The sequence below is a fragment of the Schistocerca serialis genome, chromosome 5 (genome assembly GCF_023864345.2).
Source record: "Schistocerca serialis cubense isolate TAMUIC-IGC-003099 chromosome 5, iqSchSeri2.2, whole genome shotgun sequence".
NCBI lineage: Eukaryota > Metazoa > Arthropoda > Insecta > Orthoptera > Acrididae > Schistocerca > Schistocerca serialis.
The window spans coordinates 705,061,985-705,206,163 of NC_064642.1; the positions used below are offsets into that span (position 1 = coordinate 705,061,985).

Here is a 144,179-nt window from a genome sequence, read left to right on the forward strand (position 1 = left end):
CTTGTTGGCTAATGTCTCTGAAAATGGGTTTCACAGATAGCAGGATCTTTTCTGGAATTGAATGTTTGTGCTTATAGCTGGAAGATGTAGCTGGGTTGTTGAATTTGCACCAGCTGTCAGGTCCCCGTGGGCGAAGGTTATGTTGTGGTTCCTCATCTGCTGACATTTTGTGAAAGAATATAGCCCAGATGGCTCTCCTCATTGCTTCTACATTTTTGCAGTTATTTCTAATGGCCATACCATAATAAGTCTGGATCCTGTCTATTTTAGCCTTTGTCAGGCCCCCTTTACCACCTAACTTTTTTTCCTTACATATCTTTAGAAGTCATGATCCCATCCTTTTCTGTACATGTCCTATACATTCCAGTTTATTAATTTTGACTCTAGGCCCATAAGGTTTATCTTCTACCACTTTCTGATAAGCCTTACTGTCCCCGTCCCCAAGATAGTCTGTATAGAGGATACCTCTTGACTGCACAGACCTTTTGAAAATGTTAGCAACACCAGCCACTTCCATGCCTCCACTAGAACCATCATAGTCCTTTTTGCACACATGTTGTATAGTGGGATTTTTGCTACAGATGTCACAGAACTTAGTAATAATTTCAATATCCAGAACGTTCCCTGTATCAAAAGAAGTTGCTGACACAATGCCATTTAGGGATGTGTGCCCACGTTTCTGCCAACTGCCATCAAAACCAGCAGAAATTTGCCTTGGATCAGATTTCGTATCATTCAACTGAACTGCTTCTTTGGCTACTTTCAACATTGTAGATTCACTTACCTCAGCTACAACTGCACCAATAGTCTTGTTGTAAACATCAAACTTTCTTGGAGGTGGAGGAATGTTCATCACTGCACAAAGAACAGCACCTGCACTTCGCTCTTTTCCAATAGATCTAAGTGCATACACTAATCTTATATTGTTTTCATACAATCTGCTTCTTGTTACGTGGGATGACATTGTATTGGCAGTACAGCTACATTCCAAACATGTCAAAACTAAATTACAAACAATTCCCTTGGTTTTCACCACATCTTCGTGCAAAGTAACGTTTCCACCACAGTTTTTACAATTTGTGTGTTTTTCAATAAGTTCACGTAATAACCTCATGGAGATCAGAATGTTTGTGTCAGTAATGACAGAAACACTGTTCACACCACATATTGCATATTGCATTGTCACGCATTTGAGAGGCACTTGGAAAACTGGCAGCACCTAGAAGCTTCTTGCTTGAAGCACTGACACTCGCACTGACTTCACTTTCAATATTATTTTCTGCCCTCTGTTCAAAACTAGCAGTTTCGCGGTTTATTTTTACATATTTATTTCTACGAAACTTAGGCCTTATATCCAAACTTACTTATTCTACCCATTGTGTTATAACGTTTCACAAAATCATTACATTTGTATCACCAGAACGTAAACAACTAGGATGAAGAAACTGGCAAACGATAGTCGACAATGCAGACAGGCTGGCAAACATCAGAATAACAATTCTCTCTTGCAACCCAAATAAAGAGTATTTATATCAGTGGAACATAAATGATTGTTGTACTATAGTCAATGCTAACTACTGCGCAAGACACAGCAAAAATGGACGTGGTGCTAGTTACCATGCTTCACGAACAAATTAATAACTCCGAATCTAATAATCAGATTTGTATGAAACAAACGGCATTTTGTAGCCAAATAATTGGAGCATGTACTAAGGGGAAAAAAAGGGAAAAAAAAGATCGATTTTTTTGAGCCTGTTCGCAACTGTGTCCCCTTTAGCAGGAACTGCCCTGAAAAATCTAAATCATGTTTCTGGATGAAGACCAGGGTCTCCGTTGTCCCAAATACAAGGCTAGTCTGTCTAAATCAGTACAAGCTCATTTGGTTTATCCCTAGTGTACAATACTGTTTCGTAAAGAAGTTATTACATAATGCAGAAAGCAAGTGCTACACTGTTCATTTCTCAATACCCAACATCGCATATACTATACAAATTATTTAATAATGTAACACAGCATACAAATCAGCTACCATCAGGGCCATGGCAATGACATTTGGTTTTGATTCTGTGTACTGTAATTTCCCATTTACTTGTCTGAGAAACTGAGTCAGCACGTCTCCACAATGATTGAGATGTTGAGCTGAGAATGAGAATAAGGTGTTAGTATTATCCACTACAGAGCTTCAGAGTAAGGTTACTTTGTATTATCTAAGTAAACCTTCACTGCACAGAACATATTGCTTAATATGTACCTTCTAACATAATTTTACAATAAGTTCATTTTAGTAATCTCTTTAATCTCATTTGGCAGTTTATTGTACAATTTTATTTCTTGGTAGAAAATTCTGTTTTGAGTTTTATGTTTATTATTTTGTGGTGAATGTTAGTTCAGTTCAGATCTTGTTCCATGTCATGGATAGAGTTATTTGTGCAGTTATTATCAATTTGATGTATGAATTTGGTTCGTAAATGTACTCAAATTAGTTAAAACTCACACTGTTTTAACTCATATTTACTGTGGAATAGGGTAGTACATGATGACTTTTATAATATTATTCTATTTATGGCTTTTACAACTATAACTGAAGATGGTCAATGTGTAAAAGTAGTAAAGGACAAAGTTTCTCAAACGAATAAGATTCTGTAAGTTTTAATGTTCCGTTCTTTACATATTTATAATGTTCAGGAAATTCAAGATTGTTCCGCTGTTGGTTTCAGGCTATTTAAGTACTCTTCTTTATCCAGTATATCTTGCATCACATTTGTCCATCTGCCACATGTAATTTCCAGGATGGCCTTTGCCTTCTTAACAATGCTTTCTGCTTCCTTCCACTTTTTCCTGAAATAAATGTTGAGCATAAGAATAATGGCAATTTCAGGATGGATTAATACATAAAATGATGGAAAACCAACCACTCACCTTTAGCAGACTGATTTGTAGTGCATAGACACACACAACAGAAGACAGTATTCACTAGCTCTCAAGCTCTTTTTCTATAAGAAAGCAATCACATTCACACACACAACCATAGACACCAATACACACATTACCACGTCTGCAGCGATTAATGATTAATTAAATGGAAACCTTGAAAAGTGTTTAGTTTACAGAAAGTGAATGTAATAATGGTCCTACAATAATTAATTTGCTAATATGCAATAATGTTTTTAATTATAAGCAACTGGAAACTAGAATAGAATGCTGTTTGAAGCTTGTCTTTTAAGCTTTAACAAATGACCTCTAAATGGCACTACTGACATGTGACATTACTGTTGTTTGAAACTTTGTTATTGTTAAAACAGCAGCAAAAGCGCAGACATAGCTGAATAGTTTGTTTACAGTAAGTCTTTAAAGAAACAGTGTCATACAGAATTGAAATTTCATTGAAGGTTTTTGCTGAATGATTTGTTATGATTTACATAAAGGTCTAACTCAACAATGGCTCAAATCACTTGATTCAACTTCTGGTAATCAACCATCTTCACAAGAGACTGTTTACAATTGGAAGACAGAATTTTGTAAAGATGACCAAAATTAGTTGTTCCAAACAACCCTGATGCTGTGCACAATATAATTGAAGATGTGATTCTTCAATTTCTAGTTGTATATCAGTTGACCAAACAGTCCACAGGACTACTGCTTGTTAACAGTGTCCAATGGGAACAGTAATTTGGCGATTTGACATGTCACCATAGTCAAGTGCACTGACAAACTGGCCTGATGGGAGCTTGGCCGACTCATATCCCCTCCCCCCTTGGGGGGGGGGGGGGGTTTATATTGAGATATAATAAAACTATTTGTACCATTTTTTTTTAAATTCATTGTTTTTATAAAGACACAAAAGGCAGCCCTTATATCAGCAGTTAGTCTGGAACAAATATGTGGTAATAGCTGAAATGTGAGGGACACCAATTCACAAACTGTACATGACGCACTCCATTATGCGCCGTTATAATATGCTACTGAAGAACGGAATGCGAAGGGCAATGTTGATGGAGATGGAAGGAAGACAACTGCAGTGAAAGTAAGTTTCACTTACAGACAGTCAGGAAATAATTTTCTTCATTCATTAAGTATTTACTCCCCACTAAAAATGTCTATTGTATCTCCACCACATAATGATGAAGATATACCACTAGTGGAGAGCAATGTGGATGTAGAATCATTAGTTGCCTCCACACAGTGGGAGTACAGAAACTGAGCAATGCGGTAAAAGAGACCACTGTGAGGTGTGATTTAGAGGGACAGGTCCTTTGGTTTCTCAGCCACTTTAAATAGGTGCACACGAAGGCCAGAAAACCAATTTACAAACTGTACATGAAGCACTCCATTATACACCATTATAATATTGTCTTATTTATCTTATTATGGACTTGAATTTTGATTTGAGTAAACTGGGCTATTTGTACACTACTTACGATGGACTTGGCATACATCTGGAATTTATCAGCTTGCAACTTGCTGGGTGAAGCTGCACATCGCCATCTCCTGGACTGCATTGTTTGTGAATGTGTTCCACACCAGTATGAACCTCATTCCAAGCAGCACATAGTGTGACTCGCCAATCATGTGTGAAGAACAATTTATGTTTGGTACTCAGTGGGAAACAGGCTTGTTACAGATGAAAAACAAGCTCTGACTGATGAAAAGTTTAGGAAAGAAATTGGCCAGGCTCCTTTCAAAAGAGCCATCCCATCAATTGCCTAAAGCAATTTAATAAATCACAGAAAAAGTAAACCTTGATGACATGGCAGGGTTTTGAACTGATGTCCCCTCAAATGCCAGTTTGGTGTATTATTTCTGTGCTACCTTGCTAGAAGAGAGAGATGAGACATAAATGGATGAAAAGTTGAGTTTACAACGTATGTTCGTACCATTTGTGAAGGAGGTGGCAGAAGGTGACTGATTGTTCAATTTGTCAAAATTTATGGTATGTGTGTACCCGAAGGACCACATAAAACAGTATAGGCACCATAATGGAAAATACATTTTCTCTATAATTCTGATCATAGGGAGATGAAAATGATCAAAATCCATGGTGTAAATTGAGGTGACAAAAGTCACAGGATACCTCCTAAGATTGTGTCGGACCTTCTTGTGCCTGGCGTAGTGCAGCAACACATGAACTCAACTAATCATTGGAAGCCCTCTGCAGAAATATTGAGTCATGCTGCCACTACACCCGTCCATAATTGCGGAACTGTAGTCGGTGGAAGATTTTGTGGATGAACTGACTCTCGATTATGTCCCATAAATGTTCGTTGGGATTAATGTTTGGCGATCCAGCTGGCCAAATAATTAGCTCAAAATGTCCCAGAATATTCTTCAAACCAATTGCAAACAGTTAGGGCCTGGTGACATGGTGCATTGTCATCCATAAAAATTCTGTCACAGTTTAGGAACATGAAGCCCATGAATGGCTGAAAATGATCTCCAAGTAGCCAAACATAACCATTTCCAGCCAATGATCAGTTCAGTTGGACCAGCCCATTCCATGTAAACACAGCCCACATCATTATGGAGCCACCACCAGTTTGCACAGGGCCTTGTTGACAATTTGGGTCCATGCCTATGTGGGGCCTGCACCATATCCGAATCCTACCATCCGCTTTTACCAATTGAAATCAGGGCTCATCCGACCAAGCCATGGTTTTTCAGTCATCTAGGGCCCAACTGATACGGTCACAAGTCCAGGAGAGGGACTACAATTGCGTTGGTAGTCGGGTGTCAGAGCCCATTAATGCCCAATTACGATGCAGTGTCCTAATGGAAACATTTGTTGTACCTCTTACATTGATTTCTATGGTTATGACATGCAGTGTTGCATGTCAGTCACCACTGACGACTATACACAAATGCCGCTGTTCTCGATCATTAAGTGAAAGTTGGTGGCCACTGCATTGTGCATAATGAGAGATAATGCCTGTAATGTGGTATTCTCAGCACACTCTTGACACTGTGGATCCCAGAATATCGAATTCCATAACGATTACTGAAATGGAATGTTAACTACCATTCTGTTTTCGAAGTCTGTTAATTCCTGCCGTGCAGCCATAATCACATCGGAAACTATTTCGTATGAAACACCTGAGTACAAATGACAACTCCGCCAATGCAGCATCCTTTTATACTTTGTGTAAATGATATTATCACCATCTGTATAAGTGCAAGGCCTCATCCTGCCTACCTTCCTAATTAGCTTTGGAAGAAATCAAGAAAATGAAAATACTTCACAATTAGGCAGTCCAGAACGAAAGTCCTACTGTCCCATTAAAGGAAGAATTAGCAGCACAAAACCACTGTTCTTTTCGTATATTTGAAAGTCTGAACTGACTTCACACTGGAGTTACAAAAAAGGAAGATACCGTGCTTAAAGGAGAATTTGATACCAAATAATGACTCTATTAATATCAGTAGACACTGGATGGGTATCATGTAATCTGCAAAAAGAAACTAAAGCACACAAATTGAAATACAGCCTTAAGTTACATTTTCCTCCATCTGATTTGTTCTTTACACATTTGTTTTTACTTCTTTGAACTGACTTCCACTGAGGAAACACTAAATGTGAAAGGCAAATGTAAAATCCACAAAAATTATTATCTTATGCTGCTTTATATTCCTGTAGCGCATCTCTGAACACAAGGATTAAGGACATAGTTTCTTCTTGCCTTTTCAGCTGCACTGCAGCAGGTAAATATATTCTATAAAGGATTTCTTTTCACTGAAATTAATGAAAACAATGTAGTTTCACAATAATAATTTAAGTAAAAATGCCAGGATATTTTAGGAATAAATGGGAGAAAATAAATTTACGTAAAGCATATACTTACAAAAATTCAGATCGCTGTAGACTACTTCCTTTCAAACAACACAGCATCACATCGGACAGTTTCTGCAGTTCATTTGCAAGTTCGATACTTGTTTCACCAAACTGTTCTTCAACCATTGTTATGCTCCTCTTGAGGAGCTGAACACTTTGTTCAAAATCTCCTAAAATAAAGGTATAAGTTATAATACAATACAGTCTTCCACAAGAATCACTCCAAAGCAATCTCTTCTTACAGTCTCATAGAGTTTATTATTATAATGAGGTTTTCTGAATGGCTCAACAAAAACAAATTGCCTAGAAAACTGTAGGTTTAAACCTTCATTTACTTATTTTCTCTTGCCAAATATTGGTCCACCCTTAATTAGCCTGTTGATTGATGTGGTCACAGCAGTCAGTGTCTGATGTTCCCCAGGAGCATTCAAATTCTGAGATTCCAAATTGTTTACCGATTATTTGTAGTGAACTTCTGTGACAGTTTGACTGCATGGCAACTGGCAGACTCTCACGACACTATATCATTCATTTTAGAGTTTAGACCCGACAAAAAGCATTTAGACATACTGTGTAATATGTCATTGTCATCTTGACATCATTGTTAATCACATTTAATGCTTTGCTTTATATTCAACAATGGCATTCCAAGTAAAGACATGTTCTACCAAATGAAATTAAACTCTCTTTGTTTCACTGAGCTTCAAAATATATCCAAGTAAAATATTTCAGCAGTAAATAATTTGCTTTAGAAATATTACTGTAGTGAATATCAACAATGTAGGAAAAGATAGATTGCTACTTACTTTAAAGAAGACATATTAACTTGCAGACAGGCATGATTAAAAGACAATCACATGTAGCTTCTGGCCACAGCCTTCATCATTAAAGACAGACACACACACAACATTCACACACAAACAATACACAAGCAAGAACACCCCAGACACACACGACTGCCAACTCCAGCAACTCAGACCAGAATGTTGGGAAAGAAATTCCATTTGGTCATTTAAAGCTGCACTAGCATTCTATGTTAGACATTTATTGATTTGAAAGATTTCCAATAGTGTCATCTACCTGCTTTTCTAAACAGTATTTAAAACATTATAATGTACATTGCATGGAGGGTAACCTCCTGGTACCCTTTCTGCTAACACACTGCTCCAAAGCCATCTCAACTCTGCCCCAAGACCCTAACCTCACTCATCCTGCACCCACACCTTCTTCCCCCACAGTCACTCTTCCTCTGTTCTGTCACCCCTATTCTACTATTCCACATCATCATCATCATGATCATAATCATCATGCACTGCACAAATTCGCTGATGCCAGTGTGTGTGTGCTACATTTGTATCCTGTACACCTACTGCCTCACCCACCCACATTTCTACTCTGTACACCCGCTGCCTCTCTCTGACCGTCAACCACCCTTCCTCAACCAACCTTCCCACTCTCTGCCTCCTTTTCTCCTCATTCACCACATCCAACACAATCCTTTACCTCAGTCAATCCACAGAACTGCAATCCTGGGGCTGTGCATTCAGCTGGCACAATGTAGCTGTATAGGTGTGCCAGAGAGAGAGAGAGAGAGAGAGAGAGAGAGAGAGAGAGAGAGTGTGTGTGTGTGTGTGTGTGTGTGTGTGTGTGTGTGTACTCTACCTCAAAAAAAGGTACATCTAAGAGGTAGTGAGGTTTTCAACCTTGTTTCGGTCAGTTGTTACCTAAATTATTTACATTCTGCCAAAACTTTCCTCACCACATTTACTAACCTTTCACTGCACAGCACCGTGCCAGCTGGTTTAAGCATTTAGAGATGTCAGCATTTTTACTGTACAGATATTTCTCTCTCAGGGACAAACACTGCTTGAGCATTAGCAGAGCTTGTTCTATATCACCACTGTCAGCTGCATCAACTCCTGTTTGGAAAACAGTATCACAGATCAGAACATAAGGTTCACTGTTTCTTCTGCTTAAAAGTTGCAAATGTGGGATTATTTCTTTCATGCTTTAAATTTTATTTTAGAGGAAATAATTTTGTTGATGGTTGAAATTGCATACAGTAATGCTGAGTCATGACAATTCAGAAATTGACATTTTTCAAGATACATCCCTGTGACTTTTTTCTCAGTTGCACTACCACAATACATTAAGCTTATTCTAAGTAGAAAAAAAAGTATACCTTTCTCATAACAATTGTTGGCTTGATCTACATAATGTTCAGTTTTGTCAGCTCTCTCTTTAAATCTACAGCAACAACACTTTAATATACGGATTTTGTTCTCACTCTCCAATTCATTGTTCGATATTAGAGGTCCACTACACTGCGGGCACATCCATGCTGAAAAATGTTTCTGTAAAATAAAAATAAAAAATACATAAATTATTGCTATAAATTTTCAGTAACCTGGCAAGGAAGAAAAACATTTTATCAAGCTCTAATTTTGATTGGGTTGCAGGAGATTTTATGCCAATTAACTGCCAACATTTGAGATACTGTTTTAGTTTTACAGTATACACCAACATTACCCAAACAGACACTTTAGTAGAAGTTTAAAACAGCTATGTCTGAAGCAAAAAATGGATATATGCTTTCTCTGAATTTTACTACTCAAACACAGAGCTTCAATGTAAATACCTTTACAGCTGGAAAACCTACTAGCAATACTCTGATGAGATTATGGATATGAGAAAAAACCACTCATATGGCTTATTCTATCCAAACATATGAAAGTCTATCATCAAATGTAGAAAAGTACATGTGCATGTGCATCAATCCCCCCCCCTCCCTCCCTCCCTCTCACTCACTCACTCACTCACTCACACACACACACACACACACACACACACACACACACACACACATACACACACAAATTCAATTAAACATAGCCAGTGTTGCTTCTAGACAATGAGGCCTTTTCAACTATGCAGGTGGGAACCATCCCTGCAACATACCCACTGTTCTGGTTATGACCCCCACCCCTCCCAGCCTCAACTTTGTTAGTCCCTCCTATTCTCCACCTGCCTCTATCCCATTTCCTGCTCCCACTGAGCCTCATACACATCTTCTCCCCGCACCCCCCCCCCCGCCCCCCCATCCTCCCCCAGTGGACCTGTGTGAATCTATCCCCCTCTCTACACCCCAACCCCCCCCCCCCCCCCCCACACCAGCACAACCTTCCGATGCTGGACCTAGCAGCCCACTACCCTGTCCCCACCATGTCCCCACACATCACATTCCCACAAGCACACACAGTACTGCAGTATCTTCCTCCACCCTACCCTACTATTGCTACTCACTCCATTAGGGCCTCAGCACCCAGAAATGACATTAACCATATGTGTATGGGTGTAGGACTTATAAATGTGTGTGTTTGTACATTTGATGAAGGACTTCGTCCAATATCGTAATATTCAACAGTCTTCTTTTAAACAATATCTTAATGATGTCTAACAGTTTAACAGTTTTCTTTTAAATATGCACGTTTGACATTCAGCATCAACTTTAGGTAGTAAGCAACAATCTGTTTAATTCATATCTTTGTTATTTCACACTAGATTTTCCCTGTTTCAAAACATAAGAAAGATCATGTATCCAATGTATGAATTCACATTATTAAGCCAGAAAAATTTTAAAAACAAACAAACAGAGGCAACATTTGCAGATGTGTTATGCTTACCAGAAAATCACCTGGGAATCATGGAATTGAACAAATACACCTACATGCAAAAAGGTTGGTAAGCTACTTTATGCTGTGCCACAATATTGGATCATATCAAACAAAGAGAGGCAAGATAGTAACACTGACTGTAACAAGAAGATATCCGCATGGAGGAAATACAGCAATAACAATGAGGGAAAAAAGACCAACCCCCCCCCCCTCCCCCTCAGATGTTAGCACAGAGGGTACATACAAGGTGTCCCAAGAGGAACGGTCAATATTCAGGAATATGCCAGGAACGATCATTCAAAACAAGAATGTCTAGTCAACATGGGCTCTAACTTGCCTACTGTAAGAGCTAGGAGCACTACTTACTCTTTGATACTGTGAAACAAATCTCTTCTACTGCTTGCTCTGTGCTTTCCATATTTGGGGAGGAGGTAGTATGGACCAAAACAAGAAGAAATTGTTGGGGCAACATGGACCCTAAAATGCATATCTTAAGCACTATGAGCACTTGTTCAGTGGAAGAGATGTACAGTATTTCACAATAGCAAAGATGAGAAAGTGCCCATAGCTCAAGTATGTATTTTAGAGCCCATGTTTACTAGACTTTTTTTTTGCTTCAAATGGAAGTTCCTTTCAAATCCATAAATATTAACTATTCCTCTTTGAGACACCCAGTACAACCACCAGCCATGGGCTCAACTTGTTCACTACCAATAACAGATGGTCTGAAGATTCTGAGGTGAAAGCCAATAGGAAAGATGTCAAAGTCAACAATGTTGTTATTGTGGCTCTATTGCACTTTGTCAGCTATACGCAGCTGTAACTCACCTTTATAATCGAATGCATGACATGGGAAACTATACTTACACCTGTAGAATGGAAAACGTAAGAATGGGACAGCTTCAATAATCTATGAATCACATAGTTTCTCTTCTGTGTAAAACATACTTTAACCCTTAATTGGTTGTGCGGGGTGTTCAGAACACCCCAGTAATCCTTATCAATGGATTATTAGATAATGGATAGGAGTATAACGTCACATTCTTTGGTACCTTTCCAGGATGTAATATGAAAGCTTTGTGTAACAATAGAATCTACAATGGAAGTGCAACTTCCACGAAAACATGCAACAATGTGTCTTGGGGTGTTGACAGCAACCCGCACGACTCTTTATGTTGCAGTGCTGCGTGAAAGCTCACAGTTGTGTTCTATAGCAGCTGCTGGTATTTTGTCGCTCTGTGCAGTTAAAATAACTATGGATCATTACGAAATAGAACAAGAAAAATTGTGGAAGCTTATGGAAGAGGTCTTAGACAAAACTTTTGAAGGAGGAGATGAGGAAGAGGAGGAAACAGACAGTTGTGAAGTTCTCTCTCATCACAGTAACGTGGAAACTGAGAATGAAGACAACCTAGAACTGGAACCGCAAGTAAGTGCAGCGGATAATGAAAGCAAGCATGATTTTTTATTGGTAAGGATAAGGTTACAAAATGGATGAAAAGTTATTGTAGTCACAACGTAAGAACTAGAAGTGTAGACCTCATTATTCATCTCCCTGGAGTGAAACCTATCACAAAATCTACGAAAACTGCTGTGGACTGTTTTTCGATATTTATAAATGGCATAATAATTAGAACGATTACATCATGAACAAATATTTACATACAACACATTGCATCAAATTTTACAAGAGACCGTGGTGCCAAACCAACAAATGAGGAATAAATCAAGTCTCTTCTGGTACTGTTGATATTGGCTGGGCATTACAGGGCAGGACACCAAAATCTGGAAGACTTATAGGACACAAATGGTTTTGGAATTGCAATATTTCATGCAACAATGAGTTTCCGGCACTTTCATTTCTTGTTGTATTGTCTGACATTCGATGATATTCGAGACAGACCACAACGTAGAGAACTTGATCGCCTAGCTGTGTTCAGAGAAGTGTTTGAATTATTCACGTGAAACTGTGTCAGTAATTACACTGTGCCTGAATATATGACAGTGGATGAACATCTGGTTGTATTTAGAGGCAAATGCAGTTTCCAACAGTATATACCAACCAAATGTGTGAAATATGGTTTGAAAATTTTCACCTTATGTGACGCAAGAACATGGTATACTTTGGTGATGAAAATCTATGTTGGGAAACAGCCAGAGGGTTCCTTTGCACTGTCAAACTTGTATGGCCTATCGAAGGTACAGGACACAGTGTGACACTAGACAATGGGTTTTGTTCCATACCACTGGCTGAAGAGTACTTACAGTAGTAGGAACTCTTAGAAAGAATAAGACGCAGCTCCCTCCAGACTTACGTCACACGAGAGGTTGTGAACTTAGAGGCAGCCTTTTTGGATTCAGAATGGATATCACCATAGTTTCATATGTGCCAAAGAAGTGCAAAAACGTTACTCTCCTTTCATCTTTGCATCATGATGGTGACATTGACACTAATACTGCGGAGGAAGAGAAACCAGAAATTATAACAATGTACAATAAGACCAAAACGGGCGTGGACACAGTAGATGAAATGTATGCTACTTATTCAACCTCAAGAAAAACCTTCACTGCCCACTTGCCCCATTTTTCCAAATGATTGACATTGCTTGCATTAATACCTTCATCGTATACACAAATAATAACAATGAGAGGATTTCCCAAAGAATGTTTTTGAGTGATGTTGGAAGGTCATTAGTAAATCCCATAGTGTGCAAGAGAGCAGCTGCTCACTCCTTGCCTAAACAAGTTACAAAGAAAGCCACTAAAATGGTGGGAATTGAAGACAGCAATAATGCACCACCTTCTGAACACGGAATACTTAAGCCCAGGTACTGCACAGTTGGTCCCCAGAGTAAAGATGTAAAAGTTAAATTGCACTGTGCTCGATATTTGAAAGTTATGTGCCTAAGCACATGAGAAATGTTTGTGAAAAGTGTTACGATAAGGCATCCCATGCAGGCAGTGATAGTGAGTGATTTCACAAAATGTTTGTATGAGTTGGCTGAACAAATGTTGAATTATATGTATAATATCATACCTGTAATACACTACGAAGAATAACAGAAATAAATAATTCAACAAAATATTGTAAGAAAATGGGAATTATTGCTTATGATTCAAATAACCCAATTTAATACTAAAGTAATATTAAATAAAATGATAATGTACTGGGAGATAACATTCTAAATAGTCATTTGTGAAGTATACATATACATATCAGTTATATGCTGCACAACAATGTCATTATAGCCACTTTTATTTGGGGTGTTACAAACACCCCGCGCGACTATTAACGTTACGAAAAGCCGCATAAGTCCAACAATCTCTCTCTCTCTCTCTCTCTCTCTCTCTCTCTCTCTCTCTCTCACACACACACACACACACACACACACACACACACACACACACACACACACACATTCCTACAACAGTAATTCATTCCTTCTGTGAGTTATTCATTTTTATCATGTACTAAAGATCCCACCATGAAGAAAATTCAAAAAAGTGAAATGAGTACAGCCATACATTAAAAAATAGAATTAACTGTAAAAAACTAGTTCTAAAATGTCAGATGGTTTAATTAGATTCAATTCTATAAACTGTAATTGTTCCAGATTTAATTGTCTCAATTTAGCATAAGGTTAAAAATTTAATTAGTAAGACCATCATAAATTGATGAAGTACCACTTTGTAAAGAATTAATTACATTTGTAATCCCTCCAGGTGTTGAATTTAAACATACATTAGTGGAATGTAGCATCTTCCAGTGTAAATAGACTCTAATCTGCATCAGTTCCTGCAGTCACTGTTAAGAAAATATATGGAAATTTATTTGCGAATAATTTCCCTGTATTGGCACAATTCGGGAACTTAATAAATGAGGTGTGGAGGCAAACAATTCAAGACAGATGAACGAAAACAATACTTGCCCCTCAAGTAATCTAAGTAATAAGTAAGTCAGTCAGGATGTATCACCTGAAGGACTGATACATGCCATGATAACAACGATTTATAAAATTAGTTATAAGTAACAGACCTCTTATTACAGACCCATTTACTACCATCCCACGTTCTCAAAATTTTTCGAGAAGTTGGCTTACAACAGAATAGTGAAAAAAATTCTGACATCCTTTTAACAACAGCTTAGTTTGCCTCCTGTACAAGCTTTTCCATAGAGAAATCAATAAACCATCACACAAACCCTCTTCTGATAAAGCTAACCATGAAAAATTACCTGCTGGCATTTCCTGTGATCTTTCTGAAGCCTTTGATTGTGGAGATCATAACATTATACTATGCAAAGTATGTGTTACAATGTTAAAGGCATTCACTTTGCATGGATGGAGTCATATTTTTGCAATAATAATAAGAGACAACAGAGGGTCACAGTAACAAATAATACAAAAGGAATAAGACTGAATTTGGATGGGGGAATCATTAAATACGGTGCCCCGCAAAGTTTGGTGCTAGGCCTGTTCACATTCTTGACCGTATACAAAAAATTTTCCTGGGACTTCGAAAAACTGTCATGTTTGCTGATAACAAGTATGTATATCAATAAACTGCCAAAATACATCTATATCAGATATAGTCAAGAGAATAATGAAACTGCATGCAATTTTTGATGATACAGGTATACTGATAAATGGTCCAAAAACATTCATACCCGACACAATTACGAGAATAGTGGAATGGGCTTCCAGCTGGTTCAAAGTAATAGCTTTTTATCTCATAAAGACTCATGGTATGCAATACAGAGATCAGTAGGCACAGACTAGATCAGGCTCCATGTGTAAACTTCTTGTGTATCCAGATAGGTAATAAACTGAGGTGGCATCAGCATATGGATAAACTAACCAAAATGCTGAGTTCTGCATGCTTTGCACTTAGAAATGTAAATCATTCAGTTGACCTGCAATTGAAATTGTCTTATGACATTATCCTTTGGGACCAAGCAGCTAAGGCCAAAAAAAAGCATTTTTTTTACAGAAGCATGGAGTAAGAATACTGTGTAAAATTTAACATTTTGTATGAGCCTCTTCAGAAATCTGAGGATTCTTACACATATGTGGCAATATATAAATTCTCTAGTGGTATTTGCTAGTAATAAAAGAGTGAATTAAGGATGAACTTTACAATTTAAAACCAAAATACTAGAAGTAAAATTCATTTCCATATAAATTACATATCCCTATCTAGGGTTCTGAATGGCTTTTTATATTCTAGCTAAGAAGTCTATAGCAGGTTACCCAAAGACATCATGCAAAAAATTTGAAATTCCCCAATATTGAAAACAAAGTGAAAGGGTACTTTACAAAGATGGTTTAATAAGTCTTGTATAAAAAGCAAGAAAAAATGTTTATTTCATAAACGACTCTTCGTACTACACAACATAATGTCCTTTGAGGGATATACACTTGGTCCAGTTCTCCTCCAGCTTTTTGATTCCATCAGAAAAATATGTCCTCTTAAACTCAGCAAAATAATTATACACTGCAAACATTACTTCTTCATTTGATGAAACTTTCTTCCCAGCAAGCCAATGTTTCAAGTTAGAGAACACGAAGCAGTCACTTAGGGATAAGTCTGGTGAACTGGATGGATGAATAACCAATCCAAAGCCCAATTCAGGCACTTTCATCATTCTTATTGCTGATATGTGGGATGATGCATCATCCTCACAAAACAGCACTTTTTTCAGTCAATGCAAGTTTCAAACAATCCAACAATGAAGCATAATAGGGTCCGGTTATGGTTCTGCCTTTTCCCAAGTAACCTATGAGGTTTATTCCTCAGGAACCCCAAAAATAGTGGCCATCACCTTACCAGCTGACAAAATGGTCTTTGCCTTTTTCAGTGCACCTTTCACGCACCTCTGTTCATTGTTGTGACTGCCATTTCCACTCTGGCATGTAATGATGGATCCATGTTTCATCATCAGACATTGTTTGAAATGTTGTGTCAGATGCAATTCTGGTTGACTGTGAGCAATTGCAGCAACCATTTCACACACGTCTCCTTCATAGCCAATTTTCCATGCAGGATATTATGCATGCACTCAGTTGACCTGCTTGCAGTCTCTCAAATTTTTATTCGGTGGTCTTGCATTATCATATAATAGATTCTGTCCATGGTTTCCTTTATGGGAAACTCAATTGGATTCCCAGAGCATGCTTCATCTTTGGTACTTGTCTGACCACATTTAAATTCATCACTCCAAAGGTAAATGGTTTTCAATGATGCAGAGTTCATGTGAATGTCATCTAATTCTGTTTTGATTTGTGTGGCAGTCCAACCCTTTAAAACTGACCAATTCAGATGGCTGTCGACAATTAATTGTATGGTGTACACGTTGAAATTCTTTATACAATCCTTGGAATAATCAAGCTTACCAACCATGAAAGTGCAACACAAATGTTCCGTTATTTCATTTAAATTTACCAGACTTATCAAATCTATGTCGTTTTAACCACTCTTTCTATAACTTATCAGAATATCTGATCACAAAGATGTAAATTCTGCTTAATGCTAATGTTCATTTTTAATAGATTTTGACTTTGCCAATGTAGAGACGATAACTGTCCTATTTCAAAGTAGCCTGCAGTGGCTACCTCTGTCTGTTAATATATAACTTAACATCTTCCATATCCCTGAAGGCCCTCCTTCATGACAAGATTTACTGTTCCAGCAGTCAGAAATGAGAGAGCAGAGAGGGCTGTGAAGAAGACATCAGGCAATTGCATGCTGACCAACCCCTCTCTAGGACGACAACACAAAAGCAGCGGCCTCTATGTAAAGAGGACAAGCGCTGTGCTGACTGGTCACGGCCCACTTCTACAGCACCATAAAGATTAGGCACTTCAAGACCAGCGGCTTAGGAATTGTAATTACTGGCAAGATTTCTTATTTGCAAGTCTCCCTTTGCTTGCAACACTTTTGTGTTATTGTCAAAATTAAGTATTGTCATTGTTCATTTTGTAATAAAACTCATTAATATGATTTGCTTGAATGTCGTCTAGTGATCCAAGAAAGCAGGTTTCCTAAGCACCCTATATTTGACGAGTAGGCAGGATTCAACATTTATGGAATATGATGTGTAAATGAATGAATGAATCAATGTCTGTCTTCCACAACTCCTTCTCAACACAACAATCATGTCATTCAAATGCTCCATTGAAGGTAAGCTCTCTTACAAATCCAGGTTCTATAGTGCTTACAGAAATCAACATCTGTCCCACTTACTGGAAGTGGACAAAAATATTGAAAGACTGAGAGAAATGCATGCTTGAACATAAATGCAGATGCTAGCCAAGCCTGCAGGTTGTGCTGTTATATTTGACCATGAATGGCACATGTGCAATGTACTCAATACTTTCAAAGTGTCAATCATGGTCAAAACAATATTCTGTAGAGTTTTGATTGTATTATGTTGCATCTCAGTGTATTCAAAGTAGGGCAATTTGTTGGTGCCCGTATGGTGTGTGTTTTCATAACCACGGTAGCTGAAGTGTTTAAGGGTTTCAAGAGGCACTACAGCGAAGATTATACCACATACAAAGAAAGTGGAAAAACATCATCTGCTAAGTCATAGTGTGGACTAGAATGTGTGCTGTGTGATTGTGACGGACAATCACTGAAAAGGACTGTGATGTAAAATGAGAGGATAATGGCTCCAAAAGTCACAGCAGAACTGAATGTTGTGCTCGCAAACCTTGTCATCACTAATACAACATGAAGGGAGCTCCATAATCAGGGTATTAAAGGTTTTGCAGAAAATATTAATAGTAACTTTAGGCTTTCTGCAGATGATCTAGGTATCTACAATGAAGAATGGTCTGACTAAAGCTGTACAAATATTTATATAAAGATATGAAACAACTACTAACAAAGAGACAGAGGGGCTGGCCAGTACTTGCCTCAGCTCAGTACAACTGATAGATAACACAAAACAGAACACAAAATTTACATTCCTAGCTTTTGGAACTTAGTTCCTTCATCAGGGAGGGGAGAGGGGAAAAAAGGCAAGAAGGGAAAGTGGATTTAGTTACTCACAACCCAGGTTATGAAGCAACTTTCTTTGGCTTCCTTCTGACAACCATGCCTCCATCCTTGCTACCCTCCCTGTTTACCTTTACCTTTCCCTGTTGCTTCATAACCTAGGTTGTGAGTAACTAAATCCACTTTCCCTTCTTCCCGTTTTCCCCTCTCTCCTCCCTGATGAAGGAACAAAGTTCCGAAAGCTAGGAATGTAAATTTTATGTTCTGTTTTGTGTTATCTATCGGCTGTACTGAGCTGAGGTAAGTACCGGCCAGCCCCTCTATCTATTTGTTAGTATTTGTACAAATATTCAGTCAATCCTTCATAAGATTTCGAAGTGGTGCAAAGACTGGCAACATGCTTTAAATGTTCATAAACGCAAAATTGTGTACTTCACAAAATGAAGAAACACAGTACCCTATGAATTTAATCTCACTGAGTAACAACTGGACTCTGTAAACTCATACAAATACAATAGGGACATGAACTGGAATGACCACATAGGCTCAGTTGTGGGTAAAGCAGATAGGAGACTTCAGTTCACTGGTAGAATACTAGGGAAATACAGTTAGTCTAAAAAGAAGAAGACTGCTTACAAATCACTCATGTGACCTATCCTAAAATATTGCTGAAGTGTGTGGGAGCTGTACCAAATAGGACCAGCATGGGATTTTGAATGTATACAGGGAAAGGAGGCACTAATTCTCACATTATTTTTGTGGGAGTGTGTCACAGAGTTATTGAAAGAACTGAACTGGCAGACTCGAAAAGACAGACGGAAAATGTCCCGAGAAAGTCCGCTGACAAAGTTTCAACAACCAGCTATAAATGATGACTCTAGGAATACACTAAAACCTCCTACATATCATTCCAGTAGCGATCATGAGGACAATATTATACTTGTTACAGCACACACAGAAGCATTTAGACAATCATTCTTCCCACACTCCATACATGAATGGAATGGAAAGAGCCCTAATAACTGGTACAATGGGGTGTACCCTCTGGCATCCACTCAACAATGGATCACAGAATGTACATGTAGAATATCAGGGCAAGCTGGAATTCCAAAATAACTCATCAGTGATGCAAGTGCCTATAACGAGAGAATGAGGTGCCGAAGCCATAAAACATGGACTATGGGGCAATGGAAGAATGTAATTTGGTTGGATGGGTCATTCACACAGTTTCCAGCTACTGGCCAAGTCCCAAGAGTAATATGTGATGAGGGTTTGGTGACAATTTGCACAGCCATGTCATGGTGTTCCATAGGCCTGATGGCTACTCTGCAAAGTCTCATTACTGCCAAGGGTTCTGTGACCATTATGGCTGATCAGGTCCAGCCTATGGCACAATGTTTGTACCCCAAACGTGATGCTGTGTTCCAAGACAATAGGGCTCCTGTCCAGACAGCTCACATCATCCAAAAGTAGTTTTGGGAGCACAAAGGATGAATTGTTGCATCTTCCCTGGCCACCAGTCACCTTATTTCAGTATTATTGAGCCTTTTTGGTATGTGATCATTATCCATCTCCATCACATTTACCTGAGCTTGCTATTATTTTGCCAGGAGAATTGTATAAGAATCCCCTGGAAACCATGCATGAACTGTATTTATCAATTCTGAGATGACTGGAAGCTGTTCTGATAGCCAATGGTTTGCCTATGCCATATTAAGCATGATAATATTATGTGTTCTTGGTGTTTCCATATTTGTGCCCACCCTGTGTACCATATAACATAGATCCAATGGAAACTCGTGAGACATCCAAAGCATTCTACAACTGTCCAATGTAAAACACCTCATATGGATACAATTGACATTCTGTTACAATGGAAGCAAAAAAAGATTTCTTCCTAACAGGCATGTATGTCACAATAAAAGGTCAAATCGAGGGAAACATTCCACGTAGGAAAAATATATCTAAAAACAAAGATGATGTGACTTACCAAATGAAAGTGCTGGCAGGTCGACAGACACACAAACAAACACAAACATACACACAAAATTCAAGCTTTCGCAACAAACTGTTGCCTCATCAGGAAAGAGGGAAGGAGAGGGAAAGACGAAAGGATGTGGGTTTTAAGGGAGAGGGTAAGGAGTCATTCCAATCCCGGGAGCGGAAAGACTTACCTTAGGGGGAAAAAAGGACGGGTATACACTCGCACACACACACATCCGTCCTTTTTTCCCCCTAAGGTAAGTCTTTCCGCTCCCGGGATTGGAATGACTCCTTACCCTCTCCCTTAAAACCCACATCCTTTCGTCTTACCCTCTCCTTCCCTCTTTCCTGATGAGGCAACAGTTTGTTGCGAAAGCTTGAATTTTGTGTGTATGTTTGTGTTTGTTTGTGTGTCTGTCGACCTGCCAGCACTTTCATTTGGTAAGTCACATCACATTTTCAAATCAAAATACTTACTTCTTTTTCAATCATAGCAGAATCTGTGCAGCAATCACAAGAACATCTAAAAAAGTACTGTGACTTTAAGATTTCTTGTCGTTCCTTCAGTGGCATTCGTCTGAAATGTGGTCCTGTATAAAAAATCAAATAATTATGAAATGGAAAATGCATGGATTAAACTTTAGATGGGTTTCACGATAATGTATTATTGGGCTGGTGCATAAGTTCATAGCATTTTTCTATAAGTTTAATAAACACACCAGATACACGTAGCAAGATACTTTAGTCATCAATAATGCGTTCTCCTCCACTATTTACAACAGTCTGCCAATGTTGGGATAACTTTTCAATTCCAAGACCGTACAAATCTTGCAGTTTTGAGGCAAAGAACTCACTGAGCCATGTTCGGAATGTTCCTTGACTGTTGTTTGATAGAGCGCGGAAAAGGTGAAACTCTTAACAGCATACAATCAGGTGAATAAGATGGGTGCAGAATGACATCCCAACCCAACACCTGTGTATTTTTTGTCAGTCAAGCAGAATGTGGATGGGTGTTATCATGGAGTGGCATCACTTCACACAGTCTGTCTGGTCATTGTTCTTGGATTCTGTATGCAAGACATATCAGTTGTTTACAATAAATGTCAGTAGTGATGGTTATACGACATCTCAGTGTGGCTTCAGCTGCCAGATGCTGCAGTCATGTGTGTGTGTGTGTGTGTGTGTGTGTGTGTGTGTGTGTGTGTGTGTGTGTCTATATACAGGGTGATTCAAAAAGAATACCACAACTTTAGGAATTTAAAACTCTGCAACGAGAAAAGGCAGAGCTAAGCACTATCTGTCGGCGAATTAAGGGAGCTATAAAGTTTCATTTAGTTGTACATTTGTTCGCCATTTCAGCCAATAAAGTTTTTGGTCCCTTTTTCTTCGAAGGTGCTACTGTAACTGGACTACAGTATCTGGAGATGTTAGAGAATTGGCTGTTCCCTCAGCTCGAACAAGAAGCACAACAATTCATATTTCAGCAGGATGGAGCACCACCACATTGGCACTTATCTGTCCGTAACTACCTGAACGTCAACTACCCGAGGCGATGGATCGGCCGCCAGGCAGCCCGTGACAGAGCACTTCATCACTGGCCTCCAAGAAGCCCTGATCTTACCCCCTGCGATTTTTTCTTATGGGGGTATGTTAAGGATATGGTGTTTCGGCCACCTCTCCCAGCCACCATTGATGATTTGAAACGAGAAATAACAGCAGTTATCCAAACTGTTACGCCTGATATGCTACAGAGAGTGTGGAACGAGTTGGAGTATCGGGTTGATATTGCTCGTGTGTCTGGAGGGGGCCATATTGAACATCTCTGAACTTGTTTTTGAGTGAAAAAAAAACCTTTTTAAATACTCTTTGTAATGATGTATAACAGAAGGTTATATTATGTTTCTTTCATTAAATACACATTTTTAAAGTTGTGGTATTCTTTTTGAATCACCCTGTATATAATCTTTTAGGCAAAGGCCTTATTGGCTGAAAGCTTATATTGTAACAGGTGTTTTGTTGTGCCTATTTGCGATTCAGCATCTCTGCTACATGGCGAGTAGCAACATTCCTTTTCATAATATTTTTACATTCCATCCTGGATTTTTTCCATTGTTTGAAAAATGGCAATATGTTAACTCAAATGGCAACTGTGAACTACAAATAAAAATGATAACCAATAAATAAACCCACAGGAACTGGAATACCAACATACAAAACAAAAACACTATGGACTTATAAACCAACCCAATATTTGTTGTCAAACAATTCAGCTAACTTTTTATCAACTCCTCATGTCATTCAGAATAAGACAAGTGTATATGCATGCCAAAATCTTATTACACATCTAAGTGTTAGTAACTGTATCCAATAAAGTGTTCTCCAATACAAAGATGTTAGCACATTGTGTTAGCACTCAATTTTCAGTTCAATGAACAGAAACAACCTACACAAATCAGTATTATTTTTCTAGCTCTCACATTGCAAGCGAGTACTAGAAAACTAGCAATAAAAGACATAGATATTAAGTATTCTGCTATAAAATCCATTGATAAAATGAGCCTTAGTTCTCAAGCCAAATCACATTTTATGAGACCATTCAACCATCACAGTTTTACACCTATGTATAAAAGCTCACAGATGAAATATTTGTCATTCCATTAGCAGAAAACATTGGTCTCTTTGGAACACTGCAGGCTGTCTAGAACAGCTATCAAGTAGTCATGCTCTCTCCAGTACTGACATTAGTCATGACAGTGAAGTAGTGTGCAAGTGTCAGTTGACTGTATGGAAAACAGCACATTAGGAGTGGTCTACATGGAGAAGTGACAGAATGGCAGAAAGGGATAACATGTTTTGACGTGAATGCAGACTGTCCAATGTGTCTAAAAGAAACCTTTTGCAACCACGTACCACAGTAAAAGAAAAGTGGTAGTAAAATGATCCTAACTGATAGAGAACAGAAACAAAAGGCATACCGAATCAATAATAATGTTTCAAACCCAATAGGAACTGCTGCTGTCAGTGAATGCCAACTAATATGTTACTGAATGAACATTTCAAAAGCAACAGCATGCAATGAACATTTGGAGTCGGATACATCGGAAAAAAACCATTGCTCACAGCAGCATGTAAAGTTGCTTGTCTTCAAAGGGCCAAACAACAAAGAAACTGGACAGCACCTGACTGGACTCATGTTGCGCCGTCGAACGGGTCATGATTTTGCCTCTTTTCAAATTATGGAAAGCATCAAATGCACTAATGCCCAAATAAGACATTTATACCATAACTACAGTCGAAGATAGCTCCATGATGTTCTGGGGGCTGTCTTTTGTACCATGACTTGGGCCTATTCATTTACATTAACCAGGGTGCTCTGTTCAGTGCCCTTTCTTCTACAGCTTCATAGTGAATATGCTGTGAAAACTGACAACTGCTGTGTTCACAGGGCTGCATGCATGCAGCTGTGGTTTGATAACACTGGGGCACTCTGCTGCATCTTGACTGGCCCACTAAAGCATCCAATCTTAATCCCATTCAAAATGTGTGGATATATCTGGAACAGAGGCTGAAACATAGCACTCAACATCTCCAAAATTTGGTGGCTCTTTATGATATAATCATCAATAGATGGCTTCAGCCGGACATGACACACTTGAAGAAACTTTTAGATTTTCATCATCACCAAACTGAGGCTATTGTCAAGGCTAGAAATATTGTTAGATGGTTTTAACCTGTCATTTTCTGGGGGTGACTAATTTTTTGTATGGTTTGCTTATATAGTACACCTTCCAGTCTATGGAGTAGTACTTCCTGTGACCAAAAGGAGTTACCATTACACCAATAATCTGGCAATAGTAAGTCAAGAGGGAGCTGAGTGCCTATTACACTAACAAATTAACTTCATCCAACGCCAGCTAAAACACAACTGCGTGCATTTCATTTTAAGCACAATCAGGCACGTCATAAACTTGACATCACATAGTGGGGGATACAGTTAGTAAACATGAACCTTTCAAAATATCTGGGAGTCACTCTCTGACCTATGGGCAGCATTGTGAGAATACTAGAATGAAGGTGGAAGCCACAAATAATATTCTCCACGAGATCACTGGTAACACATGCGGCTCCTGTCCACAAAGCCTGAGAATGATGGTACTAGCAATGTGCTACAGTGCTGCAGAGAACATGTGCCCAGTCTGGTACAAATCCACCTATGCAAACATAGTGTACAAGGAACTAAACAAAATGTGTAGGCTTAGTATAGGCTGTCTTAAACCTACACTACTTGCAAAACTCTTCCAACTTGCTGGTATAGTGCCACCAGATATTCATCATAAAGTAACTGACAATGTGGAGAGAACAAATCAAGCTCATCGGGAAAACCATCCATTACATTGACACATTCGAGCACCTCCAAAGTTGAGGTCCAGAGGAAGTTCCCTCAAGACCACTCCAGTATTACAAGTGACAATGGCCACAGAAAGAAAACAATTGTGAGTCTCTCGACTTTTAGAATAACTCCACCTGGCCTCCTCCTTCAGAAACCCTCACACCTGGGCATGAACAGAATTGAATGGTGTGGAGGTCACTCAGTCACCTTCGTTCTGGAGTTGGAAGATCCAGCAGCAACCTCCAGAAATATGTGGATATCGCCAACTGTGACTGCAGAGAACCACATACCATGGAGCACCTATTAGACTGTCAGCTATGCCTTCCATCTAGCACTGAATGTCTTTTGCTTGTGACATTGGGTGCAGTTGTGGTTGTAAGATTTTTGCTGCAAGTGGTGTAGTTTAGTAATTCTTTCTTTCATCTGTTTGTAATGGTAATTACCATATACTGTATTTGTTTTCTGATTAAAGTAAATAGTAATAGTAATACACCTCCTGTTTAGCCACTCAATAAAATCTGAGAAATTTTACACAAAATTAAGGGTAGTACTTTTATAGGACAACTTAAATATGTGAAGAGACTGACTGATAAGAAATGTCATGAAGCAACAAGCAACAGTTAAATTGGTAATGAAGGAAGCCCGAAGGGGTACACCTTTAGAGGAAGATCAGGGTTTGAATATAGTAAGCAAGTTCAAGACAATAACATAACAGTGTTATACAATGCATAACACAGTCTCCCGTAAGCAAAAATGGAATTACACAGTGTAGTCTCCTCAAGCTGAATTACCATGATTGGACACAATGTGTGTAGGTAACATGAAATGTTTGTGATTTTCTGGTTCAATTTGATCTGGTCTGAAATGGTTCAGTCTTCATTCTGTTAATGTACAAACATGAGCACATATAACCACTGCAATATGTACACTGTTTTATATAATAGTTCTTTTTTGCTTGGCTTGCTGATACACTATTGTTCTCATGTTCATGAAGTAGCATTCTGTCATATGACTTGGTATAATAAGCATTTGATCAAGATTCAGTGAAATGTTCAGCAGAGGATCTGATGATGGCAATGTAGTTTGCTGAAACCAGTTATCACAATAAATGCTGTACAACAGAAATCTTGGCTCATTGGAGCTGCACTTCAGTTTCTATGTAAATCTTAAAATACACATGCATTCATGTACTATCATATGTACAGAGGTGTAAAAAATAAACAAGAAAAAAAGAGTAATATGTGCTATCAAAATTTAGTTCTATGATTAGTGTGACTGCATGCCATTGCCATACCAAACATTTCTTTGGAAAAAAAATGGCATGTAGATGTACAAAGCTTCACCTTGTGTGGCCTACAGATTGTTTTCACAATGAATCTTTCACTTTGTGGAGGAATGTGTGCTGTATTGAAGTGCCTTGGCAGATTAAAACTATGGGACAGATTGGCCCTCAAAACTGGAGCCTTGTCTTTCATGGACAATACCTTACAAACTAAGCTACCCAGGCACAACTCACAGCTTCATTTCTGGCATTATCTCTCCCCTATTTAAAAAACTTCACAGAAGCTGTCCTGCATATATCTACCAAGTAACTTTTCTAGAAGATAGATTCACTCTGGGAACAGTCCCCTAGGCTGTGGCTAAGTTATTTCTCTCCAACACACTTTCTTTGAGGATGTATGACTATAAATCTGATTTTTACCATGGAATAAATAATAATAATAATAATAATAATAATAATTATTATTATTATTTATAATTTAAGCAAAAGAAGGTGTAACATATATGTCATGTTATGCAGATCATACTTTTAAGTTAAATACATGGCAGTAAATAAAATAAAGCATGTATGTGTGTGTCTAATCTAATCTACATTGCATTTAGGCAACAGCATTTATTTACTTTTTTGTTTATCATGTTGTAGTACATTTCATAAATAACAATGAACAAATAAATATCTGATTTGTAAAATTCAAAAGTGAAAATTAATTCAGCCAGGAATTGGTTAATAAATGATTAATAACTGTTTTTCACTGTGTTGCTAGCACTGTTTTTGTTGTAGATTACTATTATTATTATGATTATTATTATATAATGTTCTGGCACATGACTTACTGTCATTCACATTCTTGCTTCCTAATGCAATGTTGTTAAGTTTGAATTACAGTCACTTAATTTTGTTCACTCTTTGATATGCTCCTTTTAAAGACTGATCAAATATTGAGATGCAAAACACATTCTGGAGATGGCAGGATGGAGATCTTCTGCAGATGGGGAGCCAAACAGTCATGCCCAGTGTTCAAGCAGAATATGGCAACTGCTTCTCTACTTGGTCCATCAGCCACTATCAAGTAGTCCATGAGATATTTTTCAGGTCTTTCTGTCGCATTAAATTTTATTGGATCAATTTAATTCTTCTTTAAATTTGTTAATAATGCTACTTACCATAAAGATAACATGCTAAGTTGCAGACAGGCACAATTAAAAGACACACACAAATTTTCAGCCTCAGCCATCATCAGAAAAAGAGAACACAGGCACCATTCACTCACACGTGCAAGCACATCCCATGCACACATGACTGCCAACTCTGGCAGCTTGGGCAAGAGCGCCTGTCTGAGCTGCTGGAGTTGGAAGTCATGTGGGTGTGTGGTGTGGTGTGCTTGCTTGTGTGAATGAATGATATGTGTTTCTCTTTTTCCGATGAAGGTTGAGGCCAAAAATTTATATATAAGTGTCTCTTAATTGTGCCTGTCTGCATTTACCATATTATTTCTATGGTAAGTAGCAACCTTTCTTTTCTTATGTTGTTGATATTCCTACATGGAGTTTCCATTGTTTGATTTTGTTAATAATACATTTCATTGAAGAATATGACACACTGAGTCTTTCCTGTCTGTTTAATTTTCATCCTCTTTTTGGCTACAAAATCTGCTTTTCATTGCCATCTAATAAGCCTCAGTGTGATAGTATACAATGTATTGCAACTTTCTTGTTCTTATGCTACTGACTGGTTCTTTAACATGAATGATTTTTGGATCTTGTGTATTGATAATTGTCAGTTTGCTGCTCTGGAATCACAAACTGTTGCCCTGTGACAATACAGTTCTGCATGCAAGCACACCACTTGAAGACAGCAACTACTTTCTGTTGTTAAATGTTTGCTTCTTGCTGACTACGTTGGGCACTTGTAGTAACCTGCTGGTTACCACACTTCCCGACCAAGCAGACATAAGTACAGCCACTATGACAAATGAAATGTGCATACTGACATGCAAACAGCACACCCACAACTACCTGAGGTGGCTGCCGGGAGCAGTCCAGTCACCAATCACCATCACCTGGTCCACTGTGGGCACACAACATTACACCAGCAACACCTGACTTGGACAGCTTCTCTACAAGGGCATGCATGAGCCTCTGGGCCCTCTACTGTTAAATGCATTCGAGACGTGTATGCTACTTTCATTGTATTCATGTTTATGTCACTATGACCCAACAAATTGTACTTTTCATGGGCATGTGTTTCCTTGAGTTCCCAGTTAGGACAGCACCAAGCTTAACTGGTGAATACAACAACAATGCAGCAGTGTCTGTTGCTCCTATATTTTGGTATAGCTTTATGTGTGTAATGTCACAGTGCAAACAGACTCACACTACTACTACTACTACTACTACTACTACTACTACTACTGCTACCGCTACCACCGCCACCGCCACCACCACCACCACCACCACCACTACCATCACCAGCATTATATATCCCCTTTCTAATGCCCTTCAACCAAAACAGCTGAAGTATGTACATCTATCTGGAAAGATCTACCCTCTCAAGACTGGATTAATAAGAAATAGAGAAAAGTTAAGGTGGTGGTTTTAATGCTTCAGATATTATATACAGTCTACCCACACTTTAGTACAATGCACACAACACTTGTACAAAAAAATGAAACTGTCAGAAAAGTCCTTCTTTGGAATGTTGTTCAATTCATGTGTCACATTGGCTTGAAGGTCAATTACATTGTCAAAGTACTGGCCCTTCATGACAATTTCGTAGCAAGTTTGTATCAATAACACCAAGTCTCATAACCCGTGATAAGTTTTTCCTGAAAAAAATTGTCCGCATTTCACATTTCAATAAAGTCACAGCAGGTGTCCATCCATCATGGTTTTTGTTAGGGAGTCAAGGCATGCAAGACAAACTTTGCACAGACTTTTCTCTTCTTCAAAACATTCTGGAAAATGTCTTCAGTTCTTGATTCAGAGACGTTGCTCCAAAGTAATTTGTCACACAACAATGCTGATACAGTATGGTCACATGTCCACAACTACACACTGTCTGTTCACAACTGATTGGTTGAATATATAATTGTTGCTCAGAATTGTTAGTTCAAGCTGCTTTTCTGATGTCACTTACATGCCAGAAACAAAATCAGTCTCAGAGTTTTTTGGGCAGACATTGTATTTCATTAACTTGTGTGAAGGAAAAGATTTCATTTAGCTGCCATGACGTTGCTACAAATAAAGCCATTTAAAAATAAATAAATAATTTGTAGAGCAACGCTTTACCAAAAAATTTTCATATTGTCTTGATAATCCGTTCAAACTTTCCTCAAAATCCACCAAAAATAGTTTGATAAACATCATTTACGAAAGTTAAGCCTGATGGCTTACCGTAGCAGTTAAATACTTCTGAACCAGCTGCAATTTCTCTGCTGGCGCGCACAACAACATATTCACCATAAAAGCTGCAAATAATAATAATAACAGAGATAAGACATTGACATAACTGTCTGGTAATACATACACAATTTTAGTATCACTAATCACCTACCTACTAATAATGTTTGGATTACATGAATGATTCATCATACTGGCAGATGGATATATTGCTGTAGCAATACGAACTTGAGCTTCCTCTGTAACATTATGAACAGCAGGCACACTCTCAATTTTGGTAATAGCATGAGCATTGCAAATCAACTGTGCAATATGTCTCAGTATCAGTCTCCCAATAAAATCAATGCTTAGCTCAGATTTATCAGAGATATGCAATGATTCAATTTGATTAGTAAGCTGCCTGTTATCAAAGTATTCTGTGCTCTCCTTCAGATATATAAGCAACAATATAGCAGTCTGAAATGGGAAACAGTGGCAAACAGTTAGGTACTGCACTAATATGATTCATATTTTTTTTAAAAAGACTTAGATTTAATGTTCCATCAATAATGAGGTCATTAGAGATGGTGCTTACACTCAGATAAGACAAGGCTGGAAAAAAATAGCTGTATTCCCCCCCCCCCCCCCCCCATCTATCTATCTATCTGTCCATCCATCCAAGAAACTACACCGATTATCTAACAAGAGTGTGTTAGGTAATTCTGATGTTAGAGGTATTGGACAATTGTTGCAGAATGAATTATGGTCAGAATTGTGACCTATTGCTATGATGGGGCAACATGCTGACCATTACATGATTGTCTTTTTTTGTTACACTTAGTGATTTATATTTCATTATGTTCGATCTCTCTCTCTCTCTCTCTCTCTCTCTCTCTCTCTCTCTCGAATACACACACACACACACACACACACACACACACAAATAGTGTTGCATATTCAGGAATTCTTCTAGTTAGAAGGAGCTGTCACACAGATATGATTTCAGCTTTTGTTTGAAGTTAATTTTATTACTGATTATAAATTATTTCCAACACTGGGTAGGTGGTCAAAAATGTTTATTGCTGAACATCTCACTCCTTCTGTGCCAGACTAAAGCAGAGTGTACGTCATTTCTTCTTTTAGTGTTGTATTTACAACTGCTTCTGTTATTTCTGTTGTGGACTGGGGGCGTCCACTTCGAAGAAACTCTCGTTCCCACTGAAAGAGACAAATAAAGGTGTCCCAGCAGGACAGATGTATGGATTTTAGGGCAGCACACATACAATGAAAGTAACACAGAATAGTGAGTAGTGAAATATGTTACTCAACTCGGGTAACATTGGTTACAGCAATTGTAGAATACAGGTTTAGCCTATCACTCTTGTGCTGACTACAGTTCCATGAACATAAACTCAATAAGGTTCTCTGAACTTAAGTTGGAAGAAAACTAATCTTCTGTCTTGAAGTACTATTTGAAGAACAGTTCCAACTAACAGTACTCAGATGGTCCCTGTCCGTACATGATTATTCTATTCACTGTTCTGTTTCTACTGAAGACTAACCACTGTCTGTCTATGAGGCACTGTTTCTATCCCATTCGACAACTTGAAGAGCTGAAGACATGACGAAAGTTCTGCGAGAACTTCCTACCAAGACTCGGATTGACTTACAACTTGAACTGACAATGTCTGCTAGTTCATGGTTACCTAAGCATGGATCTCTCTTCCTGATGGCACTGTCACTCACAGGGGGCACGATTCTCATGGGCAGCATTATTGGTTTGCGTGCAGCAATGTTCTTGCTGTGGACAGACGTCCATGGTACTTCTGGTACCAACTGTCGCCAACTCTTCTTGTGTGATATCTCAGTACAGCACAATTTCAGAATTGTTATTGTTTGTTGACAACAACCTTAATAAGAGAGTAAGAGTGCTGCGATGTTGCTACAGTACAGTTAGGTCACAATAATTTTCTCCAAGCACTGCCAATATTTCTATGTGTGTCACATGCTTACACAGGTAAGGGAAGGAGTCAGCACTGACTTCTCACACAGCTCCTCTCCCTTTGACAGTCCTAATGGGGGAGTAAGGCAGCCCTCCAAATATCTCCAATATAAAGCAACTGCATGAATCATCAAATTTCATGGCTAAACAGTATGTCCAACTGTTTAAAAGTTGTCTACATTGGGCTTCTGAGAGCAAGCCACAATTTTGACCAATGGACTCGTTTGTCCTCAATGAACAGTTGCCCCAGAGTATGGTGCCACAAGAGCTTAGTAAATGAAAATAGATAAAGTAAGTCAACATTTTTGAATTTTTATCTCCAAAATCTTATATTATAAATAATGAAAATGATGCACAGCTTAACCATTTAATACCTGTAATATGTGACTTCTACTTCAGGTTCTTATCAACACAAAAACCACAGAACAAAGTAGTGCTAACCTGTCTTTGTATAGAACATTATCCATGATCCATGGCTGCTTACCCAAGAGGACCATCTGTTATACATTTGCGATTCAATTTCAGTACACAATATTTTAACAAAGCGCATTTTTTATTTTTTGAGAGGACAGCAGTATGTTTAAATGGGTATCTATCCTCTGCTTTTGCTGACGATGAGATAAGATTGATGTGCATTTTTTTAAAAATTTAATTGCTTGGTCTCCAGTCTTAAGTTTTAAACATACCCTAGCCTTTGTGTGTCATTTTAGGGAGAAAATTTGTGTTGTAACTTTTAATTCTTCACTAATAATCAACTTCATCTCTAAGTATATTTGGATAATTGATAAAGAGCCAGAAGCTGGGCATCAAAATATCATTGGACACCAAAATATCCTATAATCATACTCATCATTTGCATGAACTACTGGGATAAGGTTTGATACTTTTTTTGTTTCAGAGGCACACGGTAAGGAGATCCTCGTGGATGTTGAACATGATACATTCAATAATAATGCAGAACACATACAATACTTAATGTGCTTGGATTTAATGTTAATCCATAGGGAAGTGCTCCTCAAACATGTAGAACATGTGGGCAAAAGAATAAAAATAAAACCAATTTGAACATGTATATGACAAGAGATGTCTGCTTACCAAATAGAGGAGTGGTTGGGTAGTGGTCAAAGACACAGAACAGGTGGAAAAGTGCTAAACTGTCTTCCATGTGATCCGTATTCTGTCTATCGGCATTTTCAGATGAAACTTAATATAACTGCCGCGCACTGCACCGTTCTCATGCAGTTTAGTAAAAACACAAGTAAAAACTCTTGAATTTAGTACTGTAATTGTGAAATCGTCTAACATATTCTCTGCAAGCAGCAGCAATGTTTGCATTACAAAACTCATACATATCAGCATATGTGGCATTTGTAAATACATATGACATGCTTAAATGATACAATAGAATTGGTCAACAAATCACAATAACAGATGAAAAATTCAGCTCAAGCATAACTTCAAAACTGGCCCTTAAAAATAAAAATGGCATTCAATAAATAAATCCGTAAGAACCAGAATACCAAAATGCAAAATGAAAACTTATCTCTGCAACCAGCTATCTCTCTGTAACCAATAAAGCTTGGACATGGAATGTTTTATTCAAATAGGTCTACCACCTCCTAAAATATTTACTACTACTCCTACAACACTTTATACAGATGCTCCAAACCATGGAGCAAAGTCAGCCATCCAGTTGTTAGATATTAGTTTAAGCAGTTATTGTTCAGGGTTCATTATGAGCACTGCTCACCTCTGCAACCTGATTCTTCCAATTTGGCTATTGATGCAACTGTGGTAAAATAATGATTTTAAAATACCTCTTGCAGTTTCTTTTGAATGACTGGTTACTGTCCACTGGCTCTGCTAAAAGCCACATTTCAAGTAAGCAAAACATAACTGCAACAGGGACAGCACTGGAGTGGTAGAGGCACATGTAAGGTACCTTGATTGGTTGAGTACTGAACAATGTGGCTGAGCAAATGACAGACTGGCTGCTCCTTCAAAGAAAGTATACAATGGTTACAAACTGATGACCACTTCTCTCAGTATACGAGGAGCGTTTGAAAAGTCCGTGCAAAGTCTGAGAGATGGCACCCACCAGTGCTGTTCCGAGGTCATGTTTAGTTAGTAGCATCTTTGGAAAGAACGCACACCAAGCTTCAGCCATATTGGTCTATTGCTTTGTGTTTGGTATTCGTGTGAATCAAGGAAGTCGAGTGATTGTCAAAAAATGGACAAAAAAGAATCTCGTGTGGTGATTAAACATTACTTTATGAAAGGCAAAATGCCTCAGGAGACTAAACAGAAGCTTGATAAACATTACGGTGACTCTGTACCTTCAATTAGAACAGTTTATAAGTGATTTCAAAATTTTTGGAGTGGCCATATGGGCACAAGTGATGCTGAACGTTCTGGACGCCCTGTGGAGGTTATGACTCCAGAAATCATTGATAAAATCCATGATATGGTGACGGATGACAGAAGAATTAAGTCACGTGAGATTGCTAGTGCTGTGGGTATCACAAATGAACAGGTACATAATATTTTGCATAAACATTTCGACATGAGAAAGATATCCGCAAGATGGGTTCTGCAATTGCTCACGCTTGACCAAAAATGGAATCATGTGAAGTGTTACAAGGATGGTTTGCAGCTGTTCAGGAAGAATCCGCAGGACTTAAAGCATTGTTTCATCACTGTGGATGAAACATGGATACATTACTATACTCCTGAGACCAAACGACAATCTAAATAATGGGTTACTAAGGGAGAACCTGCACCAAAAAGGCGAAGACCATTCCTTCGGCCGGAAAGGTTATGGTGACCGTATTTTGGGATTCGCAAGGGACAATCCTCATTGACTATCTGGAAAAGGGTAAAAATATTACAGGTACATATTAATCATCATTATTGGACCATTTGAAAACCAAGCTGCAAGAAAGACACCAACAATTGGACCACAGAAAAGTCCTTTTCCATCATGACAATGCACCAGCACACACCTCAGCAGTTGTGGTCGCAAAATTAATGGAAATAGGATTCCAACTTGTTTCACATCCCCCCTGTTCTCCAGACTTGACTCCTTCAGACTACTATTTGTTCCCCAATTTGAAGAAATGGATGGCGGGACAAAGATTTTATTCAAACAAGGAGGTGATTGCAGCAACTAATAGCTATTTTGCAGACTTGGACAATTCCTATTACTCAGAAGGGATCAACAAATTAGAACAGCGTTGGGAAGTGTATAAGTTTAAAAGGGGACTGTGTCGAAAAATAAAAACTGTTTACCCCAAACACGTAAGTAGTTTTTATTTTTGCACTGACTTTTCAAATGCCCCTCATAACTTACAGTGCTGTAGCCAGTAAACTACATTTGTAACTGTGATATCATCAAGAGATAGCGGCACCACACCACGGTCAGCAATACGAATAATTATGTTATTGAGGGCTCGCTGTAATGCATAAGAACCAATGGGAGACATTCCAGAAGACATGCACTCCCTCTTAGAATAGCAGCATCCTCATGCACTCTGCCCCAGTTTGTGACCTCATCTGAAGGAATCAACATCACACTGTAAGACCAATGAGTTAATGAAGTTTCTGAGGAACTTGTACTTTAGTAAAGGATGACCATCGAGCCTAAAGAAAATAGTGTATTAATTAGTGCATTAAGTGATGCTTTGCTAGTCAATGACAGTTGTAAATTATTCAGTAATTCTGTGGCAAAGAAGTGTTCAAAATTAAGTAAATATTTTATTCATAAATGTAACAAAGTGAACTAACATTTAATGAGTTACAGTTCCTATGTGTCACCTCACCAAGCAATCAAAAAACCCACAGTTATGACCGGGTGAAAGTAGTTTCTATCGTTTACTCATTTTGAGCCACAAAGGGCAAACAGTGATAATACATTAGGAAAGATATTTTCTCAAATGTATTAGCTTAAAATGAGTAAACTAAAGGACACAGTGCCATGCCAGGCACTAAGGTAAGCATGCAAATTTCTCACACTGCAGAAGTTTCATGTGGTCACAATAATAATGATAACTTTTCCATTGGAATTTGAACTTCTGTTAATTGTATGTTCTCAATCTAGTGTCTACTTCAACCAAGGGCTTGGTATAATGTGTACTTTTTCCAACCCTCCATACATCTTGTGCCCAGCTCTCTTCCCCATTTCCTATTTTTGCATCTCTCTAGGTAAAATATTCCAGTATTCAAATCAAGAACAGCTACCAGCATGAGTAATTTGGAAGTAGATACCCCTGTTGTAGCATAGCAGCTTCAGACACTCAATATAGACAAGTCTTCAATTTTTAGCAATATTATACAACTGCTCTCTCTATGAAAAAATGTTGCATTGTTGCAAAGGTCACACCAGAAAGTAAATGGAAGTAATCTGTTGAGCTACAGGCTCATATCACTGAAACACTCTGTAATAGTCTTTTGGAACATATACTATGTTCAAATCAGTGTTCAGACTGATAACTCTTACTTTTTTACTGTTATCCAGCATTATGAAATACCCTGGAGACAGTGATCTATTGACAAATATCCAGCATGGGTTCATAAAATACTATTCTTGTGAAATACATCATGCTCTTTATTCACACAAAGTAATGAATGCTATAAACACCAGATATGAAATTGATTCCATTCCTCACAAGTGGCTTCTAATGAGATTGTGTGCCTATGGAGTATTCTCAGTTGTGTGACTGAATTCACAATTTTCTGTCACACAGGTTACAGCTCATAGTAATTAATGGCATGTCATCTAATAAAACGAAAGTAATATCTAGGATTTCCAAAGAAAGTGTTATACGCACTCTGCTGTTTGTAAGCTATATAAATGATTTCTGAGCAGCCCTCTCAGACCATTTGCGGGTTATGCTGTCATTTACTGTCTAGTGAACTAGTCAGAAGATCAGGATGATTTAGGACAGTGATAGTCAACCTTTCATAGCTACTGCAAAATTTTATGAAAACCTAATGAAAATGTTTAAAACTCCTACCTCCCATTGTGAAATCTGCAACGCCTACTAGTGGGCGGTAGGGACAGTGTTGACTAAGACTGATTTAGATGACCAAAATTATTTAGACAAGATAATTGCCTGGTGCAAAATGTGACAAACCCTAAACAATAGAAAGTGTGACATCCTCCACATGAGTACTAAAATCTTTTAAATTTTGGTTACACAGTAAATAATATAAATTTAAAGGGTGCAATTTCATCTACATACCTAAGGATTAGAAACTACTTAAACTGTAATTACTACATAGAATCACTACACAGAAAATCTTGTGGGTAATGCAAACCAAAGACTGCATTTCATTGACAGAACACTTAGCAGATGCAACAAATTGACTAAATAAACGGCCAACACTACACTTGCTCATCCTTTTCTGGAGTACTCTTGCACATTATGGGATCTTTACCAAGTGGGATTGATGAAGAACGCTGAAAAAGTTCCAAGAAAAGCATCTCATTTTGTGTTATCACAAAATTGAGGAGTCAATGTCATGAATATGATAACTGAACTGGGGGTGGAATCATTAAAACAAAGGCATTTTTCTACATCTACATCTACATCTATACTCCGCGAGCCACCGTACGGTGTGTGGCGGAGGGTACTTATTGTACCACTATCTGATCCCCCCTTCCCTGTTCCATTCACGAATTGTGCGTGGGAAGAACGACTGCTTGTAAGTCTCCGTATTTCATTACAGCAACATCTTTCCATGAAATTTCTAATACCAATTTTCTCTTCCAAATGCCAAAAAAGCTTGTTGACTACCACCAATATAGGGAGAAAATACCATTGTAATAAAATGAGAGAAATCAGAGCTCGCATGGAAAGATTTAAATATTCATTTTTTTTTAGAGGAAAGGTTGAGAAATGGTCTAAAAGTGTTTCTAAGAACCCTCTGCTAAACATTTATTTGTGAACTGCAGATTAATTGTATAGATGTAGAATTCCTTTTTAACAGTTTCAGAAGTTTGAGGTTGAAAGAAATTAAAAACGTGAGTGGCTGTCAGTCTCATTTCAGTTGCTTCTTCTTCAATGCCTGGATAAGCAGTGGTTCTCTCCTGTTTTAACTCAGTCAATAAAATGTACTATAATAATTCTTAAATTTCATCTAAAAACCTAGGGATTACAAACTACTTGAATTGGAACCATTGCATAGAAAATGTTGCGGGTAATGCAAACCAAAAATTGCATTTCATTTATGGAAATGGTTTAATAAAGAAATAACAGTTTAAGCATTGTCATACCAGTACATACCAGAGCATACTGAAAGAAGTCATCATTTTCCATGTTCTCAATATGAGGTAGCAGGCTGTACACAGCAGGATAATTATTATTTTTATTTCCGAATGATTCAACACAGTCTGATTTGTCTGGTGGATGTTTTATAAATTTGCTGTTTTCAGAACACAGAGGATCTGCCTTAAGCACAACACGCAATGCTAAATGGGCTATGCCAACAGAGTGCAATAATTCTAGGCCACCAGAGCATTCATATCTGTGGTACTCTCGCCAAGATGAATCACGACAGCACTGTCCACAGTAGAAAGTTTTAGTACAACCCGTACACCTGCAAAAATGAGTTAACAACAACATTGCAAATAAACTGCAGATATACACGATCACAGTACATTCTGCATTGCCCACAAAATACCAGGTGACATTTTAAATTTCCTACATCCTCCGCATAAAAACAAGAATAATATACAGTATCAAGACAGCAGATTCAATAATCAAAACAGAAAATTTCTTTTTACATTATTACTAATAATGTAATGCTAAGCAGCTAAAAAAACATGCTAATTTATTTTTTCATTATATACTAAAGCATTATAAAGGAGTGCTTTACACATATCCTTATCTTGTAACGTAACGATCTTCCACTGAAAATAACAGACTGCTGAAAAATGTTATGTTTGCTGAGAATATTGTTGTCGTGCTCTTCAGTCTGAAGACTGGTTTGATGCAGCTCTCCGTGCTACTCTATCCTATGCAAGCCTCTTCATCTCCAAATAACTACTGCGACATATATCCTTCTAAATATGCTTAATCAACAAATTTGTGAGACTAGGTTTTTTATATTACAACATCAAAGATAAAAGATTTGTGTGAAGCAATCCTTCTCGATCTCTTGGTGTCCCTCTATGAGTTTTACTCCCCATACTTCCTTCCAATGTTAAATTGGGATCCTTTGATGTCTCAGAAAGTGTCCTACCAACTAATCGCTTTTTCTGGTCAGGTTGTGCTATAAATTTCTCCTGAGTTCTACTCAGCACTTCATCGTTAGTTACATGATCTACTCAGCTAATCTTCAGCATTCTTCTGTAGCACCACATCTTAAAAGCTTCTATTCTCTTATAGTCCAAACTGTTAATCATCCAAGTTTCACTCACATACATGGTTACACTCTATACAAATATGTGACTGATGCACATTAATCAAGGGTCAAAACAAAACCATGTCTACAGCTCAGATGATAGCTTAGCAGGCCTATAGTGAACTCATGTCATGAACATCCAGCAGATGCTGATGTAGAAAGAAGACAACAAACTTTTAGTATGGCTTTGAACACTAAGAACACAATGAAATCAGTAATGAGGAAGAAAGTTTTGTAATGGGTAAGTCTCATGCTAGAGGAGTAGGCCAACTTTTGCAGGATGAGCTATGATCAGAATAACAAATCATCAATTTCTTTTTAACCTAGTGCTGGTCTGAGTCAGGTGATAGAGGACTAAGATTTAAAAATATCAGCAAAAGACACTGTGGTTATAGTGAGTGAGCTGGGAAGTAGAATACACAAAGGTGTTGAGTACAATATAGAGTGTGACCTGTTAAAGACAGTCAGCATCAAGGCATACCAGTGTTGGATTTGTACCTGTTTTGAGCTATGATCAGCTTCATTAAAGTGTACGGTTCCTGTTGTTTATATTAGTAGATTGTATTATACCAGGCATAGCCTTCACCCAACAGAGAAGGGAAATCAAAATTGGCTGAGCTAATAGCAGAAAACTTACGGGAATAGTCGCTATCACAAGTGGTAAAATGCCAAGAGAGTTGCACCATCCTTTACGTTGGGGAGACTAGAGTATTAAAATTATGAAACTACTTATTTGCAACAATGAATGAGTGCCAAAAAAGCGAGTTAAAATGATATGCCGCCCTCAACATCATGTGACCACTGGCATCAATATGTTGAGTGTTATAATGATTTGGGTTAACATTTAATTTGTTCAGAGCACATATGAAGAAAGGAGGGATGCTCCATTCATAGGAACCACTATGTTTTTAAAGATATAAACATTAAATCTTCGCTTGGAGTAGAATTTGAAATGAGACAGCACTGTCAAGATAAGACTGCAGAACAACTCACAACATCAGAGGATCCTGACACATACGACTACATCCACACTCTGCAAACCACTGCGAAATGCATGGCAAAGGGTACGCCCCACTGTGCCCATTATTGGGGTTTCTTCTCATCCTATTCACATATGTAGTGCAGGAAGGATGATTGTTTGAAAGTCTCCGTGGCTGCTGTAATTATTCTAATCTTGTCCTTGCGATCCCTAGCACAGCAACACATGGGGGGGGGGGGGGGGGGGGTTGTAATATATTCCTAGATTCATCATTTAAAACCAGTTCTTGAAAATTTTTTTTAGCAGATCTTCAGAAAAGTTTAGGTCTACCCTTAAGAGTCGATGAGTTCAGTTTCTTCAGCATCACCGTAATGCTCTCCCAAGGGTCTAACAAACAGGTGGCTATTCACGTCTGGAATGCTGTGCACACCATTTCAGTTCATATCTTTGAGTAATTTTCTAAAATAATTCAATTTGGCTTATTAACTACCCTCTTCAACACAGCTTTGGTAGGCTTTGTATCTTGATCATTATTAACATTTAACATACGGAACTACAAGTCAGGATCTGAGAAGCCATTGTCTATTAATTTTGCAGTATATTTTTGTTCATTGAACCTGCTTATAAATATATTTTCAGTGGCTGTTATTGGGAGTAAACCAGTTTTCAGAATAGATGAAGACCTTATTAATGAATATTTTTTATTTTTCATTCATTTTATTTTAAAATAATCTGCGTTAAAATAAACAAATACCAATAAACTGATGCCTACTAGCAGCTTCACCCACAACCAAGCCTATGTGATCATTCCATTTAATATCGCTGCAAAGTGTTACACCCAAGTACTTGTATGAGCTGGTTGATTCCAACTGTGGCTCACTGATATTATAGGCATAGGAGACTATATCTTTTTGTTTTGTGATGCGCAAAACCACTCTTTTGTTGTTCATCATAAATTGGTAGAATACTGGGGAAGTGCAATCAGTCTACAAAGAAGAATACTTACAAATCACTCGTGTCACCCCTTCTAGAATATTGCTTAAGTGCATGGGACATGTACCAAAGATGACTAACAGGGGATTGCTGAAAATATACAGAGAAGGGCAGCACAAATAAATGTCCTTCTTGTAGATGTCTGTTACCTGTACTTTCTTCTAACTACTGAGCATGGTTTTCTGTTGATGGGATCTATGATGGATCATAGTTAGAAGAGGGGCTAACTCACCCACATGTTCAACATAGAATCTGACAGGGATTCCAACAGGCCGGGGGGATTTGTTCAGTTTTAATGATTTCATCTGTTTCTCAATTCCAATGACACTAAAGATGATTTCACTCATCTTTTCAGTGGTATGAGGATTAAATTGGGGCAATTCTCCTATGTTTTCCTTTGTAAAGGAACATTTGAAAACAGAGTTATGCATTTCAGCTTTTGCTTTGCTATCCTCAATTTCAGCTTCTGTCTCATTTGTTGCGGACTGGACACTAACTTTGGTGCCACTAACAGCCTTTACTAACTATGTGGAAGATGTATGGTTGGCATTATGGAATGCAGCATTAGTGAGTGCAAATGATGAAATTGTTTGTCATCCAAAATGCACAATTGAAAATTTGGTTCTATGAAGAATGTCAGGAATCTGTAGAGACCAAATTATGGAAGAGGCAAAAATGACTACAACAATTTTTGGGAGATGCAAAGATCACTTATTATGAGATGAGATGTAACACAGATCAGCTCTTAAGGAAGAAGAAATGGGAACACTACAAAAGTCTGTTGATAGGGGTCAAAGAATCAAAGCCATCACGCTCCTTTTTCTGGGCCTCAAACTTGTGAGAGCTGTCTATCAACAAATACACTGGTTCAAATAATTGAGAGTGGTGAAGTGGTACCATTATTAGAGCAAGCAGATCTATTTAAAAAACCTTTTGAGAACTTACAGGATCGTGGCATTCCAACAGCACTTACAATACACATGCAGGCCCAATTTGATAGAGTGGAAGTCCCTGAACCATCAAAGGAAGAAATGAGTCTCATGCTTAAGATCCTCAAGAACAACAAGGCTCCAGGAGGTAGCGCTATCACAGCCAAGAGGCTCCACTTGGGAAGTGAAACACTGATGGAGGCTTTGAAGCTGTTAATATCTACATTTGGACAGCGAAAACAATTCATGCAGAATGGAAGGGAGCAATTATATGCCCCATCTTCAAGAAGGGTGATGCTACATAAGTGCCCAACTACCAAGGGATTTCATTACTTGAAACTGGTTGCAAAGTCTTTATAACACTGCTGCTAAACCGCTTGAAACCAATGGCTGAAGGAATTGTAGGCCCCTATCAATGTGGCTTTGTTAATGGACAGTCCACTCTTGACTACATATTTACCTTGAGGCAGCTGATAGAGAAGAATTTTATGAGTTCAACTGGGAATTACATCTTACCTTCATTGATTTCTGAGAAGCATATGATAGCACTGACTGCCTCCGTGTTATGGAAACCATTGGAGAAATTTCACATCCCACTGAAGTACATCCAACTAATAAATGAAAAGCACCAGTCTGCTTTTGTTCTACAATATTACTTTTATTGTTAACTGGTTTTCGGCTTACAAGGCCATCTTCAGACATTTACTGAGTATTATCACCAAAGAAGTTAAATGTTAGCAGACAACATTGGAAGAGAAGTAACACATCTAGACTGAAGTAGAAACATACAGTAAGTAACATTTTTACAATGAAAAAGTAAAAACTGAACAGTACATAAATAACAATGGAGTAGACAGGAAAACCCTTAGCGCAAAACAGGAATAGCATGCCTACATAACAGTTTCTATTAATAAACAAAACTAATAAAATAAAATAAAATTAGTACTAGACAAGGCCGCATCAAGAGGTATGAAACATGGAAACATACCTCCTGATGCAGCCTTGTCTAGTACTAATTTTATTTTATTTTATTTTATTAGTTTTGTTTATTAATAGAAACTGTAATGTAGGCATGCTATTCTTATTTTGTGCTAAAGGTTTTCCTTTCTACTCCATTGTTATTTAGTGTTACTTCTCTTCCAATGTTGTTCTCACTGTATCATGCCGTCAAGTTCTCCTTCATTCCACTGTTGTTGGCTGGTATACTATTGTATAAGAATTCAAGTACCCATGTTCCATACTTAAATAATAAAAGTGAAGTGACAAAAAATGAGCATCAACAAATAATTAATGCTAATCACATGTTCTTTAGCTTGAACAACTCATTCACAACACAACTGATACCACAGAAAAATAAGATCCAGCTGTACATCAATTAGTACCCTTATATGCTTGTAGAACCTGGGCATCATCAGCATCAACTGAAGAAACAATCTGTGCCTTCGAGAGGGAGGTACTTCAAAAGATTTATGGACCCATCTACAGTATCACAGAAGGTAAATGGGGATAAAGGAAGAACTAAGACATCTATTACTGGTATGGAAAACAACATATTGCCATTTTAGGGCACAAGAGGCTACAGTGGCTTGGTCACATTCTTCGAGCCGATAGATCTCTCCCATACTGAGTCCTCCATTCGCAACCTGCTCTGAAATGCCTAAGGGGACATCCAACAATGCGATAGAAGGATCTAGTATTAACAACCCATAAAGAAGTGGAGCCAACATTGATGGAAGACGAAGCTGGAGACTGGCAACCATCTACAGTAGGTATCTCCTCTGTTCTGACTGACTGACTGACCTCCTTTCTTATGGTGCTTTAGTAATGAGATCTTTTATAATATTTTTTTTTACAGAATGCTGTTTTTACCCTTTTGTAGTGTGGTTATTTCTTTTGTTATTCTGCTCTAGGCCTTAAGGGCTCATTAATGCAATAAATGATCCTGATGAAATGATTAGAGCACATTTTAATAACAAATCCTTCACATTTTTAAGTCATCTGTCCTTTGGTTTTTTTAATATATTATACTAACATTTATAATATAATAGTAAGTGTACATTGAACACCTGCAGATATTTTAACTTGTTACAAATTATTTGGGAGCTATATTGGTCTATTTATGATGAACAACAAAAGAGTGGTTGCTGTTTATTTTAATGCAGATTATTTTAAAAACCCATCCAATATGAGTTTTTTGTTGTCAGTAACATTATCACTCAATGTAACTCCTTCACAAAGAAGGTAGCTCACTGTCCAACAACAGCCACTGAAAATATATTTATAAGCAAGTTCAATGAACAAAATTATACTGCAAAATTAATGGACAATGGCTTCTCAGATCTTGACTTGTAGTTCCGTATGTTAAATGTTAATAGTGATCAAGATACAAAGTCTACCAAAGCTGTGTTGAAGAGGGTACTCAATAAGCCAAATTGAATTATTTTAGAAAATTACTCAAAGATATGAACTGAAATAGTGTACACAGCATTCCAGACGTGAATGAAAAATACAAAATATTCGTTAATAAGGTCTTCATCTAATCTGAAAACTGATTTACACCCAAAGTAAATCAAATTAGACCAAAGTCTACAAAAAAAAATAAAAAATGTGAATAAAGGTACGCTGTATGGTAAAAATAAAACTGTATCTGTCATTCAGAAACAGCTCCAATGTCGATGTTGTTGCTTTTTACAAGGCATACTGCAAAATACTGAATACAGTAAGCCAGGCATGGAAACAACCCACCTCTGCAGCTGAGGCAAATAATGCATCCTGGTGGAGTGGCGCTTGACTAGGAAGTAAGCCAGTTCGAATCCTGGTAGTAGAAAATTTTCACTGCCAATATTTGGCCAGTAAGGGGAAGTGAGGTGGTGCCTCAAAATTCCTGATCACCAGTCTTTTTGCCAATATATGCAAGCAAATTCCAAACCTCTCCACAGTGTATCATGAAGTGAGGGCATGTGACACTGTTGATGATGATTCATTCATCACATGGGGATGTTAAGCTTGGCAGCTCCACTGGTGTTATTCAGAGGAGTGGGCTACGTGCTGGCACAGAGTTTTAACCTCTAACTTCCCTTCATTCATGAAAACATAAACCCAACAACACACTGCATAAGCACTCATCACAATCATCCACATGTCACAAACATACACTTGACACTTCATCACAGGTTGGAGGAATGCAATGGCAAACCAGCTCCACTAGGACCTTGCCCATGGTGGCAATGCAATATTCCTGCATCTGCTCCCCAACGCTCACTCTCTGAGTAATTTATGTTATGCTAGACATTGAACCAAACAGACTACGAGATAAAGACAGCCACCAACTTTAATTACAATGAAAGAGGAGACCAAGAGAACAGAGATGAGGAGGATAAGATAGCTTTAAGAGTATTGATACACTGTAACACATGACTGCACTATAAAAAAGCTTTTTAACTCATCTATTATAGCTGTTGCTCAAAATTTGCTGTTGCCAGACTCAATAAATGTTTCCAAAAAATGTCAAATATAGTCACAAACAACTTCAGTAACATACATATCATTCTCACTTCACCAGAAGTACTATCCACCACAAAATATTTAAAATGTTCTTCTGAGACCAATAAAATAGTAAGTTATTTGTATACCAGTTATTTATCACTGGAACACCCACCAACTGGCTGAAATAGGGAGAAGTTAAAACCATGTAGAAGAAGAGAGAAAGAAATACCATTTCACTTCTGTCCAATTTCACTTCTGGCACCAGTCTTGAAAAATATTGAAAAGGTAATATACAATGGTTGCCCAGAAAGTAATGAACTGCATTTTTTTCTTCAAGAATTCTTTATTGAACATAATGAGAATTACACATACGAAAGAATGGTGTTTTATCTACATACCCTATTTTTTCAGATAATCTCCATCCCATTCTATGACCTTCCTCCAGCACAAAACAAGGGTGTGTATGCCCTGTCAGTACCAACCCTTGTCCTGGTGGTGGAGCCAGTGCTTCACTGTGTGAATCACCTCCTCATCATCCTCAAAATGTCTTCCACAAATCGCATCCTTTAATGGCTCAAGCAAGTGGAAGTCCGTGGAGGCTGGGTCAGGTGTGTCACGTGTGACAGCTGCGGATGGTCTTCCCAACCACTGCAAATCGTCCCGAACCGCCTTCTTATGACCTCAACCTCCATGCCGAGTGACTAAATGTACTTCTGTCGACAGCAGATGCCCCACAGAATTTGCACAAGTGTTTGTGAATATTCCCCACACTTTCTTTCACTGCAGTGTGAAATTCAATGACGGCATCATCTACAGACACCATTTTGAAACTGTCCTGCAGCTACACTATCTGTCAGAAGTGATGGAATCTTGGTGCATTCACTCAGGAGACTTCAAGTAATATGTACCTGATGTTTGACATTTATAGCATTGTTGCATTACTTTCTGGGCAACCCTTGTACAAGAAGCTTTTCAACTATCTGACAACAAATAATATACTTTTAAAGAAACAATTGGGTTTCTGAAGGGTTCAGGTACTGAGAGGGCAACTTATACACATTGTATGAATGTACTTTATTTATCCCATAATAAATTACAAGTCACTGGTATTTTCTGTGCTATGTTAAAGGCATTTGATTGCATAAATCAAAAACTCCTTTTAACTAAATTAGAATACAATATTTGCTGTATATTGTTTCAAATGTGTTGTATGGAAATACAATCTATTCACACATTACATTAGTTAATTACATCACATAATCATAAACTGCAAAGAACATCTATATATCATTCCTTTGTTCAAAGTCAACTGAATGACTGGTGACAATGATTCTGTGGTTGAAATATACAAGTTGCACAGAATGAGTGGTGACTGGAGATTTACTTGCATGCACATACTGTGGTGGTGGAATGCTGGGTGCATCCAGTGTCCTTGTGAAATCACATACCAGTGAGTCTGACAAGGAGTAAAAATTGGCTTAAGTCTGTTGATGGATATCATGATGGAAGAGCCATTGATGTTAATGTCAAACATTCTGTAGTGACATATGAATGCTGTGCAAAGGTCATTGTCCAGGGGTTGGAATGATTTTCAAATGGCATTATGTTGGATGAAAACCTGTTAGCAGGACTATACATGTAGATAATGATTGGTCGCTAGATAGAATGTTATTTTGAAACAGTCGGGCAGAGCTTGCAAATCTGCAAACACTCATTTGTGAAAAGTCTTTTATAGGCTTTGATCACAATGCTTGAAATGTCAATGAAGAATTCTCCAGGAAGTTGAAGTGTGTACCCATATGCTAATTCAACCAATGTTTTGCTGAGATCTTCTTGGAAAGCTGTTCAGATGCCAAGTAAGACAATAGGGAGGCTGTCAGTCAAACACTCTGTGGCAAGGTAGCTGAAGGAGACCTTTAACTGTCAATGGAGTCATTCCACAGGTTCACAGTAGTGGGGTGGTAGGCACAGCTTCGAATGCGGTTCATGCCATGTGCTGTTCAAGATGCTTCAAAGAGGTATGGCACAAATTGTTTGCTGTGACAGATATTTATGGGAAGGGAAAGCAATTGTGTTGGATAGCTTGTGACAGAATACCGGGTGGAGAGACTGGGGACTTCCCCCACCCTCCCCACATTCTCTGCTGCTAAGCTGTGGGTGTGCCTCCAAGCAACTGGGCAACAGCATATCAAAAAATCTGATTATTTAAAATCATGTAATTTATTAGTAAAATGGTTCAAAAATACATAAACATAATTCAACCTGAGTTTAAACCTCATCACATCATAGTTTCTATGGAAACCAATGTTTTGCAGAAGTTTTACATCCCTTGATAATTGAAGATATAAGTTTGAAATTTGAACAATATTAGGGAAGGAAGAATTGGAGAGAAGAGAAATTTGTGGCACAACTTGACTAGAAGAAGGGATCGGTTGATAGGGCATATTCTGAGGCATCAAGGGATCAGCAGTTTAGTTTTGGAGGGCAGCGTGGAGGGTAAAAATCGTAGAGGGGGACCAAGGGATGAGTACACTAAACAGATTCAGAAGGATGTAGGTTGCAGTAGGTACTGGGAGATGAAGAAGTTTGCACAGGATAGAGTAGTGTGGAGAGATGCATCAAACCAGGCTTGGACTGAAGACCACAACAACAGGGAAGGAAAGCTGCTACTCACCTTATAGCAGAGATGCTGAGTCACGATAGGCACAACAAAAAGATTCACAAAATTATAGCTTTTGGCCATTAAGGCCTTTGTCAGCAGTAGACACACACACACACACACACACACACACACACACACACACACACACACACACACACAACTTGCATACACATCTGCTGTCTCAGACAACTGAAATCACACTGCGAGCAGCAGCACCAGTGCATGATGGGAGTGGTGACCGGGTGGGGGTAAGGAGGAGGCTGGGACGGGGAGGGGGACTGCTTCACAGACTGTGCCATATGGATCCTTCCCATCAACACAAAGCTTTTCTGAACTGTGCAGGTGGGAACTTTCCCTGCAATACATCCTACGGTCCCGTATTCCACCTGGCCTCAACCTTTGTTAGTCACTGTCCTCACACTTCTAGCCCCCTCCCTGTTCCCTTTCCAGCACTACACAGTTGTCATTTCACCGCCACACCCAGTCTTTTAATTTCTTTTATTTCTCTCCTTTCCACAACTTAACCTCCCCCCTCCCCCCCCCCCCCCCAACCTTCTCCCCTGCCCTCTGTCTAAACTGCAGCACTTCACTGTCTGCCATCCCCACCATACTATCCCTCCCCCTCCCCACCCCAGCCTCCTCCTTACCCCCACCCAATTGCCACTCCCATCATGCACTGGTGCTGCTGCTCGCAGTGTGGTTTCAGTTGTCTGAGACAGCAGATGTGTAGATGTGTGTGCAAGTTGCATTTTCGTGTGTGGGGGAGAGAGAGAGAGAGAGAGAGAGAGAGAGAGAGAGAGAGAGTGTGTGTGTGTGTGTGTGTGTGTGTGTGTGTGTGTGTGTGTACTGCTGAAAAAGGCCTTAATGGCCGAAAGCTGTAATTCTGTGAATCTTTATGTTGTGCCTATCGTGACTCAGCATCTCTGCTACATGGTGAGTAGCAACTTTCCTTCCCTAATATTGTTATATTCCGTCCTGGATTTTCCATTGTTTAATTCATAATTTTAATAGTGTATGTATCTTGGTATAAAATCATTGTGTAGTGGTTTCTGGCAGGCAAGAAGTGAGTGGTGTATTTGCCATTTACACAGAGAGAAATCCAATTAGAACATTCAGAATCAGTGTGTTATAGTTGGTCATGAAGTTAGTGTCAGTCTGTTAGAGCCTTGCAGCGTATTCACTTGTGACAGTTGCTGCAATTGTGAGCACTAGCCTTGAACAGCTATATGCAAAGGAACTGTCATGTTATCATGAGAAAGACTGTGGTCATACTCAATTTGCACTGTACAAAACTGAACTTTCATGTGAACATAAGAGTGTTATTTGGTTATAATAGAGGGAAACATTCCACGTAGGAAAAATATATCTAAAAACACAGATGATGTGACTTACCAAATGAAAGTGCCGGCAGGTCGACAGACACACAAACAAACACAAACATACACACAAAATTCAAGCTTTTGCAACAAACTGTTGCCTCATCAGGAAAGAGGGAAGGAGAGGGAAAGACGAAAGGATGTGGGTTTTAAGGGAGAGGGTAAGGAGTCATTCCAATCCCGGGAGCGGAAAGACTTACCTTAGGGGGAATAAAGGACGGGTATACACTCGCACACACACACATATCCATCCACACATATACAGACACAAGCAGACATACCCGTCCTTTTTTCCCCCTAAGGTAAGTCTTTCCGCTCCCGGGATTGGAATGACTCCTTACCCTCTCCCTTAAAACCCACATCCTTTCGTCTTTCCCTCTCCTTCCCTCTTTCCTGATGAGGCAACAGTTTGTTGCGAAAGCTTGAATTTTGTGTGTATGTTTGTGTTTGTTTGTGTGTCTGTTGACCTGCCAGCACTTTCATTTGGTAAGTCACATCATCTTTGTTTTTAGATATATAAGAGTGTTATTTGCATCATTCATTCCAGTTTAATGAGTTTTTGCATGCTGCCCATATTACAAACCTGCATGAAAAGTGAAGCATTAAATTTATCGCTTTTAGGTAAGCTAAATGATCTTTGACTAGTATGGCCAGTACTTAATAGAGACATAATTTGTAATTAATAAAACAATAAACCTGATTTTGATTCTAAACTGTGCCTGCTAGTGGGGAAAGAAAATAATATAATACAATGTTAGTATTTTTTTGTATGTGACGAAACAATAATTTAAACATATGGGTTTTCTCTTGAAACACAGGTTACGTAATTTCAGTAACTGCTTCCTTACTATCTCACAGTATTACCTAAGAGTTTTCACTGCAGTTGCCTCTTTCACTGAAAAGGCTTCAGGTCTATGAAAGAAACTGTTGAGATTCGTTGGGCAGTACTGCTATCCCAACACTGACACTGATACATACATGCTCAAACTATTGACTTTGTACAGTGAAAGTAGCAAGCACAGCTGTAACACACCAAGTTATTTTGTTACATTGACAAGCATTGCACTGGCAGAGAAATGTCTTACAATCCTGCTCAATATTTGGGCTAAACAAATGCCTCTTTCAACAGTTGTACACTAGAAATTACTCTTGGTTGAAAGAGGCTGTGCAAAGAGGGAATTCCTCACTGGAAAAAAATCAGGTGTAACAAACTGCTGTATATATGACATGATACATCACAGTTGTTGTTGTTGTTGTTGTTGTTGTGGTCTTTAGTCCTGAGACTGGTTTGATGCAGCTCTCCATGCTACTCTATCCTGTGCAAGCTTCTTCATCTCCCAGTACCTACTGCAACCTACATCCTTCTGCATCTGCTTAGTGTATTCATCTCTTGGTCTCCCTCTACGATTTTTACCCTCCACGCTGCCCTCCAATGCTAAATTTGTGATCCCTTGATGCCTCAAAACATGTCCTACCAACTGATCCCTTCTTCTAGTCAAGTTGTGCCACAAACTTCTCTTCTCCCCAATCCTATTCAATACCTCCTCATTAGTTACATGATCTACCCACCTTATCTTCAGCATTCTTCTGTAGCACCACATTTCGAAAGCTTCTATTCTCTTCTTGTCCAAACTGGTTATCATCCATGTTTCACTTCCATACATGGCTACACTCCATACAAATACTTTCAGAAACGACTTCCTGACACTTAAATCTATACTCGATGTTAACAAATTTCCCTTCTTCAGAAACGATTTCCTTGCCATTGCCAGTCTACATTTTATATCCTCTCTACTTTGACCATCATCAGTTATTTTACTTCCTAACTAGCAAAACTCCTTTACTACTTTAGGTGTCTCATTTCCTAATCTAATCCCCTCAGCATCACCCGATTTAATTCGACTACATTCCATTATCCTCATTTTGATTTTGTTGTTGTTCATCTTATATCCTCCTTTCAAGACACTGTCCATTCCGTTCAACTGCTCTTCCAAGTCCTTTGCTGTCTCTGACAGAATTACAATGTCATCGGCGAACCTCAAAGTTTTTACTTCTTCTCCATGAATTTTAATACCCACTCCGAATTTTTCTTTTGTTTCCTTTACTGCTTGCTCAATATACATATTGAATAACATCGGGGAGAGGCTACAACCCTGTCTCACTCCTTTCCCAACCACTGCTTCCCTTTCATGCCCCTGACTCTTATAACTGCCATCTGGTTTCTGTACAAATTGTAAATAGCCTTTCGCTCCCTGTATTTTACCCCTGCCACCTTTAGAATTTGAAAGAGAGTATTCCAGTTAACGTTGTCAAAAGCTTTCTCTAAGTCTACAAATGCTAGAAACGTAGGTTTGCCTTTTCTTAATCTTTCTTCTAAGATAAGTTGTAAGATTAGTATTGCCTCACGTGTTCCAATATTTCTACGGAATCCAAACTGATCTTCCCCGAGGTCCGCTTCTACCAGTTTTTCCATTCGTCTGAAAAGAATTCTCGTTAGTATTTTACAGCCGTGACTTATTAAACTGATAGTTCGGTAATTTTCACACCTGTCAACACCTGCTTTCTTTGGGATTGGAATTATTATATTCTTCTTGAAGTCTGTGGGTATTTCGCCTGTCTCATACATCTTGCTCACCAGATGGTAGAGTTTTGTCATGACTGGCTCTCCCAAGGCCATCAGTAGTTCTAATGGAATGTTGTCTACTCCCGGGGCCTTGTTTCGACTCGGGTCTTTCAGTGCTCTGTCAAACTCTTCACACAGTATCATATCTCCCATTTCATCTTCATCTACATCCTCTTCCATTTCCATAATATTGTCCTCAAGTACATCGCCCTTGTATAAACCCTCTATATACCCCTTCAACCTTTCTGCCTTCCCTTCTTTGCTTAGAACTGGGTTGCCATCTGAGCTCTTGATATTCATACAAGTGGTTCTCTTCTCTCCAAAGGTCTCTTTAATTTTCCTGTAGGCAGTATCTATCTTACCCCTAGTGAGACAAGCCTCTACATCCTTACATTTGTCCTCTAGCCATCCCTGCTTAGCCATTTTGCACTTCCTGTCGATCTCATTTTTGAGACGTTTGTATTCCTTTTTGCCTGCTTCATTTACTGCATTTTTATATTTTCTCCTTTCATCAATTAAATTCAATATTTCTTCTGTTACCCAAGGATTTCTATTAGCCCTCGTCTTTTTACCTACTTGATCCTCTGCTGCCTTCACTACCTCATCCCTCAGAGCTACCCATTCTTCTTCTACTGTATTTCTTTCCCCCATTCCTGTCAATTGTTCCCTGATGCTCTCCCTGAAACTCTCTACAACCTCTGGTTCTTTCAGTTTATCCAGGTCCCATCTCCTTAAATTCCCACCTTTTTGCAGTTTCTTCAGTTTCAATCTGCAGTTCACAGTACAATGCTATATCTAAGCATTGTATTTGAATGCATCAGAGCTGTAAGCTCTATGGTGTTTCGAGAAACATTGTCTCCTTCCTGTGAATTGTCAAGGGCTACGAAATAAAGTTTCATGTTAACTGATTCTTCCATCGGATTTTGGTAGAACAACATTACAATAAATGAAAAGCACTATGTTTCTTATGTTCTACAGAACATAAATAATATACCGCTTTTCATTTGTTGAATACCGTTTCTTTGCAGTGGTGTCAATCTGAGATTCTGAGAGAGTGAATCTGCTGATACATTCAGCTGACCATCAACTAGTCAAATATACATAGTTCACAGAGCCACACAAATGGCTTATGGCCTATGATAAGAGTGAAATGACTTCAAGCAAATGACTAAACTTTTTTTATTTAGGCATGTGTCACATAGAGCTTGTGGTTGTATGTTGACATATTTTCTTGTGATAATGACAATTTTTCATTGAGGAAAGCCAGAGGTTGTCAACCAAGTTGTACATATTGTTGTAGTACATCTCCAATGGCTCTTGATAATGTGTTCATCATAGTTGCAAGATGTGCATCTGCAAGAGGATGAGCTAATAATGCAGACTCATACTATAGTGCGCCTCCACACAGGTGAAGGATGCTTTCCTTTCATCAATCTACTTTAGCGTGTCTCCAGGTTTTGGCAAACCTTTTAGGAATTCATACAGAAGTGCTGGTAACAAGGCATGAATGCACACAGACGTCTATACAAAATATGTTCCAAGAAATGGAGTACTTCATGTACTGTAGTGGGCTGTAGAAACTGGGAAACATTCTGGTGTCCAAAACCTAAGAACAAAAGTAACTTTCGCATGTGTCACTTTCAAATACGAGTAACATAGCTCCATGAAACTCAGACCATACATAGAAAGAACTGCTATAGTATAGCACTAAAGGTTACTGAAAGAAATGTGCAATGAGAGAAACAGAAATTATACTTTTATTCAAAGACAATAATTAAACTGAAGTCACCACCTTTTACAATGGGCCCTTGGCCATTACAAAAGGCGGACATGGTTCTTAATATGGCGTGTTATCATCATAGACAGCAATGCATGCTCTGCAGTTTGCTCCCATGTTGACCACGAGGTTGGTAAGAAGCTGTTGTGGTAAGGTGTTACATTCCTCCATCAGCATGGCTGAAAACAGTTGATGGTTCTTGGCACATGTTGACATGCTGCAATACATCTTCCCATCACATCCAACGTGCACTCAATGGGATTTAAGTTAGGAAAAATGGCAGGGCAGTCCATGCACTGAATATCTTCTAATTCCAAGAGTTCCTCTACATGTGCTGTTCGATGCAGTCATGCACTGTTATCCTTAAAAATGACCTCAGGGCTGAATACACTCCTGAAAAGACATACAGGGAGGAGGAGTACAGTGTCACAATAACGTTGACCAGTGAGTGTGCCATGTACAAAGATTTGGAGAACGCTATGTTCATGCAACACTATACATCCCCATGCCATAACACCTACACCACCAAAATGATCATATTTGACAATGATTCCCACGTGTGTTGCGTGTTTCTGTCTCCCATCATATGAGTGTACATCCAGAATCACTATTCAGACTCAATTTGTTCTTTGCCAAGAAGAGCATGTGACCTCACTCTTTGTTGCTCCAGTCCCATGCTCTTGGTACCACTGAAAATGGTACCACCAATGTGCAAGTGTCAATGAAACACAACATAATGGACGTTGGGCGAAGAGACCAACCTCCATGCAGTCGCATGCCCACACACCGATTTTCAGCCTCTTCTTGCCTGCTGCACAATGCAACTGTCATCTGCTGCTGTAGTTTCTTGTGGTCAATCACCTCCTCTCCTTCGGGCAGCGGCACACATGAAACAGTCCTATGAGCGATACCAAAACCCTAGGCTACATTCATCACACTTCAACCTCCATCCAGTTTCCCGATGATTCTTCTCTGTGTGAAGCCATCGATATGTTGTAATGAAGAACATCACCACAGTGCGTTGTAACTTCTCGGTGACTGACACTGTCTTTTCCCATTCCTTCAACTGCCTCGTGTTGCTAGACCAGCTGCATTTGGCTCTAGTCATACTGACCTCATTCCACATGACATCTTACTTTCTGTGCGTGGCCGGGAGACCTCAGACGATATGCTCCTGCACTTTCATTCATTTCCATTAAGTAATTAATGTGTTATGTTACTTCATCTAACTGGTCCTTAAGTTTTGCAGAGCAGTGTAGCTTTCACTCTGTCTTTGGTTGGCAGAATTCCTTGTGTATTGATAATATACCCCAAGAATTTTACATCCATTACTCCAAAGACACATTTTGTCAGGTTACTCAAAAAGATGTGTTCTCATAGTCTAGTGAACAGTTGCTGTAGGTTGGCTACATGCTCTGATCTGCTGTATGAGATTACAAGCAGGTCATCAATATAGATGTAACAGAGTTATTTGATCCATGAAGAACTGGAAAGATTGGATGGTGCTGCACAGTCCAAGTGGCATTAGCAAAAATTTATAAACCCGAATGAAGTGCAAACACCTGATCTGGATATTTCTTCTGGTGCAATAGGTGTGTGTTAAAAAGCACAGAGACGATCAATCAGGTATTGTTCTAGCATTAAGCTGATAACACTCAGCATTTATTGTTGCTCTTAGGAACAATGTGGAGTGGTGAGATCCAGGTGCTATCTGTACAGTGACAGATTTCTTGTGCTAGCATAAAAGAGAAATCGTATTTTGTGATCCAGAGTTTGTCTGGAGACGGATAACAAGGCTAAGCATGGACTGGTGTCCTCACATGGTGGCAATGTGATGTACCATTGAGTATTTTATTGGTGCTGGAGTAGGTGACGGATAGGTGACTTCAGGTAATTGGCAAAGCAGGTCGTTATGTGGTGAATCACTGGCAACCATATGGCTTACATGGTGCAGGATGACTAGACATACATTGCAGAGTAAAGCAGACCTAAAACAATAAGAAATCTGTCCAACAACCAAGTACAGTATGACAGTGACAATGAATCTTCATATGAATTCACCTCAAAGACTGAAGTTGAGATGCAAGGTGATGTGGTTGTAGGACATGACGGAAGATTTATTTGCAGTACGCAGGTTACTGCCATCCTTGGAAAATGAGAAGAAAGATAAATTGAGGAACCAGCATTTGTATCAATGAGGAATTGTAGCATGGAAGAGTGCTTTGTTACAAACAGTTAACAGCTGTCCAGTTTCAAATCAGCCATTATCACTAATGATTTCAGAAGGATTTTCCTTGTATCAGGGTGGCCAACACGACTACGATGTAGCTCAGAATTCTCTGTGATACCAGCGGACATTCTCCAGGGTGGGCAAATCTGCTGAAAGAGCACTGCCATTGCAATGCACAGTTATAGCACTGCACCTGTAGAGCCACAATTAGGTTAGAGAAAGATAGTTCTGTCACCCATGTCTGCGGACTTCCAGAGGATTCTCCATACTGGTAACATGGACACAATTCCCATGGAAAGATATATTTTGAATATTCAGTCAGCAGTTTGAATAAGAGCGTTTAGAAAACTGAGTATTTTCTATGCATCCACAAAAAAGTGTGACAGCCATATATTCAGCAGAATATTGTCATTAATTGCACTGCCTGCCAGCATGTGAAGATGTGGAATTAGTTGAGTTGGTGTATGGTCACCAAATTCTTCCATTTAGAGTCTTTCTCTCCAGTCACTTGACTTCTTATTATGCTTATCCATTACGGATATTTTAGAACTGTGACTGTTATTAATGTAAATAAATTATACACAACTGCAACCAGTCACTTTTTTCATTAATAATGCTTTATTACATTAACCGGTTTTCGAACCCTTTCGGGTTCATCTTCAGATGATTTCGGGAGAATCCGGGAAGTTACATCATTACTGGTAGTAGCATAATGCTGGGTGCTGCTTTGCGACAGTATAGGCGGCTTTTTTCGTATCTGTCTGCCTCCATTCTGATGTCCAGAACACTTTCACACGAACTATATTAGTTCACACTTTAACAGTGACACTTTACCAGCTGGTAAAGCATCACTGTTAAAGTGTGAACTAAGATAGTTCGTGTGATTATGGATATTTTAGAACTGTGACTGTTATTAATGTAAATAAATTATACACAACTGCAACCAGTCACTTTTTTCATTAATAATGCTTTATTACATTAACCGGTTTTCGAACCCTTTCGGGTTCATCTTCAGATGGTTTCGGGAGATTGGATTGGATTGGATTGTTTGGGGGAAGAGACCAGACTGCGAGTTCATCGGTCTCATCGGATTAGGGAAGGATGGGGAAGGAAATCGGCCGTGCCCTTTCAAAGGAACCATCCCAGCATTTGCCTGGAGCGATTTAGGGAAATCACGGAAAACCTAAATCAGGATGGCCGGACGCGGGATTGAACCGTCGTCCTCCCGAATGCGAGTCCAGTGTGCTACCACTGCGCCACCTCGCTCGGTGGTTTCGGGAGAATCCGGGAAGTTACATCATTACTGGTAGTAGCATAATGCTGGGTGCTGGTTTGCGACAGTATAGGCGGCTTTTTTCGTATCTGTCTGCCTCCATTTTGATGTCCAGAACACTTTCACACGAACTATATTAGTTCACACTTTAACAGTGACACTTTACCAGCTGGTAAAGCATCACTGTTAAAGTGTGAACTAAGATAGTTCGTGTGATTATGGATATTTTAGAACTGTGACTGTTATTAATGTAAATAAATTATACACAACTGCAACCAGTCACTTTTTTCATTAATAATGCTTTATTACATTAACCGGTTTTCGAACCCTTTCGGGTTCATCTTCAGATGGTTTCGGGAGAATCCGGGAAGTTACATCATTACTGGTAGTAGCATAATGCTGGGTGCTGGTTTGCGACAGTATAGGCGGCTTTTTTCGTATCTGTCTGCCTCCATTTTGATGTCCAGAACACTTTCACACGAACTATATTAGTTCACACTTTAACAGTGACACTTTACCAGCTGGTAAAGCATCACTGTTAAAGTGTGAACTAAGATAGTTCGTGTGAAAATGTTCTGGACATCAAAATGGAGGCAGACAGATACGAAAAAAGCCGCCTATACTGTCGCAAACCAGCACCCAGCATTATGCTACTACCAGTAATGATGTAACTTCCCGGATTCTCCCGAAATCATCTGAAGATGAACCCGAAAGGGTTCGAAAACCAGTTAATGTAATAAAGCATTATTAATGAAAAAAGTGACTGGTTGCAGTTGTGTATAATTTATTTACACTTGACTTCTGACTGGGACAAGCATATTACCAAGTGCATACTTAATAGGGTTGTACTTTTGAGTACTTGATGGTGAAACTTGTATGTCTCCTACTTGCAGAGCCATGTTTTTACTACGTAGGGACACCACAGAACTATATTCAATTTTGTCCAAGCCATGTGGGGAAGACAAATTAGCTTTCTAGTTGGCCGAACCATGTTGCTATCACACTCAAACATAGCACTATACTGCAACATATCAGTGTCACAAGTGCAACTGTTTATAGCAGCAGATTCCCCTCCCCCCCCCCCCCCCCCCCCAAGCAGTTTCCTTTATCATGTACAAATAAAGGCTAATATGCAAGTAGTGAAAAACCACAAAAGACATGTACAAGTATTCCACATATATATTGTCCTTAACTGCATCGCCCGCCAGTGTGGACGTAAAGATGCCGAAGTAATCAGGGGCAATCATCGAGTTCTTCAGTGTGAGGCAATATTTCAAGTCACTTGGATTCTGAATGAGACAATCACTTTACAAGTGCACGCTTAGTAGAGGTGTATTTTTTCAGTGTTTGATTGTGAAGCCAGACTCTCTTGTATTTCCACAGCCATTCATTCATTAAATGCTGTCATCACATGATTATATTTAGTTTTGTCAAGGTGATGTGGGGCAATAGAAATTATTGTATTTCACTTTGGACAAAACAAAATACTGGAATGCTCAACCAGAATGGCAGGGGTTTCATGCCTATCAGACTAAGGATAATGTTTGCAGAATTTTATACGTTCATCATGGCAGCCGATTACAGAATCCAGCTGTTCATGGGTAGTTCTATAAGGTGTGGTTGATGCAAAAACTTACATAAAATGTCTTTTCTCATTTTACAGTGCACAACTGAATTTTTTTGGCACGAGATTCAATCATTCCACCATACGATTCGGAAACTTTGGTCACTAAATTTCACGTGAAAATGCAATTTATTCAACACAACATATAACTGTTCATTATACTGTGTAATTGTAAACTGTTAAGAACATCTCTACATTATTCATTTGTTTGAAGTTCAGAGACAACACACAATTAAAGTGTTGACACTGTACATAAAATATAACACATGATTTGCTGGCCACAAATATATCCCTCCACAAGGAAGCAAAGAGAGCCAACAGGAAAGCATGGTCACCATATAAATGAGGAGGAATTGTTTGTTTGGTGTCCCACAAGGTTACATCTTAGAGTTCTTACCTTATCTTGTGTATATTAATGACCTTTTATCAGTAACATTACCAAATCTGAAGTTTGTTTTGTTCACAGAAGATACAAACATTGCACAAATTAGTACATCAAGTACAGTTTTACAAAGACCTTTAAAGGAAATTGTCAAGAGGATTAATAAATGATTTCTGGCGAATTCTTTGTCAAAAGACTTCAAAGAAACACAATGCTATCTGTGTAGATAAGTATAGTAAACTTAATTTCTGTTGATGGTGTATGATTACAAAAGCCTCCACACTTCACACTTCAGTGCACATATATTTACATTTTGTACAAGTTTGGTCTTAATTTTTAAATGAAAATATGCTAAAGGTTTTTTACTCATTTCATATCCTTGAGGACTGCTTCAGTTAAGGTATATGTGAAAGAAACAGAAGCACTTCTCTTCTCTTCTCTTCTAAATAAATATTAAGTATTGTTTGTATGGCATGTTCTACATTCTTAAGGATATCCTCACTATTGCACTATGGAACAAAAAGTCTATCTTTCTATTTATGCAGTGTTGAACAAACAAAACTGACTTACTGGCACCTGAAATAGATATCTGAGGTCATGTGTAAAATTGCTTGGATGTACAGCTGGACAAAAAGTTAAAAATCAAGCACCTTCCCTATCATACCCTAAATGGACAAATGGAATTAAGGTGCCATAGTGTCTTAGCAAATTTTTACTGCCTCAGTAAAGGTTAGATGATGTATAGCTCTTTTCTTGTTTCCCTCCTCTTTTCTCCTTGGCCTTTCCCATTTCCTGTCTTCCACCTCCTTGCCTCTCCATCACCTTTTTTTTTCTCTTAATAGTTTATAATGTCCTCTATAGTTACAAGAGACATGACTGATTTTTGCTTACTATGCTTTCAAGTATATTTTATAAATTGTCAAAAATTATATAGTATAAAGCTGTTAGATTTTTATGATTTATGAGAAGCTTAAGTTTTGAAAACAACTTTATATTTTAAAATCATTTTTTAGGTTTATTACTTTCAACTGGATCAATTCCCTTTGCTATAATGCATGTATTTAGTGATCTTCATTTAAGTCATTAAACTCCGTTAGTTCATGTTTTTCCTCTTACGCTACCACTACTGTATGGGCATTATAAGTGATATATTTTAATACAGATTAACTGACACTATTATATTTTCCATACAAGTTTTAAGATTATTGTATTCAGACACCCCACCATTCCTTGTCCTTATTTGATTATTCACGCGTTCCCAAAAGATAACCAATTCTTTGGTTGTGACCACGTATCATCTGCCCATGCTCAAGCTCTCCATTGCCTGGCTGTTTATGTTCACGTGTCAGTATTTCAGAGTACACAGATGCATCCCATGTCCTGGGAATGAGCATTGATTGGAGTAGCGGTATGTGTTTATTTCATTTATATCTCCTTTTCGGTTAATAAGTCACTGCCATGACACACACTGTCCAGGTTCTTGGGACTATTGCGCCACTTTGCTATAAGCTCCCCCTCTGCTCTTTAAGCTAGGTGCTCATCAGGTCTTTCTATGGTTTTTTATGTATTTTCATGTTACCAGAGGTTACCGTGATGTAATTTGTTTAGGCTTCACTGATCATTTTGGACTTGGATCCCAACATCCAACAGATTCTGATTCACTGACATACTACCACTTAGCAGTTCATTAGTTCGGTCAGACAACGGAAGTTGGGTTCCACATTCTGAGCTAGCTCTCATGATTTAGCTACATGAGTATGAATTTCTCTATTTTATATGTTCTTGAAAGTTCTTTGATTTATTTCATACGAGAGAATATTTTAGGGTCTGTTACTCTTTCATGATTCATCGTTATGCAGATCTAAACAGAGGTGGTAGTTTTCAGTGTCACTAACTGGTTATGGTCTGATACTAAAAACCACTTAAGTACAGCTAAAGCAGCTTCTTAAACGCCAAGATAAAATGGATTCAACACATACTAATACAGAAGGTCAGATCAGCATGTTTTGCACTTACAACTATCTTTGGTAGTATTTATAACAATATTATGAAAAGATTGTTGCTACTCACCCAATAGCAGACATGGTGGGTCGAATATAGGCACAACAAAAAAACTGTCAGAAAGGAAGCTTTCAGCCAACATGGCCTTTGTCGAAATTAGACAACATACACACACACACTCAAGCAAACTCAATTCACACACACATGATCACAGTCTCTGGCTGCTGTTGTTACGTCAACCATATACAGCTTTGATTACTGCAGGCGCAGTTTCTGTACATGGGCTATCATCTGCATTTGTCACACTTACAGTATGAATGATTTGAAAATGTACCCAGTTATCCAAAACTAGTCATCATCAAGAAATAAAAAATAGATACTTCTCAATGTAACTTATGACAGAGTTACAACAATTTATTTAACTTTCAATTATAAGACAAGTTGTGGGCCAATTTTACACCTGAAACATGCTGCAAGTTCATATATTATTTCTTTGTTTACATGTATACATCTGCAATCTTGGTACACATTGAAACTCCTGTGCCACAGTACTGTAACACGCCACTGAGGATGCCAAAACAAAATGGCACATCCCATTAGTTATGTAGCACAGATGTTTCCAGTGAGGTCAAATCAGTCTAAATGAAGAAGAATAAAGTGGTTGAGCATCTGTGGTTCGAAGAGTAGTGTATCAAAAACAAGACAATAGTGGAAAAAGTGAAAATTAATCATAGATCAGTTTTAAACATCATGCATGACATTTTGAAGCTGACAAAGGCCACTATCTGCTGCATTTTGTGGCTGCTCACACACATTCAAAATGCCAAACAAACCAAGGCAACTGTATCAGGTCAATCTAGATGACTTTTTTTGCCATCTAATCATCACAGTTGAGTGACACATGTATCACTATGACCCTGAGACAAAAGAGCACAGTAAGCAGTGGAAACAGGGCTTCATCACCGCCAAAAAATGCTAAGACCCAACCATAATTTGGCAAGGTAATGTTGAGTGTTGGTGCTAACAGAGTATGCTCATAGGGAGCAAACTGTGACAGAAGCATACTATTGAAATCTGCTGATTTAGTTCCAAAGGCTGACAACACAAATTATCACAGGACGCTGTCCAAGGTGACGCTTTTGCTCTGTGATGATGGCACAACTCATTCTGCCCAGGACACATGTTGCTTCGGTGGGCTATCAAATTTTGACTCATTCGCCATGTTCTCCTGATATGGCACAAGTTACTTTTTCTTTTTTCCTCAGATGAAGAAACCAAGGTATGGTAACCATTTTCAGAATGGTGACAAGGTGGTTTTTGCTACATAATATTTCCTGAAAAGCCAAAATGCATGCTTATACAACTACATTTCCACCAAGTTATCAATCACTGGGAAAAATGTGTTGCACTGAAGGGTGACTTTGTAGAGGAAGCATACTATCACCACCACCACCAAGTTTTGTGGTCCCAGCTTTTTTGAGGTAATGATTAAAACTTTAACACTGCCCATCATATATTTGTTCACTTTTGTGCCACAAATAGTTTGAACGTAAGTGGCACACAGAAATTATTCCATATGACATTAATAAATGGAGATATGAAAAAGTGAGCTACTCTTCTGATAGTTTTACTACCAAGAACAGAAATCAGCAAAGGGAAAAAGTTGCTATATTCGAGCATTTAAGAATATGTTGGTACATAGTATTTAAAATAGCATACCTATCCATATGCACACAGAGAAATTTTGCACATTACACTGAGGTGACAAAAGTCATGGGATACATTCATATAGTGTGTTCGATCTCCTTTTGCCCAGAATAGTGCAGCAACTCAATGTGGCATGGTCTCAACAAGTTTTCGAAAATCTCCTGCAGAAATACTGAGCCATGCTGCCTCTACAGCCAACCACAATTGCGAAAGTGTTGGTGGCACAAGATTTTGTGCATGAACAGACCTCTCAATTACACCCCATAAATGTTCGATGAGATTCATATTGAGTGACCTCGGTGGCCAATTCATTCGCTCAAATTGTCCAGAATGTTCTTCATGCCAATTGCAGACAACTGTGGCCAATGACATGGTGCAACGTCATCCGTAAAAAATCCACCATGGTTTGGGAACATGAAGGCCATTTTATGGCTGGAAATGGTCTCCAAGTTGCCAAACTTAACCATTTCCAGTCAATGGTTAGTTCAATTGGACCAGAGGATCCAGTCCATTCCATGTAAACACAGCTCATCATTAAGGTGTCAACATCAGCTTGCACAGTCCCTTGTTGACAACTTCAGTCCTTGGCTTTGTAGGGTCAGTGCCACACTCGAATCCCTTCATCATCTCTTAAGAACTGAAATCAAGACTCATCTGACAAAGACATGGTTTTCCAGTTGTCTTGGGTCCAACCAATATGGTCACTGGCCCAGGACAGGTGCTGAAGGTGATGTCGTGCTGTTAGCAAAGGCAGTCATGTCAGTTGTTTGCTGCCATAGCACACTGAAGCCCAATTTTGCTGCACTGTCCTAACAGATGGTTTGTTGTACATCCCACATTGATTTCTGTGGTTATTGCACACAGTGTGGATTGTCTGTTAACACCAACAACTCTATGCAAATGCCCTTGCTCTCAGTTGCTAAGTGAAGGCCGTCACACACTGTGTTGTCTGTAGTGAGAGTAATGCCTGAAATTTTGTATTCTCAGCACACTCTTGACACTGTAGACCTCGGAATATTGAATTCCCTAACAATGTCTGAAATGGAACATCCCATGCATCTAGCTTCAACTACCATTCTGTGTTCAAAGTCTGTTAATTCCCATTGTGCAGCAATAAACACCTCAGAAACCTTCTCACATGAATCATCTGAATATAAATGAAGCTCGGCCAATGCATTGTCCCTTTTATATCTTGTACCTACCATCCATTCATGACAAGTCATCACATGTGTGTTCCAACCACCTACATTTAATTTTCATTACCATCACGAGGCACCCATGGTGAGGCTGACCTGCTAAAATTCCTCGAATCTCCAAATACCTTCTCCCAATTACATTTCACATGATCCTATTCTGAATCCCATGTCACTATCCTTGATGTTGATCTCATCCTCACAGAAGGCCAGCTACACACTTCCATCAACATTAAACTGATCAACAAACAACAGTACTTGCATTCTGATTGCTATCCTTTCCATGCCAAGCATTCCCTCCCATACAGCCTTGGCATCCAAGGAAAATGTATTTGTTTGGATGCAGGCTCTTTAGAGCGATACACCACCATTATCACCTCAGCCTTCACTGCAAATAATCGCTCCACCAGTCTAGTTAAAAAGCAGATTTCCCACGTCATCACATCCAATCCTGGTACTGCTGATCCCTCTAAAAAACAACTTTGGGGCACACCATTGGTGACTCAGTATTTTCCTGGTCCAGAATGTGTTAATCAGCTACTTTGAAGGGCCATGACTTCCAAAAATCATGCGCTGAAATGATATCCATTCTGTCTGAAATTTTATCCGCCACACCATCCTCCCAATCTCCGCCAACATTCTTGTCAAACCCTATGCTCCTTCTGTACCCATCTCCCTACCCTATGGCTCCTACCCCTGTGACCGTCTCCACTGCAAGACTTGCCCTATGCACCCTCCTACAACCACCAGTTTCAGCCCTGTAACTGGCAAATCACATACTATCAAGGGAGAGCCACCTGCGAAACGACTTATCATGTATCAGCTGTTATGTAAATACTGTTTGGCCATAGAATGCTCTACAACATGACATTTGTGACCTCGGCACCTGTTTAGCCACACATACCATCTGGATTCTTCCCCCAGACGCCAGTTTCTCAGAACTCCGCAGGTGGGAACTAGCAACATGTCCTTGGTTCTCATCATCCCACCTGGCCTTAATTTATGTTAATTTCTTCCATATCAGCATTTCTTCACTGTAACTACTCTTTGCTTCACTCTGTTTTAGTTTTCTACACCTTTTATTGTCTTTCCCATCTATTTTTCACAGCCCCCCTTCCACCTCTGTTATGTACAGTGCACTTAGCTTTTCACTCTTATTAACTCGTGTATAATGTTTAAGCAGTAATCTCCATCTGCATATTACCCTATCTTCCACCTTCAAGCTCTCAGGTTTTCAAATCTTGTCCGATGTAGTCCCCAACAATCAGTCTTTCCTTCTCATCCCATACCGTAAGTCTCCACTGACACGCAGTTCTGGGTGACTTTCCTGAAATCTACCCCTTTTCCTAGACCTCTAGTCCTTTTCCTTCACCCCTCTTGCTTCTCCTTCAACCATTCTGCCTGAAAAGGAACCACTGGCTCTGAAAGCTTGCCAATTACAACCGTTTTTTGTGTGTGTTTTCTGCCACTGCTTGGTGAGTAGATTGTTTATCCATCAAATTAATAATTCTGTCAATAATTGATTGTTTTCATTTTTACATTTTATGTAAATACTTTAGGATTAAAGGAGACATCTCATAAAAAAGCAGAAGCACTGATTATCAATAGACACACACAGATGAAAGAAAACTTGCTAGATTTCAGAGTTACCCTTTGATGAGCTACAGTAAAATAGTGGTTAGTCTAGCTGGCACCATGTAAGGGCATTGGTGTGTGTGTGTGTGTGTGTGTGTGTGTGTGTGTGTGTGTGTGTGTGTGTGTGTGTGTTACTGTAGCTAGCCAAAGGATAACTCCAAAAGCTAGGAAGTTTTCTTTATTTTGTGTGTGCCTATCAACAACTCAAAACTTCTACTTTTTCGTGAGTGGTCTCATTTAATCCTACAGTATTTACAATCTACAAGAACTTTCCTACAACATTAATAGCTTACTTTTGATTTATTCTGTCTCAAACATCTTATGGGCTGTTTCTGAGGGGCATGCTCTCATCATATCAGTGACAGTCTACTTACACAGAAACAGGTAATATGATTAATATGTAAGACTGGTCCCAAGGACAATGTGTCTCTCTCTGTCCATTATGGTCAAAAAATTAACAATCATCTCTGCTATATGGTGAGTAGCAACTATCCTTTTCATAATATTGTTACATTCCATCCTGGATTTTCCATTGTTTGATTTTAAGTAACTAAATTGATGACCATGTGTTCTCAGTATAACTCAGTTTTTAATATGTCTAGATTGCTACAATTAACTGGTTTCAACCACTATACGCTGTCACCTTTAGTCCATACTATAGGAAGCACAGTAACCGATCAAAGTTGTGTAATCAGTTACTAACTAACCACTGAACAAATCTTTGGCTATTAAGCTTAGTAAGTATGTCAGTCTTATTAATGCACAAAGATTTGTCCAACATTCAGTACAGCAAGATTGATTACACAATGGCAATGAACTTCTGTGGCAGTCATTGCAGAAGCAAAAGAGGACCACATACAATGGCTGAAAACAGTCACTAAGTTATATAGGGAGTGGCTAATAAGATACTTTCTACTTCCATGTTTCATATTTGGGGATTTCCAATTTCTTGCCTGATGTCTGCTGACAACCTTTGAAGGACTTTTTCAACGAAACATAAAGATCCAGTTTGGGCTCTAGACAGTGCTATGCAGTCTATAGAGAAATTATTTTCGTTCCTAGTACAATGATTGTGAATTTCATAGTTCATCCTAAATTCACTCTTATTATTAATCAAAAACAACACTGAGTAAATATATTGGCATGTACGACTGACAGAATATTTTTTAATCCCAGCTGCACTGCACTAGAGGTCAATGCAGTGAGAGAGATTTTGAAGCACCTAGTGGGCAGAACTGAGATTTTTGGTTAATTTATCCATGTATTGATATCACCTCAGATTGTTAACCAAATAGATGACTAGATACTTCACACATAGTGTACCAGTTAGTCGTGCCCATTATCCACTGCTTCAGGTACCTGAAGTTACTTTTACATAAAATAAAGTAAACCACTCACCTACAGCTGACAAATTTGTGGTACACAGAAAAATACCACAGGAAACAGTATTTAGCTTTCATGCTTTGCCATTTGTCTAGTAGAAGTACACACACAAACAAACACACACACACACACACACACACACACACACACACACACACACACACAGAGAGAGAGAGAGAGAGAGAGAGAGAGAGAGAGAGATCTGGGTGTCTGTATGTGTGAAAGAGTGTACTTCTGCTAAAGATAGAGCAAGAGCTCGAAAGCTGTTTTATGTTGCCACCCATCAGTCTGGTATAGGTGAGTAGTTGCCTTTCCTTTATTGTACATGTTAGTCCATCCAGGAATTTCCATTGTTGTTGTAAGATATTTTTATTTGTTAGAACTTCATATTATGAGTTTAGGTACGATTAAGGATTAAGCTGTTTGTTGTGAACAAGTTATATGGTTGTTCTTCTTCTCTCTGTGTCTGGTATGGATGTATTTTACACCTTTACCAGATCCTTGTATCATCTGAAACCTACTAGTTTTCGTTGACTACTCCAATGTCTTTGGTAAGTCACATACATTGACAGAAATGTGAACACACTATCGTATTCATTGTGCCACGAAAGTAAACAGTCCCCAAATTCCATCTTCAGGAATTTCCTGCCATAATCGAAAAACATGCTGTGTTGGTTCATGAAGACTGTTGTCTGGAGCCTGAGATATAAATGTACATCTTCCTACCACATCCCAGACCTGCTCTATGGGTAACAAATCAGGGGGCCAGGCAGATCAATACAGTCCTCAAAGTGTTTGTTCTGTGAACTGCAGTTTGGTGTTTGGCATTTATCAAGGGCATCCATACCCAATGGCAAGGAGAGTCACGGCTCCTCCCTAGCTCTCAGGGAAAGGAAAAAAATATAATGTAGTCAGGTGTTTTTCTTTCAAGAAAATGATTTAAAAATTGGCATTACACGGGTTTTTAAGTTGTCATTCATCTTCCGTAATATTAAAAATACTCCACACCCTCAGTTCTTGCCCCTCCCCCTTCAAACTGTCAAATGGGTGCCTTTGTGCATTATCATGCTGGAATATTCCATTTGGTACCCAGTCATGAAAGATATGACAAAAGAGTTTCTGGACACACATTCACATGTGTCCAGTCTCCTTCCAACAATTACCAAATCAGCCCTGTTGTCCATATCCAATGGCTGTTTACACAACTATTCCACAAGCTGGGAAGGTATGGGGCTCAAGAATCACTGCTTGGTGTGAGATTGCATCAGATTGTATATGGACATGTTAGTGTCAATCTGACTGTAAGAGACAGAGCAAGACTCATTGCTGAAAACTGCAGACTGTCACTCAGTGTCCCATTGGACTCTGGCTCTAACATTGGGTAGGTACATAAGTTTGTTGTATTTTTCCGTTAGTTTAATAAACACAACAGATGTGCATAACAAAGACTAGTGGTTTTTCTCCATTGCATGTAAATGTTGCACAATGGTGGAATGATCAAAGTTCATCAGACCTACCAGTTCTTGAATACACTGAGGTGGATCATGTGGTTAACACATATCAAAAATCATGGTCTTCCTTGACTAATGTCAAAACAATCCTTCTTGAAATGAGAAAAGATTTTTTTTAACCATGCTCTATCCACTGGCAATATCTCCAAATGCGACGCAAATGTTTCTGGCTGCCTCTGTTGATGTCACCCCTCTACTGAACTGAAATAGAAGAATATGTCAGAAATGTTCCTATTTCTCCACTTGGCATTCCAATTTCTGGCATCCGTAGCTCCACCCAATATCTCCAAATGACAAAATAAAAATATGTAAACTCTAACACCACTAGTGAACTACAACTATTAAATGACAATCGATAAATAAACCCACAGCAACCGGAATACAAACATGCAAAACAAAAACACTACAAACTTATGCACCAATCTAATACCTACAGTTGTCTGTGGTATGATGTCAGCAGTAAATGATGCATGGGAACTCGAGATCTCAGCACAGCTTCCACTAAGCTCCTCCTGACTGTTCCTGGTGACACTGCCTATAAACTCTGCTCTGATTTATACTGCTGTCATCTGTCCGTTCATGAGGGGTAATGATTAACTGGTTTAATATTCAAGATATGACTCCAGCCATGCAAGAGGAGAGCCCATTAATGGTATGACATTTTGATCTCCTTAGTAAAATTTTACAATATACACATTCGGGAGCCTTAGTGAGGTAACATAAAAGTCAACAACATCATGTACTATTTTTTATGCAAAGAATTTTTTCCTGGCGCCAACTAGGCAGTTGTCAAAACTTTATTGTCTAAAAAGCAGTTCTATATACCATAACAAACCACCTTTTCAAAAATGTCTGAGAACACACAAAGGAAGGAGATGAGTCCAGAATTAGATGCTGCTTGCATATCTCTACCTTTTATAAACAGCTGTTACTGTTGCAAATTTAAGTTTTTCAGGAAATATGCCTTGACTCACTGACATAACAAAGGTAACCCACGGGAGTTGGGGGAGGCGGCATTATGAAATCAGAAAAGATTACAGTACTTTGGATGAAATACCATCACAGCCAGAAGAATTATTACTCTTCAGCAATAATTTACAACTATTGAGCAAGTATGATGTTTTTGTTAAAGTATGCAATATATATTTAAGTCTCTAATAGATCTGGTTTCAGTGGTCCATGTTTTGCCTGTGTGTTTCCTGCTACTGCTACAAAGAATTCACAGAATTTAGTAGCCAATGATTTAAACAACATCAACCAGCCTGCAGTTATTATCATCCAGGAGCTAAACATCATTTGCCTCACCACATTTATTTGTTTCATACCTTATAATGCTCAGAATTATCTTTGCTTTGTCTTTCAAATTTTGAATTTTTTGTGCTTAGTACACTGTGTTTAGCTTTTCAGATTACATGGTGACAAATTACGCAATATTGCTTGTAGTGAACCCTAAAACTGGCCAATGATTTAAAACAAACATCAACCAGCCTGCAGTTATCATCCAGGAGCTAATCATTTGCCTTAGCAAATTTATTTGTTTCATACCTTATAATGCTCAGAACTATCTTTGCTTTGTCTTTCAAATTTTGAATTTTTTGTGCTTAGTACACTGTGTTTAGCTTTTCAGATTATGTGGTGACAAATTACGCAATATTGCTTGTAGTGAACCCTAAAACTGGCCAATGATTTAAAACAAACATCAACCAGCCTGCAGTTATCATCCAGGAGCTAATCATTTGCCTTACCAAATGTATTTGTTTCATACCTTATAATGCTCAGAATTATCTTTGCTTTGTCTTTCAAATTTTGAATTTTTTTGTGCTTAGTACATTGTGTTTTGCTTTTCAGATGACATGGTGACAAATTACGCAATATTGCTTGTAGTGAACCCTAAAACTGGATTAGTGCCAGCTCTTAGATGTTAGTCATCTTTTCTCTCATCTTCCGCTGTAATTGTCCCTAACCCACTGTAAAGTAAGTTGAATTCTTAGTGTTGTAGAAAAAGTTACGTCAGTAACTCTACCATTTTTCAGATGTAATGAATCCCCTCTCACGTTAGTGCCAGGCTTGCATGGTGCATAGTCCTGTTAGCTGGTGGCATAGAAATTCAGTGTATGTTCCTATGTACCAACAAGCTTGAATATACTGCAAGTAGATGAAGTGTATTTAGACTAGCTGATAAACAGGAAATAGTCTTCCCATGTTCTCCATCAGGAAATGCTGTATGTTGTGGATGTAAACCGATTTCCACATTTCTGTTATGTGCCTGAATATTAAATCATTTTGCTCTGAAACTAATAGCATGTAAAACTGTAAACAACTGATGCCCCCATTATCTTCATGACTACGAAATCTACAAGAATAAGGATATATGCATTTCATGGACTAATGACAAATGATCAGGAAAACAAATGTGGTTTAAAGGGCACCGCAGGTTCTGGGACTACAATGTGGCTATAAAGAGGAATCTAATAGCAACAATACTTCTAGTTTAGCTGTGGTCCTGGCACCAAGCACAAGTAAGACGCATACTCAGAGGACCAGAAGAAGACCAACAAGTCAGTCATCAAAATACTGGATACAAAACTGAACTGTTGGGTCTGCTAAAACCCACAAAACATACCATCGTGTTTAAATATATTCCATGACCTTGTGTCACTGATACAGATGTCTAATTGAACAAAAATTAAATAGAAGAGAGACAATGGAGCATGAGATCAAGATCTTAGTATTACTATAGAAACATGCAGTTCTTACGGGATGGGTGTTGCACATTGCTTACAACAGTGATGACAATACTGTCTGCAGTAATCGGGGAGCAGTACAAATGCATATGGTTTCTCCACGAAGATTATATCTCCAGCTCTTAGATCCTGTTTAGCTACAACGTGTCTTCCTTTTGATGTATTATACCTAAGCAATTCAACACAGAGTAATTAACAACTGAGAACACAGACAATGCAATAGATAAATGAAAACATTTTCTATAGGAAAATAATTTAAGTGTTAGAAATGTAACTGACCTAAGGGATAAGGCTGCTGATGCATAAGCAAAATTTTCACTTTCACCATGAGAAACTACTGGAATTTTGTCCACTAACTTCATTTCTCTTTCACCACTTGTTCCTAAATCACTGCAGTCCTTAGTAACATTGCTCTCAGACAGTGAGTCCTTAAGTTTCATCTGTATTGTTGATTTATTCATTATAATTTGCAATTCTTTTTCTTCTGCATCACCTATAAATTTAAAAACATGTCACTCTATTAGAAAAAAAAAATGTTTACCATGAGTATATGTAATGAATACAAAGGAGCTAGTAAGATTAAGGAGGATGTGTTCACACAGTACTGTAAATGAGTAAAGTAGGTGTGATGGACAACAACAGTAAATTTGTCTTTCTTATGAAAGACACATTCCAAACAATTTTCAACTCCCAGATAACAACAGTGAGTGAATTTGACAAAAGGTGTACAGATGAATATAAATTCAACAGCAGCTACATACAGTTTTTTCATATGCAAGTTACAGTCTCTGTGATGATAATGTAGATAAACTGCTTTGACACTAAACAGATTTATGGAAGACAAATTGCACTACACAGCACTCCTTCACAAGACACACTGGTTATATTGAAGAGTAAGAAGAAGAAAAACTACAGCCTAGAAAAAGTAAGTCAGTACAATACTCATAACCTTAAAGGAGGCTCTTTTGGGAACATGAAACAAATTATAGCATTAAGCAGAGACTAACAGCATTTCAGCTATGCTGTAATGACAGGTTGAGATATTTTTACACACACACACACACACACACACACACACACACACACATCACACACCTAATTTTTTGTGAGTTGTTCCTATCTTAGAATTTTTATTACCATACCACTTTATGATCTGTTTGAGCAGCACCCAGACAAATTAATGAAAATCTGACTAAAAATATCTATACAAGAATTAATCACTTTTCACCAAAAAGAAGACACTTTGAGCACCACATAAAAAAGGGGGATTAAAAGATAATTCTGAAAACAGAGTCCTTTGTGATAGAGCTAACAAAAACACAGAACTCTAGCTCAGATAGCCACGCTCTTTTCCAGTAACACAATGTGACTGACATAAGCAGTCATCTCGGATGGAGCGAGCGATGGGGACAAGGAAGAAGCATGACACAAGGAAAAGGAGAAACAACACATGTGGTGTTTAGATCAAAGCACACAGGTATAGAACAAGCAGGTGCATGCAAATGGAGCCACAAGAACTTTAGTAAGAAGGTATGAGGTGGAATAGAGAACAAATAAGACAACACTAAAGATAGAAGATTTTTTCTTTTCTTGTGATTTATCAAGGCAGATAAACCACAATCCCCTACTGCTGTGACATACAACATTCCACTGTTGCACCACACTGTGGTCACTGAATCAGCTCAAATATTATGAATCGGATTCTACCAAGAATGGATGGCCAACTTTCCAGAGTTGTCATGTTGTATGGCATAGGGATCATGCATAGTTTACTGAATGTAACAACGCTTTGGACTTGGTGAGCATTATCATACACCAGTTGAGGATGTGACTCCCACAGATTCTGTATTGAAGTCCAGTGTGTTGACAGCTGCACCACTTTGCTCATTGTTGACATGACTGTCAGTCATCAGTTTTTGCCATCAAACCACCTCCCCCCATATACTGATCTACAGCAGATCCTTGTGTTTCCCGTATTTTTCTTGCCCTCTGTCAAGGACTTCTTCAAGAAAGAATAAGACCAGGCAGTTCATACACCATTGGTGTGCACCCCCTTAAGATTTGATTTTCATCAGCTCACAATGTTTGGGCTCTTATAAATTTTATCCAACTTGCAAATGTACTGGCTTCACAATTTTCCAGCATTTGCATTTTTTATGGATTTAAGGTCATCCTTGGGAGTTTTTTGGTAAAATAATGGGGATTTTGAAAACCCTGCTTGCAGGTAATTCACATCAGCACAAATATATCATTAGTTTGATCGTTGTCTGATATATGGTGACGATGACTTTCTCCACAAGCTATATGACTTAATTACATGATGATGAACAAAAACACTGCTGACAGCAGGTAAAATTTGATTTTAACTAACCACACTGCCAATTTCATGGATTACAGTTGCATCTTCACATGCGACAAAGATTGTTTCATTAATCATGATAGGTGAAGAACACTGAGTTCACCTACAAAGGATTAATGCAATAATTTTTGTTGCGCCTGAAAATGAGAGTGTAAGCCAAGAAACTGGTAGTGTGGTCAATTAAAACCAATTTTTACAAGTTGTCAGCAGTCTTTTCATTCATCATGATCTGCAGCAGCTGCAGATGACCTGCACATAATACAGTTTGTTAATTAGAGGACTGATACCATAGAGTGAGAACAATTACCAGCCTGGATCCTTATGTTCATCTCTGTCTGGCATTCTGTATCCTATGGGAAAATTGTCACTGGAAAATTAAATTCTCTAACCCTTTTATAGAATAGTTCTCCCTCTATTAGTGGCCAAAGTGGACCTTTTGCCCTCAGTAAATCCCTGTTCATGATAAGATATTCTGTTTGTACTTTTTTTTTTTTTTGTTCTCCACATGATCACCTAAGGCTGCATAGCAACAAGTGATGCATTCACTGAAGTTCTCAGTGATGGGTTCACAAACATCTGGTGGGATGTTGTTAACAACCCTTTTAATTTCATTCTTCAATGGGTGTATTGTTTGCGGTTTGTTCACGTACATTTTTGATTTTACAAATACCCACAAAAAAACAGACACAAGATGTAAGATCGCACGATCTGGTGAGCCATTCCTAGTTGCCATGCAAAGAGGTAATCTTTTAAGGAAACTTTTCGTTCAGCAGAGCAATCATTTTATGGGGTGTGTGACATGTCAGACGATTTTGTTGAAACCAAAAATCATCATTTTCATCACTGAGGGAAAAACCTATCAGAAAGCATGTTTCAGTAACGGTTGCCATTCACAGTGAAGGCAGCTCCCTCATCACGTTCAAAAAAGTACGGGCCGATCACTACTCCTTCCCAGAACCCACACAACACAGTCTTGCATTGTGGATCGCCTCATCTGAGAAAATTATTCTTTTTGTGAAGTTCTCATTCTCCACTTGTCAAACCAAGGCCCATTGAGCATATTAGTGTCTCCTTCCATGATCTGCAGGCAATGCTTGTGTAAGTTGTATCTTGCACACATGCATTTTCAGATCTTTTAAAAGGATTTCATGAAGTGAACGTGGTGATAAATTCAATCATTGAGCTTATCAGTGAACCAATTTTCTGGGGCTTACTGTCACATCGATACACAAGACAGCTATGTTTTCTTATGTTCAAACAGAATGCAGTCGGTCTGTTTTCATAATGTTTGAAACAGAACTGGTGGTCTAACAATTCCAGATCAACTTCCGAACTGATTATTCAGTTGGAGCAGCATTATGTCCATGTGTCACACACAATTCACGAACGGTTACCTTCGGACTTTCACAGTTTTTGTAACAACTTTTTAGCATTAGGATATGTTACTCAGTTGTCATCTGCTCCATGATGAAACTAAACATCAAACAACAATACTCACCAGACAAAAGCTATCAGTCTACTAATGAGATCACAGATAACAAACATGAAAAAACCACGTCTTCCAACCATCATATGACAAAACGGCGCACAACTCAAATTTGTCCTTACTTCCTGGACACATGGTAGTGCAAGATTGAACAAACGTGGTGATAAATTCAATCATTGAGCTTATCAGTGAACCAATTTTCTGGGGCTTACTGTCACATCGATACACAAGACAGCTATGTTTTCTTATGTTCAAACAGAATGCAGTCGGTCTGTTTTCATAATGTTTGAAACAGAACTGGTGGTCTAACAATTCCAGATCAACTTCCGAACTGATTATTCAGTTGGAGCAGCATTATGTCCATGTGTCACACACAATTCACGAACGGTTACCTTCGGACTTTCACAGTTTTTGTAACAACTTTTTAGCATTAGGATATGTTACTCAGTTGTCATCTGCTCCATGATGAAACTAAACATCAAACAACAATACTCACCAGACAAAAGCTATCAGTCTACTAATGAGATCACAGATAACAAACATGAAAAAACCACGTCTTCCAACCATCATATGACAAAACGGCGCACAACTCAAATTTGTCCTTACTTCCTGGACACATGGTAGTGCAAGATTGAACAAACCCTTATTTATAGAAAACAATTTCTGAGTTTCATCTTGTCCTCTGTGTTACTTAAGTATACTCGAATTTAAGTTTCTTAGGGATTCTGAACTTTACAGTCACTTCGTTAGGGCTTCCCAGTGAATACAGTAGTTACTTGCCTGATTTCTGAAAAAGGCACATACATTTCTTCTTAGTGTTCTCACATCTTTTTGATGAAATACTGAAGAACATATTTATCACAAACTGTTGAAACAAATGAGCCCTTGGTCACAATTTTAGTCTAATTAACCAGGTTTCCAACACTTCTGAGAGTGCCTTCATCAGAATTTAAATGTTTAAAGTGGCCTATAACATAATTAAATGATTAATGGAAAATCTCATATAAAGATGTGAAACAAATACTAACAAAGAGATAGAGGGGCTGGCCAGTACTTACCTCAGCTCAGTACAGCCGATAGATACACAAAAAACAGAACCGAAAATTTACGTTCCTAGCTTTCGGAACAAATGTTCCTTCATCAGGGAGGAGAGAGGGGAAAGAAAGGGAAGAAGGGAAAGTGGATTCAGTTACTCACAACCCAGGTTATGAAGCAACAGGGAAAGGAAAACAGGGAGGGTAGCAAGGATGGAGGCATGGTTGTCAGAGGGAAGCCAAAGATATTCTACTGTAAGTACTGTGCCAGCTTCAAACCAAAGAGGATGCATACAGAAGTAAAGAGGTATATAGTATAAAGATAAACACAACTATGTAGGATGAAAAGATGCGTGAATGGCTAAAGAGGAAAGGGAAAGAGGAGAAGACTGAAGAGCAAATGGGAGTGAGGTTGTTTAACGTAGGTTCAGTCCAGGGGGATGGCGGGATGAAAGGATGTGTTGGAGTGCATGTTCCCATCTCCGCAGTTCAGAGGGACTGGTGTTGGGTGGGAGAAACCAAATGGCACATACGGTGTAGCAGGTTCCTAGGTCCCTAGAATTATGCTGGAGGGCATGTTCCGCTACTGGGTATTTGACATCTCCTAGGCGGACAGTTCGTCTGTGTCCGTTCATGCGCTCAGCCAGTTTAGTTGTTGTCATACCGATGTAAAATGCTGTGCAGTGCAGGCATGTCAGCTGATAAATGACATGTGCAGTTTCACACGTGGCCCTGCCTTGAATTGTATATGTTTTACCAGTAGCGGGGCTGGAGTAAGTGGTTGTGGGGGGATGCATGGGACAGGTTTTGCAGCGGGGTCGGTTACAGGGGTAGGAACCGCTGGGTAGAGAAGATAGTCTGGGAATATTGTAGGGTTTAACAAGAATGTTACGGAGGTTAGGGGGGCGACAAAAGGCAACTCTGGGTGGTGTGGGGAGAATTTTGTCAAGGGATGATCTCATTTCAGGGGTTGACTTGAGAAAGTCATATCCCTGGCGGAGTAATTTGTTGATGTATTCGAGGCCAGGATAATACTGGGTGACAAGGGGGATGCTTCTGTGTGGTCTGGGGGTAGGAACATTGTTGTTTCCTCTTTAGCCATTCATATCTTTATACTATATACCTCTTTACTTCTGTATGGATCCTCTTTGGTTTGAAGCTGGCACAGTACTTACAGTAGAATATCTTTGGCTTCCCTCTGACAACCATGCCTCCATCCTTGCTACCCTCCCTGTTTTCCTTTCTCTGTTGCTTCATAACCTGGGTTGTGAGTAACTGAATCCACTTTCCCTTCTTCCCTTTCTTTCCCCTCTCTCCTCCCTGACGAAGGAACATATGTTCCGAAAGCTAGGAACATAAATTTTCATTCTGTTTTTTGTGTATCTATCGGCTGTACTGAGCTGAGGTAAGTACTGGCCAGCCCCTCTATCTCTTTCTATAACATAATTACAAATTTGTGGGAAAATAAAATGTTTTATATAAAAGTGTAAGTACTGACAAACAATACAAGACAGAGACAGTACTTACATGTCACATATACCGTACAATAAATAACAGGCCAGAAGGGCTTTAGTCACAAAATTTTTTTCTTCCAGAAACTACTTTGGTACGAACCTATAACTATTTACTTTTTTAATTCTGTTCAATATATAGTTGAGCAGTAGAAATTGTGTGATACTTGTTGCAGTCAGCTTTGTCAACCTTCTCATAAACTGGCCAAATGATCACTGTTTTTTAGTTTCCTGGAATTTATTTCATTACCATATCTTCTAGATTAGTTACTGAAATTCTGCTCGCGTTTCTATTTTGGATGCCATCCTCACCTGGGTTTTGGATTTTCCTCAATTTCCTCACTTGTGTTTTCATTTACTTAAATGTGGATGGAGGATAATCTGGATATACACTGACTGGATATTGAAATTTTTCTTTGTTGGATTGACCATTTTAATGTCTGAAATAACATAAATGATAAAAAAAATCTCAGTGGACTCACTGTCATTCCCTTTTATTCTCACTTACAATCATTCACTTATACACACACCTATACTATGTTAAAATGTATGCACATGGTATTCCGTATATATACATGGGTAACAGATAATTATGAAAGAAGGATGAAATAACAGGCCAGGGAAGTTTGGATGGCTGCTATTCAAACACCTGGCAATCATAAATATTTTTAATCTCTCTAATCTCAGTTGCTGGAAATATCAATATAGTGCTTTTTAAGTTATGTTTATCTATATGTGACAGAATAATAATCATTAATATAATAAACCTACCTAACAAATTGAGTATGACATCAGCCAAGATACACAATTTAAAAGTTTTATGACATATGTTTCCTCATCACTTAAAATACAGGACATATAATTCAATAAATTGAAGGTTGCTCAACTTCCACACAATATAAAATACATTCACTTGAAATGTGGTGTATCAAAAATTGTATCTGAGGATTATTTGGTTATTGAAATTTTTGACGGCTACTTACTTCCGTCACCCAAAGCACTAATTTTCCCACGGGCACACAACGTTTTGCCTCAGCAGTAACACTGCTGCTTACAAGACAGAAGTTAGCACACATTATTGGCTGCAATATCAATGAACTCATTTCGCTGTATTTCACTGTGCATAGCTATCTAGAAGAATGAGACCTCCTTTCCTGCCTTGGTAGGTAGAAAAGGAAATACTGTACAATCTGAATTAATTTTCTGGTTGGAAGCATGAGCTAGATACCATGAAAGGCATGATTACATTGCATCTGCTCCTCTGGTGCCAGGATATAACACTGGAAAAATGTGAATGCCTATTGGAAGTGGGTCTTGAGACAACATTCAAAACAGACCACAGAACACATGGCAAAAATTCTGTGATTTGCAATAGCAAATGTTTAAAAAAATACATTCTTAGGTACAGTTCACTCATTAGCTCAGTGTAGATAAAATAACTCTAATATGTAGAAAACTTCCAGCAGAATGTACATATTTAAGAGTAAATGACACCACTCATTAAATAGCAGAGGTGTGGAGTCATTGAGAGGTATGCAAAAGAGAATGAAAACACTGCTAGCTTTTGGAATAAATCTTTTGACAAGCTAGAGTACACACACACACACACACACACACACACACACACACACACACACACACACCTTGTCAAAGGATCTGGATTTATTATGAAACATAGCAAAGATTTTTTATTTTCTTTATTGCATTTGGTACTTCCAGAATTCTAGGAAAAAGGCAGCTACACTCCTCACTCTCCTTACTGCTATTAAAATACTCCTGCAAAAAAAGGAAAGTGTATGTGTGTATATCTGGGGTCTCCTGTCAAATCCCTGGATCAATTTCAAATAAATTTGACACAGACCCAGCAGGCCTCACAAGTATCAGCACTGTAAGGTTTATAGCCTCCTAGCTCCAACAGGAGTGAAGATATGGGTAATAATGTGTTTTCCAGCCTCTGGTATGTACGCTACCCTTCCCGACACACTCGTTGTGTGGGAATCGTATCAGGCTGCCAAATCAATCTGCTCTGCAGGTCAGCATAAATTTCAGGTGCTAGAAACAGTGTTCTGGGCCCCAACATGCAAGCTGCCCTGCACGATAAATTTGTAGTGGGAGTTGTACCAGCTGCTTTATTGAACTGTATTACAGGGGCTACATGTGATGATGAGCATGGATGGACAGGCTGACATGGATAGACGAGGGATGGATGGAGTGAGGGGGAGGAGAAAATGGGCAGAGAAAGGGGGGAGTGGGGGCTGCTTGAGGCAGGTGGAAGGTGTAGAGGGGTAGTGAGCAGGTGGGAAAGGAAGAGGGGGAGGCTGGGATGGAAACAGAGAGGAGGAGAAGGCATGGTCAAGAGGGAGGAGGAGGAGGAGGAGGAGGAGGAGGAGAGAGAGAGAATTGGGAGAAGGAGATACACAGATAGAGGTGGGAGGATGAGATGGTCAGACTGAGGGAGGAAGTTGTGGACACACAGAGATGTGTTCAACACGTGTGAAACACATGCGGGGAAAGCAACTCGGTAAAGGCTAGTATACATACAAAAGCACAGTGCATGTACGTGTGTATGTCTGGAATCTCCTTCCAAACCCCTGGATCTGTTTCAACTAAATTTGGCATACAAACAGAAAGTTTCACGAGACACAGGGGGAAATGTGCTTTTTTTTTAGCCCCTGCCATATAGGCTGACCTGCATACCAGGCGTGTTGTATCGCTCTACCTTACTGACCTGCTTCATAGGGCAGCCTACATTCTGGCGCCTCAAGTGTAAATGGCCTATGACAGGTATGTTGTATTGGAGTAGTGTCAGCTTACATTATTGCTCTGCATGGTAGTCTATGCGTCAGATACAAAACCCCGTTTTTGAGCTCAGATATGGATGCTACCCTGCACGACAAACATGTTGTGCGAGCAGTATCAGCCTGCTTTATCGACCTGTTTTGCAAGTGCTACACATGCAGAAGGGCATGGATGGGGGAAGGCTGAGACAAATAGAGGAGAGGATGGATGGAGAGAGAAGGAGCAGGAGGGGATGAATAGGGGGAGATGGGGAGGAGGAGATGTAAAAAGAGTTGGGTGAGGAGGAGATGCATGCAATATATGTACTGAGCACGGGGACTTGTAAGGTTGTAATTGACAGAGATAATGAATAACACACTTCCGAAATATTTTGAGACCTTCCCAAGGCATCTAAACTAATCATTCCAACTGAACTGCATATATATTTGTTACGCACATCAGATCACATTATGAGAAGGGAATAACAAAGCTCTACTGCTAGGAGAAACAATGCGTTAGGTATGGTGTATTGCAAGAATCCATTATGGGATCAACAGTTTTTTTTAATTAATTTATTTTTTTAAATATAATTGTCACTAAGTCAACCAGTCTGTACCACAAGATGTTATCTTATGACAAAACTTTTTTTAAAACCATTTTTTTACTTTTAGCTGTTCAAGTTTGTTATTGAAATATTGCAATCACGTGCCCTTGTTAATGTATTGGTACCAACTGATGTTACTCTGGAAACTGATTAGCTGGTGCAACATTACTGTTGAGCACCACAGCATCTCTACTCCAATGGTGTTGATCCTCATGTGGGTCCTCTGATTTGATCATGCCAGAATCTGGCATATAAGCCAGCCCACGGCCAGCCTAAGCCAGTGTTGATACGAGCGGTGGAGTGCACACCGCAAGTTTTATTATATCACCTACGACATTATTCTGGTGTACTGCTGTGAATAAACTCTGTTGTTTGTGGCTGTTGATTGCCGAATGTCAAGCATAAGATTCATTGTCATATTGCAGCACAGACACAGGTTAAAAATAACAACAGCCCTAAACAACTGTGTCACAATAATCGATGGTAACAGAGTTAACGGCTGTTATTGCCATCAAGGGTGACACAGCCTTATGAAGACACTGTTATTTTTAACCTATTTCTATGAACCTTATGCTAGACAACGACACACAAGCGAAAATTGCAAAAGTTCAATAAAAGCAGTTATAATCAAAAGTGGAAAATGATGTTACTTAAAGAATTTATAGTGGCTGTGACCCACATTAGAAGAAGTTAGGATAATTATTTCTGGTTATGCATCCAAACTGACAGTAGCTATCACTGCGATATGGCAAACTCTTCTGGGGAAACTTATCTGCCACCAAAGATTGTATTTTATCCCAAAGAAGAACTGTAAAAGTCAGGGAAATTTCAGACTTTAAAATTAGTACAGGTCTTTTATTTAAGAAACTTCATTTACTTTTATTACTGTGCTTAAATGTCTAGTTGCACAAACACAGTATTCTGCAAATCCTATCATGAAGGAAAGCCTTAAAGGATTTGGAACAAGTCAAGTTATAGATTAACAAGCAGCAGCAGTCACTGCTCGCTACTCCTGTAAAGTCTACTAAGAACAAATTATGACTTTTGTTACTCAAACTGATAATTGTGCTAATTACTACTATATAACTTAACAAATAATAAAATTCATTACCAATCTTTTATAGAGTAGTAACAACCTGGTATCTATGGAACAGATATTACATAAGAAGTAAGCATGATGCACATTTTCAATATGCACTTGCAGCACTAAAGTGCAAACAAACCAACATAAACAGGGAGCAAGCTGTACAATAAGTTAAATGACAAAAGATACTTCAACATTTTAGACAGCTGTTAATAATTGCTTGCTGTAAAATGTTTAAGTATAGATCAGTATTTTGTACTATCACTATAAAAATTAAATGTATGTGAGAAAAGTAGGTACATAAATATTGAGTGATTTTTTTTAAAGTGTTAGATGTTTGAAACATATATAGTTTAAAGATAATCTGTATATATGACAGATACATCAATGCCAATATTGTTCTCGTGCTACATAGAAAACCTGTAAGTAAAATAATGCTTCGTTTCAAGATGCAAATAAAAGAACAAATTAGCGAAGATGGTCTTGTATTATCCGTTCACTGACATAAACAAAAAATATATGCATGGAAACTTGAATAACGACCACAAAATGAACTGTATCAATATGTGATTGACTATCTTACCTATGTTAGCATCCTTCAACAGCTGCAGTGCACAGTTATAGGCATCAATGGCTTCTTTGTATCTGTTCAGTTTTTCCATACATTCGGCCTTCCTGGTATAGAGTTTATATTTCAAAGACTCTGGATAGTTATTACCTAATGCTAATTCAATGTCCTTAAGGCATTCCTGTAAATAAAAATACAAGGAACCACTAATAAGTTGGTGGCATGTAGAAAATAAGTTATGTTAAAGGCTAGTAAAGTGAAACAATTTGGAAAATATTAAGACAAAATTTAACTACTTGAGCTATAAATTTCATGAAAAAAGTTATAAAATAAATGGATCATATTACAATGAGGATACAGGAGCATAATATTCAACAGATTGACAGTTTGCTACACTATCAGTAATGGCATTTCATTATTGTCAATATTGGCAAGATATGAATGTGTCTAATTACATATGACTCTCCTTCCAATGCCTCAGCACCAATTTTCAGTAACTCTACCATGTTCTCTTTCCCTGTTTACTGTTGAATTCCCACCTCCAATTTTTTCGTCCTGTGAAACACTGCTGGGTTGTACATGACGTGCATTGACAGCGATTGCAATGATGACAACGATGAAAAATAAAAAAACCTATAAACCACAGACTCTACCACTGATGGAGGGGAGCGTCACTTCTCTTCTTCAACAACACAGACAGCTGTTCTCATTGCCACATTAAGCTAGCACGCAGTCCATTGTAAATGCTGAGAGGCCGCCCTTGGTTTGCTTTAGGCCTCAAAGTTTAGCATATAAAACAAAACAGCACTTTACTTTTGTCCCAAAACGATGGATGGTTAATCATACAAGAATTTAAAACATAAATTATTTTCACACTATGCTAAAACATAAATGCTCTCTTACCGCATTCACATTTTTTATACAAATTCACTTAATTAAATCTGTGCAAAATAATAAACTTAATACAATGATTAAAATGAGGAATTCAAGGAGCAGAGATTAAATTTAAGAAAAGAATTACATTTAAAACCAAAATAAATTAATGAAAATAAACTACCACAATAATTCTGCTTAAGGATTTTAAAAATAATTACCGTTCTGTAACTACTAAACATGTGACCTTTAGCTAATGAGCCTGTAGCCTTGGCTATTATGCTATGGGGCTACAGGGTAAACTCAGGTTATTTTTAATTTTTTAGTCTCTCACGAGAAATTACTTTTGTCATATTTTCACAAATGAGGGTCCACCAGGGTGGGTGGCTGCATGGTGTGAAACCTGGCACCCAGTCCTACACCACCATATGTGTGATTTCAAAAAGTTAATCTCACCCTTGGTGGCTCAACGTGAAGTATATATTTACTGTATTCGGTAGTACATGAATTATAACAACAACATTTTAAAATCAGATTGATCACTAATAATTGATATGAATATTGTTATATATGTTGCACTTTTCTTAAAACTTGGTAGCATATATAAACAAAACGAATAAGCTTACCTTGTATGTATTGTATTGTATGTTAACCGGGGGCCTAGAAACGATGGAGAGGCTCCGTCCCTGCTGCAGCCGCAGTGGTTACCGCAGTCCACTTCACCCCTCTGCTGCCCCGCACCAAACCCAGGGTTATTGTGCAGTTCGGCCCCCTGTGGACACCCCCCCCCCCTCCCCCCAGGGAACATCTCATACCAGATGAGTGTAACCCATATGTTTGCATGGTAGAGTAATGGTGGTGTACATGTACGTGGAGACCTTGTTTGTGCAGCAATCACCGACATAGTGTAGCTGAGGCAGAATAAGGGAAACCAGCCCGCATTCGCCGTGGCAGATGGAAAACCGCCTAAAACCATCCACAGACTCACCGTACTTCAACACAAGTCCGCCGGGCGGATTCGAGCTGGGGACCAGGCGCTCCTTCCCGCACGGAAAGTCATGCGTTAGACCCCACGGCCAACCAAGCTTACCTTACTCTTCAGTGTTTCTCGTTTTTCTGTTAGAATATTTTGCAATCACTATATACAACAATATTTCAGCCTATTAATATCTTCTCTTGTCATTAAACAGTCGTGCATAACAGGTGTACGTGAAACAAAGTTAATTGTTGGATGGTTTTATGGGCCACACGATTCTGCTGTGAAATTCACAGGAAGTCTACGGTCGATAGCATGTAAATACCCAGATCATGCAATACTAGTTGGAGGCGACTTTAACCTGCCGAGTATAGACAGGGATGCCTATGGATTCACTGCGGGGCAGGGGAGAGGAAGGGGGGGGGGGGTTTACAGACAGTTATGCGACGTACTTTTGAAAACATTTTCTGAAAATTATCTCGAGCAGCTAGCTTGGCAGCCCAGACACAATGGAAATATCTTAAGCCTGCTAGCTAAAAATAGGCCAGACCTCATCAACAATGTCAGTATAGAAACGGGGATTAGTAATCATGACGCCATTATAGAAACTATGATTATGAAAGTGAATAAAGCAGTCAAGAAGGCTAGGAGAGTGTTTCTGATAGATAGAGCAAATAAGCAGTTATTAACATCTCACATAAGCAATTATTAACATCTCACTTAAACAGTGAATTCGAATCATTTAGTTCCAGTAAGATGGATGCAGAGGAATTATGGGCAAAGTTTACGCAGATTGTACTGTAAGGATGAGGCAGATAGTAGGCCAAAAGTAGGGGATTTTATTTTATTTTTTATTCGCTTTCAAAAGTCACTTTATCCTCAAGCAGTAGCCGGCAGCTTCAGCTGCCTGTAACTTTCCCATCCCATGATCCAGGACCAGCAAGTCAGCACCGGGATAGGCAATCTCGATCATGCGCCTCCATCGTGTGCTGACAAGGTAACACCATCTCTGCAACACTGAGCAGGCCACACTCTGGAAATTTCCATGCCGCCCCGCGGGTTTCTCAGCTTCTGACCAATCAGGGCTGAGGAAGCCGTGTGGCTGAGCTGGATGTACTCTGCCGCCCTCCGTCGGGGCTCTCTTTCGATTGTGTGCCCTGTAGCAGCCAACATCTCCTGCCCTTCCCGGTGCTGCAGCACCATGGACTTTGTTTTTTCAGTAGCTGCCACACCAGTCAGACTTGTCCGAATGGCAGACACCATTTTTCCTTAGCTACGTGAACTACATTTCGCCCCTGACTACGCTCTGGCTCACCCTCGCCTCCATAGGCCTGACTATGTGCTCCTTTTTCAATGCAGTCTCTGCTAATAAAAGACCTATTAACTAAAATCTTCCTAATGGTTCATTCCTGCCCACTGCCTTCCAATCCAGCTGTCCTGTACAGTACACCATCGTGTGGAGAGTTATGTGCCTAATAAGTGGAGATAGGATGGAAAAGACCCACCATGGTTTAATAATGAAATTTGGTCGATGCTGAGGAAGCAGAGGCTGTTGCACTCTCGATTCAGAAGGCTCTGAGCACTATGCGACTTAACTTCTGATGGATTCAGAAGGGAACACATAAATGATGACAAGCGAAGGTTAGTAGAGATTCATGCAGCTGTGAAAAGGTCTTTGCACGAAGCACACAACAATTACCACCATGACATCTTAGCAACTGATCTGGCAAAGAACCAGAGAAAATTCTGGTCATCTGTAAAATCGCTAACAAGTCTAGGGCTTCCATTGAGTCCCATGTTGCTGGTATGACAGCTGATGATAGCAAAATGAAAGCTAATGTTTTAAATTTCACGTTCAGGAAATCATTCACAAAGGAGCATCGTACAAACATACTGTCATTTGGCCATCAGACAGACTCCCATATGAATGACATACTACACACATCAAAAAAAGTTTTGCATCACCCCAGTTCGCAGAACTCCTGAAGTAGACGTTGACTGTGGATGTTGTATCACAGACACAGTCCCTCTGACTGTTCAGGGATGTCACTGAACCCACCCAAAGGTGTAAGTAACCATGCATGAGCAGCGCCTATTACACGGAGGGGGTCCAACAGCCGATCAGTTCCAGTCATTCCACCAGGAAGGCAGTACACAGCTCATGTTGTCTGTAGTTCAACCATGCCTAGATGGTCAATACCGCAGTTCGATCGCGTCCGCATTGTTACTTTGTGCCAGGAAGGGCTCTCAGCAAGGGAAGTGTCCAGGCGTCTCAGGGTGAACCAAAGCGATGTTGTTCGGACATGGTGGAGATACAGAGAGACAGGAACGGTCGATGACATGCCTCACTCAAGCCGTCCAAGGGCTACTACTGCAGTGAATGACTGCTACCTAAGGATTATGGCTCAGAGGAACCCTGACAGCAATGCCACCATGTTGATTAATGCTTTTCGTGCAGCCACAGGACGTCATGTTACGACTCAAACTGTGCAGTTGGCTGCATGATGCATAACTTCACTCCTGTTGTCCATGGCAAGGTCCATCTTTGCACCCATGACACTATGCAGCGTGGTACAACAACATGACGAATGAACTGTTCAGGATTGGCATCTTGTTCTCTTCACCGATGAGTGTTGCATATGCCTTCAAGCAGACAATTGTCCGAGACACGTTTGGAGGCAACCCGGTCAGGTTAAAGTCTTAGACACACTGTCCAGCAAGTGCAATGTGGTGGAGGCTCCCTGCTGGTTTGGGGTGGCATTATGTGGGGCCAATGTACGCTGCTGCTGATGGTCAAGGAAGGCGCCATAACAGCTGTACGATACGTGAATGCCATCCTCGAACTGATAGTGCAACCACATAGGCAGCATATTGGCGAGGCTTTCATCTTCATGGTCTACTATTCGCACCCCCATCATGCACATCTTGTGAATGACTTCCTTCAAGGTAACGACATCGCTTGACAGGAGTGGCCAGCATGTTCTTCCAGACATGAACCCTGTTAAACATGCCTGGGATAGAATGAAAAAGGCTGTTTATTGACGACGTGACCCACCAACCACTCTGAGAGATCTATGACAAATCACCGTTGAGGAGTGGGACAATCTGGACGAATAGTGCCTTGATGAGCTTGTGGATAGTATGCCACGATGAATACAGGCATGCATCAATCCAAGAGGACGTGCTACCGGGTATTGGAGGTACCAGTGTGTACAGCAATCTGGACCACCACCTCTGAAGGTCTCGCTGCATGGTGGTACAACATGCAATGTGTGGTTTTCATGAGAAATATAAAAGGCGAAAATGATGTTTATGTTGATCTCTGTTCCAATTTTCTGTACAGGTTCCAGAACTCTCGGAACCGAGATGATGCAATTTTTTTTTTTATGTGTGTAATAAGCATACCTGATGTAGAAAACAACCAAAGAATTTGAAAGCAAATAAATCACCAGGTCCAGAAGGAACCCCAGTTAGATTTTACAGAGTACTCTACTGCATTGGCCTCTTACCTAGCTTGCATTTATCAAGAATCTCTCACCCAACACTAAATCCCAAGTGACTGGAAAAAAGTGTAGGTGACTCCATTACATAAGAAAGGTAAACGAATAGACCTACAAAGTTACAGACCAATATCCCTGACTTATGTTTGCTGCAGAATCCTTGAACATCTTCTCAGTCTGAATATAATGAACTTTCTTGAGACTGAGAAGCTTTTTTGCACAAATCAGCATGGTTTCAGAAAGCATCACTCATGTGAAAATCAGCTTGCCCTTTTCTCACATGATATACTGAGAACTATGGATGAAGAGCAAGAGGCAGATTCTATATTTCTAGATCTCAGGAAAGCGTTTGACACGGTGCTCTATTGGAGGCTGTTAATGAAGGTATGAGCATACGGAATAATTTCACAGATATGTGAGTGACTCGAAGACTTTTTAAATAATAGAAATCAGTATGTTGTCCCTGATGGCGAGTGTTCCTCAGAGACAAGGATATCATCAGGAGTGCCACAGGGAAGTATGTTAGGACTGCTGTTGTTCTCTACGTATACACATAAATGATGCGGCTGATGGTGTGGACAGCAATCCGCAGTTGTTTGCTGATGATGCTGTGGTGTATGGTGAGGTGTCGAAGTTGAGTGACTGGGTATTGATGACAAGATGACTTAGATGAAATTTAAAATTGGTGTGATGAATAGCAGCTAGCCCTAAATGTGGAAAAATGTATGTTAATTCGGATGAGTAGGAAGATCAAACCTTTAATGTTCAGATATGGTCTTGTGTCCTGCTTGACACAGTCAAATCATTTAAATATCTGGGCATAACGTTGCAAAGCGATATGAGGTGAAATGAACATGAAAAATGTGGTAGGGAAGGCAAATGCTAGACTTCAATTTATTGTGAGAATTTTAGGAAAGAGTAGTTCACCTGTGAAGGATATCACATACAGGACACTGGTGTGACCTATTTTTGAGTACTGCTTGAGTGTTTGGGATCCATACCAGGTCGGATTGTAGGAAGATATTGAAGCAATTCACAGGCAGGCTGCTAGATTTGTTACCGGTACGTTCAAGCAACACGTGTTACAGAGTTGCTTTGGGAACTGAAATGGGACTCCCTGGACAGAAGGTGACGTTCTTTTCAAGAAACACTATTGAGCAAATTTTGAGAACCGAAATTTGAAGCTGACTGCTGAACGACTTTGCCCGTAAGGGCCATGAAGATAAGATATGAGAAATTAGGGCTCATACAGAGGCAAACTGACAGTCATTTTTCCCTTGCTCTATTTGTGAGTGGAACAGGAAAGGAAATAACAAGTAGTGGTACAGGGTACCATCCACCACGCACCATACAGTGGCTTGCAGAGTATCGATGTAGATGTAGAACAGTAGTGTCATATCTTAGTACTCCACAGCAAGTAGTAAGAAAATGACACAAAAGAAATGCAGGAACCATGAAACTACAGCATGTTCTGCAACAATAATGCACCAACAAGAAAGCAGTCTCCACTCTAGGCAGCTTGTATCAAAAGTACTCTAGGTAAAGTAAATACATTGTAGAAGAAATGAATAATTGTAACAGTAGAATTACAAAAATGAGTACGGTATCCATTAATTACTTTTATTGGTAATCAACAGACCCCTATTCTAATTAATTGGGTTGCTCGGACTAGCTTGGATAACATTAGAGAATTTCCCTGTAAGTTTTGCTATGTTGTCAATCTACGAAACATAACATATGGTGTGCCCAGTGCTCACTCTTAGAAATGAGCTAAAATTGTTATTACTCATTGTATATTTGAACACCATAATCTTTCCATTGAACAGTAGGTAGAACATGATTAATATCCAACTTAACAGATTCTACTAACACCCAGGTGCGGGGACCCCTAATGCATGGGGCCGGTAGCATTTACTAACTCTCACTATGTGGCTAAAATGGCACTGGCTGTTCTGCAAGCACGAAGACATGTGATACAGGGTACTTCCCATTGTACCATTTATTAGGGCTTCTTCTTGTCCCATTCACATATGGAGAAAGAATGACCATTTAAACACCTCTGTGCACACTGTAATTACTCTAATACTGTCCTTGCGATCCCTAGGAGAGAGATACATAGGGAGATGTAGTACATTCCTCGATTCATCATTTACAGCTGATTCTTGAAATTTTATAAGTAGTTTCTCGATTTAGTATCTGCAAGGGCATGACAATGCCACGGGATCATCAGTCAGCATGAATTTAACTATACAAGCCACCAGTTGCTCAACTACAACCCAGGGAGCTTAACTCTGGATGAGGGAATTAACCTTGATGTACGAGCCATTCTACAGGGGAGCAGAGTCTGAATACCACACAGAGAACAAGCATGGAGGAAAACACAATATGTGACCTGTGTGAGCAACTGACAACTGAGCACATGGAGAAGGATGAGAAGATTAGTGTTTAACATCCCGTCGACAGCTAGGTCATTAGAGACTGAGCACAAGTTCGGATTAGGGAAGGATGGGGAAGGAAACCAGACGTGCCTTTTCAAAGGAACCATCCCAGCATTTGCCTGAAATGATTTAGGGAAATCATCGAAAATCTAAATCAGGATGGCCAGAGATGGATTTGAAATGTCATCCTCCTGAATACGAGTCCAGTGTCCTAACAACTGTGCCTCCTCGCTCAGCCTGAGCACATAGAAACAGAGCACTGTGCAAGGCAAAGTCTTCATCCATAAGCACTGAAATCAATGGTGGAACTAACTGACAAGCCTGTTAATGCCAGCACACAATCACCTCAGTCAGTGGCTCTGCCCAAGACAAGCTTTGTCTAAGCTCTTCATGACAAGTGTTCTGTGATAACTGCACAGCTTCTCTGTCTTCATCTCAACGTTTGCTGATGGAGATTATGAACTCAAAATAGTTTCTGTCTATCTTCAACTGTTTGCCATTTCAGTCTTTACAGCATCTCCATTACATTCTCCCAGGGTCAATCAAACCTTTGAGCATTCATGCTGCCCTTCTCTGAATATGTTAAGTATCCCCTGCTAGTCCCATTTTGTATGGATCCCACACACTTGAGCAATTTTCTAGCATTGGCCACATGGATGTTTGTAAGCAATCTCCTTTATAGACTGATTGTATTTCCTTAGTATTCTAACAATGACCCACAATCTGCCATTTGCTCCATTTACAACTGAGCCTATGTGGTCATCCTATGGTGGGGCCAGACAGCCACATGATCCTGCAGAGGAGTAGCAATTTTTTCAGTAGTTACACGGACAACACTCTGGAAGATTGACCAATTTGGCCTTGTAATATGGGAACTACAGCCACACGATTCCCCATGGGTATGCAGCTCTGCTTTATGAATGAATGATGATGGCATCCTCTTGTGTAAAATATTCCAGAGGTAAAATTGTCCCACATTTGGATCTCCAAGTATGGGATAATCTGGACACTGTTACCAGAAAAAGAAAAAAATTGGCATGCTACTGGTTGGAGTGTGAAATGTTAGACCGTCTTAACCAGCTGCATTATAGAACTTGAAGTCAGATGTGGTAGGAGTTAGTAAATGACAAGTAACAGATAGGACGGGATTTCTCATTACAATAGAAAAAGGTAGTCAACACAAAATCAAATACGAGTAATGAAGGAGTAGGTTTAATAACGAACAAGAAACGAGGGATGTGCATAAGGTACTATGAATAGCATAGTGAACAGGTCATCAGACAGACACAAGGCTACAACTCACCAACTGAAAAAAAGTATGACGAGATAAAAGGAATTATCCAGTAGATTATTGGAGATGAAAAATTAACTGTGTTGGGTGACTGGAATTTGACAGCAGCAAAAGGAAGAGATGGTAAAACAATAGAAGAACATGGAATGGGCACAGGGAATCAAAGGGGAAGCTGCCTGGTACAATTTTGCACAGTGTACAATTTAATCACTTGGTCTAAGAATCATGGAAGAAGGCTGTATATGTGTAAGAGACCTGGAAGATTTTAGATAAATTATATACTGCTAAGACAGAGATTTTAAACTGCAAAACTGTTACAGGAGTAAATGTACTCTCTGGCCATATTATGAAATGCAGATTACAAGTGAAGAAACTGCAATAAGGGAGGAAATTGTGGAAGGGGAACCTCAATAAGCTGAAAGAACTGAAGATTGTTGGTAGTTTCAAAGGGAGTGTTAGGGAATATCTGACAGAAACAAGTTATAGAAACATGATAGAAGGTAAATGGGTAGCTTTCAGAAATGGAACAGTAAAAACTGCACAAAAGGAACAACTAGGCAAAAAGAAAACGCCACATTGGAATTCTTGGATAACATATGAGATATCAAATTCAACTGATGTAAGAAGAAAACATCAAAATGCAAAAAGTGAAACAGGCGGAAGGGTATACAGATACATAAAAAAGGGAGAGTGACGGGCGATGTATACGCAGACAAGGAAAAAAAATACCCGGATTTCCAGGTTAAAAATACACTTTCTCCTGGATGAAAACGTACTTTTTCCATGTTATTAAGTGACAGTATATTTTCCCTCGGAATTGTAAAACTTATCAATCCATTGAACGGTTATGTTTTTATACACAGGCATGGAATTTACCAGCACTTTAGAAAATGAAACTCAGGGAAGAAAACTCCTTTTGGAAAGATTTTTATGTGCAGCAATATGTACGCTGTATATTTTCATTTACGAAAGTATAGATTTGAATTCCACCAAACACTGCATGTCACTTTCCGAACCATTGTAATCGAGATTGTGATGCACTTTTGTAAGCTAGTCATAGCTCATGTCACGTGATCCCGCCAGCCGATGACAGCGGATATTCAAATCACAGGACACGAGATGTAGTCAGCTAATAGCAACATCACTGTTAAGTAGTGCGGATACATAAACAGGAAAAGTTAATGTTTTAAATTAATATACATAGTGTTGCCACAAGGAAAGCAAAGCTTTCATATATAATATTGGTCTCTAAGGTTAATAAGCTGCAAGAGAAGCTAAGCTTTCACGTATAATATTGATTTTTTGTGCATGTTACACTTTAGGATACATCGCACAAATGTGCCAGTAAAACTTTTAGCTGAGTCCAGTGACTTGGCCTCAAAGTTTTCCTCAAATAAATTAGCTACCACAGAGGAGAGAGAGAGCTTCCTGTAGCACTACATCAATTTGCTCATATTAACGACATGAATTTCTGATCTTCTGGGCTCGAAATACTTCTAAATGGCTCATCATCAAATGCTCTGTGATTTACGAAATTCATCGTACATTTTCGCACATAGTTCAACTTGCGTAAAAGGAAATTTACTTTGAAAGTAACGCTTTTAAAACCACCATTCGCAATATTTTCCCGTGACCCGTTAGAAATAGGTTCGTTTCAGTAGTTGTCAGAGAGCGCCCGATAACAGGCGCCACCGCACTTTGGCAGCTGCTATGACACAGGAAGCCCGTATGTTCGTATGTGTAAAACATTAAAAGATCTTACATTATGTCATAAAAGAGAAAAAGACATCAGGGGATATCTAAGAGCATTGGAATTTCATGAACCATACTAAAATGGCACATTTAAAGTGCATACTTAAAGAGAACATTCGTACGTCCAGATTCCCAATGAAGCAGGCCTTGACCTGATATTAAGCTTTCCAGTGTGGGTTTTGGGATGTAAATTTTCTTGGAGTACCAGGACTGTATTAACTAATTTTTTATTCTTTATTATGGCATAATGCCATGCGTGCTAGAAGATCAAAATGTGCACTTGAAATGCAGCGAGCAGTTGAAATTAGCCAATAGTGTGGAACTAAACACTTTGTTTCAAACACATTGACTGCCTCAGCATGAAAGATAATAAAAACAAAATTTCTTTAGCAAACTGACAAAAATAGCTTCATTGTTCTAGAAGGCGATTAATGCATGGCTGTAAGAAAAGTGGAAATAAAATAAATTTGAAACTAATAATGTATATTAGCCTTCCGTAATTATGTGAATGTATTTTAATTCACTTGATAGCTCTCGGCCACAGAAATCCATTTTGTTTCCATTTGACGAGAAAGCAGTAAACGAAGAGGAAACAGCAAAATCACTAAATGTAAACATGGGTCATGTGGAGACAACACACTTCTTCCCCACTATAACTCAGGCTGCTCTGCGCATCAGCCTCAGATCTACGATATTTCCGAACTGGGGCAACACTAAGATAGTGGTGCCCACCCGTCCCCCTACCCCCCCCCCCCCCCCTCCTCACCCAGCCTCCTTCCTTGAGCGTTTGAGATATGTCAAAAATTGTAAAAAAATCAAATTTTCGAAATATGTTAGCGCACACCTGTCTGAAGAGTCTGATACATAAAACATATGTGTTAGAGGAAATGTAAGACATTTTATTTGGTCTTAAGTGTGCCAAAGTGCAGAGTGGTTCTAGGCACTTCAGTCCGGAACTGCGCGACTACTACAGTCGCAGGTTCGAATCCTGCCTCGGGCATGGAGGTGTGTGATGTCCTTAGGTTAGTTAGGTTTAAGTTGTTCTAAGTTCTAGGGGATAGAGGACCTCAGCTGTTAAGTCCCATAGTGCTCAGAGCCATTTGATCCATTTTGTGCAGTGCCACCCCATTTCACACAGCATTCTTCTATCGCACATCACTGTATTTTGCTCCGTGGAATTGAAACGTGTATATTTTGTATTGGATGCCATCAAACTATATTCAGGACAGTGGAAATTAAAATGCCCTGGTGCCTCTCCTGCTCCCAGTTGCACGGTTTGACACTCTGCACTCTTTAAAAAAAAAAAAAAAATAAAAATAAAAAAAAATTCGCAATTAATACTGGATGGGATTATTTGTAATCAGGAGAACAAGAACTCTTCAGAAAATTTGCACTCTTTATTGCCTTTTAGCTAATAAATTTCTGTTTTGGGTGACATGAAATTAAATATAGGGTACATACCCCACCCCTATGAACCATGGACCTTGCCGTTGGTGGGGAGGCTTGCGTGCCTCAGCGATACAGATGGGCACACCGTAGGTGCAACCACAACGGAGGGGTATCTGTTGAGAGGCCAGACAAACATGTTGTTCCTGAAGAGGGGCAGCAGCCTTTTCAGTAGTTGTAGGGGCAACAGTCTGGATGATTGACTGATCTGGCCTTGTAACACTAACCAAAACGGCCTTGCTGTGCTGGTACTGCGAACGGTTGAAAGCAAGGAGAAACTACAGCTGTAATTTTTCCCGAGGGCATGCAGCTTTACTGTATCGTTAAATGATGATGGTGTTCTCTTGGGTGAAATATTCCGGAGGTAAAATAGTCCCCCATTCGGATCTCCGGACGGGCACTACTCAGGAGGATGTCGTTATCAGGAGAAAGAAAACTGGCGTTTTACAGATCAGAGCGTGGAATGTCAGATCCCTTAATCGGGCAGGTAGGTTAGAAAATTTAAAAAGGGAAATGGATAGGTTAACGTTAGATATAGGGAGAATTAGTGAAGTTCGGTGGCAGGAGGAACAAGACTTTTGGTCAGGTGAATACAGGGTTATAAATACAAAATCAAATAGGGGTAATGCAGGAGTAGGTTTAATAATGAATAAAAAAATAGGAGTGCAAGTAAGCTACTACAAACAGCATAGTGAACGCATTATTGTGGCCAAGATAGACACAAAGCCCACGTCTACTACAGTAGTACGAGTTTATATGGCAACTAGCTACGCAGGTGATGTAGAAATTGAAGAAATGTATGATGAGATAAAATACTTATTCAGGTAGTGAAGGGAGACGAAAATTTAATAGTCATGGGTGACTGGAATTTGAGAGTAGGAAAGGGAGAGAAGGAAACATAGTAGGTGAATATGGATTGGGGGTAAGAAATGAAAGAGGAAGTCGTCTGGTAGAATTTTGCAAAGAGCATAAATTAATCATAGCTAACACTTGGTTCAAGAATCATGAAAGAAGGTTGTATACATGGAAGAAGCCTGGAGATACTGACAGGTATCAGATAGATTATATAATGGTAAGACAGAGATTTAGGAACCGGGTTTTAAATTGTAAGACATTTCCAGGGGCAGATGTGGACTCGGACCACAATCTATTGGTTATGAACTGTAGATTAAAACTGAAGAAACTGCAAAAAGGTGGGAATTTAAGGAGATGGGACCTGGATAAACTGAAAGAACCAGAGGTTGTGCAGAGTTTCAGGGAGAGCGTAAGGGAACAATTGACAGGAATGGGGGAAAGAAACACAGTAGAAGAAGAATGGGTAGCTCTGAGGGATGAAGTAGTGAAGGCAGCAGACGATCAAGTAGGTAAAAAGACGAGGGCTGTTAGAAATCCTTGGGTAACAGAAGAAATATTGAATTTAATTGATGAAAGGAGAAAATACAAAAACACAGTAAATGAAGCTGGCAAAAGGGAATACAAACGTCTCAAAAATGAGATCGACAGGAAGTGCAAAATGGCTACGCAGGCATGGCTAGAGGACAAATGTAAGGATGTAGAGGCTTATCTCGCTAGGGGTAAGATAGATACTGCCTACAGGAAAATTAAAGAGACCTTTGGAGAAAGGAGTGCCACTTGTATGAATATCAAGAGCTCGGATGGAAACCCAGTTCTAACCAAAGAAGGGAAAGCAGAAAGGTGGATGGAGTATATAGAGGGTCTATACAAGGGCGATGTACTTGAGGCCAACATTATGGAAATGGAAGAGGATGTAGATGAAGATGAAATGGGAGATAAGATACTGCGTGAAGAGTTTGACAGAACACTGAAAGATCTAAGTCGAAACAAGGCCCCAGGAGTAGACAACATTCCATTAGAACTACTGATGGCCTTGGGAGAGCCAGTCATGACAAAACTACACCATATGGTGAGCAAGATGTATGAGACAGACGAAATACCCTCAGACTTCAAGAAGAGTATAATAATTCCAATCCCAAAGAAAGCAGGTGTTCACAGATGTGAAAATTACCGAACTATCAGTTTAATAAGTCACGGCTGCAAAATACTAACGTGAATTCCTTACAGATGTATGGAAAAACTGGTAGAAGTCGACCTCGGGGAAGATCAGTTTGGATTCCGCAGAAATGTGGAACATGTGAGGCAATACTGACCTTACGCCTTATCTTAGAAGAAAGATTAAGGAAAGGCAAACCTACATTTGTAGCATTTGTAGACTTAGAGAAAGCTTTTGACAATGTTGACTGGAATACTCTCTTTCAAATTCTGAAGGTGGCAGGGGTAAAATACAGGGAGCGAAAGGCTGTTTAAAATTTGTACAGAAACCAGAAGGCAGTTATAAGAGTCGAGGGGCATCAAAGGGATGCAGTGGTTGGGAAGGGAGTGAGACAGGGTTGTAGCCTATCCCCGATGTTATTCAATCTGTATATTGAGCAAGCAGTAAAGGAAACAAAAGAAAAATTTGGAGTAGGTATTAAAATCCATGGAGAAGAAATAAAAACTTTGAGATTCGCCGATGACATTGTAATTCTGTCAGAGACAGCAAAGGACTTGGAAAAGCAGTTGAACGGAATGGACAGTGTCTTGAAAGGGGGATATAAGATGAACATCAACAAAAGCAAAAAGAGGATCATGGAATGTAGTCGAATTAAGTCGGGTGACGCTGAGGGAATTAGATTAGGAAATGAGACACTTAACGTAGTAAAGGAGTTTTGCTATTTGTGGAGCAAAATAACTGATGATGGTCGAAGTAGAGAGGATATAAAATGTAGACTGGCAATGGCAAGGAAAGCGTTTCTGAAGAAGAGGAATTTGTTAACATCGAGTATAGATTTAAGTGTCAGGAAGTTGTTTCTGAAAGTATTTGTATGGAGTGTAGCCATGTATGGAAGTGAAACATGGACGATAAATAGTTTGGACAAGAAGAGAATAGAAGCTTTCGAAATGTGGTGCTACAGAAGAATGCTGAAGATTAGATGGGTAGATCACCTAACTAATGAGGAGGTATTGAATAGAATAGGGGAGAAGAGGAGGAGTTTGTGGCACAACTTGACAATAAGAAGGGACTGGTTGGTAGGGCATGTTCTGAGGCATCAAGGGATCACAAATTTAGCATTGGAGGGCAGCATGGAGAGTAAAAATCGTAGAGGGAGACCAAAAGATGAATACACTAAGCAGATTGAGAAGGATGTAGGTTGCAGTAAGTACTGGGAGATGAAGATTGCACAGGATAGAGCAGCATGGAGAGCTGCATCAAACCAGTCTCAGGACTGAAGACCACAACAACAACAACATAAAACCACTAAAGACAAAAGACAAGCAATAAAGTACACATTTCTTCAATCTTTATCTCCTAGCATTGTTTTCTCTCTTATCTTGCTACAGCTTTACATGGTTTGCTTTCCTTTCTGCGAAAGAATCTATTACTTCATCATAGTTTGTCAAACGTTTTGCTACATGAAAATCGAAATATCATTGTCTAATACTGTGTAAGCTGTTAATACAAATAGTACCCAAGACTGGTGTGGTTTCTCGATGTGATTATGTCTATTTTGTCTTTGTCTGCTAGATAAAATAAAACAGGCCTTTCTAACACTGCAGAAATAGTAACACACACCAAATAAACTAGACTGTTTTGGCACAAATGCTCATTTTTATAACATGACAGAATGTAATTCACGAAGACCAACATAAAATGCCTATTAGGCCTACCACATGCAAAAAGCTTTATGTTAGACATTAGTTGCACATTTCATTCATACGCTCCAGTTCCTCAAGAATGAGATTGAAAAGTAGTAGTACGAGATTTTTATATAAATTTGAAATCGTCATATTGTTCCCTAATTTGTATGATGTCCCCATTTCCTCTCCTTCCTCGATCTAACAAACGATCTTGTCATGACTAGTTCTGGAACTATTCCTGCCTTTGTCAAAACTTATTCGTCGGTTAACTTTACTAACCCTGTTAGGCGTTGTTATGTTCGTACAAACCATTTTCCGTGCTACTTCCATAATAGAACTTAAGCGACTGCTAGACGGGGACTGCCCTTACTAGTGTAGCAATCTGCTTGTACAGCCCGGCCCCTTTTGCTCTCTCTCTCTCTCTCTCTCTCTCTCTCTCTCTCTCTCTCCCCTTCTTCTTCTTCTTCTTTTTTTTTTTTTCCTGTGGGATCAAACTGCTGATGTCATCGGTCCCTAAGCTTACACACTACTTAATCTAACATAAACTAACTTACATGAAGGAAAACATATACACCCATGCCCGAGAGAGGATTCGAACTTCCAACGGGGGAAGCCGTGCGAACCGTGACAAGTCGCCTGAGACCGCACGGCTACCCCGTCCGGTTTATGATTCATTCAGAAATCAACTTACAGAGTGTTCAAAAACCAACAGGGGTGCACATCAAAATCATATGAGTAATCGATAGACCAACATGCGCTAGATGCTAGGCGCTCTGTGAAACAAGGTTTTTCTCCTCAAGAATATGAATTTGGCGCCCCCCCCTCATCACTCATAGATCCGGGCCTGTTGCACATGCATGTATCTGGCAGCTTGAGTGCGGCAGTAATTTTTCCCAGTTGCATCTAGCAATCTAGCTGCTTGCTGCGACTTCTTACACAGCCAACAGCCACATTTATGTAGCCAGAAATGGGAGAAGGTACCACTCATATGCCACTCAACTGAGCAAGCGCATGAGCCCGCTAATAACTGCTAAAACGAATCTGGTAAACATTTGTGACGTCACACTCATCAGAGGCAAATTCTTGTTATGAAGCACTGTATAGTCATCTTAAAGCCTTTGACACAGTTTGCTGTTGGCACACGCTTGTATGAGCACTGTGTTTTGTTGTTGTACATGGCACATTTCCTTTGCAATTTATGTTTTATTTTTGTTTTTTTTTCTCATTCACGTTTTATTGTTGCAGTACTATTCTGCAGTAGCGGGATACAGTAATATCCTTTGTTATCGAATCTTACAAGTCAAAATTACAAAAATTAAACTGAAAACTAAAACAACGAAAAATTCCCATAATTCTAAAAAATTCCCGGGTTTTTCCCAGTTTTCTCCTGGATGAAAAAATTCCCGGGTTTTTCCTGGATCTCCTGGTTGTCCCGGGTCGTATACACCCTGGACAGATAAGGCATTAACAAAAATTAGAGAACTTTTTTGGGAGGAGAGATGATGCTGTATGAACACCAAGAGTCTAGATGAAAAGCTAGAATTGAGCATAAACGTAAGGCTGGAAGATGCAAGGAATGTATAGAAGGGCTATAAAAATATAAAAGTACAAACTATGAAGACAATATTATAGTGAGGGGGGAGAAAATGAATGAACATGAGGGGGAGGATGTTACACTGCATGAAAAATTCAAAAGAGCTCAGAAAGACCTGAGTCAAAACAAAGGCATCTAGATAATACAACTTTGCCTCAGAATTATTAAGAGCCTTGTGAAAAACAAATACGAGAAAAATGTTTTCTTTTCGTATGCAGGATATGAGAAACAGATGAAATACTCTCAGACTTAAAAAAGAATTAATAGTAAAACCATCAAAGAATGCAGATGCTGACAATTAGGAATATAAGCAAACTATCAGCTTAATAAATAATGGTTGGAAAATAATAATACAAATTATCTACAAAGTATGGAATGACTACTATAAGGTTATCTGAGGGAATGTCAGTTTTGGTTCTGGAGAAATGTAGAAACACATGAAGCAATATTAACTTGCTAATTATCTTAGAACACATGTTGAAGAAAGGCAAATCAATACTGATAGCGTATGTAGCTTCAAAGAAAGCTTTTAGCAATATTGACAGGAATAACTTGTAAAGAAATTGACTGCAGTTATAAGAGTCAGAAGACATGTACGGGTGAAAGTAATTGGAATGGGACTGAAACAGGGTACAGCCTGAGCGCCCCCCCCCCCCCCCATGGATAATGTCATATCTAACCAAAAGAATGTAGGAAGTTACACTTAATAATTCAACCAATGTAGGCAGCAGAAATCTTTCCAATTGGGGAGAAATCACTTACGGGCTTCCGCAAGGCCTTAATTTCCTCATATACGTAAACTACCTTCCATCTAAACAACAAGCTGAATTAGTTCTTTTTGAACAAATCACAATAGTATTGCAATCCATCCAAACATATACACAACATGAGAAGTGGTAAATAATTTTCTGTGAATGGTCTAAGTCTCAATTTCAAAAAGACACAACATATTCAGTTCATGTCCAGATACTATATCAACAATAAGTGTAAAAAACAGTGAGGAAATTTCAAAAATTTTAAGTGTCCATATTGATGAGAATTTAAACTGGAATAAAACATGTTCTGCAAATCTAAAAACAACTTAGTTCAGCAATATTTGCATTTCAACACATTGGAAATCTTTGGGAAAGGTAAATCAGTAACTTGACCTATTTCTGAGTACTTTCTTCATTCAATAACATCGTATAGGGGTAACTCATCCTTAAGAAAGAAAGTGTTCATTGATCAAATATGTATTGCAAGAATAATAAGCAATGCTCACCCACGATCATCTTGTGGACATCTGTTTGAGTAGCTCACATTTCGACTACTGTTTCATAGTATAATTACTCCCTCATGGAGTCTATTGTAAATAATACATTAAAGTTGAAAAGGAATTACAATACCAGAAAAAAATGATATTCATTACACCACATCAAGGTTGTCTTTAGCAGAAAAAGTGGTGCATTCAAAAGGTGGTGGGTAAGGGATACTAACTCCCAATATCATTAAAAAATAATAATAATTTAAAAGGTCAGGATAGCCATATTTTCATACGAATGTGTAATGTGATTGTTAAATGACCAGTTTCATGTCATTACAATGAATTGTACAAATGATCTGTGGAACATGAAACTACATAACAAAAGCTCACGTGGCACACATGTGCTGTCACTAAAGTTACCTCTGTAGGCCAATGTGAGGTTGCTTCTCACCTTGATACACCAGAATGAAGAGGCTAAGAACACAAATACATGCCTAAGAGATGTACAAGTATTTACAAAGGGTAGCATCATATTTGAAGAATTTCTTTTAATATGATTGAACACTTATCCACAAATGAGGTACTTCAAGAGTAAACACAGTTTTCATATTGAGATGAATTGGATGAAGAACTATACATGAAATAGTAATTAGGATGGTCTTTGCACTCAACTAGAATGATGGAATCCCACAAAAGATGTAGACTAGTATTATCAGTAAGCAATTCAATGCATTCTAAAGCACTGTGGAGCATTTTATTGCTGTCCTGCCTCATTGGCAGTTTAAAGCAATGAACAAAAGCTATATTTCTCTGAAAAGCATTATCAGCTACAATACCGCAGCAAGAATCAACAACATTCCAAAATAAAATTTTAACATCCATAAAAGATGATGAATAACAGCAACAGAAACTTACAAAATGTAATATTCCAATGTTTAGTGTGCCCTTTCTTTCTCCAATCTATTACAACATACAAATTAAGAACTATAAATTTAGAGTACCTCATACGCTCCCAAATAAAACAAGGCAGCAGACCTATTTGCAACAGCCAGAGCCATTTCCTTGCTGTTATACAATGCATGTGCCATGCTCTCTGTAAACAATTCAACACTAGATGCATAGTCTTTGTATTTGAATTTTTCATTCCCATCAGCCCTCAGTTTTGATGACTGAGTTGGTGATTTCTGCAGGCATCTCTTACTTTTTACAAATGTGATCCACTCCAACAGTTTCATTCTGTGAACAGAAATATAAATAAAATTATATTTATATTACTCTTTTTACTTACAATTAATACTACAGAACTAGAGTAGATGACACTGAAAATTAAATTGTGTCAAGTTTAATGGATTATAACATTAGTCTTGCCTCTTTCTAAGTATTTTAATGTTCTTAGTAAGGAAGTTATTTATAAGTAACTGCTTTAGCATCAGGTGAAATGACGAGTAGTAAATGTGTCAAAATGTTACAACAACACCAAGCCACAGTGCTGCTGATAACACGAGATGGTTTCATCAATGAAATTCACTGAGGAAGCTTGCATTATCATATGCTATTTGATATGATTGAAACAGCTTGCTACTTTCATCCATTTAGCTAGCAAGAGGGGAGATAACATTGTTATTCCAGTGAAGCCAGTAGCAAGCTAAATTCCTTCCTGTGCCACCAACAGTTTGATTAGTACAGTGCACGTATTGTCACAACATCAGTAAAGAATAGCATGTGGTATGGAGCAGTGGTGTCTTTTGTGTGATGTACTTGCTGCATTCTGGCAACCCAGCTCCCTCCATGATAAAGGCTCCTTTTCTTTTTCTTTAATCCATGGTTGCACTCGTGCCTCTACTGTGCATTGTGGTGGGATGGGACCAACACAGCAGACATCATTATTAGTTAATGGCTGCAACCCTCTAAAATAGACTTGAATGTATTATAAGTCACAGAGAAACAGACAGACAGCTAAATGACAATACTGATGTTTGGGTCTGTTGGAATGTGAACTGCTCCAGTATTTGGATGTACTTATGACTGGGATGAACCTCCTGTGAGCATAGCTCTGCTGAGGTTTAGCACTGTTCAGATGTGCCACCAAACACTTTGGGCCCTGGCACACTAATCCACGAGGGATAGAGTTATTAAAGGTCTTACTGTCACATGTGAGTTCCTGTGAAGTCAGTATTAGGTGGAACAACATTGGGATTAGTAGTCAGACGAAATCCACGCAATTGCTTTAGTCTACAAGGTACACCCAGATACTACAGGACACACACAATCGTCAGAAGTCTGGCCAAATAAACGATAGCATGGACCTTTGAAATCCAATCACTTCTACTACTTGTTTAGGAACAATACACTGAAAAAATATTAGTGGAATTGGGAGAGACGTTAAATAATATATTGAATAGGATCACAATGCTCATCAGAGGTGTTGTGAAAACTGAAGATCACGATGTATTTCATTATAGAGGATCTGAGCAAGAAGGAAATTTAATTGTGGGCTTACTGTGAACAAGACTATTAAAAACAATAATACAGCAAGATATCATTTGTAATCCATACAGATCATTAAATTCTATGCACCAATGTGCTCACATTCTGATCAGGATGTAGAGGAACCTCACAGAGAGTTACAGAAACTAACAAATGATAGCGAATACCATTAAAATATAATACCAGGTGATCTCAATGCAAAAACGGGATGTAGTTTTTAAAAAATGGCTCTTCAGATGGAATTCCAGTTATGAGAAAGCATGCATCACCATATACTATTTGGCTTGTTAAAACAGCTTGCAACTTTTACACATGTAGCTAGCAGGAGGGGATATAACATTTGTCATTCTGGTGAAGCCAGTGGCAAGCTAACTTCCTTTTAGTGTCACCAACTGTTTGATTAGTTTCCCCACGTGGAACAACTTTGGGATTCTGAGGGAACCCAGGCAAAGGCTTTAGGCCATAGGGCACACCCAAATATTACAGCTCACACACAAAAGTCAGTAGTCTTGCCAAATGAACACTAGCATTGGCCTTTGAAACCCACTCGCTTCTACTACTTGTTTAGGGAAAATAAATTAAGACTCGTTAATAAACACACCAAAAAAAGTTTTACATCTCCCCAGTTACCAGAACTCCTGAAGACAGACGTTGACTGTGGATATTGTATCACAGACACAGTCCCTCTGACTGTTCAGAGATGTCACTGAACCCGCCCAAAGATGTAAACAACTATGCAGGAGCAGTGCCTATTAGACGGAGGGGGTCCAACAGCCTATCAGTTCCAGTCATTCCACCAGGAAGGAGGTACACGGCTAGTGTTGTTGTAGTTTAACCATGCCTAGACGGTCAATACCGCAGTTCGATCGCGTCCGCATTGCTACTTTGTGTCAGGAAGAGCTTTCAACAAGGGATGCATCCAGGTGTCTCGGAGTGAAGCAAGGCGATGATGTTAGGACATGGTGGAGATACAGAGAGACGGAAACTGTTGATGACGTGCCTCGTGCAGGCCACCCAAGGGCTACTACTGCAGTGCATGACCGCTACCTAAAGATTATGGCTCAGAGGAACCCTGACAGCAACGCCACCATGTTCAATCACGCTTTCTGTGTAGCCACAGGACATCGTGTTACAACTCAAACTGTGTGCAATAGGCTGCATGATGCGCAACTTCACTCCCGATGTCCATGGGGAGGTCCATCTTTGCAACCACGACACCATGCAGCGTGGTACAGATGGGCCCAACAACATGCCGAATGGACTGCTCAGGACTGGCATCACATCCTCTTCACCGATGAGTGTCGCATATGCTTTCAACAAAACAATCATCGGAGATGTGTTTGGAGGCAACCTGCTCAGGCTGAACACCTTAAATACACTGGCCAGCGAGTGCAGCAAGGTGGAGGTTCCCTGCTGTGAGCCGACTTACACCAGTGGTAGTCATGGAAGGCGCCCTAATGGTCATACGATAACGTGAATGCCATCCTCTGACCAATAGTGCAACCATATCGGCAGCATATTGGCGAGGCATTCGTCTTCACAGATGACAATTCGTGCCCCCACCATGCACATCTTGTGAATGACTTCCTTCAGGATAGCAACATCACTCGACTAGAGTGGTCAGCATGTTCTCCAGACATGAACCCGATCAAACATGCCTGGGATAGATTGAAAAGGGCTGTTTATGGACGACGCGATTCATCTAGCACTCTGAGGGATCTACACCAAATCGCTGTTCAGGAGTGGGACAGTCTGGACCAACAACGTCTTGATGAGCTTGTGGATGGCATGCCACAATGAATACAGGCACGCATCAATGCAAGAGGACGTGCTACTGGGCTTTAGAGGTACTGGTATGCTCAGCAAATTGGACCACCACCTCTGAAGGTCTCACTGTTTGGTGGTACAACATGTGATGTGTGGTTTTCATGATCAAAAAAAGAGCAGAAATAATGTTTTTCTTGATCTTTATTCCAATTTTCTGTACAGGTTCCGGAACTCTTGGAACAAAGGTGCTGCAAATTTTTTTTTGATGTGTCTACAATGATGAAAAGTCATTGGTGGAATACGGCTAATGACAGGAGGAATGGTTCTTGTCTCATAACCGAAGTTCCTTCTGAAGAACCAATTTTTTAAATTGTATCTCATTTTTGCATTAAGATTCACTGTCACTTGTTACTTTCTCTAACTTTCTGTAGAGGTCCTATACCTTCTGATCAGAATTTGAGCATGTTGGTGCACAGAATAGCTATGGAAATGGAAATGAGCGTTTGGCATCATTGGCCGGGAGGCCCTGTATGGGGCAGGTCCGGCCGCCTTGGTGCAGGTGTTTATTACATTCGACGCCACATTGGGCGACCTGCATGCCGGAGGGGGATGAAATGATGATGAAGACAACACAACACCCAGTCCCTGAGCAGAGAAAATCCCTGAGCCAGCCGGGAATCGAACCCGGGCCCCTTAGGACGGCAATCCGTCACGCTGACCATTCAGCTAAGGCGGCAGACATAGAACAGCTATAGCACATACACAGTTCAAATACTCTATGAAATGTGGCCACGTAGAATCTTGCAAATCATCTGATATTTTATTGGGTAACCATCCTATTATTGTCATGACACTAAAGAATGCTACCTGGCCTCACTCCAGTAAGTTATACAAACAGGTCATGCATTAGTGGAATTTGTTGGATCTATAGATGTTTTGCTTTAATTAAAGTTACTATCTGGTTTTATATAAACTGTTTCCAAGCGATATAATGTAACTGCCTGATGTTAGTTTTCCAAAACATAAAGAATGAAGTGCTAAAGATTTATTGATGTAATGATAAAAAGTCCTTCATGGAATATGACTTGTGAAATGAGGAAAGGTACTTACACATCATGTAACTAAGGCACTGAATGGTTGACAGGCATGCTAACAAGACTGAAAACTTCGCTGAGCTTTCAAAAATTTATCTTCTTTAGAGCTAATCAACATGCCATTTACATCCACATAAATGCATACAGCTACATAGTACGAGCTGACTATTTTTCTCAGCACTGTAGTGCATCTGGTGTGAGGAGTTGTGCCAAGTGGTGTAAGTGAGAAGAGAAAAGATGCACAGAGGGAAATAAGACGGTGGAAAAAGGATGGCTGAAGGCTGGGAGGGAGAGGCAGCAAGAGAACAGAATAGGAATATGGCACTGATAAACTCCCTCTGGTGCAATTTACAGGAGTTTGGTGCACCACACAATGAAGTGAAGAAATGGTTAAGTGAGCAAGATAAAATCAAGGAAGAGAGAGAACTGGAGAGGAAGTGTGAGTGTAGATTGATGGGGTAAGGGTTGTGTGTTTGGTGGCGAAGGGGAGGCATGGCAGCAGAAGTAAAGGGTGAGGAGGGGGGGGGGGGGGGGGGAGGCAGGAAAATTATAAGATTGAAGGGTGTGGTGTAAGGATAATTCCTATTTACAAATCAGAGAATGTGGAAATGGGGAGGATTATACAGGTGGCATGGGTTGTGAAGCAAGCACTGAAATTGAATCTGTTGTCCCCAGTTGTGTCTTCTGCCACTGATTGGTAAATTTTTCTCTTGGTCACAATTTGGCAGACAGTAGGTTGGTGGTCATACCGTCATAAAAGAGTTCTGTCAAAGTTACAGTAGAGCAGGTATACTATGCGACTGATTTCACAGGTGGCCCTCCCTTTGATAGAGTTATATACTTCTGTAGCAAGACTGAAATAGAATGTGTGCAGTAGTTGCATACAACAGGTCTTCCACTGGTATTAAGCATGTGGTGAAGGTTTGTAAATAAATGTGGTGTAAGGATGTACCCGAATATTTCATGGATTGAATTGGCAGTTGAATATCACCCTGAGAGAGATGGAAAGGTTTATGGATAGGATGTTCCTAATTTCCAGACACAATAATAGAAAGTCGAAGGGCATGGTTGGGTAATGAAAGGGGTTCTCTTTTGCACCTGGTTCTTGCGAGTGTTTGAAGGATTGTGGGTGTGTGTGAATACAGCATACGAGGTCTGTTTGTGATGTAGGACTGGAGGGCAATACCATTTGTCAAGACTATCAGCATAAAAAATGATTGCTTGTCACACAGATGTGCCACCTGTAAGTGATCAGACTGTGAATGAGAAACTTTTTAGTGTGGAAGGGAGGGCAGCGATCAAACTGGAGGTACTGTTGACAACTGATGGGCTTGATAAAGGACAGAGGTTTTCACAGAGCCATGAGAGAGCTGGAGGGACAAAATGATGAGGATGAAGTACAAAGTATTGAAACTAATGAGGAACGAGGAGAGTGTCTTAGCCTGGGTCCAGGTCATGAAGTTATTGTCAATGAATCTGAACCGGGAAAGCAGTTAAGATCTTGGGTGGCCACACAGCTTTCCTTTAGATGGTCTACAATCTAGTTGGCATATAAGAGTAACACCTACATGCCCGCTGCTGGCTGTGTCGTTGATTTGTTTGTATACAGCCCCATTGAAAGAGAGATAGTTATGGATCAGGACATAGTTGGTCAGGTTTATAACAAATGAGGTGGTGGGTTTGGAACCAGTAAGGCATTGGGGAAAGTCATGCTATGTGAGCAGGGAATGATAGTACACTATGTGATCAAAAGTATCTGGACACCTGGCTGAAAATGACTTACAAGTTCGTGGTGCCCTCCATTGGTAATGCTGGAATTCAATATGGTGCTGGCCCAACCTTAGCCTTGATCACAGCTTCCACTCTTACAAGCATACGTTCAATCAGTTGCTGCAAGATTTCTAGGGGAATGGCAGCCCATTCTTCACAGAGTGCTGCACTGAAGAGAGGTATCAATATCGGTCGATTAGGCCTGGCACGAAGTCAGCGTTCCAAAACATCCCAAAGGTGCTCTATAGGATTCAGATCAGGACTCTATGCAGGTCAGTCCATTACAGGGATGTTATTGTCATGTAACCACTCCGCCATAGGGCGTGCATTATGAACAGGTGCTCGATTGTGTTGAAAGATGAAATCACCATCCCCAAATTGCTCTTCAACAGTGGGAAGCAAGAAGGTGCTAAACATCAATGTAGGCCTGTGCTGCGATATTGCCACGCAAAACAACAAGGGATGGAAGCCTCCTCCATGGTAAACACACCATTACACCACCACCTCCGAATTTTACTGTTGGCACTACACATGCTAGCAGATGATGCTCACCAGGCATTCCCCATACCCACACCCTGCTATCGGATTGCCACACTGTGTGCCATGATTCGTCACTCCACACAACAGTTTTCCACTGTTCAATCATCCAGTGTTTATGCTCCTTACACCAAGCGAGGCACTGTTTGGCGTTTACTGGTGTGATGTGTAGTTTATGAGCAGCCGCTCGACAATGAAATCCAAGTTTTCTCACCTCCCGCCTAACTGTCATAGTACTTGCAGTGGATCTTGATGCAGTTTGGAATTCCTGTGTGATGGTCTGGATAGATGTCCGCCTATTAAACATGATGACTCTCTTCAACTGTCGGCGGTCTCTGTAAGTCAACAGACGAGGTCGGCCAGTACTCTTTTTTTGTGTATGTGTCCCTTCATGTTCCCACTTCACTATCACATCGAAACAGTGGACCTAGGGAAACTTAGGAATGTGGAAATCTTGTGCACAGATGTATGACACAAGTGACACCCAATCACCAGACTACGTTGGAAGTCCGTGAGTTCTATGGAGCACCCCATTCTGCTCTGTCACGATGTCTAATGACTACTGAGATCGCTGATATGGAGTACCTGGCAGTAGGTGGCAGCACAATGCACCTAATATGAAAAACACATGTTTTTAGGGGGGTCCGGATACTTTTGATCACATAGTGTATGTATGGTAATATTACACATATCACCACTATATTCCTGGTTGCAATATAAAAATCGGAGACAGTCAAACAGTTTACAGTCCCAGTAATGAAAGTTATAAGAAACACAAATAAAAATGAGTGTAGTACTTTTAGATTTTTTTTTTTTCAAAAAGTGAGAAAAGCACATTAGACTTCTAACTGGAAAAGTAGATTTGTCCACATGGAGTGATTTGGATTATTATGAATTTCCAATACATGTTGTAGTCTTCAGCCCAAAGACTGGTTTGGTGTGGCTCTCTATGATAATTTGCCACATGCAAGCCTCATCATCTCCAAATAACACTGCAACCAATATTCATTTGAACCTGTTCATTGTATTCATCTCTTTGTCTCCACTATAATTAACCCCCCACGCCCAAACACACTCATACTTTCCTCCAATACTATACCGATGATACTTTGGTGTCTCAGAATAAGTCCTATCAATCATTCCCTTCTTTTAGTCACATTGTGCGACAAGTTTCTTTTCTCCACAGTTCTATCCAGTACTTCCTCATTAGGTTTGCGATCTACCCATCCAATGTTCAGCACTCTTCTGCAGCACTACATTTCAAAAGCTTTACTCTCCTCTTTGCAAAATTCTTACCATTCACATTTCACTTCCATACATAGCAATACTCCCAAAAATGACCTTCAGAAAAGACTTCCTAACACTTCAATTTACATTCCATTTTAACAAATTTCTCTTTTTCAGTACAACTTTTCTCACCCTTGCCAGACTATTTTTTATATTCTCTCTGCTTCGGCCATCATCAGCTATTTTACTGCCCAACTACCAAAATGCATTTACTACTTTTAGAGACGGCCTTGCCGCAGTGGATACACCGGTTCCCGTGAGATCACCGAAGTTGAGCGCTGTCGGGCGTGGTCAGTATTTGGATGGGTGACCATCCAGGCTGCCATGCGCTGTTGCCATTTTTTGGGGTGCACTCAGCCTCGTGATGCCAACTGAGGAGCTACTCGACCAAATAGTAGTGGCTTCGGTCAAGAATACCTCCTTACGATCGGGAGAGCGGTGTGCTGACCCCACGCCCCTCCTATCCACATCCTCCATCGAGGATGACACGGCGGTCGAATGGTCCCAGGTAGGCCACTCATGACCTGAAGACGGAGTACTAGTGTCTCATTTTCTAATTTAATTCCCTCAGCATCACCTGCTTTGATCTGACTGCATTCCATTACCATTATTTTATTTTTTATTAATGTCTATCTTCTAAACCTATTTTCAACACACTATTCATTTCATTTGCTCAACTGGTCTTTCAAGTCCTTTGTTATCTATGACAGAAGTATAATGTCATCGACAACACTCAAAGTGTTTTTTTTCTTTGTTTTTTTTCCCCACCCTGAAGTTTAATTCCTATTGCAAATTTTTCTTTGGTTTCCATTACTGTATGATCGATGTACAGATCATCAAACATCAGGGATAGGTCACAACCCTGTCTCACTTCCTCCTCAACTACTGCTTCTCTTTCAGTTCTTTTGACTCTTACAACTGTGGTCTGATTTCTGCAAAAGTTTTAAACAATGTTTCACTCCCTGTATTTTACCCTTCCTACCATCAGAATCTCAAAGATTGTATTGCAGTCAGTATTGTCAAAATCTTTCTCTAAATCTACAGGTATAAATACTGTTTTGCCTTTCCTCAATCTATCGTCTAAGAGAAGTCTTGGGGTCAGTAGCGCCTCATAAGTTCCTATATGTTCCTACCAATTTTTCCAATCTTCTGTATATAATTTGTGTCAGTATTTTGCAACCATTGCTCATTAATATTTACACCTGTTATCAACTGATTTATTTTGAACTGGAATTATTCTTCCTTATGTCTGAGGGTGTTTTGCCTGTCTTCCACGTCTAATGTTAAAGTAAACACCGAACCATTGACTGAAGACAGGCTGTAGAAGTACAAAACAGGCAGCAAAAGAGAAAACACAATTTTCACCAAAAGACTAACGTAACTCAAAATTATGCCAAATATGCACTTACCATCAATAATATTTATGAGTCTGACAAACAAAGAGATACTGCTCCTTACACACCACAACAGAATGAAACAGCAAACAAGAAATGTGAACAATAAAAGAAATGGCAAGAGCTTTCAAATGTTCAAATTACAAATCCAGCTTTCCAACAGCTGTGTGGGCAGAGTTGTGTCTGTTTCTGTTAGTCCTTGTGAATAACGAATAAGCAAGACATAAACAATTGTGTATTGGAGGGTCCTCAAGTTATGCTTACATTCCAGTTCAGAGGTGAAAGAAAATGGATGAAAAGTCAGTCAAATGATATTTAGTAGGATATGATCAACATCTACATGTATACTCTGAAAGCCACCATATGGTGGATATCAGAGGGGACCTCGTACCACTACTAATCATTTTCTTTCCATTTCTCTCACAAACAGAGCAAGGGAAAAAATAACTGTCTATATGTCACTGTATGAGCTCTAATTTCTTTTATCTCACCTTTGTTGTACTTCAGTAAAATGTACATTGATGGCAGTAGATTCGTTCTGCAGTCAACTTCAAATGATGGTCCTCTCAGTTTTCTCATCAGTGGTTTGTGAAAAGAACATTGTCTTCCCTCCAGAGATTCCCAATTTAGTTCACAAAGCATCTCCGTAACACTCACATATTGACTGAACCTGTCAGTAACAAACGTAACAGTCCACCTCCGAACTGCTTCAGTGTCTTACTTTAATTCCACTTGGTGGGGATCCCAAACATTTGAGCCATACTCAAGAAAGCATCGCACTAGTGTTCTACGAGCTGTCTGGTTTACAGATGAAGCAAACTTCCCTAAAATTTTCCAATAAACCGAAGCCAACCATTTGCCTTCCCTCCTACCGTCCATATGCGCTCTTTCCATTTCATATATTTTGCGATGTTACACTCAGACATTTAATCAATGTGACTGTGTCCAGCAGTGCACTACTTCTGCTGCATTCAAACATTACAGGATTGTTTTTGCTAGCCCTACTCATCTTACAGTTTTCTATATTTAGAGCATGCTGTCATTCATCACACCAACTAGAAATTTTGTCTGTTATCTTGTATCCCATTACAGCCACTCAATGACAACACCTCTCCATACAAAACAGCATCACCAGTAAACAGCCGCAGATTGCTGCTCACCCTAATCTGTTCACCCTGTCTGGCAGACCTTCTATGTATATAGAGAATAACAGCTATCATGTCACACTTCCCTGGGGCGCTCCTGACTATACCCTTGTCTCTGACGAACACTCACTGTCAAGGATAGCTGATTCTCTACGCAGAGGATGCCCATCACTATGTTCCCTGTAAGGGAGTCTCTGCAACAGTCAAACAATGCTGTATCCGTGTATCCTTCTGTGTGACTGATTTCTTAAATGAGAAATTTAAAATTTCAGCTTTCCATTTGCTGTCTTCTATTGCCACAACAGACTGGTCAATGAGTGAGTTAGCCATTTTACATATGAAAAGAATTTTCTCTGGTTCTCAGCAATATCATTTTGCTGAGGTATGGTGATGGAAGTTGTTGTATGCTTTGCATATCAATATTTCTACAGACACATGAATTTCTACTTAATTTTACCTGTCATCATTTGCGCATTATTTTTTCAACCAATAGTGCAACAGTTTCTGTTTCCTACGCATTTTCCAAATTTTGTTATTACACAACAGCAGGTCTTTTCTGTCCATCCATTTATTCAGCACATACTTCTTAAGAGGGCAATTTACAATCCATTTAAACTTTGCCCAAAATTCTTTTACATCCTTCATATTGGAACTAAATGATGTCCATCCTTTGTATAAATTGAATGCCAATCACTGTTTATCTGCTCTTTCCAATGAAAATACTTTCCTAGTCTTCTTGTTAGGTTTATTAATTTTAGTAACCATCACTGTTATGATGATATAATGATCACTCATCCCTGTCTCTATACTGACACCACCGATAAGGTCAAGCCTATTTGTAGCTGTAAGGTCCAAAATATTTCCACTGTTTGTAGGCTGTCAAACTAGCTGCTTAAGACAGCTTCCAGAAAAAAGTGTTGTACTCCACAAATACAGTATTTGTCTTTCCGAGACGCCTGCAATGATCCAGAGACATCCCAGTCTACATGTAGTAGGCTAAAGTCTCCTCCAACTAATATTGCTTTTCCATGCTATGGGCATAGTCTTTCTTTCAATGACTCTAAAACTGATACAGCAGAATCAGGTGGCCAGTAGAAATGTCAGATAATACATAATTAAACTGAGTTTACCTAGGCCTGTTGCAAGCATCCAGAAAGTTTCACAGTCAGACTCAATTTTGAGCTTGATAGACACATTTCTGTTGACTGCAATGAACACTCTCTCTCCTCTAGTATCTAATCTGGCTTTTCAATAAACATTTCATGCCTCACTAAATATTTAAGAGATTTGTACTTTGGGTTTCAGCCAGCCCTTGGTTCTGAGAATAATTTGAGTGAACACCTTTCCTGGGTGACAGTAAATTCAGGAACTTTCTTATGAATACTTCAACAATTTAACATTAAAATTTTGACAGTCGAAGTGTCATTACTTTTACACAGTCTGGTTTCGTTCTCTGCATATTGACTGGAGAGTGTTGATCAGAGAACCTCAAACTACTGCCTAGCATAAAAAAAAAACCATGTGCACTCCACAAGTAATCTAGTACCCGGGTAGCTGCTCCTGCGTATAGTACATTCATGACTTATCAAGGGGAGTCCTACAACTCTCCACCCCATAACGTAGGCACAAAAATCTGCAATCAAATCTGTCACAGAATCAAAAAACACTTTAGTTGAGACCCTCTACTTGGCTCTAAACCAAAGGCCCTTGATCAGTTCTGGGAATGATGCTGCAAATCACACAAGCTCTGCTTGCACCCCATGAGCGAGACCACCAGACTTCATCACTTCCAACAGCCTCCCGTATGATCAGATGATGCCCTCAGGAAACAAGTGACAGATGTTACTGCCCACAACTTATAGAAGACTGCACTCTACATGTTCAATAGTAACAGACAGGGCCTCCACTATCTCTCAGATGAGGCCTCACTGGCAGACATGAGTGCACATTGGATTCTCTCTGGCCCTGGAAGCTATTTCCCTATGGGCTGCATAATGCGTCTAACAACTGATACCTGATAACTAGCAACCCCCCCCCCCCCCCTACACACACACGTGCTTGCTCAGACCCCTCTGAAGGAGCGGTCACCTGTCCATTCAGAGGGCGAATGTCCAAGGTCAGACAGCCAGCCTCCACTTTCACTCATTCCACATTGAGCCTGCAACTCAAGCAACCTGAACGTGTTATCACCCGCACGCATCCTGCAATGACGGCAGACCATCAGCATCGGGTACCCTGTAAGGTGCCTCAGCAGCAGAGCCCATGAACAAAACATGTTGTATCTCATTAGTCCACGCAATACACCAGGTTCTCTGCCACCCCCATGCAGCAGCCTAGAGGCTGCAGACCGTGGCCAAAACTGTCTTCTGCTGTTTGCAGACTGCTGACAGCTCTCCTGTGTCCACACACAGCATGCACACATTCTATCAGCCTTGGTACCCCTAACTTCAGAATTGACTATAAAATCACACACAGAATGCGTAGCATGTAAGAATGTCTTCTTAAATCACCTATTCAGCAACTAAGATTGGTCCAGACTAAGGAACCCATCACATTAGTGAAATGGTGGATCCTGAATGCTATGAAGAACAACTTAACAGCAAATACACTAATGTATAGGGAAAAAGGAGAAAAACAGAAAGTACAGCAACATAGAGGAAAAAGGAGAAAGAATCTGTTTCAGTAATGAACTGTCAATTTAATTAAAAATCATGTTGCATTTCAGGTGTTCAAAATCATCATTGTATGACACTTTCCCATTCTGTTGCCCTTTGTTAGTGACAGTTTCTCTCTCAAGACTGATTTTATCAAAAAGTGGTCTGAATCACAGTTTGGTCATCTGCAGCTCCGTACATCCGTAACTGACGTGGAGTGGCGTGCAATCACTAAAATACGATCAATCTGATTGACTACTCCATTGGCTGCAGACTTCCAAGTACCCAGATGGATCCTTTTATGTGGAAAGCAGGTACTTTTAATAATCATATTATTCCTTGCTGCAAATTGGCATAGTAAGTCTCCATTCTCATTGTTTTCTTCATGTAGTGAATATTTTCCAGAAACTCCATACGGATGTTCATTCCTCCCTATTTTTGCATTAAAATCTCCTATTACTAGCATCAGGTCATATTTAGGTACTGCACAGCATACTTTTTCCAAGTCTTCGTAGAACTGTTCTTTAATTATATCCTCTTTTTCCTTTGTTGGTGCATGTGCAGATGATGAAATGGAATACAGACAAACTGAACATCCCTGATGAAGTAAAAAAATACCAAGTAACACTAAGCAGAAAGTTGAGCAATGAAGAGACCACAGTAGGAGTAGATGAAAGGTGGAACAGGTTTGAAAAAGCCATTAAGGATGCTGCAGAGGAAATAATAGGCATAAGAAGGAACAGAAGAACCCAGGAGTGGTTTGATGAAGATTGCAGGTCAGCAATAGAGGAAAAGAACAGGGCAAGAACAAGTGTGCTACAGAGAGAAACCAGAAATAATGTGGAACAATATAGAGAATTAAGGAGAAGAGCTAACAGACTGTGCAAGAGAAAGAAAAGAGAGTGGAATAAGAAGAAATTTCAAGAACTAGAAGAACTAAAGGAACAGAGTGAAATAAGAAAGTTCTATCATGCCATAGGCAAAATGAAGAATAGATTCCAACCAAAAACAACGGCCTGTTCCAGTAAAGATGGGAAAATGATAAGGGAGGAAGAACAGATAGTGGGAAGATGGGCAGAGTATTTCAAAGATACACTAAGCACCAGCCTAGAAGATGAAGATACTGCTGCACAGGAGGGAAGAGTGGAGCTGGAAGTAGACAATGAAACCAATGAGGCAAGAAAGCCAACACTACAAGAGGTCTCCCAGGCTGTGCACAAGTCAAAAAACAATCGAGCCCCTGTGGAAGACAGCATAATTGCTGAATTAATAAAAACTGGTGGTGAGGCTGTAATAAAGGAACTGCACACATTAATATCAGATATATGGGAAACAGAAACTATGCCGGATAATTGGAATAATAGTCCCCATTTATAAGAAAGGGGACAGAACAGCATGTGAAAACTATAGAGGTGTAACACTCCTAAGTACAGCTTATAAGATCTTCACAAGTATATTAAACGAGAGGATACAGAAGTGTGCAGAAGGCATACTAGGGGAATATCAGTGTGGCTTTCGACCAGGCAGAGGAACAACGGCTCAAATATTTGTGATAAGGCAAATGATGGAAAAGTTCTATGAATATGATATAGATCTGCATTTCTTATTCATCCATTTCAAACAAGCCTTTGACAGCATAAATCGGCAAGAACTATACAGAGTACTGAAAGAAGTTGGTATATGTGCTAAATTAATAAGACTAATCAGAATGACAATGACAGAGACAAGAGCAAAAGTAAAGGTCCTTGGCAGAACAAGTGATAGCTTTGACTTTAATAAAGGTGTGAAACAAGGGGATAGTCTCTCCACTGTCCTATTCAACATAGCCCTGCATAGTGCAGTAAATAAAATCAACAAAAGAGGCACCATATTTATGAAAACTAGCCAGATATGTGCATACGCTGATGACATTGCTATAGTAGGAAGAAATACCAATACACTCCTAGAAACATACCGGGCAATGGAAACAGAAGCCTTAAAAATTGGCCTCATAGTAAATGAAAACAAAACAAAATATATGGTAATGTCACAATCTGAGGCCAGAAGAACCACTAAAAACCTAAACATCAATGGGAAATGCTTCAATGGAGTGTCCTCTTTTAACTACTTGGGAGCCCTAATAACAAATGATAACAGTATTGGAAAGGCTATAAGGGAAAGAACACAAGCAGGAAACAGAGCTTACTTTGCAAATATGCAGCTTTTCAAAAATAGCCTTGTTACAAGAAAAACTAAACCGCTAATATATAATTCCCTAGTCCGCCCAGTTATCACATACGGCTCAGAGGTATGGACGTTGACAGAACACGATAAAAATGCTCTAAGAAGCATTGAGCGGAAAATACTACGCAAAATCTATGGGCCAATAAGGGAGGAAGAAGGCTGGAGAATACGCTACAATGCCGAATTACAAGAGTTAATACAAGGCAGGGACATAGTAAAATTTGTGAAATCTCAGCGAATGCCATGGCTAGGACACTTGGAGAGAATGGCAGAGGATAGAATTCCAAAGAAAATGATGAAAGGTATGATCCATTCAGTTAGGCGAAAAGGGAGACCTAGAAGAAGATGGATCGATGAGGTAATAATGGATATCAGCAATATGGGAGTCCGGGGGTGGAAAAGAGCAGCAAATAACCGAGAAGTGTGGAGGGAGATTGTTGAAGAAGCCAAGGCTCACCAAGGGCTGTAGAGTTACTGAAGAAGAAGATTGTATGACACTTCTCACTATATATACATTCTTGCTTGAAGATGAAATGCTTGTGACTAAAATAAGCCACCTGTCCAAAAATTATTGCTTTCTTTGACAGTTCTACAGACTTGAAACATGGATATATTATGCTTTAAACACACAAGTGTCATGTATTATAGGAGCCCAAAGATAACCTTTGTTCATTAGTAGATGTCAATTACGTGATGAGGATATGAAGTTATGAGGGACTGTGATATAGCCTAAGTCTACATATCAATGGCAAGGAGCAGTCTTAAGTGTGTTTTTTAATTCTCTTAGTACACTTTGAATGCTTGTAACGAAAACTGAGTACAAATAATTCTAATAGAGCAATAAATAACAAAATGTATTCCGCCACTTTGCATTTTCCGAGTCAAAGAGTTATAGCAATTTGTAAGACCTTGGTAATTATATTTAGAAACAGTTAATAACAATGAATGGTAGTGGTTGGTAAGGTTGTAATTTTCCGTATTCTCATCTCACAGGGTGTACTTGAGGGATGGTTTGCTTTGTTTCCTAATGCCCTTCCTACAATAGCATTGGTAATAGTTATTAGTTTACGTTAGCTAGTTAAAACACAATAACTGCAAGAGTCTTTCACATGAGGGCATGTAATTCTGGTACGAGAAATAGTATATTTCCATACATGAGTTGACGCCTTGCTATAAACCCTTAAAATGTGCAATTGGGATTTAGAGGCAACTAAGATTTCCCTATATGTCAGTTTCACATGCAGCAGTTCTGAGCAGTTATATTTATTTTGGAATGAGAGAAAAGTTGTCTGATTCAGCTTTGGTTATAATAATGCAATATGAATATGGATCAGAGAAAGGAAAGTTATTTCGTTTTATATTGGAAATAATTTTACGACTGAAGAAGGAAGTTTAGGATTTTTAACAAGCAGTCAACGTGAGGACATTACAGACGCAGAACAACCGCGGATTGGGGAAGGAATTCGGTTGTGTCCTAATGAAAGGAACCATCCTGGGAATTGCCATAAGCAAACCTCGGAAAACGTATATGTGATGTGGGGTTTTAAATCACCGCTCTGCTGTCTGCGAGTCTAGAGTCTTATGCACTACTCCATCTTACTCAGCTCTATGACTGAAATATACTTAACCAGTAAACTCATAGCTCAAGTTTGAAAGATAAATATTTATTCGTCACAAGCTAAACACTTTTAAGGTAGTGGACGACTTACAGACCCTACCTGTAAAATGAGTGGCTCAGACAAGTTTTTACAGCATTATTTCTCCCCGGTAAATTGGTGACTCTTTCAAAAAAGCCGTCACATTTAGCTGTCAACGTTAGAAGATCAAGCATTTCTTGCCACGTAGGTGGCAAAAAGTTAGACATGCTGAAACACGCGCACTACGGTTCACAACAATACAGCGAGCACTTCCGAAATGTAAACAACAACAAACCACATGTCACAGCCCTCTTGTCGCATCGCAACCAACAGCTGACTTCCGCTAAAATCAAAAGTACTGGGTGACAGAGAGCCTTCCAGGAATACCAAGCAATAGATCAAGTACAGCATTATGAGTATCAGCGGGGCTGTTAATTATTTAACAGTTTTTCTCCTTCGCCTGTTTTACTCTTATTTCGATGGCAATATTTCAAAATATGGACAAATATGTATATCATCGACTGCAGAGCATTCAAATTGTAAATTTTCGCTTTGGATTATACATAATTCACTAATTATTTGCATTTTTCTGTTTATAATGTTCACGATACCTCAGTACGTCAATGATTAGCTTTCGGTATCCTCCGTGGACGTACACAAATACGTGTTGACAGTGGCGTAGCGTGGATATATGCCACCCTCCCTATTATCGCAATTTAGCAAAAAAATGTAGAGACCGTTGACAACGTTTAGCAGTATTTGGGTAAAGCTTATCAAAAGATGTTATGACGTTGCCATTTATTTTTCCTGCACAAATTTTGGGGTTTTCTTCTATGCTTTCCGGTATGCTGAACGAATCGTTTTCGAAGATTGTTTATACGAGCTGTTTGTTTGAGTGATCCGTAACACCAAAGAAAAACTTAATGTATGTATGACAGGTTCAAGAAATAAAACGTATACATTCATGAATTGAGAAATAATTTGTAACATAATTTTTCGTCCTGTAGAGAATTCTTGCAAAGCAATAAATTATGCGGTTCTGGTTGAAGTTTGTGGAGTACTTTTGCATATATTTAATCTATTATAATGCCTTGTCAGTGGGAACTCAGTAGGCATTTTCACTGCCCATTAGACAAGGTGCATCCAGTCTGCTTATGGGAAGGCGTGCTCCATTTGCGATTTACCACTACCTAAGGGGATGAATTCAGTTAAATCAGGTTTCGCTGGATTCATGAGAATTCCACCACTCATAAGAGCTTGTGTTGAGATACAAACTTTTCAACTTTTTATAAGGTTAGGCAGAGAGAGATATGCAGCAACGAAGAAAATATGTCAACCATAATGTCGAATTTGTGCCCTTCTCAAACCACTCACTGGACATAGTTTGCTTGCATGTGGCTTCGGTGGAGGTGAATTCAGTGACTTTCTTTGGCACAATGGCACAATAAGATGTAGTTATGGTTTCTATTCCATGTCCACTCAGGGATAGGAATTTATAATTGCTGTTACAGGCAAGAGTGTGAAGAGTGTTCAGGAGACACACTGGAGCGCAAGAGGCGATGAAGTAGACATGACACGAAATCATTACAAAGAAATTTTGACGACCCTACACAAGCCAACAGAAACAGACGAAGATTTGAACACAGGTACTTTGTTATATAGTTATCATGCAGTCATTTTCGTTTCTGTGTATCTTGGGTCTGGCAACTGGTAGTACGCTAAGTGAATGATACCCAAAATCATTTTCAATGGAGGGATTTAACTTGCATTGACGTGTTCAGAAAAGAAGCGCCTTACAGAGGATATAAACGAGAGGAATTCATAGGTGAGGCTTTAAGTTATGGTTAAAGCTTGTGTTAAGAACTTGGCTTTCTATTGAACTTCCAGGCTGAATTAGGAATTGGTACTCAGTGGCGACAGAAGTAGAGACACCAGCTTATCGCACGAAGACGCTTTAAAATGAAAAATGTTTTCCTCATTAGATAAAATAACTGCTGAAGTTCGTGAAAAGTTCCAGCAGCTCCAGAATTTGGTCGCAGAATATGCCTTCCTAAGGCCTGCAATAATACTGGGTGTCAATGATGAGGAATGCAACTTTGACCAAGCTCCTCAAGATACTGGCAGAGAAGAGTTGAAGTCCAGTATGTGTGTCTATGTACCTTTGTAGGTACAACAGACTGTAAGAAACAACTTTTTGACTCTGGCCCACTGTATTTCTGAGTCCAAATGTGAAGCAAATTCTCTATGATTCTTTTACAATGCTATAATTCCTAAAATTCCTCACAGCTGTCCCCAGTAATGTTAGTAAGAGAAACTAAGTTGAAACTGATAAAAAATATTTAAGATCAACAATGTCCATGTTGAAATCAACAAATCTAGCGAATTTGGCAACCGAACAAGGGGTAAAAATTAACATTTACCAGTATATAAAAGAATTTACATTGCAAAAAAGGTCTCAGAATATAATTTTAGCTTAAGAAAGACGTTTTTATTTGGAACAGTGACAGAGCACCAGAGATTTTTTTGCTTTCCAATTCTTTTTTGTTTTATTTTGACTACTGAGTTTATTATACTCTGTGGTATCTTGCATTTATTTTTGGATGACTCTGTGCTAAACAAGTTCTGTTTTTTATTAGCCTCATTGACTGCTCATTTATAATCCTTTCGAGCTCTTAAGTTTCTCAGCTTGGCCATATCTGTTTCATGTAGTCTATAAAAATGTAAACACATTAACAATGTATTTTTAATGCTGGCTAATTTAGAAGTATATCATGTGTTCTTATGCTCAGCTTATTTGTGTTGAGATTCACTTTACACTTATAGTGAGGGAAGTTGGTGTCAAAAATATGTAAATAGGCACAAAAAACCTCTTAAAGATTATATTAGCAGAGCAGTGACTGTTATTGTTAAACAAATCTTTCCAATCATAATTATCGAGTGAATCAATAAAATTAGAAATTTTGTCCTGCATTATTGGTCTTTTAATGGCCATTTTAGGCTCTTTGAGCTCTTTAGACGTCATGTTAGGCTTACTTATTTTTATGCAAACTGAATCATGATTTGAGAAAGCAAAAATAGCTACATCAGAACATATTAAATCTTGTCAAGACAAGCATTTCGCTCGTAGATTTAGAGTTAGTAAAACTAAAATAAAATTGTCTTAACAGATTTTTAAATTCATTGACATTGTATGTATGTTGCATTACATCAAATGTAGCATTTATATGACCACCAATCACTATACTATACTTTCTCCACTGAGGACTGTGAAAAAAAAATCCTCAAGGTTTTGTAAAGGATTCGTGGATCATCATTGGGTGACTTACATAGTGATACAATAACGATTTTTAAATGCGCGTGATAAAGAGTGGAGCAAATGAAAGTGGCCCTTTTGAATAGATATGATTGGACATGAATGTATGTGTATGACACACACAATGATGCGAACACAACATGTATGCCAGCCATGTGATCCACATTGGTTCCTTGGAGCATATTTACAATATCTGAACACTTGACAAAGTTGTTAGCGGTTGTTAGTGTGGTTGCAGTTATAGCTGACCACCAAGGTCACCTGGTATGCCAGTGTGTGGTTACCTTGTGTGGTTCAAATGGCTCTGAGCACTATGGGACTCAACTGTTGAGGTCATTAGTCCCCTAGAACTTAGAAATAGTTAAACCTAACTAACCTAAGGACATCACAAACATCCATGCCCGAGGCAGGATTCGAACCTGCAACCGTAGTGGTCCTGCGGTTCCAGACTGCAGCGCCTTTAACCGCACGGCCACTTCGGCCGGCCTACCTTGTGTGGTGAGCCCTCAAGCTTAAAGAGTACTGCAACAACCGCATAGTCTTCAAGAACAGCAGCAGAACATTTCAGATGAGATTGCAACAACTAGCAGTCCAGTTTTATTTTGCCTTCAGAAACTTGCTGACCAGAGACCAAAAGTGCCAAGAGATGAATGTTGGTCACTTTCAACATCTGCTGTAGTCAGGTTAGTACTGTGTTTCCTTTCCTCTGCTGCATTTCTTTGTAGCCCAGAACTCTGTTCTCTGAGCCATTTTTATTTACCCCACCCTATATACATATCTGTAGCTTCAAAGTGCAACTCAGCACACAAAAAAAACTTGGATATATTCCACTATTACAATTTATTAAAGCTTTATTAACATATTTTTAACATTTTTACTAACACAAATTTAGCATTGGAAGGCAGCATGGAGGGTAAAAATCGTAGAGGGAGACCAAGAGATGAATACACTAAGCAGATTCAGAAGGATGTAGGTTGCAGTAAGTACTGGGAGATGAAGAAGCTTGCACAGGATAGAGTAGCATGGAGAGCTGCATCAAACCAGTCTCAGGACTGAAGACCACAACAACAAACAACAACATAAAGTGACACAGACTCATGAATATGCTGCCCTCGGTTAAAAGTATTAACTAACAGTAAATCATCGAACACATGAAGAGAAATTTCAGTTGCCTTGCACCAGTGTTCACTGAAACATAATGAATCAAGCATATTCTCATTTGCAGAATCGTTTAAAACTATATCTTTTCCACTCATTCGTTCAACATTGAGATAACCTACCTTAAATGACAAAGTTCATGAGAATGTTGTGTTACAAGATGCGCCAGCTCTAAAAAGTTGCCTGAATTGACACTAGTGCTATCTTCTCTTTGGCCACATGATGTGAAATTTTCTTTTGCCAGGAATCTTGTTATATCAAACATTCCGGTTAGAATCTGATAGCACATTATTATCTTTTGCCATGACTTCTTGCTCTTTTTTATCAACGGACATTTTTGAAGTCTTGCTTCCAAATCCTTTCATTTTCAAAAAATTTGGTTCACATCTACATCTACATTTATACTCCGCAAGCCACCCAACGGTGTGTGGCGGAGGGTACTTTATGTGCCACTGTCATTACCTCCCTTTCCTGTTCCAGTCGCGTATGGTTCGCAGGAAGAACGACTGCCGAAAAGCCTCCGTGCGCGCTCGAATATCTCTAATTATACATTCGTGATCTCCTCGGGAGTTGTGTGTAGCTTTGGGATTTACTTTCTACCAAGTATTAAACCAATTGGTGGAGTAAAACTTCGATGTGTTTGGTGAGTTTGCTTTCTGAAACAAACAAAAGTAGAAGCAAAACAATGATACTTTAGAAGGAAAATAAGTAAGCCAAGTGTGTAAGGCTTTTTCTCCATTTGTCAGTGTATGCCAAAACCATTCTCGCATTAACCCCCTCCTTCACAGTACTTTTGGGTGATAAAGTCCATGTCTGACTCTGAACCATGTGCGATGCTGTCTATTCTTCAGCAAAGTCTGTATTAATGTGCTGAAAGACTTTCCGACTTTGCCTGACTAATAGCTAATGCATGTCTTTAAATCTGTATTTTTAGGCCATTTTCCAAAATCGTTTCTGACGAATTCTTACCTGGGTGATGTGGTTACAGTTTTTTCTGGTGTCTCAGTGTCACCAATTGCACCAGGAGCACGTGAAGCTGATAGATTCGTAGCATCAATTTCAAGTCCTGGCAAGTTATCAGGGTCAGGTACTTGGACCACTTGAGCTTCTCCATGGTTTATAGCAGCACTATCCTTTGAAGAACTGACATCTGATGGCTCTGGAATACATTATGGCATCTCTGGAGGAACTTCCATAAATTTGAGTATAGCCCCTGCATTTTTTCTGATACTGATCTCCTTGACCTTCTTCTTATTTCGATACAATACTCCACCTCTTTTACCCCTTTCATGGTTAGATTACTTGTAATTAATATATTAAAATGAATAAATAACATTCTACATGGGTACAACCGCAAAGCTATTGAGAAGTTTAAAAATAAACAAAATACATTTACTTTAACACTTCTATATATTCAACAATTCGTATAGAACTTGACTTTACTAGATCTTTCCATTTTAGGAACATGTGAAACTTTGTGAAAATGTAAAATAAACAATATCAACACAGCACCGCTAAATAATAAAAATGTTGACGAAATTAAATGTAGACTAGCCAGTTTCACGTCTATGAGCAGTTCAAGGCCAGTAAGACAATAATTCAAAAACAGATTGTATCCGTACGAAACACTGCTGCTATCAGTAAATCATAATACTAACAATCCCATCAGAAACTGTTCTCTCTAAAAAAGAAACCGAACCTTTTTTTTTCGTTTTGTCCTTAAGATGACCCTCAGGCCTCACGTACCTTAAATGTACTGTCTGGGGCGAAGTCTCTCCCTCTACCCCCATTCACTATGCCACTGTACCTTATAAATCTTCATCTTGTGCTTCCTGGGACTTTTACCAGCCAATCCACAGATGAACAAACATACTGATGTCGGCTGAGGCTAATTTTCGTCTAGAAAGTGGAGTAGATTAACAGAATTACAGGTACTGAGCGCCACCTAACTAGTGTAATTCTCATCGGCTGCATGAGAAACCCATGGATTGTGAACATTTGGTGTGGTGTGGCTTCATTTGGCATCATCGGTCCACATTTTTTGAGGATCTCCATGGCTGTACAGAACACTCACTAGTGGTCGGTATTTCCAATATATGCTACAAATCCTCATATTGCGGCCGAACTCAAGGAAAGGTTATGTACATCAGTGAAGAGCTCCTTTCAAAGATTCTGAATTGGGTGATGGAAGCTTTTGATCGCCGGATGGAGAAATGAGCAGAGTGTGATTTCGACCATTTGCATGGTGTTGTATTCAAACCAAATGAAGGGCTTATATGATATGTAATGGGACTTTTTTTTCAAAGTGTGTTTCAAAAAATTTGTCAGTTTGTTTCTAACATGTAAGTTCTGTCCTTTTCATATACTACTATGCATTCTGCTGGACCCTGTACCAGTGGCCCATTATCATCGGTAGCTCATTACAGATATAATTAAGACTTATTTGGTTTATTATCCTACTTAACCTTTGTTTCACCGACAGTACCTTCGCAATAGCGAAGAAGTGAACAATATGCTTCATCAAAGTGTACAATGTAAAACAAAGAGTAACGCAACAACCAATCAGACAGATATAAAAGTACTGTGATGTGGTTGCCGTCTCTGTGCGAACAGCTTAGTATAGCGTTGTTATGTATTCAGTGGATCCACACACAAGGTACATATTGGCTAACTTATCGTCACTAATCAATACTGTTGTATATCACTGTTAATGTACAAGTAGTACGGCCATAAAAACAAACACGAGATGTAACGGAGCACTACTAAATGCCAGCCTGAGGGCAAAGAGCAAAGTAGGCATTACTGTTGTCAACAGCAAGCAGCTGAGAGAATGAAACCAGTTTATTTCCAAACAATACACACAGCACATACTGTCAACATCTGCAGTGTTGTGCAGGTATTTTCAGTCGAATACAGATAGAGAAACAATGGAAGGTAATAAATCAAATTAAATCCAATTACTCTATAACTGGCCACTGGAGACTGTGAGTCCTTTATAGCAAACCACACAGAAAATATCCCTGAACAGCTACTGAAACATTGTCGGTAGAGCCTGGGTCACACTGCAAATGGAAAACAGCGACTGGAAGAAAAAAATGGAGTAGTAAGATATTTGTTCAGATATTAGGAACTAATTTTCATAGTATTAGAGGGATCTGTAGAGGGCAAAAATTTGGAGACAGGGGTAAGAATATATAGAACAAATAAGTTCTTAAACTGATACACATAATCATAGGCCTATATTGCTGCCATCCATCTGTTGTAGAATTACGAAAAACGTTTTCTGCTCACACATTATGGAGTTTCTTGAGGAAGAAAATCTCTTCTCCAAAAGCCAATACACACTCTGTAAAAAGAGCCCTTGCATAGCATGGCTCACTTTGTTAGTCCATGAAATCCAGAGGCGCCCAGTTCACAAGGTGTTCTTGACATTTGGAAGGCATTCAATACAGTTTCGCAGGGTTGTATAGTGAACAAAACACGAGGTTACCGAGTATCAGATCAGATTTGTGCCTGGATTCAGAGCTTTTTAAGAGACAAAATCAAGTACATTATTCTTAATGGGGTGAAATTGACATATGTGAAGTTAATTTCTGGAATACTCAAAGGGAGTATTACAGGATCATTGTTGTCTATAAATGCCCCATAGGACGAAGTCTCCATTGGTGATTCAATGTTCATGTTCCAACACAAAGTTATTTCAAAATAGTCTTATCTGTCCTAGTATCAAACCATACAATGCATTACCAGATACCATTAAACACATACCAAACACTGGTCACTTCAAATCTAAATTGAAGTTGTACTTGGTTGATCACTGCTTTTACACAGTAAATGAATATCTACAAAAATAAATTTTTCTATGTTAATCCAATGTAGTCTCATACAGAACAGCATTTGTATATTATCTACCTATATGTAGCATAACAACATTTCTTTAAGAATTCATCATTAATTGATATATTAATGGGTGTTATTTCATGTACAGAGGTATAATTATATATAAAATTGTTAATATTAACATAAACATCCAAATATCTCTTGCACATTGTAGAGCTGTAGATGAAATGGATCAATAAATCAATCAATAGTATTGGGCCATAGTACATGGTCTGTGTTTGGGGATATGGCAGGAACAGTCATCTGAAGCAAATAAGTCTAGTAAACAAGAGCTCTAAAATGCGTATCTTAAAAGCTATGAGCACGACTCCATCTTTGACACAGTGAAACAAATCTCATCTACAGCAAGCTCTCTGTTTTCCATGTTTTGAGAAGTGGTAGTATGGACCAAACCAAGAAAAAAATGCCCAGTAAACAAGGGCTTTAAAGTGCATACCTTAAGAGCAATGAACTCTTGTTCATCTTCACTACTGTGAAACACATCTCTTCCACTGAACAGGTGCTCATACACTATGTGATCAAAAGTATCTGGACACCTGGCTGAAAATGACTTACAAGTTTGTGGCGCCCTCCATCGTCAATGCTGGCATTCAATAAGGTATTGGCCAACCCTTAACCTTGATGACAGCTTCCACCATCGCAGGCATACGTTCAGTCATGTGCTGGACGGTTTCCTGGGGAATGGCAGCCCATTCTTAACGGAGTGCTGCACTGAGGACAGGTATCGATGTCGGCCGGTGAGGCCTGTCATGAAGCCGGCGGTCCAAAACATCCCAAAGGTGTTCTACAGGATTCAAGTCAGAACACTGTGCAGGCCAGTCCATCACAGGGGTGTAACAACTCCGCCACTGGCTAAGCATTATAGACAGGTGCTCGATCGTGTTGAAAGATGCAATCGCCATCACCAAATTGCTCTTCAACAGTGGCAAGCAAGAAGGTGCTTATAACATCAATGTAGGCCTGTGCTGTGATAGTGCCACTCGAAACAATAAGGGTTGCAAGCCCCTTTCATGAAAACAAGACCACACCATAACACCACCGCCTCCGAATTTTGCTGTTGGCACTGCGCATACTGACAGATGACGTTCACCGGGCATTCGCCATACCCACACCCTGCCATCGGACCGCCACATTGTGTACCGTGATTCGTCACTCTACATAATGTTTTTCCAGTGTTTAATCGTCCAATGTTTACGCTCCTTACACCAAGCGAGGCGTCGTTTGGCATTTACCGGTGTGATGTGTGGCTTATGAGCAGCCACTCGACCATGAAATCCAAGTTTTCTCACCTCCCGCCTAATCGTCACAGTACTTGCAGTGGATCCTGATGCATTTTTGGAATTCCTGTGTAATGGTAAGTATAGATGTCTGCCTATTACACATTCCGACCCTCTTCAACTGTCGGCGGTCTCTGTCAGTCAACAGACGAGGTCGGCCAGTACGCTTTTGTGCTGTACGTATCCCTTCACGTTTCCACTTCACTATCACATCGGAAACAGTGGACCTAGGGACGTTTAGGAATGTGGAAATCTCGTGTACAGATGTGTGACTCAAGTGACACCCAGTCACCTGACAACGTTCGAAGTCCGTGAGTTCCGCGGAGCTCCCCATTCTGCTCTCTCACGATGTCTAATGACTACTGAGGTCGCTGATATGGAGTACCTGGCATTATTCGGCAGCACAATGTACCTAATATGAAAAACGTATGTTTTTGGGGGTGACCGGATACTTTTAATCATAAAGAGTGGCATTTTATGCGCATGTGTAAAGCTGAATACAAAAAAGGCATCGTTTGGACACACCTTAACGCTGTCACACTTACTAAACGATTTTGTGACGAAATTTTAGAGCCCATGTTTAGGAGACAAATTTTTTCTTGTTTTGGTCAATACTATCTCCTCCCAAAATCCGGAAAACAAAGAACTACTAGTAGAAGGTGAGTAAGTGCTCATAGCTCTTAAGGTATGCATTTTAGGTACCGTGTTTAATAGACTCTTTGCTTTCAGCGATCGTTCCTGTCATATCACTAAATAAGACTATGTCCTATGGGCCAATATTATTCAATTGTCACTGTAGACTTTGTCCTATGGGACATGGCTTTTGAATCACTTTGTGTAGAATGATCTAGTGCTTAATGCTAGAAGTTGTATGAGGTATCTTTGTAGACTATGGTGTTATCTATAGGAAGGTTGCAACAACGGAATATTGTAGCGAAATGCAGAATCACCTGTAGAGGATCAAAGATTGCGCATAAATAGACGAAAAGTTCCATTACTGTTCGATTACGCTACTGGCGAAAAATCACTGTGAACAGTAACTAGATGTAATAGTACGAAGCGACAAAAAGTGGAATGGCCGCGTAAAACAAATTGTAGGATAAGCAGACGGCAGGATGAGAAAATGCAATTCATACATGTAAGAAGAGGCTTACAAAATGCTTGTTCAGCCGATTCTTGGGTATTGTTTATCAGTCTGGGACTCTTATCAAGTAGAATTAACAGAGTACACAGAGATGACCCAATGAAGAGCGATACGTTTCGTCACGAAATTGTTTGGTAAGTGTGACAGCGTTAAGGTGCGTCCAAACGATGCCTTTTTTGTGTTCAGCTATGCGCATAAAATTCTACCTACGCATGAGCATTTGTACATGATAATGGAGGCTGTGCATAAAGCGTATTGCTTTCCGTCTTCGGTGGGGATCTTAGCGGTTTTTTAGCGGATAGCAGGCAGCAAGGGCACATGTATCTTTGATTGTGTAGGCTGCTGAAGTCATGCTGTCAAGCGAATTATGTCCATTGTCTCCAAAAGAAGCACGCCTAAATTTATAGATGATTACAGCCAAAGAAAAGTCGTATACAATGTCGCTTCTGAAGATTATTTGAATAAAAATTTGAGACGTGATGCCCTGAGCGGAGATAAAATTCTCCGATCATGTTACTGTAAGGAATAAGATACCGTAAGTTTCGAAGTAGGAAAACAGAGAAGCACAGTCTGTTAAGTAAAAGACAAATGATAAAAGATATCGCACTTAGTTCTTTCGGAGGCCGACAGTGGGAACCTTTGCCCTTCACACAATGTCCGTAAAGCATTAGTTTACGTTGAATTCTTGGATGAGATGCGTTTATGAAAGATGTTTGATGCCGAGTGCCAAGCGTTGGCTCCAACGACAAAAATGAAGATTGGATACTACAGGAAGATAATGATCCGAAGCACCGTAGCAGGCTTCGCAGCGACAGGAAATAGGAGAAAAGTGTGAAGTTGGCCCTCACAGTCGCCTGACGTTAGTTCTGTTGAAAATGTATGGCCTTACAACAAAAAGAAGTTGCAGGGGAAAAAGGTCTCCACATTGAAACAGACGTCAACGCATTTGGAGGTCTCTTACACCTGGATACGAGGAACATCTGGTTTGAAGCATATCTCAGAGATGCCAAGCAATTATCGACCCTGCGGATGACTGGACGCATTTTTCATTGTAGCTGATATTACAGACACACAACACCGTGATCCCAATACAACATTAATTTATTTCTCTCCAAGGAACGTACATCATGGAATATAAAACATTAATTCAAGGATAATCAATATTTCCAGAGTGTATATAATTACAAATATCAACCCGCAACACCCTCCCCACCCTGGTCAACTTCTAGAGGAATGACCAGTTGAACGGGACATGAGATTATGGATCCTTCTGAAGTTCGTAAGGTTACCGTTCGTATTTTCCCATATCTTCCTTCATGAAGATCTTCTATCCGCGCCTTCCTCCACATGTGTCGTGGACGAACATCCTCTTGTAGAAGAATGACATCACCCAGCTGGAGTCTTCCTGAACCTGGCCTTGGTTGATGAGTTTCATGGAAGTTTTTGAGCAGGATCAGATATTCTTTCTTCCACCTGTTCCAGAAGTGTTCTACCATCTTCTGCAGCTGTAGAAATTCCTTGGACAAGTCCTTTCTAGCTGGTGATTCTGGACCAGTAGGTAGTGTTGTGAGTCGATCACCTACAAGGAAATGTGCGGGCGTCAGTGGCTCAGATTCCTCTCCTCCTTGCGTAATTGGTCTAGAGTTTAGTGCTGCTTCTATGCTGACCAGGATTGTGATGAGACCTTCTTCGTCCAACTGTGACTGTCCTAAAACTTTTCTCAGGCAGCGTTTGACAGATCCCACCATCCGTTCCCAAAATCCTCCCCACCAAGGCGCATGTGGGGCGAGGTACTTGTGCTTCTTCAGCTCTAAGTGCGTGGCATGGAAGGTAGTAGCACTATCAGTGTAAATTGTGCTGGGAACTCCTCGTCTTCCGACAAACCTTTGTAGGGCTTGAAGAAATCTGTCAGTTGACATATCTGAGCATAGTCCCAGGTGTATGGCTCGTGTTGTTGCGCATGTGAATAGAGCGATATACGCTTTCTTCGTAATATGTCCTTGTCTGACATATAATGGACCAGAAAAGTCAATACCTGTTACTGTAAATGGTTTCAGTGGTGAGACTCGTTCAGCTGGTAATGGAGCCTCAGTTTGTTGAACAACGTGAGTTTTCACCATCTTACAAGGTATGCAACGACGTAGAACATGTTAAATTGCCTGTCGAGCTCTAAGGATCCAGAATTCTGTTCTCAGTTCAGATAACACTATGTTTACTCCAAGGTTATGCAAACGAATGTGAGTCTGCTGGATCGGTAAACGTGTGAAATGATGATGTCCTTCGAGAAGAATCGGGTGGCGTTGATCTCTGGGTAATTCTGCAAACTGCAGCCGTCCACCAAGACGAATAAGACCATTATCCAAGAATGGGTTGTAGCGAGCTATCTGAGAATTACGTGGTAGAGGCATGTTGTTGTATAGTGCGATGCAGTTCGAGCACAAAATGTTGCTGTTGAACAACTTGAATCCAGTAAGTGCGTGTATCGCCCAAATCTAATGCTGTTAGTTCTCCAGATGTTCTGTTTTCTTTCAATAAGTGCCGTTTAAAGCGAAGTAACCATCCCGTAACTCTTAACAGCTTGAAGTAGCTATTGTACCGTGTAGCTGTTAAAATAGGAATCGTTGTTTGTACCATGAAGACTTGGTCTGTTAATTTCATCTTTTCTGGCAAGGAGTGCTCTTCCGTCTGTAAAATTCGAGGCCACTGTGTTCTGTTCTTTGTTAACCAAGCAGGTCCATGGAACCATACAGAAGCATGGTGAAGTTTATCCGCTGTGGTACCTCTGGAGGTTAGATCAGCTGGATTTTCGCCACCAGGGCAGTGCCTCCACTGTGACGGATTCGTTAGTCGTATTTCCATAACACGGTTTGACACAAAGGTTTTCCATCGATTAGGGTCATGTTGTATCCATCCTAAGGCTACAGTTGAGTCAGTCCACAATGTTGCACGACTTGCATTATAGCTCGTGGCTTTACAGAAATAATGAAGTAGTCTTGATCCAAGAAGTGTCGCTAGAAGTTCCAGCCGTTGGAGACTTATTTTTTTGATGGGAGCTAGTCGGTTTTTACTGCAAACTAAATGGACTGATACCATATTTGTTGTGGTGCACCGTACATAAAGGACTGCTCCGTAGGCCTTTTCTGATGCGTCGCAAAAGACATGGATTTCTGGCTCTGTTTTCAGACACACCAACCCATCGGGGCATTTTTATGTGTGAACATGATGGCAATGTTGATACCCACATTCGCTAGCGTTTGCTAAGATCAAGGGGTAAAAGCTCATCCCATTTAATTCCTCTTGACCAAATTTCTTGAAAAATTATTTTTGCAGTGAGGGACACAGGCGACAACAAACCCAGTTGGTCATAGAATCTAGCAGTGTTTCGTAGTGCTTTTCGCTTAGTGGCAGGACGATTTATAACATTGTCGGTAACATTGTTGTGAACAACACTGAGCGTATCAGTCTGTGTTCCAGTGGACTCCCAGTACCTCCGTATCTGTAGTGTTTATGACACCTTCTGATTGCCATATTCCAATCAATTGGCTTGAATTTGTGGCCCACTTTGCCATTGGTAGACTGATCTGTCCCATGAGTGATGTAAGCTCATAATATAAGTTAATTACGGCATTGTAATCTTTAGCACCTGCTACTAAATCATCCATGTACATATTATCTTCAACAAGTAAAGCAGCTTGCGGAAAATTCGTTTTCTGCATTACAGCAAGTTCTTTCAGCGTGGTTGCAAGAAGAAACGGACTGCAGGTAAGTCCGAAAGGTAGCCGGGTGAAGCGGTATGTAATCCTTTCGTCAGTTGTAATATAGTTTCCTTGTTGGTCTACGATTACTTTGTACCAAATAAACCTCGTGAGATCTCTATCTATCCTGTGAAGAACTAACTGTAGAAATGCTTGTTTGATATCGGCAATTAAGGCTACTTGATGTAGACGATATCTCAGTAATATTGAAAGAATGTCAGGAAGTAAATTAGGACCTATTTCTAAAGAGTCATTCAATGAACGTGCATTCTGGTCGTGCGACGAACCATCAAATACAATCCTCCATTTGATGACACCTAGCTTTTCTTTCTTTACTGCATGATGTGGCAGATATGTGTTACGCAATTTCTGTCCAGAAGGGGTGACTTCCACTTGCTTCTTCTTGATGTGTTCTATCATTTGCGCCTCGTAAATTTGTTTCAGTTTCTTCGTAAATTTTTCCTCCAGTGAAGCAAATCTCTTCTCTGCTTGCTGAAGATTATTAGATAACATAACGTTGGGTTTTCTGGGAAAAGACATCACTCTTCTTTTGTCTTCGATGCAGTAGGATTTTGAGAAATCTTGCAATAACGCCAATTCCTCCTGATTCATAGTTGTTGTTTCATGTTCTGTGATTCCCATTGTTTCTAAATTCCAGAAACGTCGTAAAATATCGTCTGTTGTTGTCGTTGTCTCTAAACTGATGTAGTTTGCCGTCACAAGGTTAGCTGTGGTGCTTGATTTGCTTCCACTAAAAATCCAATCTAGAGTGGAAGGTACCAGAACAACTGATGACGTTAGTCGAATCAGAGGGGAATCTTTAACGATTTTGCAATAGTAATCTGCTCCGATAAGAATCTCGATGGGAAGATCTTCTGTACCATCCCTTAGGTCCGCAAACTGAAGTCCCCGTGTGCGTACAAGTTTTCGTAAATCGGAAGGCACAGTTGGGTGCGCGGAAAATGAGTATGTTCTTTCAAACGCAGTCATAGACGTCTTGGAATTAGTCCATGCACCCTGTAATGTGAATTCTACGACTCTACGATGCGTTGAAGTTGCGGATGGCGTTTCAAAGGCGTTGAGAGATAGATCACGATGTTCTATAGTTCTTAAACCTAGCTCACAATTAGGAACTTGGAAATGAAGCTTGACTGACTACCGCTATCCAGAACGCAGCGAGTAAGTTTGCTTAATCCTGCGTGTCCGCTGACCCAAACTCGAGCTGTCTGAAGATAAGTAAAACCTGCTGAACTTACGTCGATTCTCCCTACAGATGTAGAGCTAATTTGCTGAGAAGATGAAGAAGAGGCAGCAATGTCAGTACAGATAGCTTTGTGATGACTTTTCTTGCACTTAGAACAGGAGACCTTGCCATTCTTACTGCAGTTTCTAGCATTATGACCTAGGTTTAGACATATAAAACAGCGATTGTCTTGCTTTAGTTTATCGATACGTTGTTGGCTGTCATTTGCTGTGATGCAGTCTTGGGCACAATGAGAGCGAGCTTCGCAAAATACGCAATATGGTTGTACCGGTTCTTCTCGTTTAGGCTTACGCGGATTTTTAGCTTCCTTTGAATTTATGTGAAGCGCTGCTGCAGTGGGCGTGAAGCTAGGAGATGACTGATATTCTGTACGAATATTTTGTGCAGTGAGAGCACCACGAACTTCTTCTTCCAAAAAGTTAAGTAGTTTCAGTACATCTCCTTCCGCTACTTCGGTTCTTCTAGCATGAATGACCCATTTCTGGCACATTTCAGCGGGAAATGCACGCAGAATTTTCGGAGTGAGAATTTTACCGTATGCCACGACGTCTTCTGCTAAGGCACGCAGTGCTTGAATACGACGGTTACATTTCAGGAATGTAATGTTCAGCGTTTCAGGTGTCGCTGACAGTACAGGCTTTAGCGCATCCAAATAATCGAGGTGCGCCTGTATAATGCGATTGCTATCTCCATATCTATTCAATAAAATTTTCTTTGCTTCTTCATACGTGTTAGCCGTTATAGGTATTCCATCTACTAGCAACTTCGGTTCGCCTGACAGATACCCTCGTAGGAAAACATGTTTGTTTACTGTAGAGAGGGCTGGGTCTTTATCAATGGTCGCTTCAAATTGTTCCCAGAAGCGGGACCACATTTCGACATCTCCACAAAATGACTCAAGCTTAATTGCTGGTAGCTTGACAGAGTGGAATACAGTTGATTGTGTGAGCACTGGTGGTGACGTGATATTCATCTGCGACGTTGTGGCTGAAAGCTTGTAATCAATTGTTTTTGTAGCCTTCTGTATAGCGCGTTTGACTTTGTCTATATATTCCTCACAGCTCAGCACGTCTACATTGTATTCATGGTCAGAGAGAAAATTATGAATAGCGTCAACTAATGAAACGAGCTTCTCTAGAGTTTCTTGAAGACGTTCCCTGTAATGTTCAAAATCATCAAACGGGCTTTCTGTGGTAAGAGCATCAATAGCCGCAACCGCGTAGCATTTGTCCTCTCCCTAGTTCGCTTTCTTTTGAAGTTTGCTAACTGTATCTGATTCGTCCTGCATTATGTCTTACTAAAGACGGCTGTAGTAAGATTGTTTACGAGTGCGCTTGTGAATAGCTTAAACGTTTAACAAGCAGCGTATGCGCAAATGTAAGTGAACGAAAACCTTTTAACAAAACTAGCTACTCTGAGTGCAAGTTTCAGGCTTGCAATACAAAGCCGCAAAAATTGTTTTGAAGCAACCAGTTCATGCAATCATATTATATTGGAATGGGCTTAACTTGTGATGCGGTCCGACGTCATCCCTTGTTTCCTACAGCGTGAAGTAAGCCGTTAATTGTTGAAATCACGCAGGAAATCGCAATTTCTTCCCGGCACCAAAATATTACGGACACACAACACCGTGATTCCAATACAACATTAATTTATTTCTCTCCAAGGAAGGTACATTATGGAATATAAAACATTAATTCAAGGATAATCAGTAGCCGGCCGAAGTGGCCGTGCGGTTAAAGGCGCTGCAGTCTGGAACCGCAAGACCGCCACGGTCGCAGGTTCGAATCCTGCCTCGGGCATGGATGTTTGTGATGTCCTTAGGTTAGTTAGGTTTAACTAGTTCTAAGTTCTAGGGGACTAATGACCTCAGAAGTTGAGTCCCATAGTGCTCAGAGCCATTTGAACCATTTGAGTATTTCCAGACTGTAAATTTACAAATATCAACCCGCAACAACTGAATTTTTCTTTTGTTCATATATGATGTATTTATATGTTTTAGCTTGTCGTCAAATACATTTTTCTACTGATTAACCCGGCCACAAGCTTACTTAAACTACTGCATAAGCCAGATATTTATGAAAAGTGTATATGAAAACTGTGGACTCATGATCACGCTACGGCGACTTAATAGCACAACAACTGAGGAGCCTGACATCCGGAAAAAGAAACGATGGGCATACTGGAAACAGAAATGAATCACATTGAAGATGTGAAAAATACGAAACTGGAAAACATAATCTCCATTGTAGTGGATTCTGGCGTCTACGAAATTGTCAGATTTGTCAAGTCTGAGGATTGTAATCTACATGTAATCTTCTATGATTAAAATTGTGTAAACAATTTGTATAAAATGAAATACAAATGGCGCAGTGAAAGGTAATTAACCTTCACATGACGACTAAGGATTTTGCAGTTTCAGGAATATTCACTGAAATGCTATTTCTTTACCTATAGTCGCTTTTACGTTTTCTTTTCCTATCGCCTTCTCAACGCAGTAAACACAGCACAAACTCCCAAGCAAAGCAGGGGATTCATAGCAGACGGCTAGCGCAATGAAGAAGCGTATGGACACAAGAGCGTCCATGCGTACACGCGCTCTTTTCATAAAACTTTTGTGCATACCCTTTCATACCCGCGCGTCTGCTGTTGCGCACGAAGAAAGAGGCACCATGTGGACATACTTTTACGGAGACGATCAACGAACTCCAGTGACCATCGCAACAATAAAGGCGTTGTGTATCACGGTGAAGGCTGTTGTTGCAATTCCGAGAGCGTACGTTAGAAAACGTGTCGGGCAACATATTACTTCTACATATGCCTCGCGAAATGACCACGACGAAAATCTCAGTGAAATTAGAGCTCGCACGAAAGTGTATCGCCAGTCGTTCTTGTCATACGTGGAACAAAGAAGGGGGGAATATGATAATGATACTACAAGTATCCTCCGCCATGCAATGTAAGCTGGTTTGTGGAGTGTAGACGTAGATTTAGAGGTAGATAACTGACAGGGAGAGGTCTCCAGTGGGAGGAATGACTTTTTGAAGCCAAATATGCAGTGATGTAGGTTAAGATCTCAGGTACCACACTCTGCAGCTATTCACACTGGTGGGCCCTTGTTTGCGAGTAATTGACGATAAAAAATTTCGCTAAAAAAAGTAGTGTTAGAGTTACTGGGTGCGTGATTTAGTGGACAGGATAACAGCTACACATGCAGGAGAATGCCGGTCGAATCTCCTCAGGTGCGGTAAAGTTTTTCTATTTTTAAATCCTTATCGAAATGACTTGTATCATTATTTTAATTAAATTAATTGGTCTAAACCTAATTTTTATTTCCATTCCTTTGGCACATCATTTTAATCACCGTATGTACTTTTTCATCTGTTTCCTTTTTTTCTTTATATCATCCAATCGGAATTTTTGCGAATATGAATTTAATTACATTTATATGCTATAATATTAAATTGTTTGAAAATTCCGATCTACCAGTTAAAAACAAAAGACAAAATAATCTATGTATATTGACTGTGCAATGGCGTAAAATATGTAGTTTTCGTTACTAGATGTGCAATTTTTTTGCACAGTGCTCGTCATACCAACATTTAAAACATAACCTAAATACCTACTGCACTACGGACGAAATAATGCAGATGAAGATTTAGATGAAAGAAGGGTTTATAAGTAAAACAAAATTCAAAAACCTTAGTCGTCATGTGAAGATTAATTAACTTTCACTGCGCCATGAGAAATAGATATAATGAACGTAATAATGTGGAAGAAAAAACAGAGCGATAAAACAAAAGAAATTTAATCGAAATTAATACATAAAATTAATTAACAACACACAAACAGAGAGTTCAAATGGAAAAAGAATGATAGGAAGAAAAATGAGAGGAAATGAAGAAGTTGATATTATGATTAATATCATGTGACAAAGAAATGGAAATAAAAAAATACATTTAAATCAATTAATTGAATAAAAATGAACCTGGTGAGATTTGAACCCACAATCACCTGCATGGGAAGCTATTATCGAGTCCATTGTATCATACACTTATTATTTCAACTATTTTAACGTTACACAGTGTCACACAACATTCCGAATTTCTTTCCGCCAAATACTCGCAAACGAGGGCACCCCTGATGAATGGCTGCAGTGTGTGATACCTGGGACTTTAACCTACATGGCCGCATAGATGGTTTCAAAAAATCGACCCCATGCTGGGGACCTCTCCTTGTGAGGGCGTTGGGTGTAGGTGCTACTCTGAAATGAAAAGAATGGAGCAAGCGATAAAATGGTGGAAGACGGATACCTGGCCGAAAAGGAAATCGTTTCTGGGGGCACAAGAAATAACGTTGCTATTGCTGTTGTGGAGTTTGTGGGAAGTCGGGTGTGGCCTCCTATCTGCGTATAACGTGGCGAATTACCCTAACGACCTGACTATATCTTGTCTTGGTCATCAGAAGATGAGGTCAGGTGAGGTGACCTTAGAGTAGATATATCTCTGTAGTGAGCGTTGCGTTCTGCGCAAATTGTCAACATTACCTGTGGTTGTCACTCGATCTCGGGATACCGCCGTTTGTTTATGTTTTCTGCAGTTTGAAAATTCTAATAATAGACGTATTTGTCGCGTTTTCATCGTTTGTTTATTCGTAACATCAACATGAGTGACTTTTGTTGCTACAGGTGCAAAGAGAAATACATGAAAGGAGATAAAGTTTGTGTTTACTTTTACGTTCTACGCAGTTCTGGTTGCATTTTGAATGTACGTTTTAAATCTGTTATTGTCCGTGTTCAAAAATGGTTCAAATGGCTCTGAGCACTATGGGACTTATCATCTGAGGCCATCAGTCCCCCAGAACTTAGAACTACTTAAACCTAACTAACCTAAGGACATCACACACATACGTGCCCAAGGCAGGATTCGAACCTGCGACCGTAGCGGTCGCGCGATTCCAGACTGAAGCGCCTAGAACTGCTCGGCCACAGCGGCCGGCATTGTCCGTGTAAAACGGGCGTAGTGATACATAAGAAAGGCTGTTTAAATCCGCGGCTCAAAAAATGAGCATTTCTTTTGAAAGTCGTGAACTTCAAAAAAGACGTTGAAGGTAGGCTTCTCCCTCTTTATATATTTCTGATAGCTCACAGCTGCGTAATTTGTGGCCGCTTCGTGTGTTTTAAACTGTAATATACTTACCATGTGATACTATGAACCCGAAGAAACAGTTTTGTGTTTTATTCAAAAGTAGAATGTTCATGAAATGTTTCACTCTTGGTCAGATAGGATGTTTTGCAAAAACTGAATGTGTGTGCGTGTGTGTGTGTGTGTGTGTGTGTGTGTGTGTGTGAGAGAGAGAGAGAGAGAGAGAGAGAGAGACGCAACTGCTACGGTCGCAGGTTCGAATCCTGCCTCGGGCATTGATGTGTGTGATGTCCTTAGGTTAGTTAGGTTTAAGTAGTTCTCTAAGTTCTAGGGGTCTGATGACCTCAGATGTTAAGTCCCATAGTGCTCAGAGCCATTTGAGAGAGAGAGAGAGAGAAGCAACTTTTTCAAGTACAGAATATTAAAGGTAAACAGGAATTTAAATGCACGCTAGCAGGAATGCGAAATGAAGATATGTGAAGTGTACGAAAGCTGAAAAAAATAAAACATGCTGCACTAAGTGAAATTTCAGCATGTATTTTAAATACATTTTCTGCACAAGTCTGGAACATAACAATTGCTTTGTTTATTTTTATCACAACACTGGCAGCGTCACACACAAGTTGTCTATTCTGTTTGGAATTTAGTCAGTAAGAAATCAACAGACTGAATGTGAATCATAATAATGAGGAACAAAAATAAGACAAAAAACGCACACACACATAACCGTAGTACAAAACCACCTGATTTGTTGAATTTCACTTTCAGATTATTACCCTTGACATTTGATTAACAAGCATAAAATGCTCTTACATAAGATGCCATCCATGTGAGTCGCCCTCTTCCCTTGATGGTGTTAAATGATCCGACACTGAAGAGCTAAAATAAATTCTACAGGTGCAACGATATTAAAAGTACATGCATATATTGTATGTGATTGTATGTGAAGGGTCGGGGGAACGGGGCGGCGACAGGAGAGCGTAACGTGTCGTATATACACTGAAGAGCCAAAGAAACTGATACATCTGCCTAATATCGCGTAGGGCACCCGCGAGCACGCGGAAATGGACTCGACTAATGTCTGAAGTAGGGCTGGAGAGGACTGACATCATGAATCCTGCAGGGCTGTCCATGCTTCCGTAAGAGTACGAAGAGGTGGAGATCTCTTATGAACAGCACGTTGCAAGGTTTCCCAGACATGCTCAATAATGTTCATATCTGTGGAGTTTGGAGGCCAGCGGCAGTGTTTAAACTCAGAAGAATGTTCCTGGAGCCACTATGTAGCAATTCTGGACGTATGGGAAGTCACATTGGCTGCTGGAATTGCCCAAGTCCGTCGGAATGCACTATGGACATGAATGGGTGCAGGTGATCAGACAGGACACTTATGTAAGTGTCAGAGAGTCATATCTAAACGTATCAGGGGTCCAACATAACTCCAACTGCACGCGCCGCACACCGTAACAGAGCCTTCTTCAGCTTGAACAATCCCCTGCTGACATGCAGGGTCCATGGATTCATGAGGTTGTCTCCATACCCGTACACGTTCATCGGCTCACTACAATTTGAAACGAGACTCGTCCGACCAGGCGCCAGCCAGAGTGGCCGAGCGGTTCCTGGCGCTACAGTCTGGAACTGCGCGACCGCTACGGCCGCAGGTTCGAATCCTGCCTCGGGCACGGGTGTGTGTGATGTCCTTAGGTTAGTTAGGTTTAAGTAGTTCTAAGTTATAGGGGACTGATGACCTCAGAAGTTAAGTCCCACAGTGCTCAGAGCCATTTTTTTTCCTTTTTTTCGTCCGACCAGGCAACATGTTTCCAGTCATCAACAGTCTAATGTCAATGTTAATAGCTCAGGCGAGGCGCAAAGCTTTGTATCGTGCAGTCATCAAGGGTACACGAGTGGGCCTTCGACTCCGAAAGCCAATATCGATGATGTTCCGTTGAATGGTTCGCACGCTGACACTTGTTGAAGGCCCAGCATTGAAATCTGCAGCAATATGCGAAAGAGTTGCACTCTGCCACGTTGAACGATTCTCTACAGTCGTCGTTGCTCCCGTCCTTCAGGATCTTTTTCCGGCCGCAGCGATGTCGGAGATTTGATATTTTACCGGATTCCTGATTGTCACGGTACACTCGTGAAATGGGTCATACGGGAAAATCCCTACTTCATCGCTACCTCGGAGAAGCTGTGTCCCATCGCTCGTGCGTCGACTGTAACACCACGTTCAGACTCACTTAAATCTTGATAACGTGCCATTGTAGCAGCAGTAATCGATCTAACAACTGCGCCAGAAACTTGTAGTCTTATATAGGCGTTGCCGACCGCAGCGCCGTATTCTGCCTGTTTACATATCTGTGTATTTGAGTACGCATGCCTATACCAGTTTCTTTGGCGCTTCAGTGCATTTTCAACATGTGGGATAAATCTGGCTTTGTAACTTTTTATTCACGTCATTATTTAGTCTGTAACGAAGTGGGAGCAAATGCGCTAAATATACAGGGTGGTCCATTGATAGTGACTGAACCAGATGGCGCTATGGTTGGCCCGCTAGATGGCGCTGCCATGGGTCAATCTGATATCAACTGCGTTTTTTAAAATAGGAACCCCCAATTTTTATTACAAATGTTCAAATGTGTGTGAAATCTTATGGGACTTAACTGCTAAGGTCATCAGTCCCTAAGCTTACACACTACTTAACCTAAATTATCCCAAGGACACACACACCCACGCCCGAGGGAGGACTCGAACCTCCGCCGGGATCAGCCGCACAGTCCCTGACTGCAGCGCCTTAAACCGCTCGGCTAGTCCCGCGCAGCATTTTTTTAATTACATATTCGTGTAGTACGTAAAGAAATATGAATCTTTTAGTTGGACCACTTTTTTCGCTTTGTGGTAGATGGAGCTGTAATAGTCACATTCATATGGCTCGCAATTTTAGACGAACAGTTGGTAACAGGTAGGTTTTTTAATTTAAAATACAGAACGTAGGGGATTTTCCGTTGCCCGATAGTGCATATTATGCCGGTTCACTGTACCGCTGTTGGTGAATGACGCTTCGTCACTAAATAGAACGCGTGCAAAAAATCAGTCATCGTCCCGTAATTTCTCTTGTACCCAATGGCAGAACTGTGCACGACGTTGAAAGTCGTCACCATGCAATTCCTGGTGCATAGAAATATGGTACGGGTACAATCGATGTTCATGTAGCATTCTCAACACCGACGCTTTTGAGATTCCCGATTCTCGCGCAATTCGTCTGCTACTGATGTGTGGATTAGCCGCGACAGCAGCTAGAACACCTACTTGGGCATCATCATTTGTTGCAGGTCGTGGCTGACGTTTCACATGTGGCTGAACGCTTCCTGTTTCCTTAAATAATGTAACTATCCGGCGAACGGTCCGGACACTTGGATGATGTCGTCCAGGATACCGAGCAGCATACATAGCACACGCCCATTGAGCATTTTGATCAAAATAGCCATAGATCAACACGATATCGATCTTTTCAGAAATTGGTAAACGGTCCATTTTAATACGGGTAATGTATCACGA

At 39.5% G+C, this 144,179-nt stretch overlaps 1 protein-coding gene across 1 annotated transcript; it reads right to left on the reverse strand.

Annotated features, from left to right (window-relative positions):
- Nucleotides 1-2,633: 2,633 nt before the first annotated feature.
- LOC126481322 (SET and MYND domain-containing protein 4-like) lies at nucleotides 2,634-119,991 on the reverse strand. Its single transcript, XM_050104986.1, has 13 exons — nucleotides 119,751-119,991; nucleotides 102,676-102,910; nucleotides 82,881-83,046; nucleotides 71,721-71,934; nucleotides 71,455-71,610; nucleotides 37,814-38,126; nucleotides 29,703-30,004; nucleotides 29,543-29,616; nucleotides 20,956-21,068; nucleotides 9,006-9,177; nucleotides 8,596-8,742; nucleotides 6,834-6,993; nucleotides 2,634-2,838 (listed from the first exon to the last, which is right to left on the reverse strand). Exons 1-13 carry the CDS (start codon nucleotides 119,894-119,896, stop codon nucleotides 2,691-2,693), a joined length of 2,346 nt encoding a protein of 781 aa, XP_049960943.1. The 5' UTR covers nucleotides 119,897-119,991; the 3' UTR covers nucleotides 2,634-2,690.
- Between the last annotated feature and the right edge of the window lie 24,188 nt (nucleotides 119,992-144,179).

Bases quoted from the DNA above. Each gene is read 5' to 3' on its own strand.
- LOC126481322 (XM_050104986.1), bottom strand. From the start codon at position 119,896: ATGTCTAACTTTTTGCCACCTACGTGGCAAGAAATGCTTGATCTTCTA. The intron at 71,935-82,880 runs GTAAGATAGTCA...TTAAATTTATAG, and splicing joins GTTGAAGGATGCTAACATAG to GTGATGCAGAAGAAAAAGAA. The intron at 6,994-8,595 runs GTTAGTAAATGT...CCTTTATTTTAG, and splicing joins ACGGTGCTGTGCAGTGAAAG to GAGATTTTGAACAAAGTGTT.